The sequence below is a fragment of the Amphibalanus amphitrite genome, unplaced genomic scaffold, assembly GCF_019059575.1.
Source record: "Amphibalanus amphitrite isolate SeventyFive unplaced genomic scaffold, NRLGWU_Aamphi_draft 001557F_arrow, whole genome shotgun sequence".
Classification (NCBI taxonomy): Eukaryota; Metazoa; Arthropoda; class Thecostraca; order Balanomorpha; family Balanidae; genus Amphibalanus; species Amphibalanus amphitrite.
The window spans coordinates 1-144,171 of NW_024883050.1; the positions used below are offsets into that span (position 1 = coordinate 1).

Below are 144,171 nucleotides of genomic sequence, written 5' to 3' on the forward strand. Positions count from 1 at the left end.
CTTGATATCCACGGTGACCCAAAACAGCAACATTTTTTAGTTGACCTGACCTGGAAGGTCAATGACTGACCTGAGAAGGTAAAATGGGTACATTGGATTCGTCTTCCCAAAGAATCTTTTTGGTCTTTACCGCTAAGCTCTATCTCAACAGGAACGAAATGGCGGGGGGGGGGGGTGGCAACCACCCCCCCCCCCCATGTGCGTTCTAGGATGGGAAATGGCATGTGGGGCGAGGGTTTAAATCACATTCAAAAATCTGATGTGATTTTCCATGTTTCTCATTATGCTGTTGCTGGTCAGCGAAGCTCGGCCCGGCCTGGGGCGATGATTTTGGATAGCATTTCAGCTGGGGTGCCCTGGATACCCTGGATCGGTGACCGTGCCGACGGCTGCAGCATATACTGGGATACGCGTGCACAAATGGCTGCTGCTGCCGGGCGAGAGGCTTTACATTTCAATCTGGCTGATCATCAAAATCCGGAAACCGTGCATTCATCTGCCATGCATATTTGCATTAATTCTTTCTGAATATGATAAATGTGTGGTTGTCTGTGAATGCACCGGTGAATCCGTCCAAACGGTGGAATCTGCACCGTGCTGTGTGTGCAGCCTGAACCGGAGGCTGGCCTTCGAGCCCGCCTGCGAGAGCGATGACGTCACTGAAAGAACCTGCCATGCAGGCTGCGCTTTTTACAAATCTAATGTATTTACCAAACACGGCAGCATTCCGAGAAGGACTGATGGACATTGGACACTAAGTCTCGGAAGTCTTTGGAGGCGTAGACAATGGGCAGCCTTGCTATAAAGCTTCAGCTGACTGAAGCTGGGTATACTGCAGACTGCTGAAACGTTTGCTCTCGGCTGGCGGGGGGCCGGTGGAAGGCTATCGTTCCGGAACTCGGATGGCAGTCGGCAGCGGCCTTGGCTGGCCTCCATTCATAGAGGGTCTCGGCTCCCGTATAGAGCACCACGGAACAGCCTCGGCGGCGTTCAGAGAGAGCCTATACTGTCTCTGGCAGCCCGGCGGCGTTCAGAGAGAGCGTACTGTTCTGGCAGCCCGGCGGCGTTCAGAGAGAGCCTACTGTCTCTGGCAGCCCGGCGGCGTTCAGAGAGAGCTTTGTCTCTGGCAGCCGGCGGCGTTCAGGAGAGCCTATACTGTCTCTGGCAGCCCGGCGGTGTTCAGAGAGAGCCTACTGTCTCTGGCAGCCCGGCGGCGTTCAGAGAGAGCCTACTGTCTCTGGCAGCCCGGCGGCGTTCAGAGAGAGCCTACTGTCTCTGGCAGCCCGGCGGCGTTCAGAGAGAGCTTCTGTCTCTGGCAGCCCGGCGGCGTTCAGAGAGAGCCTACTGTCTCTGGCAGCCGGCGGCGTTCAGAGAGAGCCTACTGTTCTGGCAGCCCGGCGGCGTTCAGAGAGAGCTCTGTCTCTGGCAGCCCGGCGGCGTCAGAGAGAGCCTACTGTCTCTGGCAGCCCGGCGGCGTTCAGAGAGAGCTTCTGTCTCTGGCAGCCCGGCGGCGTTCAGAGAGAGCCTACTGTCTCTGGCAGCCCGGCGGCGTTCAGAGAGAGCCTACTGTCTCTGGCAGCCCGGCGGCGGATGGAACTGAGGTCCGCGGCGGAGTCAACAGCTGTAAAAGACCGGTGCTTGTGTTTATAACCGTGCAATGTGCAGGCATGCTGCTCGGATGTGAGTACGAAGTAGGGGCGACATTGGCTGGCTGTTCTTTGTTGTCCGTTCTCTGGGACTGGGAGTGAGGTCGTCCATAGCTGCACTCCCGGGTCCGTTTGGTTCGAGGAACGCTCGCCGGTCAGTGTGGCCTGTCGACTGAAGTGGAGGAGGGCCGGGCGGCTCGGTCCAGCCGGCGCCCGCCCCCGGACCCGGTGACGCAGCAGTCGGGGACGCCCGTTGGACAGGTCACGTTCCTGTCCGACCCCAGCACCCGGGTCACAGCGGCCGGGCGCGCGGCGTGACCTTTGGGTGACCCCTGCCCCGGGCGCTGTCACCGGGAGAGCGGCCCGGCCGGCGAGAGGGCGGCAGAGCCCGGAGGAGAGGGCAGAGCCAGGGACATCCGGGTCGGAGGCTCTCGAAGCGTGGTGAAGTGGGCTGTCTGTGCCGTCCGATAGAATGGGGCGCACATATGCTCTGGCCGATTGACCGCGATCTGCCGCTTCCATAGAACACCCGGGGCGTTGAGTTCGCAATGGCAGGGCCAGATGGCCGTGGGCTATGATGAGAAATGACTTCGTACTCAGCGTAGTGGAATCCGGTCTGAATTACAAAACATCATCAATACGTGATCTGCGGGATTAAATATTTCTGATGTTGATGATAGTTGATATTGTTTGTTTGCTGATGCTGCTTGAATTCTCCCGCAATTTTCTCCTCAACGCGGTTTTAGAACAATGTGGGTTTCATATTATTTATACCTACTCTTCTGACTACTGTCACCATTTTGAGACTAAAGAATGTTCGACTTACGCCTAGCTAGAGGCTACGCTTACGAATATAAACTATGTAAATATTGACGAATGAAAACTTATAGGAATTGACATCTTCTATGTAGTGCGGTGATATGAGGTTCGATCCAGCATATTGCTTACAGCCTCCATCAACTATCGTGATCTGGGGTTGGCGTAATTTGGGTGTTTTGCAATTGATTGGGGTACAAAGCCTCCATGGTCAGTGCTCGCTCACTACTCAGGCTCAGAGAAGGCTGCCGACATTTGCTCCAATTGTCTGCCTTTCACATGGGGAACATAAACGGTGTTGTTTCTCATGTGTAACCGAAAGCAGTGATTGTGAACAATGAACAAGAATTTATTGCGAGACCTTTCCCGTGTTCCTAGGATTATCTATTTTGTCTTTCATCTGTCTACTTCGCAATGGAATATCGATGGATCAAAAGTTTTGCCTTTCTTCTAGCCGTGAGACAGGCGTGTTGTTTGTATCTCGCCTGGTTGTCTGACGAGGGACCCTTTCTCACCGCCAGGCTACCTGCTGACCAAGACGGAGAACAAGATCGGCTCGCCGGAGAAGCCGCTCTCCGACCTGGGTCTGATCTCGTACCGCAGCTACTGGAAGGACGCCCTGCTGCGCTACTTCGCCGACTTCCGAGGCAAGGTGGTCAGCATCAAAGGTAAGGAGTAAGGACGGCCGCTCGGTCAGACCTGGCTCAGCCGGACCAACACGCTGGGGATCTGAGGGTGCACCGCCCCGGCCCGGCCCGGAGTTGTGGGGTTAGGGAACAGCTACAACGCTGCCTCCCAGAGACTGCTGGGAGGACCCGGGGTCCCGCCTCATGAGCCGCTGACCGACAGCGCTATGACTGCTGACTGCTGATGCTGAGTGGAGAGACTGCAGACTGCAGAGCCTTGCGCTGACCGACAGCGCCCCTGGCGGCGCCGGCGGGAAGCTCCTGTGACCGTTTTCGGGGATGAGTCTCGGCTGCTGCCCTCCCTCCCTCCCTCTCCCGCTGGGGTGGGGCGGCGCCGCCAGACGGGATCGATGCTCTGCCGCCCAGGGCGGCGGCGGGGGCGGCGGCGGCCACCGCCCAGGGCGGCGCCACGCTGGCTGTCTCTGGCCGTCTGCAGCCAGGCGGAGGGTGCGGCCCGCCCTCCCCCCTCCCCCCCCCCCCCGCGCGCCGCGCCGGGTCGCCGAGGTCACGAACGGCCGCCTCTGGGCGGCCCTGTCTGCCAGGTGTGTGCCGGGCGACGGTTATCGGCCGGGATCGATAACGGCTGCCCCCCTCCCCCCTCCCCCCGGTCACGGAATGTGGGAGCACCCACGGTCTCGACATCCACATCCTGCTCCGTGATCAGTCACTGACGACGGCCTCCACAGTCCACGTGGTTCAGTGTAGGGGACAAGAAGGGCTCGGGCCTGCTTACCGTCTTGGGGTGAATTGGTTTTCATTGTGGAAACAGTTTTAGTCATTCAATCGATATACTTTTCACGAAACACTTATCCTTTTCATCGCTTGATGGACCCTTTAAAGAAAAATTTAGAACTCGCAATATTTCTTATTGTAGTTGCCGTTCCCTGTGTGCAGGGGCCAGGGTATACTGCCTACATTATCATTAGGTACTGTTAAATGGGGTTCCCTTCTCCTGATAGGTAATTCATCGTGATGACAGCGTTGGATATACGTTGTCACACATAAGGATGTTGTTGCCTTCGCTTATTCAGTCTGGGCCGTTGATGCCTTCCAGTTCCACACTTCTTCCCATCAACGCACGTTACCGGCAAAGTCTCAAAAATGTACGCTTCTCTTCCCCGCTGCATCTCCTGCATATCACCCCCCCCCCCCCTCACATCCGGCGGCCGCCCGGACGGGGCGCATTCCTGTGACCTGACGTCAGCCGGTCTGGCGAGGGTGGCGGCGGGGGGGGGGGGCGCCTCACACGCACCGCTCTGGGGTCAGAGGTCAACTAGGGAGTGCCGCGCGCCGCGCGCCGCCGGAACCAGCCGGTCCCGGCCGGCCGGCCGCCGCAGCTGCACGGCAAACTGAGCAGTACTGACTGACACCAAACTTAACTTGATAGATAGAATACATTTTACTGCCGGTACACTGCCACTGCGCATGTGTTTCGTGCATCAGCAATCTCTAAATGCCTTAAAACCTAGATACCAAAATATAAATTAATAGGTCCGGCGAGGGTAAAAAAGGTTTATACAATTTCCAAATTTTAGGTTTCAAAATGGACTTTTTCCACGTGCTCCGTGTCCTCAATCTGAACCCTAAGATGTGTCCGAACAGATCTACGACACGATTGCTGTCGAAGATATGTGAATACATATCGAAAGATCCAACGTGCTGACGAACTTTGTAGAGAAAGTCAATTTTTAAACTTTTTTCGAACTCCACAATATGTCTTCAAGCCAGGGTTACATTGAATTGTCGTTGTCAAGTCAAAAATATTGGTAGGCCTCAGGTCTTCCAGGCTGTACAACACAACACCATGCGTCCACTTTGCCCCACGTCTTTTCTCCCTCTCCTAACCTGCAGCCCACCTCTGACCATCCCAAATCTCTATATCATTCTAACTAATTTCTGACTCAGGGTTGCACGTCCCTGCGTGTCGGTCATAAAACTATGATGGACACCGCGACAGCCGGCAGCTGAGCCCGTTTTGTTTTGTCAATGATCCACCCTACTCCGTTCCTCCACCCGGCTCGCTTTGTGAGCCAGCCGGGCCCCTTATCATAACCCCTAACTGCGCTCTCACTCCCAGCCCTGGCGTTTCATTAGGTCGCCGAAATGAGGTTCCGTGTGTAGTGTACCGGGCGATCGGAGCGACCAATGAAGCGTGGCTCGCAGCGCACTGGGTCGCTCTGCATATCTCGCTGCGCCACAGGCCCGGCCCGTGCTCCCGGAAACCTGTGTTTGCTCGGTCGGGTCAGGGCTTCCTTCCAGTCTTCCGGGGTAAGGGCTGCGATCACTCCATGTCCGCGTGCATAGGCGCGGGAACCGCGGGGGGGGTGTGGCAGTGGGGACATCCTGCCCCCAAAAATAAGTGGCCTAAAACCGGTGAGAAAACTAGATTTGGGGGTACCCTAGGTTGATCTCTATTATGGTGTGCCCCCCTCCCCCCCCCCCAGTCTGAAAGTAGTTCCCGCACCCTTGTCTGCGGGCTCTTATTGGGACTAAGGAGGATCTTTGTTCGTGTGAGGAAGGATCTCTCTCTCTCTCTCTCTCTCTCTCTCTCTCTCTCTCTCTCTCTCTCTCTCTCTCTCTCTCTCTCTCTCTCTCTCTCTCTCTCTCTCTCTCTCTCTCTCTCTCTCTCTCTCTCTCTCTCTTCGTATTCGTATTCGTATTCGTATTCGTATTCGTATTCGTATTCGTATTCGTATTCGTCTTCTTCTTCCTTCATCAGGTGAGGTGTAGTACTCGTCAGACAAGCTCTCTCGTAAGAGGTCTCTTTTCTTCAGGCGAGGCAAGGGTTCTCTGTTCGCCTCGCCAGTTCTGGTGCGCCTGCTCGCCCGGCGAGGTCGAGTTCTCCGTTGCCGGCGGGTCAGGGGGTATGCGGGGTGAGCCGGGTCGCCGGAGGGGGGGGGGGGGTCACCGGAGCCGGTCAATGCAGCGGCCAGGGGACGGGCAGAGGAGGGGGAACAGCGGTCACCTTCCTCCCCCGCTCTGTCTCTCTCGGCGGCGCCGGCGGGGTCACCTTGGCGCTCTGCCCCCCTCCGCGCTCTGTCGGTCCCGACGACCGGCCGCTGTCTGGGCCGAGGGCCGATTCGAGTCGAACGGAGCGGGCTGCGAGCGGCCGCCGACGGAGCGGAGCCGCCGCCCCCGCCGCCGCCCCCGCCCCCGCCGGCCGTCTGGCGGCAGCCCTCGGCTGTCGGCGCCGACGGTATATTTAGCGGGCGGCGGCGGGCCGGCCATGGGCGGGGTCGACGGCCGCGCCCGCCCGCCGCCCGCCGGTGCAGTGACCCGCCGCTGGCGGGGGCGCAGCGCGGGGTATGACCCGGGCCGACAGGCGGCACAGCGGGGGTCGTGACCTGGGGCCGACAGGGGGCACAGCGGGGGTCATCGTCTGGGGCCGACAGGGGTGGATCATGACCTGGGGTCGACAGGGGTGGACTGATGTCGGTGCACAAGTGGAAAGAAGAGGTCACTGTGGCCGGCCTCGAGCCGAGGGCGGGCTTCACTCGCCTGAAAAGCCCCGGAACGGAAGGTGACCTGGCGGCGGCGCCTGGATGGTGATGCTGCCAGAGCGGTGGCTATTTCACGTTGAGTAACGGACATCCTGGCAGAGCTGGAGTCTCTTGTGGATAAGTGATCTTTAAAGCATTTGTTAGTAGGGGGCGGTAAAACAAAAAATCGCTGCTCCCCGAGTGCTAAGAAGCAGCGTTCTTCTCAGTCTCAGTCGAAACTGACACTATAACGTGACTTTGCAGGGAGTGTTGTTAGTTTTGCATAGTCCGATGCCATTATCAGAAGGCCGGCATGGTGCTGGGGATGCATGATTCCCGAGCGCATTGAGCGGGCTACACAGAGCAGGCTGCAGGCTCCAGGCAGCTGGACGCTGCTGTTGCTGACCTTCCCGCGGGGAGAGGGAAATGGGGCAAAGTGGTCGACCTTGCGAGACCCGCCTATCTACCAGAAGCCTGTGGTAGAGACAGAGCTGGAAATAATTGCAAGTTGTAAGTGGAAACTGGAAAAGTAACAATATACTCGTAGCACCGGCTACCGCGTACCTACCTAATCATCAAGGAGTTTGTCGACATTACCTGGTTTTAGGTACTTATGTAAGATGTTATCTAATTAACTATTGTCAGCATCGGTTTACTGCGGTGATTTTTGGGGCAATGCGCCGTTCCTTGCAGTTGTTCGGTCTCGAAAATAATTTGTGAACCTGTGCTCCAGCTCTGTGCACCCCCCACCCACCACTTGGATAGCGCGAAAAACAATATTCAGTGGCTCTTTAGGCGTCATTTTTTACCAATATTCTGTTTGTCACAACTTATGTAAAATTATATAAAACCAAGCTTCGATCTCAGCCCCGTATTTACTATTCATACTTGCAGCGCAGGTATTACCAGACGGAAAGGGGAACAGACGTGGACTCGATGGCTCCCCTGTCGCAGCCTGCATTCGGCCGGCGCCGCCGCGCGCCGCCGACCCGAAGCTCTTCCGGCGCAGAGAGGCTCCATTTTGTATTCGGAGCGGGTGGAGCGGCTGCCAGCACCTGCAGCGCTCCCCTCCCGGGGGACCAAAACGGGCCGGCGCCGGACATGCCGCAATCGGCCGGCTCGTCGCCGCGAGGTCCCGCTGCTCCGAGGGGAGGCTGCAATAGGGCTGCAGACCGGACGGCGGGGGCGGCGGGCGGCGGTGGGGTCGTCTAATCCAGACGGGAGGCGGTGAGAGCTGCGGTCCAGGCGGTGGGGTGGGTGGGAGCTGCAGTCTGTTCATTGGGGGTGCAGTCCAGACGGTCGTGGTGGGAAGCTGCCGTCCAGACGGGAAAGGCTGCTGCTCCGAGGGGAGGCTGCGGTCCCGTCTGGGGTGCTGCGGTCCGGGCCGAGGCTGCAGTCTGGGCGGCGGGGCGGCGGAGGCTCCCGTCCCATTCCGGAGCGGCGCCAACGGTGACGAAGCGGAAGGCGTGGGCGGCACCGGCGCCGGTGTGAGCTGCCAACAGCTCTGGGCGGGGGCGGGGGCGGCCGGCAGCGAGCTGCCATGGGCGGCCGGCCGGCGGGGGCGGCCGACGACCCGTATCGATCGCGGCTCCCACGCGGCACAGCCGGGCCGGGCCGGCCGCGCTGTGGACTGTGGGCGGCGGTGCGCCGACCCGACCTAAACCACCGGACCCCGTCCCTCCTGCTCTGCGCCGGAGCTGGATGGCGCAGTGGGGCGCGGTCACTCAACGGCGCAGATGTCTAGGCAAACAGACAGACAGGCAGACAGATAGGTCTGTCTACCAACTTCACAGAGACAACTCTTCTCCTATTTTGAGGGCGAGTTTTAGGGGAGGGACTTTTATCAGCGCTCCTGTAGCCAGTGGCTGCTGTCTGAGTGACGTCCCTCTATGCTGCGGTGTACCCGCTGTATCCCCTGTATCCGGCGCCGCTGCACACCAGGCGGCTGTGTGAGCGGAGCGGCGCTCTGCCAGCTCGCGGCCGCCTCTGAAGGTGACTGTCGGTCCAGGGCCACGGCCGGCGCTGGCTCACTTCTCGGTACCGAGGAAAGCCGGCCCCAGTGCTTGGGAACTGGCCCGGCCCACCGGAAAGGTATTTCACTTTATGTGCCGATAATGTCATGTCTGGAGGCTGGGCTGCCAGTTGGTTGCATGCAGCGCTAACGGCACGATAAATACCCGACGTCATGCAAACGCTGTCCGATGAGGCTGCATCTGCTGAGCGTGCCTTAGTCGGCGTGCACTGTCCATTTCTTATATCAATTTTTACAAACTTTTACAGTCTCACACAAGCTTTCACAGTCGCTTTCGCAATGCAGCTTTATCATTTAAAAAGTCATTTTCACCCATATTAAGAGTAAGACAGGATACAAACAGACACAGAGATAGACAAACAGACACACTCAGTCAGACAATCACAGACAGGTGGGTACCTACACCGGCGTGCGGCACAGCCGAACAGGACTGCGCCGGCTCCGTTCTACGCCGGGCTGTCGGCTGTCCCAGCTCCCATCCCCGGGGCCAGCTGTCCCAACCCCACCCAGCGCCGGGCTGTGCCAGCCCCCAGGCCGGCTGCCCCAGCTCTGCTCTCTGCTGAACTGTTGTGCCAGCCACGGGAAGCTGCCGCAGCACCGGGCTGTCCCAGCCCCGGACAGCTGCCGCAGCACCGGGCCAGCTGCCGCAGCACCGGGCCAGCTGCCGCAGCACCGGGCTGCCCCAGCCCCGGGTCAGCTGCCGCAGCTCTACTCTTAGCCGGGCTGCTGTCCCAGCACCGGGCAGCTGCCGCAGCACCGGGCTGTCCCAGCCCCGGCCAGCTGCCGCGGCTCGCCGCCGCCGGACTCCTGTGCCAGCCCCGGGCAGCTGCCGCAGCGCCGGGCTGTGCCAGCCCCAGACCAGCTGCCGCAGCTCGCCGCCGCCAAGGCCAGACAGTCGGCAGTGGGCCTGCCAGCGCCGCTGATAGGAAATCAGCCGCTTTTTGTGCGGCTCACAGCCTATCGCCAAATGGCTGATCAAGGCCGGCCGTGGGTCGGGCGTTAATGGTGCCGATAATTGGTACCTACCGGGGAGGGAGGGGAGTCACTCTGCTGAGGGTCCGGGTCCTCAGGGCACCCAATATGGATGTGCTGCCACCAGCATCCCGCCGGCCCGTTCTGCCTATGGTGTTATCTCGATTCTCGGGTGTAAATTCCGAGTCCACATCACACTCGCGAGCATCCCATGCCAACGATCCTTTGGCAGTGGATCCGTGCGAGCTTGTCTGTAGCGCCTGTCTTTGAACAGCGCTGCGCTGAGAGGATAGGGCACATTCCGGCTGTGCGGCGGCCTCGCCGTGGCCGCGTCTGTGGTATGCCGGCCTTCATGTCGATGACATTTCCAGTCTGATGCGGCCATCTCAAGGTCGGCGCCCGACACGTGTCGCCGCCGAGCGGCCGCGGTCCGGACAGCGGCAGCGCGGACAGCTGCGCTCCGGCTACACGCTCCGCAGTTTCCAGGCGCCGTGCCGTTGTCGGCACCGATGCTCGCCGACCAATCCTTATATGGCAGTGTCGTGTTGAGGCACCGCGCCGCGCCGCTGGGAGTTCTGCACTTTGCAGCGCTCCGATCCGATCGAGGGATGGCACGGAATGTTTCCGGAATGACCGGTCGACACATTCCGAATGGATGGCAGTGAAGAAGTGTTGGCCATTGGAGGGGCCGGTTTTTAGCGTTTGGTGGTGGGCTTTCTAACTGCTACTGCAGAAAATGTTAGAGAGCGGGGCAGGCAGACTATGCTGACTGCTCTCGTGACGGATAAAAAAGACCTACTGACGGATGCCGTGGCAGATAGACCCTGCTGGTATTCCTACTCGTCTGAAAGCCGCTACCGGCAATCCTCTGTGGCCGATAGGCAGACCATGCTGACAGTGCCCCCGTTGGCAGGCAGACCCTGTTGACAATGCCTGGGACAGATAGACCCTACTGACAGCCCTCCCCCCCCCCCCCAGTGGTTGACAGTTTCTTGCGTAGCCGACAGACCCTGCTGACAGTTTCTCCCGTGACTGACAGACCCTGCTGACAGTTTCTCCCGTGGCCGACAGACCATGCTGACAGTTTCTCCCTTGGCTGACAGACCCTGCTGACAGTTTGTCCCGTGGCCGACAGACCCTGCTGACAGTTTCTCCCGTGGCCGACAGACCCTGCTGACAGTTTCTCCCGTGGCCGACAGACCCTGTCGCCAGTTTCTCCCGTGGCCGACAGACCCTGCCTCCAGGTCCTGTGGCAGACACTCACTCTGCGTCTGTATCAGTAGGGAGCCCCCGTCGGTCGGCAGAGAGCGGCGCTGGGAGGGGACTGGCGTGCCCGATAGGTAACGGCATTCCGTTGTCGCGGCACCCTATACCCACTGATGAAACTCCGCTACTCGCAGTATTGTTTAACCATGCTTTTCACAGTCTCATTCGGTTGTATCAGCTCTTTTGAAGGTACTCTGCTGGTGTTGATATAAAACGTTTCATCCTTGTTGTGTAAATGGGAGAATTTACCGAATGGGAGAAATGTCGCTACAGATGAAGCAAATATGCTCTAATAAGTAATAGATATAGAAGATAGCTGAAGTTGAATGTCCCTTACTTAACTGCTCGATTAGGAAAGTTTAGGAATTCGGGTTGATTTAAGGGTCAAAAGATTTAAGGGTCAAAAGAGCCCTCGATTAAGGGCTCATTTAGTTCTTATGCTCAAGCTTCATCCATCCTGCTGCTCAGATCGAATGCAGACCAATCCTCCTTGAGGTCCATTTAGCGAGCAACGGTCCGCAGACTCGTGGCCTTTTCCGAAGTCCATTTTATCTTTCATCCATGTTACATCGTCACGCCATACGTGGAAGGCTTTTGACGTCAATACATACATACAATGCATACATACACATTGATAATGGATGTAAATGGATTAGTAGTTGACAAACAAGAACTAGTACACATAGATGACGAACTTATATCAATGACGCACACCTTAACACGCGCACTGCAGGGGGGGGGTTGTTTTCAACCCCCCCCCTGTGGTTTTTCGCAAATTGCGAGAAAACGGCGGCGCGTAGCGCCGCCAAATTTTGCATACCTGTTCTCACAACTTTTCCACACCTTGAGTAAAAAATTTGACCCCAGGTGACCTATGGTCAGGTCACCAGGTCAGGTCAAGTGACCCTACCTCGAAACGTAAATTTCGAAGTTTGCAATCCCACCAAGTCCACAGTTGTTGAGATATGATCTTGAAACCCACAGGAAATAGTAAAGTCATCACGAGCTACAACTTGTATATCTCGGAATTTTTATATCGATGACCTAAGGTCAGGTCATTTTTGCGACTGGCCCATTATAAGTCAATGGGAGAAATTTCAACTTACTCTGAATGCCATCCTATGACTTCAATACGCTCAGGATCATAGTATTACAGGTCCCTGTTGGTGATTTCACCGAAACATATCACTTATGACCTTTGGAAGGTGATCTCCAGGTCATCTTAGGTCACCTGAGGTCACCAGCGGTTTTTCTTCAATAACTTGAGATTGAGTAGAGATAGAGACTCCGTTCGACGTTTATCGTGTTTTTCTCGTCAATGCGGATCGAATGATATGCAACATGACCTATTTCGGTCAGGTCATGACCTTGACCTGAGGTCAAATTTTCAACTTGACCTTTCGAGGTCATATTATATATCATTCGATGCGCCTTGACGAGCTAAGAACGATGGCGTTCGAATCGATCCTCTGTCTTGTGTTCAAGACAAGTTATTCAAGAAAAACTACCGCGAAATTCCTGTTGTGAAAATCGTAACCTTTTGTCTTCGGTGACCTCTGGTGACCTCGTTTTTGACCTGACCCAAAAATGATCTTAGTATTTCTTGTCGATCTCATCTTAAAGGGACCCTCCCACCTTCAAAAAAGTTAATGAATTGGCATGAAAGTGATGTCGCTCGGTTCAGAAAGAGCAAAAACGAATATCTACCAAATTTCATCGAAAAATATTCACCGGTTTTCAAGATATTAGACTTTTACTTTTGTTTACTTTTTGGGATCTCCGCTGTTCCTAGCGACTTTATTTGAAAGTGCGGCATTTGTTGCGCGCAAAGCAGCATATACCACCGCGTGCTACAAAACGTTTTAGTCAAACATTTAACGGACGTGCGAAAGCCTGATGACGTCATCAGATTCCCGTAATGGTTAAGAGATAGGGACCACGCTGGTCCCACCCTGCAAGTAAAGGGAAGAAATTTCTTGAACACCATAAAGCTGCGGGGGTTGCGACCAGGATAAATGGTGGTTTCTGAGCCTGGCCGCAAACTTGGCTATCTCAACTCAAAACTAATGTTAAGGTGGGAGGGTCCCTTTAACCTATCCAACGCCGTTTACCGCTTGTCGCTACGTTGCGCCGTTTTCGAGATCTCAGGGGGGGTTGTTTTCAACCCCCCCCCCCCCCTGCAGTTCGTGTTCGGCTCAGACCCGCTGCAGTGCGCGTGTTAAGTTTATGAAACAATTTTCTGTTCCACAGCCTGTAAATAAATTGTTTATTTGTCAGTCGCTATGCTTCAGATGAGAGAACATTTCGCTAATATCCATTATTTCCCGTCGATTTCACCTTTCATGTTTGCATCAAATGTTCCATAATGGCCTCTGATGTTATGACTTATGACGACGGTCACAATTATGCTTATTTTGCTTCTCCATTTTTATGCTCCTTCATTATGCTCATCTGTGTTATGCAGTCCAGAAGCGACCCTGTATCCTGTTTGCCGCGATCACGCTCCTCCCCGAGCCTCTGGCATTTCCTGCCCGCGGCTCGCAGCCCTCCCAGTGTTTCGATGGGGAGGTCGGGACTCGGGCGGGCCTGCCGCGCGCGACACCTATGGGGGATGACCGGCGTCATCGGCCCGCCGACGTTCGGCGACGGAGAGAGGCCCGCAGACGGGACAGAGGACGGGAGGGGACGCCGGCGGCTGACTGCGTCTGGGCCGCCGGGCGCGTGGGCCAGGAATGAGGTCAGGCGTCGCCAGTCTGCTGTGGAAGAAACGCAGAGAGAGAGAGAGAGAGAGAGAGAGAGAGAGAGAGAGAGAGAGAGAGAGAGAGAGAGAGAGAGAGAGAGAGAGAGAGAGTCAGTCAGTCAGTCAGTCAGTCAGTCAGTCAGTCAGTCAGTCAGTCAGTCAGTCAGTCAGACACCTCAGGGGAGGTTTCTTTTTGCCAACTTCTGGAAAATGAGGTCACCATAAGATCGTGAAATGTTTTGGGGTTACAATGGACTTTTACTTTGTCAATATGGCGTGTCAGCATACATGACTGGTCCGTGCTACTTCGTGATGAATTGTTTTGTTTTCGTTGAAATCGCGAAATATATCGTTGATAATTATCGATATGTGTAATTACATCGCTGATGACATGGCGCCGTGACTGTCGCGATGCGTCACGACTTAACGCTGCATTTTCAGCAGGCACTGCGCAGTTTTATATAATCCCTATAGTTAGGATATAATTCCATGCATCAAAAACCGATATACCTACAGAGAGGAAGAGTAAAAATCGTGTGGATGCTGCGAAATGCGACCAATGTCTGTCAATTATCGACCTGCTTATCTCCCGTTTTCGCCGTCAGTTCGGATTCAGAGTTCAGACACATACCATCCCCGAGGGTTCGGCGTTTGCGATGTTCCGTGGGACCAGCTCGCCCCGTCCGTTGGCGGCGCGCTGCTTCTCTGGGCCCTCCCGTGGTCGGTCCGCCGCCGCCGCCGTCAGCTGATGCGCCGCAGACCGACTGACCTCGGGCGCCATTTTGTCCGGCGCCGGGCGGGGGGGGGGGCGGCACGTGCCGGCTCCGCACGGTGGCGACCTCACCCAGAGCGAACGGTGGGCTCCCGGCCCACACGGACGACTGACGAGCCGCCCTAGATCCAGCTGAAAACACCGACACTGACCAAAAGCGCTTCAGGCTTGGTGGGAGTCAGCCTCAGAAATATTATTTAAACGTTCTGAAGCGATTTAGAACTCCTGCTTCCACGTAACCAAGAAAACTATATTCCGCTCTCCTCCGAGCCTCTCAGCCAACTGCCCAGCAATCACACTCCCAACCAGACCATAGCTCTCACGCACACGTCATCGCGCATCATCATTAGCCAATCACATTGTCATACGTCATCCCCAGTGCAACTGATCAGGGGGCGTAACCCGGCCGCCCCGACGTCCGGCGGCGGCGGCGGATGACTCACACTGGGTCACCGGGTCACGTCCCGCAGCTCAGTCTCGCCGCGCGCCTGACTCATACGCTACTCACATTCCTTATTGTGTCCATCATGCTACATCACCCCCTGGTTCTAAAGAACCACATCACACATCATGTCATTCACTCAACTCATCAAGTACATCCCCCGTCACAACAATACCATATCTGTCTGGTTCCCGTCGCTCACGTACGCTGCGTCGCAATGTAACGGTCGCGGGTGATTCTCCCTCGGACAATTCGCCGTCTATTGGCTCGCTCCATTCCGTAGACACCTCAGACTGGGTCGGTGGATCGACCCTCGCGGTCTGATCGACGGTCGGCGGCCGCGTGTGTGTCTCCGTTACATCAGTCGGAGGTGTTGCCATATACATGCCATCACATTCATTGTCACTGTCCTCGCACCGCTCCGCCGTCGGGGCGTGCACAGTCACCGGTCTCGGGGCATCAGTCATGGTCAAACGGTGGCGGAGATTGCGCACATGACGCGGCACATTGTCGACTTCGACTGTTTGAGCCGACACGACGCCTGTCACAGTTCCCTCGTCCGATTTCACAAAACATCGGTCGCCCCGCCGCCGGACCCACACTTTGTCCCCCACCTGGTACACACCTGGTGTTTTCAGCGGCAGGGCGTCGCACTGTTGTCCATTTGTTCGTCCGCGGGGCGTCACGTCAACGTCGCGGCCAGGGTGTCGGAACACCTCGTTGATCGGAGCTGTTGCCGGGTCGCTGCCATCTTTAGGTGTCACGTTGTAGCGGTGGACTGCCTCAGCGACGGAGCAGGCCTGCCGGGCCACCATCACTTTGATGGTCCGGTGATGGCGTTCTACAACGCCGTTACCGCCGGGCTCATAGGCGGCGCGGAATCGCATCGCCACGTCCCAGCGGGCCGCGAGCGCCATCATAGCCCGGCCGCGGAACTCCGTCGCATTGTCCGTGAGTATTTCGGCCGGGGCTCCACGCTCTAGAAACACGTCCTCGAGATGCTGGACGATCTCCAGAGCCCCCGACCGGCGCAGCCGGCGCCAGATGGCGTATCGCGACGGCCCGCAGTCCACCAACGTCAGGTACGGGTGGCCGTGCAGGTGGGTGACGTCCATGGCCAGGCGATCCCACGTACGTTCCGTCTCAAGTGACCCACCAAGCCAGCGTTCCGGAGCCGGGTCAATCGACGCGCACGTCTGACACCGCCTGACCACGTCCCGCACGGCCGTCTTCGTGACGCGCCTCACCCCCAGCTCCCGTCGGGCGTACCACAACGTCCTCCTCACGCCCTGGTGGCCAATGTTCTCGTGTATGGCGCGGATGTCGCCCGGCGAGGCACTCGATGTGATGGCTGCGACAGCAGCCGGTGGTGACTTGTCGGGCGAGTCGGCGGCCGGCCGATCGGCGGCCTGTAGCCAGGCGTTGGGCACCCGCGTCATCTCATCGGCGCGGTTGGCAGCTGAGCCGACCAGTTCGATGGTGACCTCAAGTTCGTACTCGGCGACCAGCTGACGGAAAACAGCCACGCGCCGTCGGATAAGCATTTCGGACTGCCCCTTGGTGCGCAGCCTTGCCTTGCCCGACAGCGCATCGCTCAGCCAGCGGTGCACAGTCACCGAGTCCGTCCGGAGCGTCAGGCGACGGAAGCCCCATGCCAGGGCCATATTGACGCCGTTGAGAGCGGCGTCCAACTCCGAGATGTTGATGTGAACGTCCCGCTCAGCTTCGGCCCGTAGCCAGGACGCATCCTCGATGATGGCGTCTGTGACAGGGTCGGCTAGGACGACGCCGCGAGCGATGGAGCTGGCGTCAGTCCACACGGTGACATTTGACCCTGTCACACACCACTGGCCGCATGCCGGGTCACAGGCTATCACCCTTCGCGACACTTCATCCACTTGGCGTTGCAGTTCCTCATTGACGATCGGAGTGTCCCAGTCCGGGCTGAGACGGTTGGCTGTCCGCTTCATCCACGCAGCGGCCGGCCGTAGCCAGCCCGCGACCGGCACGTGAGATGTCAGTTGGCCGGCCCACGCGAAGACAGTTCGTCGCGTCAGCACAGGTGGAGGCTGCGTGGGTGACCCTCCGTCCCTGGTCCACTGGAGCGCCGGCCCGTCACTTTCGGCGACACGGAGGCCCAGCATGCGTGCGCCGCTCGCAACTCGCTCCGGCGGCTTACACTCGAGTCCGAAACGGGCAAAATGCTGGGCCACCTCGTCAGCTGAAACGGCTGCTTCGTTGACCAGCAGATCATCGGCGTAGGGCCGCACCGCCTCAGCCAGCCTCGGGTTCTGCGCGAGCACCTCCCTGACCACCGACTTCATGATCAGAGGCGCTATGGAAAGCCCAAAGCCGACCCTCGTGAGGCAGTATCGTCGCCCCCGCACGATGACCGTCTGGTACGGCCACAGGGCCGGGTCCACACGGAGCTGAAGAAAAGCTTTCTTCAGGTCGAGGACCGCGACCCGGCGGCCGTGGCGTCGCCATCGTCGAAGCTCCTCCACGCAGACGTCCGCGTCAGCCGTGTGAGGCGTCAGGTGTTGATTAAGCTCTCGATAATCAAGCACCGGCCGCACCTTGTTCTTTGCCGCCTGAGTTACCGCCATTAACGGGAGCAGTCCCTGTGCCGGACCGCACACCGTCTCGTCATATTCACGTAGCCAGCCCTCACTTATCCACAATGACAGCTCGGCATCGAATTTCTCTCGCGCACCCCTCGGTATGCCGTACTGAGCCGTGGAGTTGCGAAGCGGTGGCGGGTCCACACCGCCCGCCCACTTCCAGCGAACCGTCCACACCCCGGCATCGAACACTGCCGTGAAGTCGGTCTCGTTGATCCTCAACTCTGGCCCCATGTCGACCGCTCGGCACGCCTCCCGCTCCGGTGGCGCCTCACGCTGCACGCCCGCAGCCGTGCCGACCGCTCGGCACGCCTCCCGCTCCGGCGGGGCCTCACGCTGCACGCCCGCAGCCGTGCCGACCGCTCGGCACACCTCCCGCTCCGGCGGAGCCTCACGCTGCACGCCCACAGCCGTGCCGACCGCTCGGCACACCTCCCGCTCCGGCGGGGCCTCACGCTGCACGCCTGCAGCCGTGCCGACCGCTCGGCACACCTCCCGCTCCGGCGGGGCCTCACGCTGCTCCGTAGCAGCCGGGTCTTCGCTCCCGAAGCGAACAGACCCCCCACTCACACTTACGCCACGCAGAGCGTCGATGCCTGTCATACCTAGCAACACGTCCACGCCTAACAACCGGGCCGGTACGACGACCGCCCGCACATTCACTGTCGTTCCGCGCACACCCAGGCTCACCGCAGCCTGCCCACAACACCGAACTGGGCTGTCGTTGACAGCCACCAAACTGGTGTCACTCTGCTCCCATTGGGACACCACGCCCTTCCACACCACTGTCTCACTACATCCCGTGTCGACCAGTGCTCGGCACCTGTGCCCATTCACGGTGATGGCGATGATGGGCGTTCCCGGGCTGTTGCGGCGGCTGGCGACGGCGGAGCCCGTGGCGCTGATGTAGCGCCGTCGCCACGTCCGTTTGGGCAGAGCCGGGCGATGTGGCCCATCTGGCCACAGGTCCAGCACCGCAACGGTGGCCGGCGAGCAGTTCCTCTGGTCGCCCGCTGTTGCTGTACCGATGGTGGCGGCAGTTGGACGGCAGCCACCGGTGCAGCCGCTCTCTCCCTGGCAGTTATCGCCAACGTCGACCGGGCGATGGCGACCGCTCGCTCCAGGGTGAGCGTGCCATCTCCAACGCTGTTTCGTACCGTCAGCCGCACTTCCGCTGGCAGGCCTTGTAGGAAATGCGCCGTCATGACCGTGCTGGACACATAGCCGATTAGAGACATCAGACGTTTGATGGAGCCCAGGTAAGCATCAACAGACTCACCCGGCTCCAGACGTCGACGATATAGCTCTGACATTGCGGCGTCCGGTCCCATGGCAAAGGCGCTGTGCAGCTTGTCACGGACGATCTCAGCGTCTCGTTGCTCGGTCTCGGAGAGGCTGGCCCAAACTTCGTACGCCTGGTCCCGCAGGCGCGTCGGCAAAACAGCGGCCAGGGAAACGCGTCTCAGGGCGCACAGCTGTTTCGCCTGCTCCAGCCATTTGACGACGTCACCGGTACCGTCGAACTCTGGTATTGCCCGCAGATCGAAAGCAGGTGCAGGAAGTTCGGGTTCCGCCGCATTGGTATCGACCACCGCGGCACCACTCTCCTCTTCCACGTCAGACATTGTCACAAGCACTGATTGTTCTGAGAATGGCCGAAATAGCTTGAAGCGATTTAGAACTCCTGCTTCCACGTAACCAAGAAAACTATATTCCGCTCTCCTCCGAGCCTCTCAGCCAACTGCCCAGCAATCACACTCCCAACCAGACCATAGCTCTCACGCACACGTCATCGCGCATCATCATTAGCCAATCACATTGTCATACGTCATCCCCAGTGCAACTGATCAGGGGGCGTAACCCGGCCGCCCCGACGTCCGGCGGCGGCGGCGGATGACTCACACTGGGTCACCGGGTCACGTCCCGCAGCTCAGTCTCGCCGCGCGCCTGACTCATACGCTACTCACATTCCTTATTGTGTCCATCATGCTACACGTTCATTATTTCTTCTTGGATGTGTCTCAAAGTCATGAGACGGATTATCGATTACTTTAGGTACGCGCCAGGATGACCGGGCACCAATTGATAGCTCACACTCGTATGAGAAGGAAACTTCTTAAGCTCAAGACACAAAGTTGTAGCAACGGTTGCATGTGCTTGAGCGGTTATGTTCTTTTAGTTCAGCTCTGTCGATTATTGGCGACATTGACCTAATTATGCTTCAGTGAACCGTTGATGCTTAGGGCGCCGATATCCGATTTTTTCACATGTAGGCATGAAAGGTAAACTACAATGTTTATCGGTGCACGAAGTTAGTTCTCGCTGCTCTGAAAATATTTCTCATATGAATACGAAAATGAAAACAAGGCTTCGTAAGTAATACGCTGTGAGCTAAATGTTGCCCAAGGCGATAAGGCACAGTTATGTTCATTCATGTAAGGCAATTCATGTGGTTGGCTGGTAAGTTGTGGGTGTTTCATACAAATGCAGCCAGGAATAGGCGATAGTTCTTAGTGGAGGACGCCTAGATCCGGCTGCGTCATGCAGACTGCAGTTTCGTGGACGGACTTCTACACCATGTATGCGCCGGTCGAAGTGGCGTGTCGGGGCGGCGGCGCTGGCTGCCCAGACATGGCCCGGGGCGTGACCGTCGGCCGCGCCGATCGCAGGCTGGCCGGCCGCCGTCTGGCTTCGAGCAGCGGCGTCTCCAGGCGCCGACACAGGGGAGGCGCCCGCCCCACCGCGGCAGGGGAGGCCATGAGCGGCACGGAGCCGGGTGGATCTCAGAAACAGCTGGGATCCAATGTTCGGCTGAATCCAGGGCGTGACCCGGCTCGCCTGCCGTGACTGTGCGCTGGGTCCGCCCATGACGCTCTCGGGGAAAATGGGTCAGCGCGGCGGCTGTGTCTAGACAGCGGCGGCGGCCGCCGGCTGTTGCCAAGGCTGCCGGCCGCGCCAGCCAGCCGGCGCACCATCGATCCCGAATGCCCGGGCCGCCGCGCCAGGGCGGGGCGGGGGGGGGGGGGGGAGCTGCCGCAGCCATGGGCTGCGACAGCCATGGGCGGCCGGCCAGGGCCCTGGCGGGGGACCGCGCAGCTGCCGGAGGGGCGGCTGCGGCCGCAGCTCACAGGGCCGCAGATAACGACTAACGGTGCCGGCAGTAATTGCAGCTCTGCGAAGGGAGATAGGGCCGGGTGTGGGTCGGACAGCCTTGGCGAACCGGACATGCCGTGCGGCAGCGGCGGCCGGCCGCCGGAGTCGCTCCCGTATACCGGCGGATATGGCGAGCAGGCGTCTGATTTCGGTCAGGGCCGCCGCTGCCCACACGGGCTGTTTTATTTTCCCGGGTTTGTTTTCACCCGGCGGCTGTGTGCGGCCACGGTGTCCAGGTGGCCCTTCCTGGCCGATTTCGCCGAACCGGGGGACGTCGCGGCGGCGTTATCCACTGCGCTGACGCTGCGTCTGTAGGGAAGGTGCCATCACAGACACCTGGTGCCGGGCCGGGTCCATCCAGGGGAGTGGCTCCTGACTCCTGACTCCTGCAGCGCCTCTCCGCTGCCGCTGCCATGGGCCATGGGCCATGGGGGCCATGGCCCCCCCCCCTTGGCCGATTTTTTTCAAAAATAAAATAAAAAGTTAAAAAGTTAAAAAGCTGAAAAGGGGGCCTCCTGAAAATAAAGTGGCCGAAATCCGATGAGTTTTTTTTTTTTTTACCTACCCACTTAGTTATTTCTTAGAAGACTAGCTGAGAAGACTTCTTTGTTAAAAGATTGGTAAAGCTTTTCATAACTTGGAGGTCTCTTATACTCACAGAGATGACCACTTTTACAGGGCCTCCTAACCTGCACAGAGGGCCTCCAAGCCTGCACAGATGTTGAGATGTTGCCTGAACAGCTAGATAAGCTCAATAGACGCAGTTTTTTTTTTGGGGGGGGGCCAACAAGTGGGAAGATGGGGCCTCCAACAGGTGGGATTATGGGGGGGCCTCCTGGTTTCTAATGGCCCCTCCCTTGGAGATTTTCTGGATCCGCCCCTGAATATTCTAAAATATATTATTAAATATATATTAAAATATATTAAAATGTTCTAGAGCTGTATTCCGAGGGATTGATCGTATGAAGGTGAATGCTTAATTGGGAGTCAGTGACAGTAAACGTTTTAATCTTTATGCTTTGCTTTGCGTTTAAGCGGTAGGTCGGTGTCAGTCGTTTCAGGGCGCTATCGATGTGACGGGTGGTTAGCTGGGTCACAGGGTGCTATCGATGTCACGGGTGGGGCGCTATCGATGTGACGGGTGGTCAGCCGGGTTAGAGGGTGCTATCGATGTGACATGTAGGGTGCTATCGATGTGACGCGATGGGGTGCACTGCTATCGATGTGACAGGTGGGGCTCTGTCGTTGTCACGGGTGGCCGGTCTGGACTAGCCCTCTGCGATGGGACGTCGCGTGGTCTTAGCGCCTGTCAAACGTGACACCCTAATTCGGCTGCATTATTAACCCGGCGGTATCATGCAGGGCTGTTTTCGCACCCAGTGTGTGTGTCCAGAGGTGATCGAGAGCGATAATTGAATTTCCTGGCAAACATTTCAGACCGTCTGTTAGGGCGGGCGAGGCTCCGGCAGTCGTGGCGAGTTACCGGTAGTTATGGGGTCGGGCGCCGGTTCATCGCCAGAGCAAACAGCGAAACCACGGGCTCTGTGACCGACACCGGCCACCGAGTGCCGCCCGGTGCAGCGCGCTTCACCTGGTGGAAATAATTGGCTTATGGGAAATTAATCGCCGCTGCCCGCTGTCCGATTTTTTTTTTTTTAACGGTTTTAAGCGTGTTTGTGTAAAGGGGAGGGAACTGGGTCATCGAACTCAAATGGTGCACCCAATCATGCTCTCACGGAGTCTTCAGGGTTAGGTGAAGGTTTACGGAGTCTTTCCGGTACTTCAAGTTTTGATGAGGTTATTTTAATAGTTTTCATCATCAGTCCTTTTCTTGTTCCGTAAGCCCCTTCGCATGCGTAGTTCCCCACATGGTAAGGTGGTGGTTTCACCATCCTGCTGAACTCACCGTATACCTTCTTAGTTACATCAGCCGCCGCCCCGCGCCCAATTAAAACGGGTCTCCGCCATCGCCAATTGCTCTTTTGTCTCACTGTCCCGTCAACCCAGGCAGACGTCCCCCCTCCCTCAGGATTCAGTCTGCCCCCCCCCCCCTCCCCCGCCTACCTCGCCGGTGTGCCGCTGGGCTGTTTGTTGTGGTTACATTGATCGCCGAGGTCCCGTCTGGCCGGGGTCGCAGGCTCGCCGGCGGCACACTCCTGGATACCACTGTCTGGACAGGCGATACAGCCCTGGATGCCACTGTCTGGACAGGCGCACATACCCCTGGATATACCACTGTCTGGACAGGCGACACATATCCTGGATATACCACTGTCTGGACAGGCGACACATACCCTGGATACCACTGTCTGGACAGGCGACACATACCACTGGATACCACTGTCTGGACAGGCGACACGTCCCTGGATACCACTGTCTGGACAAGCGACACAGCCCTGGATACCACTGTCTGGACACTGGACAGGCGACACAGCCCTGGATACCACTGTCTGGACAGGCGACCCACCCCTGGATACCACTGTCTGGTCAGGCGACCCACCACTGGATACCACTGTCTGGACAGGCGACCCACCCCTGGATACCACTGTCTGGACAGGCGGCACAGCCCTGGATACTACTGTCTGGACAGGCGACCCACCACTGGATACCACTGTCTGGACAGGCGACACAGCCCTGGATACCACTGTCTGGTCAGGCGACACATCCCTGGATATCACTGTCTGGACAGGCGACACAGCCCTGGATACCACTGTCTGGACAGGCGACACATCCCTGGATACCACTGTCTGGACACTGGACAGGCCTTACCACCGTCTGGAGTGGACCTTCGAGTGCCTGGACAGGCGACCCTGGCTATGTCTGCTAAATATGCTAGCTATAGGTGCCCGTGGCTAATTGAGCCCGACAGCTCCGTGGTTAAGCTAAAGCATGGCTTCCGATCATGCAGGGTCCATCACTGACCCAAAACCACGGTTCCAACAGGCGCCCGTGATCCCTTTGGAGTGGGCCAAGCCGCGTCTGGCATGGACGGAGACTGGACGTCAATTTTTTTGGCTAGTATGAGTTAAACTGTCGGAACTAACTAATACTAATAACTAATAACTATATACTAATACTAATAACTAATAACTAATAACTAATAACTAATACTAACTAATAATTGAGATGGCGCTGGTGTCGCTGCGCCTAGGAGCCGGTTTTGCGCTCCGCCAGTTTTCGTGTCATTGCTTGATATCCGTTAGTATTTAGTGTCATTTTCGTTCTCAATATGTATCTTAGCAGCGTTGCAAAGTATTGTTGTGTGCTTTTCTTCGCCCTACTTACCTGGAGCCGAGGTACGTTCATCCACGAGTACACCGCTGCCGCGCCGGTTTCGTCTCGCACCGAGATTGTTTACGTTCGTGGTCAGCTGTATGAGCTCGCTGTGCCTCTCCGCGCCATGACTGTCTCACCTGGCCTGTCAGCTGCTGCAGCGCCGGTGACCTTGAACTGGGCTCGCTCCACTGTCACTGATCACGTGACCGCAGCTGACCGACCGCCGGAGCACCAGGTCGGAGACGCCATCTATACGCGACAGCGGCTACTTCAGTTGCGAGACCTGACCGTCGAACGCCGGAGCATACCGAATGTTGACTTCTTAGCGCGACTGAGACGGCTCGGCATCGCCAGGGGAGTCGGCCATCGAGGTGTGAGAGGAGGTCGTAAGTCGCGTCTCGGTGCGAGGCCGATCTCGGTGCACATCACGCCTCGGCCCTTTACCGTGCGGACGGGCCGCACCGACGAGGGACAGCGCTGCCTCCTCCACCCGCCGCGCCTGACTCTGCGGCAGACTGAAGCTGCCATGGTCGCAGCTCCTACCGGTTCAACTCACCCTACCGTGTCTGCAGCTTCATCAAATATCACCATAGAGCTGCTGAACGTCCAGTCTCTCCTACCGAAGCTTCCTGACATCGAATCCGAGCTTCAGCAGAGAGACACTGACATCTACTGTTTCACTGAGACCAACCTCAAGACTGGGACACCGAACCGCCTCGTCAGCCTACCGGGATACCGGCTGTACCGGCAGGACAGGACGCTGGGACGTAAGAAGGCTGGAGGTGGTGTCGCTGTCTACCTTCGTGACACTCTGCAGGCGGCTCGGATTGCTACACCAGCGCCATCTGGACAGTCGCACGCCGAGTCACTGTGGCTTAGTGTTAAGCTAAATAAGAAGAGAGCCACCACCATCGGCTGCATCTACCGACCACCTTCAACGAGTGCCACTCAGGTGGATGCCGACTACGACTACATAGAGGAGCAGTTGCAGGCCGTACTCGCCGCCCACCCGTCTCAGAAGATTGCGGTGACAGGTGACCTGAACTCGGACGCGCGCACGAGTCCCGCCGCTCACCGTCGTCTCCTCGAGCTGGAGGAGCGCTTCGGACTGTGTAATGTCGTTTGCCAGCCCACTTTTTTCAGAGGTGACGTCCAGTCCATCTTGGATGTGGCGCTATTATCACGTGACTTGTGTGATTTTAATAACCCTCCTGCATGCTTTATCGAGACTTGTCATTTTGTGTCCCATCATCGCCGCGTCATTGTTCACTCATCCATGCCGCGTGTTCGACATAAGCCTGTATACCGAACAGGACGTAACTGGCGGGTGTTTGATGAGCGTGCGTTCTTGGCTGATGTCGCAGGAGTTGACTGGCGCGCGCTGGTCAGACGTGATGCTTCCTGTGAGCAGCAGTGGGATGCTTTTGCTCATGCATTGACACGCTTATTAGATAGACATGCGCCCATCCGTAGGTTTAAGGTCCGTAACCCCGCTCCTCCAGCGGTCACAGAGGATACGCTGGACGTCATGCGGCAGCGCAGGGAGGCCTTGCGGTGCGCTGACGCTGACACCTATCAGCGTCTGAACGCGTTAGCTAAGCGTGCAATTAGGAAGGACCGGCGTGACGATATTACTGAGCGTGTGCGTGCTGCTCCTCCGTCGCGTCTGTTTAAGGAGCTGGAGTCTGTTTTCGCTCCTAAGCGCGGCCCGTCAGTGTCCCCTGTTGATCTCACTGCCTCAGAGCTGAATGATTATTTTTGTTCTATCGGTAGAACTACTCGCGACACAGTGATGGCAGAGTTTGAGCGCTCAGATCGACACCCTCTTGATGTTCGGCTCCCACGCGTCCACACGGGAAGGCTGAACATCATCCCAGTGACGATTGATCAACTTCACACCGTGCTCTTTAGCCTGCCTAACAAAGACCCGTGTGTACCGGGTGACGTGCCAGTCAAAATTTTAAAATCATGCTTTAACTACATCGGTCATCTTTTACTGCAAATTATTAACTGTAGCATAGTCACTGAGTCTGTCCCTTCCAGCTGGAAGTGCGCTGTTGTCATCCCTCTCCATAAGAGAGGCGAGCCCTCGCAGGCATCAAACTTCCGACCTATCACTAATGTACCCGTCATCTGTAAAATCGTAGAGAAGTTAGTACACCAGCAGATCTCCAACTACCTCGAACACTATTGTCTCTTTAGTCCCGATCAACATGGTTTTATGGCACGTCACTCAACTACCACGGCTCTTTTAGCTATGACCGATCACATACTCTCTGGCATGGACCATTCCGAAGTCACCCTTTTAACTCTGATTGACTTAAGCCGTTGCTTTGACGTTGTGGATCACGCCACCTTGCTGACCAGCCTGGAACAGCTCCAGATATCCACGGGCTGGATCAGCAGCTACCTGGCCGGACACACACAGCGGGTACGAGTGGGTGACAGACTTTCTGAGCCCTTGCCCATTAACATCGGCACCTTCCAGGGTTCATGCCTCGGCCCATTGTTGTTCAACATCGTGAGCAACAGCATCGGCTGTTACATTCCATCCAGCGTCAACGGCTTCCGCATCTTGGCCGTTCGCTATGCAGACGACACCCAGGTTGCGATAACTGGCCCTCGTAGCCGGCTTCCAGAACTGAAGCTTGCTCTGGAGAACGTGTTGGACACGCTGTGCACATGGTTTCTCCAGCACGGTATGATGGTCAATGCCAGCAAAACAGAGCTCCTCATGTGCGGTGACCGTCGCCAGCTGGCTCGGATCGACGAGCCTCCTCAGATCGAGTTTATGGGTCAGGTCCTTGCGCTATCGCGAACTGTCAAAAACCTTGGTGTGGTCATGGACCCCGAGCTCACCTGGGAAGCGCACATCAACACCATCATCAACCGCTGCTTCGGCATTCTTATCGGTCTCATGCACATCAGACACATTGTTCCACATTCTATTTTACCTCGGCTTGTCGACTCTCTCGTTTTGTCCCATGTGCGGTACTGTGCTCCTGTATACGGTAGCGCCAATCGCACGACCATAGCCAGATTACAGAAAGTTTTTAACTTCTCAGCCAGAGTTATCTCCGGGCGGCGAAAATTTGATCAGGTTTCTGATGTGCTAGACGAACTTGCATGGCTGCGTGTACCCGAGTTTATAGCGCATGTGGACATGTCACTGATGCATGGCATTCTTAAGTCGGGGAAGCCTGATGTACTGCGTTCTTATATGTCCTATAACCATGAGCACGTGTGTCGAGACACCAGACAGTCGCACCTTTTAGCCGTATGTCGTGCGAAAAACAACCATGGCAAACGTCGATTTGTGCACCGAGCCGCCTCCCTGTACAATCGAATGGCGCTGCAAAACGGCTTGGCTGGTCTGAGTGTAGCAACGTTTAAGGCCAAGATGAAGGACTTACTGCGCCAGAGTAACGCAGTCGCGTAGGTCTATGCCGTGATAGTGTACTCTGCCACTGCTATGCCGTCATTGTACCTCTCAATTTATCTGGTGTGTGTATGTGTGTTTTTTTCATACCAATGCATATTGTCATGACGATGATCGGAGAATAGCCCTATTTTAGCGGAACGATCTGATGAAGTGCAATAAATAAATAAATAAATAAATACAAGTTGTATGTACAGGTCTCGCGGGTTTTAGCGGTAGGTTTTGCACCTAGAAAATTTAGTGTACTTCAGGCTATATCTTCGTCGTCTTAAGCTTTTAAGTGTTGAAGATGCGATCGACTTGTTGGGTAACAAGCCGGCCATGATCGTGTAAAATCGCTTCATCGTAGATCGATTAGTTTCTGAGATATAACCGGAAATGTAAAAGTGCAAAACCTACCGCTTAATCTCGCGAGACCTGTACTTGAAGAGCCGTCGCTCGGCAGGCGGCGGCGGCTCAGTGTTGGGTGCGGCGGCGCCGGATGGACCGGGCCGGCGGCCGGCCGGTTACCAGGCGGGCCGGCCAGTAATCCTGGCCGGCCCCGTTACCCGCTGTCGCGGTGGCGACGGCTCCGGTGTCTCCGGCGCTCCAGACAGGAAGGACACGGAGCCGGTCTCCACGCGGGCCCGGTCCGGCCCGGTACCCAGCGCGCTGTGAACGGAAAGTCGGCGCAGGGCTCCGTCGGCAGTGGCTGTAGCGTTTATTCATGGCACTGTTTAAGGACAATGACCGTGAAAGTTATTCTTGCGACTGAGTTCCGACTCAGTTTGCTGTAACAGGTCCGTTGAACGCTTGTCGCCGGTTTCCATGCATCCCGCTCCTCGGTACTCTTATTGTCCGCTATCTGGCCATTTCCTTTCGGACAGTGTTTCGCCAGTCTACATCCTGCAGTGCATCCTGTAGTGACGTCGGCATTTCTGTCGCGACAGCTCAGATCCGGCGCCCGGCCCGGACCCGGCCGACCCGGACAGCTCCACTCTGGTCTGGCGGCGCTACCAAAGGGGCGGCTGCAGGTGCCAGGACAGCAGTGCGACGGTGTCACTGAGCCTTACCGGTAGCCCACGACTGTGGCCGGAACTGCGCTCGGTCGCTCTCTGTGATCATGACAGACGACGCTGTGGCACTGCTGTCTCTGCGCAAGGAGATATGCAGTATGCATATTTCTGGCTTCAGAGCTGTGATTGGCACGTACTGGCTTCAGACACTTGTTGTGTCCGTCCCTGCACATTTATGATGCAGATCATTTTGTTAACAAGATGCATTTTAGTAATGTTTTTCAGCGCTGTTTTCATTAAATTACAGCTGTCTGACAGATCTGTTTTGGAGGAGGGTGTGAATGCCCCACGTGGCCCGTCGCGACGTGCTCCGTCCAGCCGCGCTTCTTCCCCTCTCTGGACCGAGATGCCGCCACGTGCTCCGCCGCCGGCCGGCACGCTGCAGCTGCAACCGGCGCCGTCTGCGGCCGGCACCTGTCGGCGGCGACGGAAGGGCGCCGTCCCGTCGTCTGTCCGCGGCCGGGGACCGTCACGGCGGACGGGCCGCCGGAAACGGCACGGTTCCGGCGGTCGTGCAACACGCCAGAGAGCGGCCGGAAGCTGCAGCCGGGACGAAGGACGCCGCCGGCCGGAGTGGGTTGACGGGCGGCGGCGGACGGCGGACGAAGGACGGGTTACGCACGGGGGACGGCGCGGCGCTAGGTCTGAGTAGGGAGCGGTCTGCAGTTTCTGCAGTGTCGATGTCGGCTGAATAGGCATGTAGGTACTATGTAGTGTGCGCAGCGCCGTGTTCGTTCAGCAGTTTGCGACGAGGGAGTTGATGGCTTCACAGCGCGTGGTGGGTACCTACTTACTGCACGCTGCGCTAAACGGTCCGATGTGCGTCAGCACTCAACAAACTTGTTATGGACTGACAAACGGATGCTCGTCACATTCGCCCATATGCGTGTAGACGCACTGTATAGTGTCCATGGCGATGATAGATACGGCCTCAGTGCACCGCAGCGTCCTGTCCCGAATAGAAACGGCGTCCCGTACCGCGCCATAAATACCACCAACGCCAGGCCGCACAGCAAATAACGACCAAACAAGCATCCGGTCATTTTTCTTTACTGCAAATTGACCGCGTCCACCCTGGGCTGGTGCTGATAGGGCCTTACGTAAGGTGAATACAGGTCGGTTCCGTTTGACGTCGAAGCGTGTGAAGTTCCAGTGAAATGTTGCCGCCGAGTTCCACCTGAGGTGGATGCTGACCGAGTTCCACCGAAGCTGATTAACGCTGAATAAGTTCCGCCTAAGGTGAGGTGGAGCTCCCGCTGCCGCTGAGGTCTCGCCGAGTTCCCGGTTTTCAGCGAGCTGTTGTCAATAGTGTCTGAGCCGTACCGAAGGATGACGAAACAGGCCGGCTGAGGCTGGTCTGAGCGATAAGACGGTGACGGCCGGCGGCATTCCTCCCCCCCCCCCCCTGTCACCCACGGCGGGGGGGGGGCTGTCGCTCGGTGTGGGGGCGCGGGTTTCCGGCTGAGGTCGAGGTTCCGTGGCTGGTGTCACGCCCGGGATCAGTTCACCCGCGAGACCATCATCTGGAGGACCCCCTCACTGTCCCAGGAGGAGGAACTGACATGACGCGTCACTGGGCACGTGGCAGCGGCGCCGGACACGTGAGGACGGTCTGCGAACTACGCGCCACGTGGCCCGGCCAGTGTGTCACGTGACGCGTGACGAGCCGCTCGGCTGGCCCCCACGTGTCCCCATCACGTGCTGACCAGAATTGTTTGGCTTTCACACAAACGATTCAACACGGTTACGCAAGTGTTTCCTGGATAAACATAGGGCATGCAGTTAGCTGTAGGCTCTTGCATTATTTAACAAGACGTGCAATGAGTAACCTACTTGACTTCGTTCTGGCGGGGGTGTACTGGCGGTGCCTCAGGTCAAAAGTCGGGTGCGATTTCTCAGAACACTCCTCTTCCTCAGTGGGTGAGCTGCGCTATCGGCAGGTTACGCAGCGAGGCCTGGCGGCGGACCCGCGCGGGATGGGACGGTGGGAGGCTGGCTGACCCGCGGTGGGACGGTGGGATCCTGACGGTAGACCCGCGGTGGGATGGTGGGTTGATGGCGGTGGGAGGCTGGCTGACCCGCGGTGGGACGGTGGGATCCTGACGGCAGAGCCCTCGCGCTGCTCAGACTCACGCTGATAAGGTCGGCAGTGTTTGTCGGTCGCTCTGAGTGGGCCGCCTGGGTACCGGGCAGACTATGTGAGCAGGCCCGGGTACCGGGCAGACTATGTGAGCAGGCCTGGGTACCGGGCAGACTATGTGAGCAGGCCTGGGTACCGGGCAGACTATGTGAGCAGGCCTGCGGTACTGGGCAGACTGAACTAACCTCAGTACGACCGCCTGAGTACCGTGCGATTGCGGACCGAACGATCTCGGTGCTACCGAACCGAGGACGCCGAACAGTGCGTTCCCATGGCACACACCTCGGTGATTCCCAGTATCGGTGAATGGCGATTTCGGAAAATAATTAAGCTAATGAGGCCGGTGCGGCCGGCAGCTGCGGCGGTGTGCTGAATTCTGAGTAGCTGGACATATTCGTGGCGGCTGCAGCTGTCACCGCCCCAAATAAACTGACTAATCATGGAGCGGGCCGTCGGCAGATGCGGTCCGCACTGACCCCTGGCATTGTCGGTCGGCGAACACTCGAACGCGACGGCGGGCCTGGTTTCCAAAGAGCACGCTATATGATGAAAGCAGTGTCCGACGTGTTTCCATGACTAAGAACATATCCATGACTTTCATTCCTGCATTATTCACACCGGGAGGAATGTCGTTATATCTTGAAAGTGAGTTAGGAATGTAAAAAAATCATGCTGTGGCATTGTTGTCGTAATCCAGCGATTCCCTTCTCTGTGCCAAGTATGGTATCAAACGTATGCAGTCGGGTCTGCGAAAGAAAGCTGCATCATCAGCATGCCTTTGGTGGTTACAGCAGATGATTTGAGATATGCTTCACCACATATTACCAAATGCCGTCAGCCTTCCAGTTTTCGCTGTTTTTCGTCGAAAAGTTGTTTCTTCCTGCTCTGTTCTACATTCCCGCAGTGTGGGTGGCGTGCCTCATAGGCGACCGGCCGGTGGACTCTCCTGATAAGGCTAGTCTGCCGGCGGCGAGTCTCGTCCAGCGCCGGGTCGGCGGCACTCGCGGTGACGCGTCGTCCGCGCCGCCGTCGCCGCCGCGCCGCCATATTTGTCGCTGTGGCGGCGGATGTGTGCTGTTTACCGACGTCGTGCGGCGGAGAGCGCTGAATCACCGCCCCGTCCCGGGCTGAGTCCGTGTCCGTGTCCGGAGCTGAGTCCGTGTCCGCGGACCCGGCCGTGTCCGCGAACCGGGGCCTGCAGCCCCCCGGGGACCGGTCCCTACCGCTGCTGACATGTTTGGTTTAACAGATAGTGACGACTTAGTTTAGGCCTAGAGCAAAATGTGGTGTGTGATGAAGTTATAAAATTGACTGAAATTTTCCTATGTAGGTTTTTTTTTTGCTTGGTTCCGCTCGAAATCATTGTAATTCATACATTCGTTGCTAAGTACAGATACAGAAGGATTTAGCAATGAATGACAAGACATCGTGCTTTAAATTTTCACCGCAAGTCAGTGTGTGTGCAAAGCCTCTTCGGATCAAACAGATTTAGAACGTTCCGGATCAGACCGCCTCCAACTGGCTGGAACCGGGTGTAGTCGGTCATAATCGGAACATGTCGGTCCAACTATTAGAATAGCATATCCAATCCAGGATCTGGGCGTCTTGTCAATCAAGCTCTTTGTTTGTGTGTCCCCTGGGAGGGCATCGAGTGACAAACGCTCGAAATTTACCAACAACTAAATCTGTCTTCAGTTCCCCTCCCGGCAGCGTCCAATAACCCATTCGTGGGAGGTTGGAACCGACAAACATGTCCAACAAAAAAGCATGATCAGCAATCTCCAGCCTTGTAGGTGATGGTAAAAGCTTCGGGCAGATCGCGTTATATTGAGTCACGCTGCGTTGGCACTCGGGGATGTGCGCATTATTGGAGACTAACATGACGAGTAACGTGCCAGGCATTGCGGTCCGTCTCTGCATATCCTGGTGTGAGTCGAGCATTACTGATACATCGGTGAATGTTTGATAAATCATCAAATGTACACCTCAGAAAACCAGTGATGGTGTGTATGACTTACGTAGTTCATAGCAAATGGAAATGGTTGGCTATGCTTCTCTCACCAGCCATCGTATTACCTACGGAATGCAGCTGGCAAAATGCATTACCAAGCACGCCCAGTGTGCCCAGCGCCCCCGGTGAGGCGTGAGGCGTCGCCCCGGGCGCACGTGACTGCCCGGTACACACCCTGTTTGCCGAACGCCCCCGTCTGGGGTGTGAATCACGCCAGCCAGCGGTGCAGCGTCACCGCTCTTCCCCGGATAGATAGCAGTCGATTTCCCCGACTGCCGCCGACCGGCCACCGCAGGGGTGGAGGCTATCTTACCGGGGGGGCCTGTGGCACCGGTGGCTTTGGGTCCACAGACGACTTCCGTCCGTCTCACATGGAATTATCGCGATGGTGAAAGGGATTCTATCGGGGATTCTTTAGCTCTCTTTGTGCCGTCTTTTTTATGACCAGCTGATAGCTGAAGAGAATGAATGAATTCTAGGAAAATGAAACATGGGGCATTCCACGATAGATCGTAGGGGAGAGTGGTGCAGGAGGCCCCCCCTTAAGCTCAGTTGCTATTCTTAGACAACTGATAATATTTAAGAGCTAACGTGTGCATGCGCTGTGAGCATGCATCATTTTCCCATACATATTTGCATTCAAAATGAATCTAGGGGGTACACAAACCGTAAACTTTAACATTTTGGAAAAAGTTGCAAAAGGGCCTCTTACACTATGGGTATGGTAAGACGCCCCCCCCCCCCCCTCGGGCGTTTTACAAGTCAAGTCGACTTGTAAAAGACGCTTTGCGAACACAGCTGCAAGGCCTTTTATTTCGAAAAGCTAAGCAAATACGGTGTTATCGAAACCAATAACACTTCCAAAGCGCTCGAACAATGCGAAAACTAGCACAACCAAACGCTGATGACCAACGAAAATTGTACCTATTACCTCTAAGAAAGGAAACAGAAAAAAGAAACAAAAACAAACTCCTTGAAAAAGAATGTCACGCCTGCCGCAGGTGCAAGCGTTTTAGCATCGGGGGCGTTTTTTATCGGGGGGCGTTTTATCGTCCTCGAAGGGAGGGCCTCTTAAAAAAATGCAGTGTTTTAACGTCACAATATTTATGGTTTATGAGACATTTGCAGCGCACCAGAACATGGTCTATTCTGAAGCTAACATGTGACAATTTCGATGAGATAAGATTGCATTCGATAGCCATTGTTTTTTTCAGATATATAAGGGTGATAAAGATGCATATATCTAGCAAGTAAAGGGGCAAAAACAGAAACAGGCTTACCAAAAGTCGCTGCGACGCACCTGATACCTCAGGTTTCGTGAGTTGTTGTTTCAAGAGGGCTTCTGCTTTACAAGAACATTAAAAAATAAATAACATCATTGGTTTGGTAAAAAAAGCGATGGGGCCTCTTACCGACCCTGGGCGTCTTACACGGATCTCCCCTACCACTTTTTTCCAATTTGACACCCTCATCTCTCGGAATTTGACGAGAATTGGTCTCAGGGGTAATCAGGGGCTCTGGATCCACCTGTAACAATTTCAGGCTTATCAGATAAGTATTTTTTGAGTTATGGTGTATAACATTTTTTGGATCTTGCTTTGCAGCGCTAAGTTTGGCGGGCTGTAACTCTAAGACGGATTATTCAAATGCCAAATGTTATATAACATTGAACTTGCAATGAAACAGAGATTAATATGTATTTTTGAAATTTCGAAAAATACGCTATTTTTGATATATGACATATCGAGTGTTCTTTCATTTGTATTTTTTGGACTTTGGGACCAAATTTTTTTGAATTTTTATTTCTTTAAAAAAATATTTGGCTCATTGTTAAGAAGTATGCAAAAAATTAGGAAGGTGTTCTTTCTATAAATGTATTTATTTTACGTCACGATAACGATTTCGAATGGTGATTTCGGGAGGGGAGCTTACAAATGGCGTGGTAAAGCTGCCTAGTGACATCACGGGTTACTGAAATTTCAATTCAAGTCTGAGTCATCTGAAAAAAGTGAAAAGAGGGTTCATTCAACCCTCTTTCTTATAAGCGCGGGGGTGAAAAAGGCTGTTTGGTTCTGACATTGTTTTGGACGCCAATGACCATAGCTGTCCGAGATGAAAGTTACAGGACGCATACATGGTGTCCTCCAGAGGTCTCACAACTTGTATATCTGGGAATTTTTCAAGGTTACATGAGGTCAGGTCGGTCACGTGACATCACTGTTATGAATCAATGGGGAAATATAAAAAACTGTTATTTTGGCGCCGAGAATGATCTAAAACTATCCCACGTACATGGTATCGTGATTCCATGCACTCCTTGCAAAGTCCAATACTTTACTTTTGCATTGTTAACCTTGCGTGACGTCATTTATGACGTCACTAGGGTCGTACGAGTTTTTCGTCAATAACCCCCGATCAAATCGAGCTAGAGAGTCGGGAAAGCCACCAATGGACTCGCGAAGACCTTCCGAATCGAATGATGTGCCATATGATACCCTTTGCCCAGCTTCGTGACCTGAGGGGCTCTGACCTGACCTTGACCCGAGGTCAACTACTTAAGTTGACCTCACCCTAGCAAAAAGTATACCATTCGATGCACCTGAGCTAGGCGAACACAATGATGCCAAAATCGCGGCTCTGCGGCCATTTTTTGCGAAGTTATTTACTAAAAACCGAACCCGTAACTTCAGTCACGTGACCTGACCTCAGACGCTACCGGTTGACCTGAGACCTTAAAATCGGGTACCAATCGCTTCGACTTGTAACGGCACACACGCTCGTTTTTTCCGCGAGGCTCTAGCTCTATTAGAAGCGAAACGGCGTGCTGGGGTCGTATCAACCCCTCCGAAACCCATTTTGTTTGCGGGAAAATGAGGAACTTATAGAAATAACACCTTTCTAATTTTTTGCATGTCGATTTGCGACGACATGAAGATTATTTTGAAAAAATAAAAATGTGAAAAATTTTGGTCCCAAAAATCATTAGAGGCAAATGAAAAAAGATTAAGGTTTTTGCTCAGCAATGAAATTTTTTCTTTGGAATTTTTAAATAGTAATATTAATTTTTGATTCATCGCAAGCTTAGTGTTGTTTACTTTTTGTTGGTTGCTTAGCCCGTTCTTGAGTTATAGGCCATCAAACTCACCGTTACATACCGAAGTTAAAAAAGTGTAATGCAATATAACTCAAAAAGTTTTGATCTGAGAAGTCTGATATTTTGCCAGGCGTCTTTGGGGCCTATGATTACCCCTAGGACCGATTTTCATTAAAATCTGAGAGATGAGGGTGACGGGCCTGGTACGATCTATCGTGGAATGCCCCACATGTCACAGTGACAAGCATTTTAGGAAAGTAAAACGCGGGGAAGTCTCTGACCTGATATGACTTATCCGATCGAAAAAAACGCATGTAAGGCTTCTTTATTTGTGCACAAATGTTTCCAAAATTCGTGGTTTTAGTTTAGGTAATCTGCCGGCCGACAGTTCGGTTGTTAGTGGAGAGTGGGCGGTGGCAGAAAGGCATGCAGCCTTCGTTCCAACCACGCGCGGACGTTGCAGACATTGTTCGGTGGCGCCATTTTGTCTTTCCTCCCTTTCCGGGCGTGGCGACGTCGGCGTCCGTCACTTATCTGCACTATCACGCTGCAGCCTACCGCGCGGTAGGTATTTCCGGCAGCACTCGACAGAAACCCCGGCTCAGCTGGCGGCCGGCCGTTGGCGGGCGCCCTGTCCCGCCCGCGAACCCCCGCCCTGTCCCGCCCGCGAACCCCGGTCCTGTCCCGCCCGCGAACCCCCGTCCTGTCCCTCATCGGACGCCGCCGTCCTGTTCCCTCCCTGACACACCAGGCGTGTGTGTCCCGCGTCTTCTTTCTGCAGCTTGGACTGCAGCACGAGGGGCGTGGGACGCGGGAGCCGCTGCTCGGAGCGACACGAGGGGTGTGGGACGCGGGAGCCGCTGCTCGGAGCGACACGAGGGGTGTGGGACGCGGGAGCTGCTGCTCAGAGCGACACGAGGGGCGTGGACGCGGGAGCTGCTGCTCGCTGTCGGCCGCGTCGCTTTGTTTGTTTGATTCGAATGCAAATGTGCCAGGTGGAGTGTGAAAATGACGCCGAGTTGGCGGAGGCGCCGGAGGGAGCGTGTCGCGCCCCCCCCCCCCCCCCGTGACGGAGGACGGTGGACTGGTGTGTCAGGCGCACAGTCCCAGCACAGCCCGTGGTCCGCGTCCTGCCCGGTCCGCAATTCTCAGTTCTCCCCGCCTTACCGCTGCACACCACTGGCACCTCGCGAGCAGGACTACGGTGACGTGACAGCGCGTTCCCCTGCCTAACCTCTGTCCGCGTCACATGTGGACGACGCCATGGTCGCTTGCGATGCCCTGGGGGACAGGTCTGCTTAGTGTCATCGGCGGACACGTTTGTGCGCACGATCCCCCGCCTCCCCCCCCCCCCCACTTCCTGCCCCCGCACAGGACCACGTCCTGTTTGACGTGTTAGGTATACATATCTATGCTGGCTGAAGTTTGGGCCGCATTAAGAATTTTCACTTTTCCCCTGATGTTATTCAGCTTTCTGCTTGGACTTTTTGGTATTCGTTATTGTTTTGGTACGCGATGGCCCGGTGTCTCGATGCTTTGTAAGTTCTCCGTACCGAGACTGGGCCGAGTCTCCATGGTTCTGTGAACCGTCCATTGTCCTCGCGGGGACCGGAGCGGCTCCCAGGCGACCGCTCACCGCTCTTCCTGATCGCAGCATCTGCTGTTTGAAAAGTTGACGTCGGTCGATCCGGCGACAGGACGCTGGGACACTTACGCTGGGACATCATTGTCTTCGGGGCGGCCCGTGAGACCGGGCACGAATTTCATACGATTTCGAATGTGATCCGGAGAAAGGACTCCTCAATCACAGGGTGCAGTGGTCCCCGATGAGGGGTGTTTTGTGTGTGGTCCGCGGTGCCCGGCCGGCCGGCGCAAATTGCCGCCGTCGGCTGCCGGTCCCGCCCAGCCTGTCCCACGACAGGCGGTTTCACTTCACGGCCGACCGTGTCCCGGTGGCCCAGAACGGCGGTCAGACCGGACCCTGCTCATTTCCCCATTAGATAGGCCAGCGGGGCGACTGGCGGGCACCGGTGTCAGCGGCTCAATGTCGTCCCCCTCCGGTTTTAGAGGTCCCTTAGAGTACAGGACTCCGGAGACCCCCACGGACGATCTGAACTCTGAGTGCCTCTGTCATATAGCAGTTTGAGTTAGATGTTCAGTGACTTTAATTTGTTTCAGACCGAGTTTTGGCATATCACGTCACTGATAATGGTGTTACGCTTTGCTCGAAATGTTCAAATTTCAAGTTATGTTTATGGAATCATATTTTGTGTGGGCTTCCCTTTTTAAAAATCGCTCGTCAAACGGATATAGGTACGCACGCTTGCAAAACTATCAATATAAGCCTCTCAAAAGTGTTGCGGGCAGTCATTCTCAGATTCCCTTTTTACAAAAGATTCGCCTCGTATTTAGTGCTGACTTCTAATCACTTATTCCACAACTGAGGAGTTTATTTTTAGGATACGTCTGCTGTGACGAGTGCACAAACCGGGTGCGTTCTTCCGGCTGACGTCGTGTGTCTCCCGTTCCATTCCAGACATCAGCCAGGAGATGGCGGCCAACTCCAACGACATCGTCAGCACCCTGCAGGCGGTCGGCATCGTCAAGTACTGGAAGAACAAACACATCATCCTCAAGAGACAGGTAGGTCTCGACGCGCCCCTGGGCGGGGGGTTGTCGGGAGTCGGGCCGTTCGTGACGCGTGGTCCGGTGTGTCGGGCTGGTTTGCTCTGTCCGATCCCCTGTAGGTTTATAAATCAATGTCTGGTGAGCTCTGATCGTGTCTGGTGTCGTCTCTCCGATTGGAGTGGGACGCTCGCAGTCTAATGGTGTTACCGTTTGACGTCAGACGACCGGCACCCGCCGGATGTGTCAAGTTCTTATTCAAATGTAGTACGTCGCATACTTATGCCCTTCATTCAATCCGCAAGAATGTTCTGTGTTCTGGGAGAAGGTCTTTCACCGTCATTGTTACGTGAATCACACGCCCGTTTCTCTGCGCCAGCGGGCTGTACGTCTATCGCCATTCTCTTTGTGCTTTCTCCCTGCTGCTGTGTTACTGGAACCATTCGAGATGGTTGGATGGCTCCCCACGTCAGATCCGTGATGATTCGGAACGGGTGGCGGCTCGACCACCCAGAGCGAGGGAAATCGGCGCTAAATCGAACCAGCTGCAACAACTCCGCCGGCTGGTGTCGGCGAGTTTCGCGGCTGATGTGGATATTTCTCGGTTGGTGTGGGTAGTTCTCGGTTGGTGTGGGTAGTTCTCGGTTGGTGTGGGGTATTTCTAAGTTTTTCTCGGCTGTCCGGCTCTGCCCTTCGGCTTGTGTGGGTGTTTCTCGGTTGGTGTGGCCTGTGGCGTATTTCTTGGTTTTCAAGGGCCCTGTTCTGCCGACCGACGTCTAGTCAGGTGTGTAATCACTGAGTCACTGCTGATCCGTGGGGGAGCGGTCTTTGTCTTCGCTCGTCGCTCTCGCAGAATGAGTTTGCATTCAGCATCGACTTCACCCTCGTCACAGAACGTTTTGAATCACCGAATCACTGAAAAGCGGGAGAAGGGGAGGAAAGTCAGGAATGGACGTCATCCTCTCTGCCCAGTAATCTCGTCATGGCGTCCTCTCCCGTGCGGTCGGCTCTCCCGCCGCCGCCGCCGCCTCGTCCGTCACCGTGGTCCCGCCGCCACGTGCCACGTGGTCGGGGCGTGGTTTTCCCGGCCGCCGCCGCCGCCGCCGCTTCCCGCTGCGGCAGCGACTGGCTGGCCGTCTCGGCTGCTGTCTGCGGCACCGCCACCGGAAACCGACCACTTCCGGTCGGCGTGACGGCGCCGGGCGTGACGTGATGGACGGATGTGGCGTCGTGACGTGATGGACGGATAAAGACCGGGCGGAGCGGGACCGGCGTGACGGCCGGGTGTGACAGATCAGCTGCAGTGGAATGTGGGGTGGACCGGGGGATGTGGACGGTGTGGAGCCCGGTGGATCAGCTGGCGGGGTGTGGGGATAGACCGGACGTAATGAGAGGTGAACGGGGTGGGTTGGCTGAGAGTCAGCTGATCCCAGTGACAGTGGTGGCGGTGGTGGGTAGAATTCACATGGGTTTCTTAACCTTGGTGACCGCCTGAGCTCTGTGTATGCATCTCATCATACCCTGCTGCTGTTCAGCCGACAGCCGCTGAACGCTCATCATCTAACGAGTGTATGGGACGAGGCTGGTTATTGCATGACGCCATCGAGAAATGCATTAGCTTCAGTCATAAACCTTTTCCTTACAATCTTGGACTCGTATGCCCAGTCCACGATGACGACCGCTGCACATTTTCACTCATTCTTTTCATCTAGCCTGGTGCCACTCTGCTTCCTATGCGAACGACCGTCCGCCCCGGCTTATGTAACTCGCTCTAGTGATGCTTATGTAACGAACGTACTGTTCTAGTGGCTAGGACTGGCATCCTGCTCAACAGCTGAGAGGCCACTGGTCTCCCGACTGCCTCTCTCTGCTATCGCCGGAGAGAGAAGTGCAGTGGGCTGCAGCCGGGAGACTGTGCCGGTCGGCAGCGGTTGGAACGGCCCGTGTCTGTCGGACCGAGGCCGCTTGATTTCTGGACTGATCAGCGATCAATGATCCTACCGACCGAGTACTGCGTCAGCAAATTTACCATCATCATCGCCATGCTACGGTCGTCACCAGTGGCAGTGCGCAGTCATCTTGTGGTGCAGTGTTTCCATAAACTGCACGTCTCACCACTTTACCAGCATTATGTCTCTACTCTTTAAAAAAGAAGATTCCTAGGACAACCCAAGCCGTGTCCTTACTTTCCTTAGGACTGAACAACTACTCTTTCCACTAAAGTTGTAAATGCTGTTGTTAAGCTGGGACAGGTTTCATTCTCAACCTGATCTGACGCTCTAGTCAGCAAAGGTCCGACGTCGCAAGTGCCTTATCAATTCTCCTCGAATTTAGCAGGGAGCAGCCAGTCTGTAACTTTCTCTAATAGTCTGGCGTCTCGACTACCAGCCCCATATCTTTGGTCTGTCATGGCCTCAGGGCCGCCCATGCCTCGTAGCGCCCCCCCCCCGCTGTCTGTATCCGGGTGCCCCCCCCCCCTGGCGGGGAGGCGGTCGGTCGCTGGGTGCCCTTTGACCGAGCCCTCGGCGGCCACTTGACTGTCGGAGCTGGGGCTGTCACGGCTGCCGTCAGCGGCTCCGGTTCCGTTGGCTATCGCTGCGAACAGTCCTTCAGCAGGAGTCGACGGCGGCGGTCTCAGAACCAGAGGGCACGACCAGCCCTTCAGTCTCAAGAGGCCGGAGTCGGGAGGTTCAACCCGCTCTTCAGTCTCTGAGGTCGAGGGGCATAGCCTAAACTCGTCAGTCACAGAGGCCAGGAGGTTCAGTCATCCCTTCAGAGGTCAGGGGGACTGAAGCCTATCCCTTCAGTCACAGGTGCGAAGGAGGCACTACCAGCCCTTCAGTCAGAGCTAACCACTGACCAGAGTCTGAGGTCGCCGACTCGCCCAGCCGTGTCCGGAGAGGCCGAGACCTGGTCGGGAGGGAGCTTCTGGATCGACGCGGCGCGATCTGGGCCTCGTTTCATAAAAGGAATTACTTACGGCGTTCCGTCAATTATGCCAGATTTGGCGTATTTGATGCCAATTCGGTTTCATAAAGCCGGAGACCGGAGTAATTCACGCCATCGAAAGTACGGAGCTTCATTTACGGCAAACGCTCGATTCCGGACCAATTGATGCCATTTGGGTTTCATAAAACGACGTAATTAACGCCAAATATTTTATCAAGCTCTTGATATCAGTGGTGTAAACTACGCACGAAAATGTTGCGTGATTTTGAATTAATGTGAATATTCGAAGCTAATTTTTAATATATTTTATAATGTTGAGCCCGGTGAGGAAGAAAGAACAGCCAAAATGAGAAAAAGAAACTGTAAATCTTCTGTACCAGTCGCTTTTTGTGGCCACTATCGGAATTTTGTTTATTCGCCGCGCCGCACCACTTTCGTAGTTAGGCATTTCTGCTTAGCTGGCTTTCTGCTGTTTTTAATATATTGTTTTATTAAAAGATGGTCATCAATATCAATTTTGTTTTTTCATAAATAATTTTTAAGATTTAAATTCAACATAATTGTTTTATAATTTCTCGTAAAAAGAATAAGTGTTGACATGAAATTGTAATTTGTAGAACGCTTGATAAATTACGGTAACTACGCAAATGTGCTTAGTTACGGAGGTGTAAACAATTCCAGTCGTGGCTTTGTGAAACGGCTTCATTTGCGCTCCGTAGTTTGAAAGGGTGTGAATTACGGAAAGGTGTAAGTTACGGCAGAGCTTTATGAAACGAGGCCCTGCTGCAGTACTGCTGCCAACATTATACAGGATCATGGTGGCGTGGATCGTCCAATGACTGCTTCCGGGGGTTCATAGATTTTGACCACCGGTCCTTTGCGTGCCCTTGTGTCATTTCACAATGTCGAGGGCCGGAAAGCATGCAAGCGGGCTGCGATTACGTATTGAGCTAAAGATCGAAGTGATTCGGGCTAGACGTTATATAACGGGTCCGTCCACCCTCGCCAAATTCCGGACAGCGGTTTGTGTACCTTTGGGAATGGTGAGCCCGCTGCTTCGTTATGAGTTCCGCGACTTAGTCAGGCCGTCACCTTTGGTCTTTACTGTGGTATTTCCTTATTGCTTCTGTTCTGGGTACCTCATAAATACCGACATGAAAAGCAGTTTGTGGCCTCTCCATGCCATCAAGTGAACCCGTTGGCCAGATCGGTAGATCATTCTCTTACGGTAAAATCAACTCAGATATGTTTCCTCGCAGCGTATGACTCAGACCAGTAACTAGCAGCCCCGTGGACGGATGATGTTACGTAGCGGGATGGTGACTGGCGCCCGCATGTCGGGCACCGACTCAGGTGGGGCGCGCCTGTCGGGGAGTCCCGATCCGGGGGATCCCGGCCCGGCGTCCTGCACTTGCCACTGGATAGTGTCACACTGCTGACGGGACACGGCGGCGTCGTGACGCCGACAGGACACCTGTGCCGGATGGCGTGACGCGAGTCAACTCAGTTTTATTAACTATATCGGGCCCACGGCCCACCGCCACTATGTGAGCATCATGGGCAGACCAGCGCGCTAATATCGCTGGTAGAACATAGATCGGACGGCACCGACAGAACAGAATCCTTCGGACATCACTGACACTAGACAGGACACCATGGACGTTGACGTCACTGGCAGAACGCCAACTGACATTTATGACAAAACGGCGCCCGGGTGGGACAGTGGCTTTCTTTAGTGACTTCTCGTCCCAGACGGTTCGCTGTATTTTATCGTTGTGTTCCAAGTTTGAATATTTTTTCTTCAAAATCGTCCTCTATTTCTTTTTGTGAATATTTTTCTCTGGTTTTTCGAAAATCACATTGCTCGAACGGCCCATCTTCTTAGACATGGAGATTCTGTTCGAAAATCACATTGCTCGAACGGCCCATCTTCTTAGACATGGAGATTCTGTTCAGCCAGGTCGTGTGACCTCTATCTTAACCCTCGCCCCGTTGGGGGGGGGGGCATTTTGGCCCCCCCCTGTGATTTTTCTGAATAGCAAGAAAACGGCGGCGTGCGCGCCGCCAAATTTTCAGTACCTTCCCGGGCATCAATTTGACACCTTCACACCAAATTTCAAGTCTTAGGTCACCTTAGGTCAGGAGTTATTGAGGTCAAACTGAGGTCATGTTCGAGCAAAAATGAGCAAAAATCATGCAATCTTGAAACACTAACCAAATCTACAGTTATCAAGCAATTTCAAAGTTCTTTATATGGTCTAGTAGACAAAAAGCGGCGCTACAAAACTGCTATCTCGGATTTTCAAAATTTTGGGTTTTTAACCCAAAAAATTCAAAAAATAGATTTTTTTTAGAAAAACTAAAAAAAAAATCCAAAAGTTTTCCGAATTTCGAAAAAAACCGGAATATATGTGATAGTCCCTGCGCTCTTCTATATACATACCAAATTTCAGATCGATATCTCGTTTTTTGGCCAAGTTATAGCGAAAACAAACTGTTCAAAAATGATGACGTCAAATTTTTGAACTCAATTTTTAGCGATTCTAGACCACGTACGGCAAAACAAAGACCACCATTGAACTCCCCGTGACGAGCTGCATCGATTTGATACCCATTTTATGCAAAAATATTAACTTTGAAATTTGACCTAATTTGACCTGACCTTGACCTGACCTTGACCTGACCTTGACCTGACCTTGACCAAAACGTGACCTAAGCTGGCCCCAAAGGCTGCTTGACCCACATAATCGCATTTGTCATGTAAAATGGACCATATAACATGTATCACACGACACTTTCATATTGTGACCCCCCCCCCCCCGTGACCTGACCTCTGTGACCTGACCTGGTATCAGTGACCTCAAATAGCAAAATATGTGTTTGAAGAACATTTCCCCATCGATGAGTTTCAATGAAATGCATTTTACTCGATTTTACAACGCATTTCTTGAAATGCCTGTAAACGGTGAAAATTGGAACTTTGACCTGAGCTGTGACGTCATCGGTTTGACCTAGGTCAATAAAATTGGGTCACAAGGTAGTTCCTTGATAGGGCTATCCAACGCCGTTTGCCGCTTGTCGCTAGGTTGCGTGGTTCTCGAGATCTCAGGGGGGGGGGGCCAAAATGCCCCCCCCCAACCGGGCGCGTTGCTCGGCAGAGCCCAACGGGGCGCGGGTTAACATATGATGCCACTCAAACTAGTTTATTTATTGACATTTGACAGACCTGTGAACAAATGTCATATGACACCAGCATTCTTCAAGTTTCGAACGTTTTGTTTGGAAATCCGAGAAGAAATCCAGAAAGTTTTTTTTAATTGGAAACTTTTAAGAACTATGCTCCGCGGCGTCCACTGCCATTTTCCTGGCTCCGGAGGTGGGTAGACTGTAAAGGCACCCACCTATAGGTATATTTGTATCACTCTAGTCTACATTCGGTTGTTAGCAGTTCATGTGGTTCACGTTGTCAGTTGAAGTGGTGTGCCCTGGTGCCCCGCCGGCTCCCTGTGTGGCCGGTGCTATCTGGGACCGATCGCGCCCCGCTCGCCGTGGGTGGGTGGGTGAGTGGGTGAGCGCCGCCGCTGCTGACGTCCCCGGTGCCCGGACCGCCGCCGGAATGTGCCGCCGCCGTGTCGTCACCGCCGCCGGCTATTCAGAGAGAGGTCGCCGCCGCCGCCGCCGGCCGGCCAGACACCCTCCCCTCCCTCCCCCTCCGCGACCGGCGCGGCGGCGGCGGCGGCGCCCACGGCGAATCCGGGTCACCCAGACGGCGGGGGAGGGAGGGAGGGACCGACAGACGGTCCACCCGCCCCCAGAGCGACAGCAGATGCGTCACATCCGACCAGCAGTCCCATGTCTGGTGACGACGTGGCGGTTTTCGGTCAGCAGCGCTTGTTCTTGGGCAGAATGGGCATATACCGCAGCTATAGCTGCGGGATTAATTCGGGTTACTTACGACTCACGTGAAAATTGATGTCTGCATTGCTGATGTCATTGTTAACCCGCGGATGACTGGGGTATTTTCCAAACGCGAGTGACTGGGGGGGGGGGGGGGGGCTCTCCAGAGCCCCCATCGAGCTCCCCTCCTATCTCCGAAACTACTGGGCCGATCGTCAAAATTCAAACGGCGTCTGATAGCCCTGGAAAAACTGTGGAGCGAAACCTATTTTCATTGACCTCGAGGTCACTGATGACGTCACAGGTCAGGTCAAAGTAAAAATTATCGACATTTTTGCTAGTTCGCAATTTGGGCTCTGACCGCCGGCTAACAAGTCTGATCAGGCTCATTTTTGGTTTACGCACTCCTAGATAGATGCCCTAGATACCCTGAGGGTAACGAACTTTTACTTCGAATTTTTAAGGTCAAGGTCAGGTCATCCTAGGTCACGAAAATTATATATCATGTATCGGCCACGTGACTCATGTTTTATGGTCCATTTTACACGTAGATTTCGAAAAAAGTGTCTTCTGTGTCCTTTGAGGTCATTGTCAGCTGAATGTACCGGAGGTCAGGTCACTTTCAGGTCAGAAAAAGGTCAAATTTGGAAATAGAAATTTTTCAACAAAAAAGGTGCCTATCAGATGCAGTTTGAGCTCAGGAACACGATGGTGCCATTTATATTGCTGTACGACGTCAAAACGTGCTGAAAAATGGATTTGAAAAATATGTAATTGTAAAATTTTGACAATAATGCGAATAACTTGGCTATTTTTGAAGATATTGAACTGAAAATTGCTAGTGTAGTTAATCAGAGTGCATTCTATCACATATATTCCGGTTTTTGCGAAAAATCAAAAACGTTTAAAAAAGAAATAAAAAGATAAGATATATATTTTGTAATTGTAAAAACATATTTTTCAAAATTTTCAAAATTTTCAAAATTCGAGATAGCAGTTTGATAGGTAATTGTATTTGTAGTCCACTCATGCAATGAAAATGGATCTAGCTTTAAAACTGAGCTCTTGAGAGCGTTTGTCGTAATTCAATATTTTGCATCAAAATCGGCCGACATGACGTCACTCTGACGTCATTTCTGGCCAAACTATGGTAGCTAGAAAGCTAAAATTTTAACACAAGGTGTCATTTTGATGCCGCTGAAGGTGCTGCAAGTTTCGTGTTGATCCGTCAAACGGTTCAGAAGATGTTGCTGAAAAACGGGAGGGGGCTCTGTAGAGCCCCCCTCCCTAGCCGATCACTCGATCACCTATAGGTACCGTCAGCTGTAGACGAAGCGCCAGTAACGGCTGCCCCCGGTTCCAGGTATACCGTCACCGCCGCAGATGGCTCCAGTTGCATGTTTAATGCGTGTTTTTGACCCAACCGTACGAATAATTGGCGTGTCGTTACCAAACGCCTGCCGTCCTGCAATTACTCTGGCCCTAACGGCCGTCGGACGTACAATTTTATGCGCCGCGTGAATTATGGCCACGTGCCGGTTACGCTGATGCATGACTAATGCCTGGCGGCGTGTCGTTTATGCACGATAATATTGATTCGTTCTGTTCTCGTGTACAGACGCGCATTTATATTATAATTTGAGATTTTGTTGCGCATTAGATTCAGCTGCACGGTTTTTCATCATATTTCCTGGTTTGATTGTTAAAAAATGTTATCACTGCTTTTCTTAGCAGTGATAACATGTCTGACGTCTTATTCGGCTTTGGCATTGTCGTTGCACACCAAAGTCCTACCAAAGACTTCCGCTAGAAAATTAGTCTTGCGTTCACTTTCTAGTTTCTGCAGCAATATAATGTTGCTTCGAGTTATTCATTTTGGTGGCCTCAACTGCTGACTGGTTATAGGTACAGCATAGCCCGGTATGTCTTTCAAATACTACTACAGTATCGCGAAATCTCACACATCCGCCATTCACGCGCGGCATAATTCAATGTTTGAGACCAGATTTTGAAGCATGCATATTGCATGGTGTGATAGGTATAATTATCACTAGCAGGTCACGCCCTGTACCTACCAGGGGAATTCACAGTATCTACTCGGGTACGTGCTAGTTATAGGTAAGCACAAATATGAAATACCTATAGTCCTATAGCATGCGTTTGAAGTTTAACGGTCAAAGTGAAAACGACTAGCGTTGACGCGAATTTCACGGTCTCAGCTTTCCTATTGGTCAGCTGGGCTGCCTGCCTGTGGCAGTTCACTGAGGATTGAACAGGGCTGTTGTGACACAGGGGAGGGGGCGACACATGGGTTCGTGCTCGCCTTGTGTTCCTTTTCCGTGTATGCACGCCTGTGAACTGAATGTTCTTGCACAATGGCTCAGCGTTTGTTTCGATAAAACAGGATATGATGTCATCTCTGGGGACGCGAATAACTGGCGACAGCAGTGACAGGTCATTCACTGTTTTCCAGTTCGTGGAACGGCACCGGTTAATGTCGTCATGTCCTGTGTTCCTCCTTCGCTGGGTGAAGTGTCGTTTGAATATGTCGTCTTTGTGCCGACTGTTGTCACGTCGTCGCTGCACCGCCTCCTATTGCCTTGTCATAATTGCATGTGGGCATAATGACGTGCAGCATAGGGAACGGGACTTGAGACTTGGCGCCGGCAGTTTTTAAAACACATTACCCTTACGCAGTGTGTCCAAAATTGTAATGTTGCGGGGAAATCCACCCATGATGAAAAGTATAATGACATCCTAAAAATATAAATAAAAACATCCTCACGGCAGTCACAACTTATAAATATAACTATAGTGTAATAAATAACCATAGTAGTAACTGGTAGGGTTAGTGGTATTTATTTATTACACTATGATATAACCTCGAACCCAAACGTCTAGGAGCAAAAGAAACACGAACCTCGCAATCTCCCAAGACGCCAAGACAACCATTCGAATAACTAAAATGTTTAAATGTACTAGTATGAGTTATGACCCGACTTAAAAACCTCATTTGATATCCCGAATATCAGAATGCCTTCAAAATTTTATCAGTATTTAATATTTCTACATCATTTTCTCATGACATATCAAGATATGAAAACGGTGCTTAAAAAGGGTCGAAGTCAAGTTTTATGAAAATAACGACATCCTTTCCGGCCTTTTTTCTACATCTTCCCCTTAACGTAAAATGAATTTAGCCACACTGCACGTGAAGACATGCATTAATTATGTTCAAATTGATGTTTTTTTTCGGAAATTTCCTTAAAAGCAGAAAATTTAAAGCAGTCAATCGTTCGAAAAAGCTTTTGTGTTCTGTCATCGTTCTTTATATACAGAGCTCTCAGAAAGGGCAGGTAGTAATGCCGCGGGCGGAGGGGTGGTAAGCCCTGGGTAGGTGGTCGGCGAGGGGAGCTGAAGTGATAACTATGCATTATAAAGTACGGAGATGTACGGAGGAGAGCCGCCACGGCCACAGACAGAGAGGGAGACTGCTCCCCTCCCACCGCCGTGAAGACGCCGGCGCCCCTCTCGAGCTGCTCGGTGGGCCCGCACAGACCGCAGCCGTAGGCCGTTATTGGTCCGCTCACTGAGGTGGCTCGTTAGTGAATAGCTCCGAGACCCGCTGAGCCTACCACTGACGACAGGGGGGGGGGGGGGGGGGAACTGGCCTCGTCGTCCGGATGTCGCCCGGCTTCTGACCCGAACTGAGAGTGCTAGCTGGATGGCTGAACCGCGCTGACATGGTCGTTAGTTGTTCCACCACCTGTCTGAAGGAAAAAAAATGGCCGCAAGAAGTTCTGGATGTGTAATGAGCCTCCATTGTTGGCTGCTTGATCCGCGTGGTTTCCTCGATTGTGGTATGCCGTGCTCGTATTCTCGAGGCCGGTCGAGACGCCCCGCTCCAGTGTGTTCCCCGTGGCGGCCGTAACCCCAAGGTGTCCCCAATTTCGGGCCCCTCCATCGCCAAAAAAGGAGATACAGATATGTTGGCTTCACGTCTTTCGCGATTATATAGCACCACTGACCTCTGTGTCAAAAGTCCGTGCGTTTGTCTGCATCGCTGTCCCTGTGTGCCTCTTTCTTTGTGCCTCTTTCTCTTCTTTCTCTGTGTAAAACTGGTAGCTTCTCTCTCTCTCTCTCTCTCTCTCTCTCTCTCTCTCTCTCTCTCTCTCTCTCTCTCTCTCTCTCTCTCTCTCTCTCTCTCTCTCTCTCTCTCTCTCTCTCGCTCTCTCTCGCTCTCTCTCTCTCGTTCTCATGCACTCTTTCCTCCAGGGCCTCGGCTAAGGAATTTTGACTACTGGGGCAAATCGTCAAAGTGTGGTTGGCGCCCTGCTGGGGGGGGGGGGCATTTGCGGTTTTTCCTGCGGTTTTTCGTGGATATCTCCGAAACGGCGGCGCTCCAGCATCCATCAATTCTACACGTGTTGTAAAAATTTCAGACCAAGGTCATTCAAGATCAGGTCACCAGGTCACTTCAAGTGACCTCACCTCATAAAATGTTGCCGTAGCTACACCGAGTGACCGATCGCTTTGAAACTTTCAGCGATTGATAAGGGCAACAGCATGCACAAAATTTATATCTCGGAATTTTCATATCGGTGACCTAAGGTCAGCTCAATTTTGCGACCTCTATTAGAAGTCAATGGGAGAGAATTCAAATCCACCTCTTTTGGACGAAAGTTATTCTAAACACTATAAAACACTGTACGTGACTTTGACACACTGAACATGAAAATAGCACCCGTGACCCTTGTTTACGCCCCTGAGGTCATCTCAGTTCACGAATGGTATCTAACAGTTTTTCGCGAATAACTTTTGAAAGAGGCATGCTAGAGCGATGAAAATGCCTTAGTTGTGTTTGGCTCTAAGATGCAGATCGACTGATATGTAACATGACAATTTCCGGTCAGATTATGACCTTGACCTTAGGTCGAATTTTCAAGTTGACCTTCAATGTCAAATTGCAGTTAATTTGATGCGTCTTGACGAGAGGAATACGATGTCGGTAAAAGAAAGCTCGTGCAAGGCATGAGTCAAAAGTTTTGGCAGAAAAACTGTTCCCGAAAAAATCGTCTATTTTTGTAGTTTTTGCCCCTTGCAGGCAAAACCGTTGACGTTAGGTCAAATCTAAGAGAAATAAACAGAAAGCATGCTAATATGGCAATCAAATGCGCTTTTCCGCGGTGCTATAGCTCTAATTGGTTCCCGAGTTATGCGTCTGCATCTTGTTTACTGTTGATATTCGACCTGAAAATCGGCGTAATTTGGCCTTCACTATGACCTGACCTTTGACCCATGACCAAAAAAGTGGCCGAAGTAATTTCGTCATTATTCTTGACGCTCTTTCGAACGAAGATGGATTATGGGGTGCAAAAAGATATGTTTGCCAATGCACGCCTATGTTTTTGGATGGATATTGAGGGTGCAGCTGCACACCGTGCACTCCCTCTTCCACCGCCTCTGATTTCTTGCCACAAACGTCTTCAACCGCTCCCGAATGATAGAATGTACGTTAATATTGATATATTCTCATTTTGTGGAGGTTGGGCAAAGGCTGACCACTACTGGGGCATTCCTCGACTCTACTGGGGCATTTGCCCCAGTAGTTAACATGTTAGCCGAGGCCCTGCTTTCCTCTTCCCCTCTGTGTTGTGTTTTCGTTCGTATCGCTGTTTCGTACCCGTTAACCTCGCTCGACATGCATCGGTCATACATTTGCCTACACATCTGTCCCGGACCTGTTATACTCTAATGGTGTTCTCTGTCTCGCTCCCAGGACATATTTGAGGACTTTGAGGAGAAGCGGCGCCGTCGCGGTCCCGACCACAAGGAGATCGATCCCAAGTGTCTCACCTGGAAGCCGTTCCAGTCCTCGGAGCAGAGCAAGGCCTCCTGAGCTGTCTGTCCGGCGGCCGACCGCCAGGTCACGGTCACGGGTCACGGTGTGTGACGCGGACAATGTGGTCACTGACAATGGCGGCTTCAGAACATTCTCAGCTCATCCAGCGGGGCTGCAGTTTAGAGCAAGATGGCCGCACGGTGGTGCGCTCCGGGCTCCTGATGGTTTTAGTCCTAGCTTGCTTGAAATCATGTTTAATTTTGGATCAAAACCTGTTTTACTCTTTCTTTCGGTGTTTTATTTATTTTTGTTTTATTTTTCAAGGTTGACGTGAATGATCCATTGGGTATATTGTGTTTTGTTTTAAACATTCTCTTATGTTTTGTCGCTCGGTGTAGGGCACCCAGTATCCGTAAGGCTAAGGAGGCCCAGTTGTTTGCTGAGATTTGTGAGGCGCATCCTTTGAATTGATGCTGCTATCGGATGTGTAATGTGTTAATGTATGTTTTGTGTACATACGAGTACACATGCTCAAGCTGTGTAACGTGTAGTTGCATGAAGTTGTGGGATTGAACCTCTGCGCGAGCGGCTTAGTGTCCGTTCAGAACTGTTTCATCTGTTTGAAGGCGCTTTGTCGGACCCCTCACTTGGAGCGCCAGCGGTCTTATCCATTGAGATTTGTTGGATCGTCGTGGATCATTCGCCTGTCCCAGCGAACCATGTGTTGTCGCCGCGGCTCTGACATGTTGATGTGTTATGTAGGAGACACAGCTGATGTTGTAAGGCGTTGGACTATGGCTTCGAGCGTTCCAGTTTCTTCAACACACGGATCTCGCTTTTTTTCGTAGGGCGCTAGAACTAATTAAATTGTTACTAATTACATTGATATTCCGCCAACCAATCAGAGATTTCACGAGGTTCATCATCAACATCGTTGCGTGTTCGTTTTTGCCATCCATATTTATCCTAAATCCGTTGTGCCTGATGGCTCACGGCTGCCCGTGGGGCGTGGGCTGCCGGTATCTTTCCGCGTTTGTTTGGTGTCGATGACGCTCCTGAGCCGATCCATGTGCGCTGGGGCGTCCGACTCTGTGCATACATATGTCCGCTATGAGAACATCACATCGTGGCCACAATACAGCGGATGTGTTTACTGTATGGTGTGTTTGATGTGGGGAGTGGGGACCCCTCGCTGGACGAACACACTACACTGACACTTCCTGCTCAGGTGCTCCCCCTGCCTCTATTGCACCTCCCTGGGCCCAGATTCATCAAGTGCGGTTTCACCTAAGATCTCTATGGTTTCACCAAAAGATGGGTCGGCTTTGACCGTCGGCTAGCTCAGATCACCGAGATGCCGGCATTACGCACTGAGTGTGGATACCGGTTTAACACGCCGTGAGTTAATATTTGTCAGTGTGTGTGTGACCGCTGACGTCATCCGGCGCTGTATGTGACGCGGCCGCTCAGCGGTTTGGTGACGTCACTGGCCCGGCCGTCAGCTGATAGACTCCGTCACGTCCCAGCCGCCCGTCCCGTGACGCAGACCCCGGGCGGCTGATCACATCTCCAGACAACTGAGATAGGTACCCTATCTGCGGAATCCGATACTTATATGATCGATCGCTCTAGATGACTATATTGGCGACGGATTAAGAGAACACCGGGCGTCCGGCTTTCACCGGGGCTCATCTCACCAAAGCGATACGTTTGTTCTTAGATTTTTAATAAATTGCTGGCATACCAAGAAATGTGAAGCTCATTTATTTTTCAAACGTCTCTTGCAATTAAGCATGCGACTACGCGAGTATGATACGGTATCATTAGCGCGCTCAGGTTGCTGCGGTCAGAAGCATCTAGAAACTGATGCGGCCAGTTGAAAGTGATGGCGAAACGAGTACCTACCTACCAAAGCAAAGCACGCTTCAAAATCGCACGACTTTGTCTCAAATCTCAATGAAAGTTACGTAGGGAACGGGAGAGATGGACGCGAGAAGCGGAGGAAGGGACAAAGGGGAGAGGGAGAGGGGTCCCGAGGGGAGGAGAGAGAATTGCAACTATGACGCATTTACAATGCACATTGCACACCCCCGGCAGGGTTGCAGCTCCCCCCGCTGCTCCGCTCATCCGGCGGCCCTGATTGCCAGCTGGCGGCTCTTTGTCTCATTCCCACGATCTGCCCCCAGCAGAGGGGGGGGGGGGTCGGGGTCGGGGTAGAAACCGGGGTGAGCCGGGGAGCGGTCTCGGAACGGCCGGGCTTGCAGCAGAAACGGAGTGAACCCCACCACACAACACCTCTACCGGCCGCGGCTGGGACGCCGGCGCCGCGTGTTCCCGGTTACACCAGCGCCGTGTGTTCCCGGCTGCACCAGCGCCGTGTGCTCCCGGCTGCACCAGCGCCGTGTGCTCCCGGTTACACCAGCGCCGTGTGTTCCCGGTTACACCAGCGCGGCGGTTCACGGTTACACCAGCGCCGTGTGTTCCCAGTTACACCAGCGCCGTGTGTTCCCGGTTACACCAACCCGGCGCGTTTCCTCTCTTTGCGTCTCTGTCTCCCCTCTCCCCAGAGCCGGCGCGGCCCCTGTTGGGTTTTCCCAGCTCTGTGGGCTTTTCTCCGCAGCCGTGCCGGGTTTTCCCAGCTCTATGGGACTCCTTTCTGCGAGCTTGGCAGCGCCGCCGCTACCGCAGGGGTGGCGTCACACCGAAGTGGCGCGGGGCCGCGCCGCAGCTGTGTTTGTCAGTAGCTCGGTAGGTATGGGCTGGGGAGACGGCACAGGTCGGACCCCGCCCGGCCAACTTGTTTGCCGTCTTGTTTCTGCTGGTGATCAGTCGATCCCTGCCCCACCGCAGGAGTCCTGCCAAAGCAGTGCGGCTGCGACTACAAGGGAATATTTATATACCACACGGACGGGGTGCTCGGGAGGCGAACCACCAGGGCGGGAACCGACGACCTTGATTCGAAGACATAAAAGAGATGTGAACTAAAGGATTACAAGGCGTAATTATGGGTGTGGAAGTACACATAAATATTGATAAGTGATGAAGTTGCTTGGGTGACTGGAATAACGGTACCAATGTAGCACGGAACGGAGCGGTGGCCACGGTCACGGCGTGGCATAACAACGGTCACAGCACGGAACAGCACGTAACAACGGTCACACTCACAACAGGGCACGACATAACAAAGGTCACAGCACGGAACAGTACGTAACAACGGTCACAACACGGCACGGCATAACAGTGGTCACAGCACGGAACAACGTGGAACAACGGTCACAGCACGGAACAGCGGTCACATCACAGCACGGCACGGCGCTATCGCCCACCAGGTGCCCCCCCCCCCCCCCCGGTGCTGACGTCACGGCCGCGCGGCAGCTAACGGGCCGGGCTGCCGCCTGCCGGTCGGTCGGCCGGACGACCTCGCCGCCGGCGGTGGCTCCATGCTCCGTGCACTGTGCAGTGTGCAGTGTGCACACTGTGCAGTTCACACTGTGCAGCGTGGACCGCGCCGGGCACAGACAGGCTGGGCTGCCGAGACACGGCCGCCCAGCCCAGCTGATCACCTGCCGACTGTCTGGCTGCCGTCTTGTTCATTGTTCAAATCTGCTATAGCCTATACTCGTGGATCCAGAAAGGCAGCATTGGACACGTATGCAACTACATCCTGTATTTGTTTTTGGCACTTTTCTTCCATGTAAATAACTCGGAATTAACTTATGTCGAGGTGACATATATGTGAATTGTGCGATGCGCAATGAGCATGGATGAGTGATGGATCTATGAGCTCAGTGGATCTCAAAGCAAGCTGTAAATTAGGGTCTATAAACTCACCGGACCCCGCGTGAAAAAAGTATCCCGGCCTAGATCTATGAATTAATCTCATATTGATCTGACGATAAATCAAGGACATGGGTCAATGATCTGATCTGATCCTACCATGCGCAACATTTGAAACCACGTCTGCAAGTCTTTCTAAGTCAATAAGTGCCACAAAACTATGAACTATGACGTGCGTCGTGCGATCACATAGAACTGCTTGAACAGAACCTTTGTGAGTTAAAACAAGTTAATCTTTAGGATTTATATGCTGAAAAAAGAAATGCTTAAGTGAGGGTCTATGATTTCACTGGATCACACAGCAGCCAACGTTTTACCAGATCATAGTTATCCTAGCAAGATATTTACTATGTGACCACATCACATAAGTTGTTCCCTATTTCAGTAAGCAAAGGGGGATGGAAGATGGAGCATAGAACTATGGTCTATCGGGGTATTTATTGGTATGAACCAAGAACCGACAAATGCAAAGAAAAAATAAAAATTTAAGATACTATGAAGATGTGGGGAGAGGAGAGAGAGAGAGAGAGAGAGAGAGAGAGAGAGAGAGAGAGAGAGAGAGAGAGAGAGAGAGAGAGAGAGAGAGAGAGAGAGAGAGAAGATGGAGGGGGTGACGGAGAGAGGCAGAGACAGAGGGGGAGGGAGAGGGAGGTCGGGATAGAGGCAGGGTTGTGCTCGACTCAAAAAAAATTGCCGACTCGACTCAGCAATCAACTTCAGAAAGCCCTGACTCAACTCTGACTCAAACAAGGAGCTGATTTTTTCCCTTGACTCGACTCATGACTCAAGCGGCTCAATGAAAATATGAGTCGACTCAAACTTGACTCAAATTTTTTGCTGAGTCAAGTGAGTTGACTCAAAATTGACTCAGATAAAAAAGTTGTTGAGCGGGGGCGGGGGTGAAAAAAAAAATCCGGCAGCAGGGCCAGGGCGAAGTTGTTAAACGGGGGGGGGGATTAAAAGCTTGTTTCTAGAAAGTTGAGTCAGCTGACTCATGTTCCTAAATGTTTGACTCAACTCAATGTCAAAAGTTATTTTACTGACTCAACTCCGACTCAACTCAACGCCTTAATATTTTTGTCCGACTCAACTCTGACTCAACTCAACAGCTCAACATTTTATCCGACTCGACTCAAATCTGACTCATTTGAGTCAGAGTTGAGTCAAATTTCTGACTCGACTCATGAGTCAAGCACAACCCTGGATAGAGGCTGCACGTCTGGACCGCCGTCCGTGCTGTCCGTGCCGCCCGTGCCGTCCGTGCCGGAAGTTGGACGCTGCCGCCGGAATGACGCTCATGGCGCCGCCCGGCCGTCATCGGCCGCCGGCGGCGTCAGTACGACGCGCCAGCCGCCGGGACACGTCATCGCGCCATCGGACGGCCACGTCACGGCGGCGGCCGACGTGACGGCGGGTCAGTGCCACGTCACGGCGGCACAGCAGACAGGGCGATCAAAGTGACACAATGCCGAGAGCTTCTCGATAATTTGGCTTTCGTCTTAGCTCTGAGTTCAATTTGAGTATTATGAGAGTTTATGTTTTTGGTATTTCTGGCTTTGTCTCCCAAAACAGCGGTGGCATTGTCAAGAATGTTTCGAGATTGATATATTCCAATTTCAGATAGGTAGCGATAATGGATAACGAGGGCGGAATTTTTGCCACAATTGGCGGCACGAGGATATTCGCAATATGCTCGGCTATTTTATTTTATTTTATTTGGATCAGACAAGATATCGTAGCTACCAGCATCCAGCAGCACAAAAAAAAACTATCCCCTGTCGTGCAGTATAACCGTTAGCTTGCACTTTTAGGTATGTACTTCAGTCACTGTTTGAGACTAATTTCTGTTTCCAGAAAAAGCTGTAAAAATATTTTATTCCGAGTAGTTCGGTGATGAGCGTCAAAAGGCTTTTACCCGACGCCCCCAAAGGTGCGCCTTACCACTGATCGGGTAACGTCTTGATCGACAGCTTTATAACACACCAACGTTAATAGCAGGCATTAAATTGGATGTTAAAGTGTGCTCTTATTTCGCTGTTTAAATTAGGCTGTACTTAAAAAAAAATAAACGGGTGTTTTAAATAGTAAAGATTTTATGAACAGTGAACAGCGTTTCCCATATACCTAAACGCATTTTTTCAAACCCCACTTCTGTTCCCTCATAAATTTTCGGGAAGTACGAAAGACCCCGTAAAAAATGTCCAATCATCCGACCATGATCAAATGTGTGCTTGGAGGCTTGTTCTGGCATTGCTTGATCTACCAAGGCAGACAAACTTGAGAAAAAATCGAGTGACTGTCTCTTTTTTGAAAACTTCTAGCAAGTTGTCGGAAATTCACGAGAGGACAGTTCAGGGGGTTAAAGAAAAAAAAAAAATAAAGCGTTGATATGCATCTAGGAATACTTTTTTATCTAAAGGGATGGCTCATGAATCATGAGCAACAATGGAACTTTCAACTACCACTTCCATAGCAAGCCGCAAGATCCATGTTGAACTTATTCTGAGGGAAAATTGCAATCGCATTTACCTAGCGCTGTTACCTTACGCAGGTACGCCAACGTGTTAGTTGTCAGCTTAGAAATCATTACGTATTAAGTATATTATTTATTCGTGGCGTAGTACAGAAGTTCAAACTTAACCATTTATCGCAAATTTTGCCACCTATCCCAAATTCGTGATCTTGAACTTATTGAAAGCTTGCTTTGATTTCCATTTTCTTAGCGTCTCTAACTAATGTGTGCTTTATTGGAGAAAAAACATTCACACGTCTGCCAAGCGACGGGCATCCTAGGGAGACTCGTATAAAAGCGGCGTTGAAGGCATGCGTCGTGTTCTTATCAGAGCCGGTTGAATACTTATATCGACACTCGACAATGACCTAAGATACCGGTGGCCTCACGCTAAAGAAGCCACTCGGATCGTTTCGAGTTGCTGCTGCCGGCTGTGGCACAATGCGTCACCAGCGCCGGCGGCGGTGGTGGCGGCGGCCCGCCTGGCAGCCAGTGGCCCCAGGAATGTCGGCCCCGTGCCAATGGCTTCGAGGAAGGGCCGGCCGGCCGGCTGCAGTGCACCGGGAGCCGGCCGGCCGGCCGCGCCCGCCGGCACCGCGCTCACCGCTGCAGACCACGCCGGCGCCCCGACCGCGCCGGGCCGGGCGGCAAACAGGCGCCCAAGGACGCCCGGGCGCCGCCTGCAGCAGCTGCTCGCTGGGCTCAGGGCCCGGGCCCACTGCAGCCCACTCCGGCACAGGGCCCACTGAGACCCACTGCAGCCCACTCCGGCACAGGGCCCGAGGCCCACTTATGCAATATACATCTGGATCTATTTAGTGCTCTTTTCAGTGTAACAAAAATACAATTTTTTACTTACTAAATTGCTTAATATTGCTGGTCCCTATTGCTTAATTAAATTAAACCATACCAGGCCGCCCTGTGGGAGAGGGGGGGGGGGAGAATCTCCCTCGTCCCGTGTTTCGCCAATAGATTCTAAACGCGCTAAGCTAACGTCAAACTCACAGCACCTTATCATACATCAATGTGACATATTCCCTGACTTTTTAGCGAAATCGGCCATATCTTTTTTAATGGCGTTTTAGTGAGTGTCACGCCATTTTTGCTATAAAACTGCACAACATAAAATGCCTCCAACAACGTTGGTTTTTAAGGAATCCTAAGACGCAACAAAAATATGGAGGTACCTAATATACGATATTCGACTTTGTCCTTGAAATGGATCATTTTTTAGTTTTTTTTATTTTGACACATGAAAAAAATATTACTTACGGAAAAATTAAAATTAAATCCCAAAATTTTGAGTTTACAAGAACGTATTGTGCATAAGATAAGTAGGTATAGCCTGTGCACTTCTATCCCAATTTCAAGAAGAATCGGTCCAACATCGAAGGCATATAACTGTAATTGAATACCTTGTTAAAGTCGGTATTCAAATTTTAGTTACGTCATGACGCACAAAGTTTTCAAGGAATAGATTATTTTCAATTTTGAGTTCTAAGCCTTGCACAATAATACAAAAAATAGCACCATTCGATTTGTCGTGAAAAAACCTGCGCCAAATACACATTTGGTTTTTGTCTAAACAACCAACCTTAAAAATTGGCCTCACTTGACACGACATTGATCTGATTTTGACCTGCATTTCATCCAAATATGGTCCAATCACTACCTGAGTATGCCTCATTATAGAGTTCAGTGGTATGCCTATTGAGTTCTATGACAATAATTCATAAAACATTTGTCACACGTATCCTATTCAACAGTGCGTCTTTGCTTCTTTGGTGACCTGACCTGACCTTGATCTTTGAATGACATTACATGCAATGCGTCTTGCCTTGGTAGCCCAAGAGCGCGTTTTGGGTGATCAATTTCAGTCCATTCTTCGTCAACTGGGCTCCAAGCCGGTAATGTGAGAACTTGTGGTTTTACCCTGGACCTGACCTTGACTTGACATGTAACCTATTAGGCAAAAACTTTCGTGCTCCAAGGTCCGCCTTGTTGAAAGCTTTCGATTGTCGTTTTCCCACTCTTTCTACAACCATCCGTTCGGAAGTTAGACGTAAGACGAGGGGCCAAATCTGCCCCCCCCCCCCCGAACGGAGCGCCTCGGATTTTTTTGTAGGGAACACCAACAACGAGTTATGTAGTGTACCGTCTTTGAATCAAAACCAAATAATTTGAGCATATGAGACGGCTATTGGGTACTCCTTGCCATTACTACCTTAACCTTGACATGAAACCTTCAGCTTCATGTTTTTTTTGGGGTAATTTTGCCAGCAGTTTTAGCTGATAAGTGATAGCAGCCGTAAAATGCCGAGCCTTAACAACTCAGAAATGCTACTTTTTATTAGACAAATTTGGAGGTAGGTAGGAGGTGGTTGAGACACCAATCCAAAGTCATTCATCCAAAAATTGCCAAATTTTCAAAAAGTGGCCCTCATAAATCCCATCCATTTGCCAGCCGGAACTTTTACCGCTCAATATCAACTTCTTGAATATATTTTCATTTGCAAATCAATGCACCTATAAAGCTGACTGCTGAGCCATTGGCTAATTTAAGGCTTATTTATTTATTTATTTATTTATTCATTTATTTACAATTAGTGACAACTAAACGACTACACGGTACAACTAGAACAATCAGCTATGACGCCAAATTAAGCGGTGCAACTGGAACAATCGCGCAAGCACAGGGCCTGAGCGGCACCGGCGGTGGAACGACCCCGACCGCCTCCGTTCGTACGGGTGTATGTGCGTCCATGTGTGCGTGCGCGTGTATGTGATCGTGAATGCTGATAAATAAAGGCCGCCGTCCACTGGTTAGGCACGCACATTAACGCGCTGAATTTAACATTGGATGGAGCCTATGGGCTGCGCGCTGACTGCGGTTCAGCGCCGAACGCGCGATGAAGCGCAGACAGCTGATTATTCGTCGGCTGGTCGGCGCCGAATTACGCGCTGACGAGTTGAAATAATTGCGCTTTTCAGCGCGCGCTAGGCGCTGAACGATTGCGCCCTGAATATGCGCCTTACCAGTGGACGGCCACCTTAAATCAAAGTCATCGCGCCAGCAAATAGAGGTTTCATGCAGATCCTTAGAATCAGCAAAGCCCAAGCAATCCAGCAACAGCCAAAACGAGCCGATCCCTTTCCATTTTCAAAGCCCTGATAAAGCCGCTGGAATCAATAACATAATCTCCGATAATTACATTAAATTTCGTAGAGCGACTTGAGAGTTGAGATAACCTAAAAAAAAATTAGCGCAGTGCCGATAGTGCAGCTAAAAATCACTGCAGTGTTTTGGCGTAACTTGTGAAAATATAAGCGTTCGAATAATATCGTTACCGATTATTGAGCGGCACGATAATAATTTTTCAGCAACAAGACCGGCAAGTGGCCTTCTTGGTTTCAGAGAGGATTAAGTTCCTTATTGAAATGTCTTTGGCAGCGTCCGGCCCCGCACTGCCCAAACGTTCGCCGCCACGAGGCGGCCCCGGTTGCGGGTCGGCGGCGGCAGCTGGCGGCTGGCGTCCTTGTCGCGTGAAAGTGGGACCGCGGCGGGCGGCGCCGGCTGACCTCCCGGTGACCCCTGCCGGCCGGGTCCGACGCGTGACGTCACACACGTCTGGAGCGTTCGCGGCACCCGGTGAATGGACGGCCGCCGGCCGGCCGGCTGATGAAATGCAAGGTGCGCACCCGGCACCGCATCCGTCGATGTCATTTGAGGCCGTCTAAAAATGGAGCCAGGTGAATACATTCCCTGGACTCTGGAGGCGTACGCTTAGAACTTATTGTATGGATTAACAATGGCAATCGCATGCCGAAATTGTGTTTTTCAAATACCAATATGAAATACCTACTTCTTACAGCATTTGGTATTTGGTACTTTTTCGAGCCTCATCGCATTTGTACACAATACCTAAGTTTCATAAAATTGATGGCATTATCATGTCTTATCGCATGGTAGCTCCTAACTTTTGGTAGTACGTCAGTTTCTCCTTAGTTTTTAATACCGGTCTGCTGCTTCTACTCCAATTCAGGGCAGGCCATGCGAACGGTGCTGTGAGATCCGCAAGATATCTGTTAATTTCCTATTTGACCGCCAGGCCCTCAGTGAAGGGCAGAGAGCCACCAGGTTCGCCCGGCCAACGGGAAGGACCTTCAGCACGGGCCGGGGGAGCTCGTGGGCGAGCTGGGCCAGCCCGGGCCGCCATCACCGCAGTCAGCTGACGCCGGTCACGTGACCGCCGGCTGACGATCGAGCGCCGGCCGCGGCTGACGTCAGCGCGGCATTCGCGGAATGCGGCCGCCAGTGGAAAGCCCGACCGGCAGCGTCCGGTTGGGCGGCTCAGCGCGCCGGCCGAGGGCCCAGCACAGCTCACTGCTCAGAGGCTCAGCACAGCTCACTGCTCAGCGCCGCGGTCAGGGAGCCCAGCACCGGGACAGACACTCAGGGGACACGGCTCCGGGCCGGTCCCTCAGGGGGAACTCGACATCGGAAAGTTTTCTTGAAGAGAAGTGAGCGCAAGGCTGTATCCGCATTAGAAACCAAGAGCTAGACCGATCCGCATAAAGTATTTCAGTCTTGAGTCTCCGAGCAAGAGGCCGGCATTGATGACCTAGAAGATCTCCACACCCTACGAGGGCCTTCTGAGGAGTGAGGACCAAGTAGCAACCCGGGTCAGTCCGGAAACAGTCTGATCGGCGGCTAACACGTCAGCAGCAGACCGCAAGGGCTGACATCGGCATATCAAGCAGCACCTGAAAATCGGTCCGCCTCGATTGTCATTTAGATTAAAAATGCTAGCTGCATAACAGACAGGGAGTACAGACGGGTACGGAGCCCGATTCGGTCCAGCCCGTCGGGTCACTCACTGTAAAAAAAACTGTAAAAAAAAAAACAGGCACTACAAATCGCCCACCAATCCCAAACACGCATGTCCAGGCGCGATGTCCAACGACCTACCACAATCCAGGTCTAGATATACCACTGGCTAGTCCACCACACACAAACACACACACACAGTTCGCACTGCGCTAGGACACGTCAGCAATCACTGATTGATGAGATCACCGCGGGGCGCACACCAGCCCTGCCCGCCGACGAAGCCGGAGTATATGCGCAGGCAATTCGTTTGCACTCCGTCAGATGCCGGGTTAAAGGTCACCAGAGCACCTGATGAAGTACAATGAACGCCATGCGCCGGTTCTTGCGCCGTCGTCGATCGCCCCGTGCCGCGGGCGCCCGTCGTCACCGCTCCATGGTCGCCGACTGCGGCGGGCCGGCGGCGGCGGGCGGGCGGGCGGCGCCGCCCCGCCGCGCGCGCCACCTAGGCCGGCTCTGACGTGGCCGTCCGGCCGGCGCGGCCCGCTCTATTATCAGCCGGCCCGGCCGCCGCCGCCGCCGCCGCCGCCGCTCACGTGGGTGTCGGCCGCGCCGCGGCGCCGCCTGACGTCACCGTGACTCAGCTGGTCGCCAGAGCCTTTTACGGGTGCGGCGCGCCGGGTGGCGGCGCTCAGCTGATGGGGCACGTGGCGCCGCCGCTCGAAGAGGCCCGGCCGCCTCGCGCGCTACTTCAGGTACCTGACTACTCTATAATCGAGTCAGAAGCACCCGAGTAGCTCGCGAGACCGCCGGAGAGGTGCTGGTGCTGACGGGCGTCTTCAGATGTCCGTGTTGAAGTCCCCGGCTTACAAAACACACAACACTAACATGCCGACAGTCGAAGGGGAACAGCCGACAGCGGCGGCAGCGGAAGTGGTCCGAGCGGCGCCGCGCGGCGGACTGAGCGGCCGAGCCCCCTCCGCGCGGTCGCGGCCGGCGGCACTACCCGCGGACCGGGCCGGACCGGCACAAAGGCCCACCCCTGCCCGCCGGCCGGCCGGCCGCGATCGATCTCGGTCGGGCCGCGTCAGCTGATTCACTGCAATCAGCTGATTCAGCCGCGGGGGACTGGGGGTGAGTCAGATCAGCTGAGGTTGGGGTGCGGCCGGTCCGGCCGGCCGGCGCCGAGCGGGCGGGGCAGGGGAGGGAGGGGAGGGACTCACAAAGATGGAACTGGGGCCTCGTCAGAAACAACTGACTCAGTCACTCCGCTCTACAAACAAAGCACATTTGTGTACCGGGTGGGTTTTCCACAGCATCACTGATGGCGCATCCCTGCAAACGGTGAATAGTTGTTTTTAAAGAACCTCTCAGCGCATTAGCAGACCAAGCCAACAAAGAGCAGCCCACACAGCGGAGCCACACATTTCGGCAAAAACAGGCCCGCCGCGCGGCCTCACCAGAACAAGACCTCCTTAAAAAGTCAGCAGCCGATACCACCACATCCTCTTGGCAACAGGCTGAGCGGGCCAGACGGCTCCTCCGGGCCGTGCTGTCGGCCGGCTGGCCCGGAATTCGGCACCGGCGGCCGGCCGTGGTTGGCGCGCCGGCCGAGAGATGTCGCCCCGGGCGGCGGCCGTCTGTTGCCGGGCCGTCCGACCTCGCCGCCGCGCCGCGTGTCAAACTGTGGCCGAGACGGCCCAGGGCCACTGAGCGCGTGTTTACCGCGCCGTGCGCCGCGCTGCCAGCCAGCCGAGACGAAAAACAGGCACACAACGCCCAACAAAGTCCTCGGCCAAAAACGCCGCACAGCGATCACAAAGGCGGCGGCTGGAGCCGGTCGAACGGGGCCAGCCGGCGCCGACCAGTCGCGGGGCCACGCCGGTAAAAACCAACAAAGACCGACAACAAGGCTGCGACCCGTCCACAGTCGACAGAGGCCGGAGAGCAGCACGTCACCGCCGCAGCCAGCCACAGCCGTGAGCCGAGTCCGCCGTCACTGCCGTGGCCTGTATCGGCGCCTGCAGTGGCGGCCAGTAACCGAACACCCGCACATCAACGAAGGCACATTCCACATGCATTCCACTTCAATAATCCGATAACACATGCAGCAAGTCATGCATGTAAAACCCAACTGAACTTTTTACCGTTCTTGCACATTTCATCATGATTTAACGCTTATATAAAAACATGAGGTGTGGTGCAAGCATTCTTTGCTGCGTCCATAATAAACGATTCCACTAAGTTACAAATCGAGCGAAACTTCCGAACTGGCGCGGTCGTGAGGCACGGCCGGGTGGGCTGTGATGTGACCTTTCGGTGGCGCCCTCCGGGCCGGGGAGCGACGTCACCAGCGTCACCGGTCCAGGGACAAAGGCACGCCGCCGTCCGAGCTCCCTGTTTCATCATACAGGATGTGGCCCGGCCAGCCTGCCATTACCTGCCGGCCCGTAAAGGAGCGGGCGCTGTTCGGCCCCGGTGCCGGGTTTTTCCGACCGTAGCTCCGTGCCACTGGGTCCGTAATGCCAGACCGCAGAACCGATAGTTATTTCTATTGGAAACAAGGGATCCATGGAAACTTTTGTGACCTGCCAGGGCTGGACGCTGATCCTGCCGGCCTCTCGGAGCTCGGCCCGACGGATCGCGGCTCGCCAGCGCCCCCGCCCGCCGCTAGAGCCATCTAGCGGCCGTGTTCATTCATTCGAGCCGGCCCGAGGCAAGGCCGGCGCGGAATCAGCTGACTGGCGGCCGGCCCAGACGGAGAGAGAGCGGCGGAGGCAGCCAGACCGCAGACGGAGAGAGAGAGCGGCGGAGGCGGCCAGACGGAGGGAGAGCGGCGGAGGCGGACGGCCGGCCAGTCGCGGAGATTGGGAATCGGCGGCGATCGAGCGGAGGGCCGGGGAGCGCTGCGATCGGTCGGTGAACCCCAGAATAACACCGCCCGACTTGCGAAACGCGGCGGAATGCCGCCGAAAACACCGGCCGGGCGTTGCCACATGTCAAACTGCTCCGTCTGGAGACTGGCATCTCCACAAATGAACAGAACGCAGTTCACATTTCACAGATACCTACATTCGCTGAGACCAAACAGGTCATGCCAATGAATGAAATGATTGAATCACGGAAAAATCACGAAAATTCGCGCTCGGGGGGGGGGGGGAGGGGACACCGAACAGGACGTACGGCCCGCGAGTGAATAAGATTACGATCATAGCCCGGCGAATACCTGAATTACGATATTAGAAAACTCAGTGACGTTTTCCTACAAAAAATCTGAAATCCTGAATAGCGCGACAGAGGGTCCGCCATTCGGATGAAAAGAAACTTTTCGAAGCTATATCGAATCAATCAACACCACATGAAATCCTGAACACCATGTCATTCCTGGATACCTGTGCCAACAACACCACCAGCCTCAACACCTGGAAAATGAATACCCCTGCTGATATGGCCCGGGATGGCTCAAATCATGGACGTAGCGAATTTACCTGTCCATTACTTTGCATTGTAAATGCAAGCGGACAGTTTGCAGCTCTTAATTTTGACCAATAATTAGTCACCTTGTCCCCAGTGCAGAGTGTAAAGCATTTTTCAAACCTAGAAAATAGGCTGTCCAATATAAGTAGAAGCTGAACACCTTAGGTATAACTCGGAGCATTCAGTCATGGAACAACCATCCCCGGGATCGGTAGAACCCGGTATCAGAGACTACTACGCCGACCAGATGCAGCTCGGTTCTTTTGGCGGTCCCACGCCTATAACACTTATAAAGCTTATTCACTTGTCACAAATCATCGGAATGGCTCTAATAGGTACCTGATTTTGGGAAACTAAAACCATGCATTCCATGCAACGCCATGGGACTTATTTCATAACACCTGAATCACAGGTAGAGCTCGGGCAACATTATACGACCCATGATGTCAGATAATACCTACACAGCACGATAAACCAAAACGCTTTTAAAAAGTAAAAAGTCAAAAACAATTTAAATGCGCTCCAGTGACTTGTCCAATACCATCCAAACAGAAACTAGCCAAACTAAAGTAAACTTATTGTGGTGCAACTCTCCCGGGAACCAAGTGATCAACAACCAGCCTCAAAACCAGCTTAAGTGCGACATGTGCAACCCCTGCGACCGCAGCAGTGACACAATGACCGTCAAAATAGTTCCTTTTCGTACTGAGCATAATGTACACGATTATCTTTTTTTTTTACTGTTTTAAGAGCTTGAACGCAATTGATCAATTTCACCGTATTACGAGCTTTTCAGTCAATACGACAAAATAGAACCATGAAAATTTGGGACGTTACATATCGTCGTCTATTTCCTAAGAAATATAAAATATCTAGAATTGGACCACCCAAAATGGAATTTGAAACGACGCGACAAAATTCCCAGTGCCCCAGCTACGCATTCCAACGAACCCAGCCGGCAGCTACGCACTTGCTACCAATTGGTACGAGTTACCTTTGTGTAGCAAAATCTTTGGAGGCACGGAAATCAATAGGATATTTTGTCCTCTAAGCAGCCCTTTGACGGCGTCAGCCGTCACCAATCACTGTACTCTCACCAGCTCAAGCTGAGACCGCAGGACGAGCCCGGTAGAGGTGCTTTGGAAGCGGGGCAGGGCCCGGCGCCACCCGCTGGGGCCGACCGCGCCCCGTCCATCCAGGGAGCGCGCCGTCACACGCTCCGCTATCCACGTCCACCGGCCCCTCACTCGGCACCCCAGCGCACATCACAGGTCCACGCACACCGACCGCGCACCACCGGCGCTTCGAGCAGACTGGCCGACCGGCCGACCGGCCCGCGCCTGGCAGACGACCGCGCCGCCCCGCTCCCCGCCCCGCCAGACGCCCCGACCCCATTCACCGGCGCCGCGGAGACGGGGCGCGCGCCGCCGTCTCCGGGGGCACACGTAGCTGAGCCGCCGCCCCCCAGCCGCACTGACGAAACATTACCGGAATTTTCCGCCGGTTTCGACGGACAAGGTGAGATCCTCCGCTGTAGGAGAGACTGGGGCCGGCGCTCTCGACTCACCCCGGTGACGCTCGCTTCACAGGAAAGTGGAGCTCGACACCCAGCGGGATACTCATGCACACCTGGCTGGTGACACTCGTCACTCGTGAACGGCGGGGGTAAATGTTAAATTATTATAAAGATAATTGTTAGCATTTTACGCATGCATGAGCAAAAGGCAATGGACGATTCAACGGGTAGGTATTTGGACATCCCCCAGGCGCCGCCGATTTGTATGGATTCTTAATTCGTTTTTCCACATAAGGTGCAAGGTAAATGTGAGGAAAAGATGTAGGTATGATGTAAAACTAGCAAAAAAAGACGCATTCCGAATTCTTCTGTGATATTTGAAGAATCGTCATCGTGGCTTGAAAGATCGGTATACGAGAGTAAAATACGTAAAACAATATTAATGGGCGACTTTCTTCAAATTTGTCTCGTTTGACGTTTCCTCCGACTGTTGTATCATCTGAGGTCAGATCGTGACGTCAACGGTACGGTGGTTAGAATGAGACAGGTGCCCGGATCCGAGAAAATGGATCTGGGATCTGATCCCACGGCCCACGGGTCCTGAGGCCAGATTTACCAACAAAAAAATAGCCGCCTGCCGGGATTTCCCCCTAAAGACCGCTAGAACCGTAAACGGCGGGCGATGCGGGCGGGCGATGCGGGCGTTTTTTTTTGTCGTTTGTGGTGTTAAATTTGTTTGCGGTTGGCGGCCGCTTTTTCGTTTTTTTTTGCGGTGTTTGCTTTTGGCGGCGGGTGCAGACGATTTTTAGGCGTTTTCGGTTGGCGGTTAGCGTGCGTGCGATGCGGGCGGTTTTATTGTTTTGCGGCGTTTTTGCGTTTTTTTTATTTGTGGTTTGCGGCGGGCGGGCGTTTGTCTATTTTTTGCGACGTTTGCGTTGGCGTTTCGGGCGTGCGTTTTGCGCGTTTTGCGGTGTTTGCGTTTTGCGGCGGGCGGGCGTTTTTCATAATTCAAAGTCCGAACCTTCGGGCCACAGCGCTCCTCGAAAAGCGCTGCCCTCGAGTATCTTGTTGCAACCCAAAAACTTTCTGTTTTAGTGATTTTATGTGATTGGACGTCCCAATCCATAGTTTTGTGGCACCTATTGGCAAAGAAACACTTGAAAACCTGGTTTCAAATGTTGTGCATGGTGGGATCCACTCAGATCATAGATCCATGTTCTTGGTTCATCATCAGATCCTATGAGATCATAGATCCAGGATATTTTTAACGCTGGATCCGGTAGGAGTTTGCTTCAAGATCCACTGAGATCATGGATCCATCACTCAGACCCATGCACAGGTCTGGTTAGAATATCTCAGTACCTATAGTACCCCACAAGACAAGCATGTGTTTAACTATCACAAAGACTTCACTCTAGTCTCTAATCCATGCATTTCGAAAGGTCTCATTACGGAGCGAGCGAAGCGAGCGTAGTCTTTCCTTAGATTAACGGAAATTTCTGAGTATGAGCGGCCGGCCGGCCGGCCGGCCGTGCGGACGCTTTTGCGAGGCTTATATCTCAGCAACCACTTGACCGATTTACATGCGGTAAATTTTGTAGGGTAGCTTCATTCCTTCTACCAAGTATTGGACTATTCCCGATGCATGTGGATGACCCCTTATGCACGTGCCACGTGCAAAACGAAGAGGTGTCAGTTTTGTAATTGTAGCAATATCTCGGTAACTACTTGGCCGATTGCGCTCAAAGTTGGCATGTAGGTAGGCACCCACTAGGCACTGCATATCCATGTGCCAGAGTTGGGGTGCTGCTGCACGTGCGCACGTGCAGGGGTCGATTCCAGATCTCGAGAACGGCTGGACCGATTGCGCTCAAATTTGGCACACAGTTAGGGACCGGTTAGTAGGGTGCCGTGCACAAGTCAGTTGGGACCTATTTTGCACGTGCGCACGTGCAGGGTGCCGCTTCCAGATCTCGAGAACGGCTGGGCCGATTGTGCCCAAATTTGGCACATCGCTAGAGACCGGTTAGTAGGGTGCCGTGCACAAGTCAGTTGGAGGTACCCCTCGCAATTTCGCACGTGCAAGGCCCACCCTCTCGCTCGCTCCGTTAGTCGCCCCAAAAGGCGTTATACTGGTTTTACTAAATTACGGCAGAACCATTTGGCCTGGTCGCCCGGGGAACCCTGACGATGGGTGACCGAACCGGCTGATGGTAAGCCATCCCGAACTGCTGACGGCCATCCCACCCTCACGGGGTAATGACCTTTTGACCAGGGGTCGCTGCCCTCATCGGTGTGCGACCCACTAGGCACTACAGAAATGGGCCGATCCATGCGTGCTCTATAAGGTGGGAATTTGAGACCTGGCATGGAGGTTGCATTGAATTGAGTCGCATGGCCGGTCCCGGACTCACACTGGCCAGGTATATCCAGGTATAGTATATCCATCCATTTTCATTTTTGTGTGCGTGTGTACGTGGATATATGTTTAGTAATTAATTCGCTTTGCAGTCAGCGGCAACAAAGGTAAGGCAAGCCTACATTGGCAAGTCCGCGTTCCTTTCGGAATGGTCTAGAAGCCTGGCAGAGCTCTCGGGGCGACCCCGGACCCGACCCAGCCAGCTGAACTGCGAGAGCGGCAGAAGAAAAACGCCGTGGGCCAGGAACGTCGCGTCTGCTCCCGGATGCTCTACGAAATGGAGAGGGAGAGAGGGAGAGAGAAATAGAGAGAGTGAGGGAGAGAGGGAGAGAGAGCCAACAATGCCGCCAGCCGGCTGGCAGACGCGGTCTGGCGCGCAGCGGACGTGCCAGCCAGACATTCGGCGAAACAGGAGAGAACGCGACCGGGCGCAAAAAATCGGGGTCACTGACCGACCGGCCTCCAGCCGCCGCGCGGGGGGGGGGGGGGGGGGGGGGGAGGGGGAGGGGAGGGTGTCTGCGCGCCGGGGCCCAGTCTGAAGGTCAATGACGTCTGTCTGGGAACTGGGGGCGCAGGCGGCGGCGGCGACAGTTGACCGAGGACGCGCCAGTGTCGACCGGCATATGATCTCTGTGTGATGGCGACTTTCGAGCAGAGTTGGCCTGCGCTACGCTACGTTACGCACTACGTTACGCTACGTTTGCTTTTTTGCCAAAACTACGATACCGAATTACGATACGTTATATATTGCTACGTTACTGAATTACGGTATTTGTTAATTAACGCAGCAAATTATTTTATCGTACTACGTTATGTAATATGTCATCATCCACTACCCAGTGGAAACGGTTAGTCTCTAGTAAGCCAAATACTGCGCACAATGATCGCCGGCTTTGCAGTAGAGGTGGCAAAATGTGGACCCGAGGACCCGGTCCAAAGAACCAGTCTGGACCCATATGGGTCCAGACCGGTTCCTGGAAATTTTCTGACGGGTCCAACCGGGTCCTTCCATAAACTATACATATTGCACACTACACATTATTGCAAAATATGAAGTGAATGAAGTGAATGTTTCTACTTTCTTTGCACACAATAGCTCGTGAGTATTCCCAGTGGGAAATAGACTGTTTTACTTGATGCAACTAATGATACCTACAAGTAGTTTGTATTAATTGACTTTTGGGGAACGGGTCCAACTGGTTCCGATTCCAACTAAGACCGGGTCTGACTGGTTCCAGAAATGTCCAGCCGGGTCTGGTTCGAGTCTGGTTCCCAAAATTTTCATCTTTTGCCACCTCTACTTTGCAGCATCGTTGGTGCGGCGGTGCCTAAGCGCCACTCGCTAGATGCGCTGGACTTCCGACAGGGAATTCCCTGGGACTCCCCAGTGGGAAATCCCCGGTGTCGGTCCGGCCGGAAGAAAGACAGTGGTATTCATATAGCAGGCGTCTCACATCCGTGTAAACGGGCGGAGGTCTGGTGACGATATGAGTAAACTGAAAAAAATTATGTACCTCATACAAATACAGCTGACCTGTAATTACTACGGAGTCCATTTCGTAGTTCCTACGTTATTCTATTATTTTCCGTACTGCGCTACCGAAACTTCCCAATTACGCTACGAAACGGTACTGACAGCTACGGGTTACCGAAAACTTCAAAATAACGTAACGTAGGCCAACTCAGCTTTCGAGCACATCTACATAGGTGAACGGGGTATCACTCCAACTTCTTTGGATAAAACCAAGGCGATATAACCGATAAAACACTACGGCGAATAATTGATGATTCATTCACATCGAAGAGCTCAATTAACTACAGGGCATATTTTAACAAATTTTTACTGCGTCCCCAAGTTGAGCAGAGGGCACTGCTACGACTAAGGGCACAGGGCAAGGAACAGAGTAGGGCACTGAGGAAGGCAGAAAGTAGGACACGGCAGGCTGCAAGGCATGGCACAGGACATTTTAGAGGGAAGGCCGGGTACAGGTCAGGGCAGACAGCAGGGCACAGGTCGGGGAACCGGACAGGGCAGGGACGCAGTGGGTCAAATTAGCCGGGGCTACGTCCCAAGACGAGGGGGATGCGTCCCAAAATGGGACGCAGTAAGTGCCTTAAAATATGCCCTGATTAACTATTGTGGTTGATTTTGGAAAGGTTGATTTTGAGTTCGATTTACTCAGGGTGTCTGAATGGGAAAATACTAAAAGCGTTTTTTATCATAAACTAGTTAAGTTTTGTGGTTAGTTAAGTGCCTGGTGCCCAATTCAGCTTTATTTAGATTAAATGTCCCAGTGTTTATCGGCATTCACATTGAATGTGTTCACTTGAAGCAGCCGGGTAAATTAACCCGCGCCGGGCCGGTGCTCTGAGATTACGCGCCGGGCCGGGGGGGGGGGAGGTGTCCGAACACCCCCCCGGCCTCTAACTCGGCTTCTGGGCCACGTAGCGACACGCGGTAAGCGACAATCGAAAGACCGTCCAAAATAAAGACGAAAACACTCCTGTCATTTTTTGGGTCAGGTCAAAGGTCAGGTCACCAGAGGTCACCAAAGGTAAAATGTTGACTATTTCAACATTTTGGAAACTGCCAACGGCTATCTCGGGAACCGATAGAGCTACAGTGCCGCGGAAAAGCGCATTCGATAGCCCTTTTACAGAGACACTTATGAATAATGTTCTCAGATTTGACCTCAGGTCAACGGTTTAGCCTCCAGAGGGCAAAAACTCCAAAAATAGCCGTTTTTACGAAAAACGTTTTTTCGGCAATAACTTTTGACTCAAAAGAGCCATGACATTACTTTTGCCACCATCGTGTTCCTCTCGTCGAGACGCGTCGAATGAACTATAATTTGACCTTGAAAAGTCAACTTGAAAATTTGACCTCAGGTCAAGGTCATGACCCGACCGGAAAAGGTCATGTTGCATATCAGTCGATCCGCAACGTCGAGCCGAACACATCTAAGGCGTTTTCAGCGCTCTAGCACGTCTCTATCAGAAGTTATTAACGAAAAACTGTTAGATTCTGTTCGTGACCTGAGATGACATCGGGGACATAACGAGGGGTCACATTTGCCATTTTACGGCTCAGTGTGTCAATTTTACCTACATCTCGATGTTTGAGAGTGTCTAGAATAGCGTTCGTGCAAAGCAGACGCTTTTCAATTTTCTCACATTGACTTATAATGGAGAGGTCACAAAATTGACCTGACCTTAGGTCACCGATATCAAAATTCCGAGATCAACATTTTAAAGATAATGTTGCTCTTATCAATCGCTGAAAGTTTTATTAAGACAATCGATCAATCGGTTTAGCTATGACGAGCATTCTTATTTTTCTGAGGTGAGGTCACTTGGCGTGACCTGGTGACCTGACCTAAGGTGACCTGGGTCTGAAATTTTCATAACATGTGCGGAAAAGATGCACGAACAGTTTTTGAGATATCTGCGAAAAACCGCAGGGAGGGGGTGTTCCCTCCGGCCCGGCCCGGCGCGGCCGGGCCGGGCCGCCCCCCGGCCCGGCGCGGGTTAATTGATTAAATTGATTCATTGATCGAAAACGCTCTCGGATGTAGGAACAACACTTTTTGGCTGGTTTAACGATTTTCTCAATGTGGAATGACCTTGCCTCATTTACCAGCAATCACAGTGACATGCGCGTAATGCGTATAGGAATTAGGAACAGTAAGTATTATCAAGAGCATAGGACCTTCAAGAGCAATCGTTCATTTGGCGAGCAGTTCCTTTTTATTGGTGTGAGGTCACAAAGTCGGTTTGACGTGGCATTGGGCTGGGATCACATAAGGTGACCTTCACTGGGTGCGACGTTCAACGGTGGCTCTACCTTGGCGCCTCTACCTGCGGCCGCTTTTGGAATAATCGATAAAAAACTAGAAAGGGGGGGGGGGGGTGTAATAAGGCAGAGAGGTGGGCACACTCTCCGGTGCTGAATAATGCCTTATATGCACACTGCGCAGTTCGTAGGAAAGTCATTTCATCCATAAAATAAATTTGAAATACCATTCGGAAGTTGATGGTGAGCTCATGCCAATGATGCAATTTTATTAATCGAAATCGTTCGATGGCCTTTTAACCCTCGCGGGCCCGGGGGGGGGCGTTTTTCACCCCCCCCCCCCTGGCGAATATTTGAAATAGCTCCCGCCTCCCGAACGCCTAGGGATAGGAAAGCGAAACTTTCAGTACCTTTTCTCCCATCAATTTGACATCTTCTGAAGTGAAAAATTTGGACCTAGCCCCCTTGATGACGTCACAAGGTCGATTTTTCTAGACCCCTGCACGGCAAACTTCGGCGTCACAGACGCGAACTTCAAATACCTAGCTGCTAAAAATAGAGTTTTAGAGATAAAGACAAATTAAGAGCACGGTTGTGTAGCGTTTGACCTAGAGAAAAATAGTAAAATAGTTTGGGTGACCTGAGGTCAGAGGTCAGGTCAACGACCCCGATATGTGGTTTTAGTTTTTCGCAAATAACTTCGACAAAAATGGTCCTAGAGCCACGGCAGTGGTACATACCATCGCATTTGCCTTGTCAAGCCGCGTCGAATGATATATATTTTGTTTGGAAAAGGTCAAATTTTATGTTGACCTCATGTGACCTCGAATGACCTTTGGTTGACCTTGACACATGAAAGGTCTTTTATGATGAATATGTACCCGCTGATCACGAATCTGGCATCTATTTTCCTCTAAGCCTCCATTTAGAGCTTCCAGATGGCAAAATTGTCTTATTTATTATTACTAACTTGAATCAGTGAAATAGCCTCTAGCAAGGATACTCTTCTGTGACCTTGACCTTTGAGCAGCCTTGTATCGTAAGATGAACCACAAATAGGGAACTGACTGATAAGCATCAAAACAATTCAAAACATTTTGGAAGTTAGCACGCAAGATGTACGAAAAAGTGCAACCTTTGAGGTCAATTTTGGGCGTGACCTTGACCTTGATCTTTGTTTTGAGCATATTTTCGGAATCCTCAGATTCTCTTCTTTCGTTTGACACCCAATTTCGCCGGTTTGATGCATCCCGCCGTCCTCTAGAAGGCTTACTTTGAGATCACTAGGGGAAGTTGGGGGAACGCCGAATACTTTTTTTCTGACGCCCGTAGCACGCAAGGTATACAACATAAGCTATTCTTGTTGGCGTCATTCGAGAGGCCAGTCTTTTGCCTTTCAAACATACCAGGCGCATTTGATGAATTCGCATACCGTTAAGCGCACAAACTAAAAATATCAAAGAAGTGACTTTTTCGGCGTTGCCCCGGACTGCGGGGAAAGCCGAAAATGGGAGAAATGATCTACGGGGAATGCCGACATTGATGTTTTGCCACTTTATCTCAAACTTTATCCAGAATTTATCAAAGCTGACACGCGTTTTAAGAGCTTGAGGACGCTTGGTGCACACTGGAAGTTATAATTGTGTGATATAATAAGAAAATGCCAGGTAAATAATTCCTTATAGGTAACAGGCCGTTGTGTCGGTTGAAAGTGTAATTTGTGTGACTAAAAATTCGCGTTGCTATTCTACAGCAGTAAAGGCCACGTAGCGTGCTTTAACGTGCGTAATTGCACGTTTTCGGCATTACCCCAGCCAGCCATACTTTCATTTGCAGGCCCATAACTTTTCAACGTGTCGTATAAATTTCAAATAGGCAGCACACTTATGCAAAGACATACTGAAGATTACTTGACCGAATTGGCCAGACAAACGGTAGCATAATGAGTAAGAAATGCAGCTTCAAAGGCGCATGTAGTACAAGGAACGCGTACCTTGAAAACGCTCTTGGCGCCCTCACAGCCGAAGCATTCCGAATGACGACTCGTAACAAACATGCGATAATTGTAGTCACTTAAGCTTCAGAGCATCACTGACAAGTGGCATCCATGTCTTACGGTTTTCGAAATATCTCGAATTTCGGCTTTGCCCTAACTCCGGCATTGCCCCAACTTCCCCTACACATGTGCCGGTTTTTGCCTTTGACCTTGACCTCTGACCTTGAAAATTGACCTGAGGTCAAAAAATTTAAGTGCGTTAGAATCGTCTCGTAAGGACCTTTCGTTTGGTATCGCTTTTGTTTCCGTATCTCCCTTATTTACGGAGTTAGTCAGGGGGGGGGGGGGGGCGAAAAAACGCCTCCCCCGGGCTGCGGTGGTTGGAATAACCCTCCCGGGCCCGGCCGAGTTAAAAAATCTGTTTTTGTACAAGAGTTATCCTGGATATTCCTGAATTCGTAAGGCATATTTTTCGAGTTTCACTGAAAACTGAACGCCAAAAGACCACTAATTGACGAAAATATGCTTAAAGGGACCCTCCCACCTTCAAAAAAGTTTATGAATTGGCATGAAAGTGATGTCGCTCGGTTCAGAAAGAGCGAAAACGAATATCTACCAAATTTCACCGAAAAATATTCACCAGTTTTCAAGATATTAGGCTTTTACTTTTGTTTACTTTTTTGGGATCTCCGCTGTTTCTAGCGACTTTATTTTAGAAGTGCGGCGTTTGCGGCAGGTGTTGCGCGCAAATAGCATATACCACCGCGTGCTACAAAACGTTTTAGTCAAACATTTAAAAATCGTTAGATATTTGCGCTGACGTCACACATTCAGAGGGGTATTCCTAAGCATTAGCCCCTCTGAATCAAAATGCTGCAATTTTGAAATTCAATATTTCCGATTTAAGGCATTTCTCGATGTTGTGAGTGCCGAAACCGGTAATTGTGAGCCAGGGACCCCATTTTGGCTATCTCAACTCAAATCTAATGTTAAGGTGGGAGGGTCCCTTTAAATACTCATATACGTGATACGTCTTCCACAGCCGAATATTGAATATTGGCACATATACCACACAGCTCAGGCACACGATGAGTCACAGTCAGACCCCCAGAAGCGTGAAATGACCCTTATCAACTCGCCGGCCCGGCGCTCTCGGCCCGCCTGACCTGCCACGGACTGGACGTTTGGTTGTTGCCATTGCTTAGCCAGGCGTCACATTTGGAAGTTTAACGGTGCAAGTCGGAATTTGAGCTATTCAAATCTGGCACTTTGAACCATTTGTTATGTACTGGCACTTATGTACAGGTCTTGCGGGTTTTAGAGGTAGGTTTTGCACCTATAAAATTTAGTGTACTTCAGGCTATATTTTCGTCGTCTTAAGCTTTTTAATGTTGAAGATGAGATCGACTTGTTGGGTAACAAGCCGGCCATGATCGTGTAAAATGGCTTTATCGTAGATCGATTAGTTTCTGAGATATAACCGGAAATGTAAAAGTGCAAAACCTACCATTTAATCTCGCGAGAGCCGTACGTAAGGTCGAGGTCGGAATTTCCAAATACGCGTAGGTACGTAAGACTCCGCTCGCTTCGCTCGCTCCGTAATAAAGCTGGGATAAAGAGCGTTAGTCGCAAAATATTTTACGAAAAACTGCCACGTGCGTGTGCTGATGTGGCCTGTGCCCTGTGGGGTGCCCCTCACATTCACATGTTACCACTTACCAACCAATAATATCCTACTTTTTTAGTGGGTTAGGTATTCATAATACCTAAGACTTTTCAAGGTAGCATTCATTTTTTATTCTCATAGCTTCTGAAAGCACTGTAACTTATAAGTGTGAAATGTCATCACTGCGAACAGTTACGAGATAATACTGCTACACAGTATACCTACATTTATTTTCATTATCGCTTATCCCGCGCCCCGTAGGGCTACCGGCGGACCCTACCACCCGTAGGGGGGGGGGGGGCCGTTTCGGCCCCCCCTAAGATCTCGGAAAGTTACCGGCCGATTTTCAAAATTCAAACGGCGTTCGATAGCCCCACCCGGGAACTACCTTGTGACCAAATTTCATTGACCTAGGTCAAACCGATGACGTCACAGGTCAGGTCAAAGGTCAGATTTTCACCGTTCACAGGCAATTCAAGAAATGTGCTGTGAAAGCGAGTAAATTGGTAATTTATTGAAAACCATCGATGGTACATTGTTCGTCAAACACATACTTTGCTATCTGAGGTCACTGAGACCAGGTCAGGTCACAGCGAGGTCAGGTCACCGGGGGTCACAATATGAATGTGTCGTGTGATACATATTTTATGGTCCATTTTACATGACAAATGCGATTATGTGGGTTAGGCAGCCTTTGGGGCCAGCCTAGGTCACGTTTTTGTGAAGGTCAGGTCAAGGTCAGGTCAAATTAGGTCAAATTTCAAAGTTGATATTTTTGCATAAAATGGGTATCGATTCGATGCAGCTCGTCACGGGGAGTCTAATGGTGGTCTTCGTTTTGCTCTACGAGTTCTAGAATTGCCAAAAATTGAGTTTGAAAATTTGACGTCATCATTTTTGAACAGTTTTTTCGCTATAACTTGGCCAAAAAACAAGGTATCGATCTGAAATTTGGTATGTAGATAGAAGACGGTAGGCACTATTACATATATTCCGGTTTTTTCGAAACTCAAAAACTTTTTGGATTTTTTGGCGAATATATAAAAAAAAATGCTTTTTTGATTTTTGGGGGTCAAAACTCAAAAATTTCAAAAATTCGAGATAGCAGTTTTGTAGCCCTCTCAATTCTACACCTTTTATGTCTTGATCATTTTTCTGTATCTTCAAAGCTGTAGTCCTGACAGGTCTTCTCGCGAAGGTCTTTTTTCGGTCGAAAATGACAGAACATGACGTCACTCTGACGTCATTTGTTGCCAACCTATCATAGCCTCTGGAAAAATTTTTGGTCACAATGTGTAAAATTGATGCCCGGAGGGGTCCTGAAAGTTTGGTGGCGATATCTAGAGCCGTTTAGGAGATATCGACCGAAAATGACAGGGGGGGGGCCGTTTCGGCCCCCCCCCTACGGGGCGCGGGTTATGCATGACGTCCCTTCCGACTGGAACGTGGGTTTAATTGTGTACATTTCAAATACATGGAAACGGCTGCACATACATTTATTTATTCGGCAGTGGCACATATACCTAAACCGCGTTGCTGGTGCCATTGACTGCCATCTAAGCTCTGACAAAACATCAATCATCAATGTATGTATGGTCGGGTCGAGCTTACGACGGTCACTTACCACACGAACACATAAATTGATAAGCTTTGTATGCGCTGGAGTTAAAATGCACCATGTGAATACCCCATTTTAACAGTAGGTACGATCTTAAACTCATACGATCGTTTGGTGTGCGATCATTTACCTTGACGATCTTTTGCGAATGCGATCTTTTGTCCATACGAACATTATTCTGCACGATCCTTATCCCATACGATCTTTTGACTTGCGATCGTTTTCGCTGACGATCTTTTGTGCTTACGAGCTTTTGTCCATACGATCTTTATCCCATACGACTTTTTGGCAAACGATCAATTTCCTTGACGATCTTTAGCGAATACGATCTTTTGTCCATACGAGCATTATGTCGCCATACGATCTCCTGCTTTACGGTATTTTGTCCGGTTACCGACATAATTGAGCATGGGCGCTAGGTGGCGCCAGGCATCTCACCCAGCTGCGTAGGTGGCGCCAGATCTGCACAACTCTGACACGCCTCTCGGTATTTGCGACGGGAGCCATCTTTTGCGCAATTATCCCAAGGTGACAGACAACGTTCGAGACTGATGGTGGTTATGCATGTGCTGGTGCCTTCTGTTGTTCTATCAATTCCGTGGAGACATGCAGAGTATAGCAGCTCTGCCAGCTGGCCACCAGCTACATCATCGGGAAATCGGCTGGCGACTGCGCAGACAGTCCGATTTTGGCTGGTGACGGGGGCGGGTCAACTCCAGCGTAACTCGCATTGGACACCCAGTGTCACAGACCGGGCCTCCTCAGGTATCACCAGGACATAGTCAGTGGTGGCCGGATTCCTCAGAGGGGTGGCACCAGGCCAGCCAGTTAGGGCGAGCACCAAACGACCTCACCGAGTCCGGCCTGGGCGCTGGCTAGAGCGCCAACACACGGAGAGGGTGGATGGCTGTTTATTGCTGTATTGTCCTTGCATAGAGTGGTCGGGAGACCGGTGGCACGGGCCGTCCGCCGGGTGGAAGACAAACACTTCCGCGGCCCAGACGGCCGGGCCGGGCCGGTCGGCGGTACGGGGCTGTAGGAGACGGACCTGCCCCGGCCGCTCCGGCCAGCCGGCCTGGCGGGCCGATGGTCGACAGCCTACGGTCGGTGCCACAGCGCGGTACACGGTGTACACACGCGGTACATGGTGTACACACGCGGTACACGGTGTACACACGCGGTACATGGTGTACACACGCGGTACATGGTGTACAGCGCGGTACCCGCTACACAGCGCGGTACACGCCGCACAGCGCGGTACCCGCTACACAGCGCGGTACACGCCGCACAAACACCGGGCAGTGTGCAATAGACAGACAGTGCCGACACGCCGCCGCTAATCTGTACGGTTATCTGGACGAGTCGTTTGCCGTTCGACGAGCAGCACCTGGTCGTAATACACAGACACCACGCGCAGTAAGAGGGATACCACACTGGAGTTGATAACGTCCGAGACTGATGCGGCACCGGTAAAACTGGGGCTACCCTCGGCCCCGGCAGTCCCGGCCTAAAGGCAGTGAGAGGTGCAGCTGCCCCAGGCAGCACAGAGTATTGGCGGCGCCCCAGCAAACCACATATGGACCCGGGTGAGCTGGCTCGCACAGTTGAGCAATTAAACCTGACTCATTGCATTGAATGGTAGTTGAACGGTAGTTGACACTCGTGGTCGCTCGACGCGACCTCGCACGGGAATGGGGCAAATCACGGGGAATCTATCGTCACCTGATCTAATAAAAAGCAGTATGAACTGTTATTGCTTATGGACGCCATGCTTTATACTGACTTCGTCTTCATGCTTCATAATAATAGTCCTACATTAAACTACCGATATCACGTCCCATCAGTGCGAACAATCTACCATAGAATCTGAAGCACGGCTGATATCAATCACCATGTAAATAATCACTACAACAGAACGAGTAAACAATCGCATCCTGTCTTCTACACGCACAGTAACATGAGCAGCTGAGGTGCAGAGACACAGCGGTCCCCTGGACCTCTGGACTGGTGCGACGGGCGGCCGGCCGGCAGCGCTAGCGGTGCTTCTTGGCTCGCCGCTGGTCGGCGGCGGCCGCGTCCGCCTTCTGCTTCCCTGTAACACGGAACGGAACTGGTGAGGAGACCGAGCGGCAGGACTGAGGACAGGGAACACACCGGTGGAAACTGCTGCAGCAACTACTGCGGCAGGGTCCCGGACAGGCAACACACCGGTGGAAACTGCTGCAGCAACTAAAACAGCAGGGTCCCGGACAGGCAACACACCGGTGGAGACTGCTGCTGCAACTAGTACAGCAGCACCGAGCTCAGTCGACTCAAATAGCACGCGAAAATAATACCATCAGTTTTCACATAAATGCCCCGTTAAAATCAAAACTCAAAGGAATCATTACGCCAGCTCAACGAGGCCTGGCTGGACGTGCGACTAACATACAATCTTGTACGATTGCATGTTACCCTTCTCTACACCGGCCCTAAGCCGACGATGAATGGTGGCCCACCAACTGATAGGAACTCCCTTAAACACCGCACCACTAATTAAGTGCCTCTAATTCTAACATACCCACGCGGTATTACAGCACCCGTCGCCCCACCCCTCACCCCAGACGAGGGGGTCTCATAACTATAGCTATACCCACGTGGTATTACAGCGCTCGTCGCTCAGTCTCTCACCCCAGACGATGTGGTCCAGCTTCTTGCCGAGGAGGTAGAGGCCGATGGCGAAGGCGAGGTTGGCAGCCATGAAGGCGATCCTCAGAGGCCACGAGAGCACCTTCATCACGCCGTACACCCACAGTTCGGCCACCAGAGCTAGGTACATGGTCCTGTAACAGACCAGCTACAGATTCAGCGCGACGAACACAAACACCGCACAGGTTCGACCGGGCGCCGCGCCGGTGGACAGCAACAAATGCAAATCATCAATGTACAACGTTACCTACCACAACAATATCTGAGCCCATTGGATGCCTTAACCTTCGCCCCAGTGGGGGGGGGGGGGGGGCATATGTTACCACCCTGTCACGTTTTTTTTCTCGTATAAATAAAAAACCGCGGCGCGTAGCGCCGCGCAGTTTGGGGTAGCTTTTGGTACATCAATTTTGGACAATGTGTGAAATTTTTGACCCCAGGTCATGTCAGGTCAGGTCACCAGGTCAAGTTAACTGACCAAGCCTTAAAAAGTTTGCAATCATGTCCAGCCTGCAGTGTTTGTCAGAGAGGTTTTAAACTTGGTGGATTACATGATGTTATGGGTGTCTACAATTTGTATATCTCGGATTTTTTATATGCGTGACCTAAGGTCAGGTCAGTGGCGTGACCTTTCCATTTTAAGTCAATGGAGAAAAACGAAAATGCCTCGAGATCCGTGTGTACGCATAGGAACAGTCCAAATATTTCAGGATAACAATGATTTGGACCACCCGTGACGACCAAGGTGTCTTTTTTTTTGCTGATAGCCTCTTGAAAGGTCATCCGAGGTCATTTGAGGCTACAGTTTTTTTGCCAATAACTCTCGACTGGAAAAAGATAGAACGCTGGTGTTGGCCTCATTGTGTTGGTCTTGCCGAGACGCATCGACTGATATGCAACATGACCTTTTCCGGTCAGTCATGACCTTGACCTGAGGTCAAATTTTGAAGTTGACCTTTCAAGGTCAAATTATAGTTCATTCGACGCGTCTCGGCGAGAGGAACACGATTCTGGCATTAGAAATCACCTAGCTTTTTTTTAGTCAAAAGTTATTGTCGAAAAACACTTCTTAAAAACAGCTATTTTTGGAGTTTTTGCCCTCTGGAGGCTAAACCGTTGACCTGAGGTCATTTTTGATGATACTGATAGCCTTATCAAAAGAAGAGTTCAAAAGCTATCGATTGCTTTTCCCAGCGTTTTTCTAGCTATCATAGTTCCTGAGATAATGACATGTTTTCTGAAAAATACAATGACGATTCGCAAATTTTGACCTTTGATGACCTCTGGTGACCCTAATATTGCTCTAAGATGAAAAATGACCGAAATACTTTCAAACGTACGCATCAAGAGCTATCGACTGCTTTTTACCGCGTCTTTCTAGCCCTCTTAGTTTTTGAGTTAGAGGTGGGTGGTAACATATGCCCCCCCCCCCCCCACTAGGGCGAAGTTGGCTGAGACCGCCACTGGGGAGCGGGTTAAGTCAGGGCGGATGTGTTTCACATGAACTAGGCTACATGTGCATGGAAGGAGTGACACAAGAGACAGACCTGTGCTAATTATCAACCAAAAGCCAGGCGTATCCTGCTCGGTCCAATCGCAAAGACTTTACAACGAAATGATGAGCTGAATAACACATTTCATCAGTACTGTTGTCTGTTACTTTGCTTTATCATATGACCCCAAGCTTGGCTATCATTCAACAATGGAAAGTCGGAGACGCATACCTATCGAGATGAGGCATCATGTCAAGAGGAAAAAAAACAGAACCGTGAGTGAGCGGAACCGAAATAAGCGAGGCGGCGACGGTTTTATCAAGCGCGCCCTTTTTGTTGTTTTTGAGATAGGCTTTCGATGGCCGCTCCACCGAACCCCCTTCGCGCCACTGAGGACAGTGGCACGCTACAAAGGTCGCGAACAGGTTTAATGTTTACCGATTGACAAGACCTTGAACAGTCGATTCATCGGGGAGGTGAACATCAACACAAGGCGCGCCAACTTATGATCGAGGCAGAAACACCACACGTGGCATATCGTTCGCGAGCATCTTTGCCCCTTCTAACCAAACACTGAACGCGACTGTTTGGGTGATCGGCACATTTGGCGGAGTTTTTTTTTTCCCGCCAACCGCCCTGCCTAGTGACACGCGGCGCCCGGGGAGTCATCTCCCGCAGCTGGGCGATCGGCCCCTGTCACTGGGCGACCCTCGGCCCCACAGGCGCCAGTCAGCGGACCGAGTCATAAAAAGCGCTGCTGACGAGGCCTATCTACCGAGGCCACAGCAATGCTACTTTCCGGAGCGAGAGCCAGCGATCCGAGAAGCCTTAGCTAATCCAAGTACAAGCACATGCTCCGACAACAATTCCTGAACAGCTCCAGGGCCCAAGGAAATCATTGTTTATCTTGACCGAACAAAATGTAGATATGTAATTTTCTTTTCAATTTACTTTGCTTTATTTTACTTTACAACAGTCAAACAGAGTAACGGGACTGCAGTAGTCTGTCTGTGACCGGGCGGGAGACGGGGAGGGAGTCTGTAGACACTCAGCAGACTGCAGTAGTCTGTCTGTGACCAGGCGGGAGACGGGGGGGGGGGGAGGGAGTCTGAAGACACTCAGCAGACTGCAGTAGTCTGTCTGTGACCGGGCGGGAGACGGGGGGAGTCTGTAGACACTCGGCAGACTGCAGTAGTCTGTCTGTGACCGGGCGGGAGACGGGGAGGGAGTCTGTAGACACTCACCAGACTGCAGCAGTCTGTCTGTGACCGGGCGGGAGACACGGGGGGGAGTCTGTGGACAATCAGCAGACTGCAGTAGTCTGTTTGTGACCGGGCGGGAGACGGGGAGGGAGTCTGTAGACACTCAGCAGACTGCAGTAGGCTGTTTGTGACCGGGCGGGAGACGGGGAGGGAGTCTGTAGACACTCAGCAGACTGCAGAAGTCTGTCTGTGACCGGGCGGGAGACGGGGGGAGGGAGTCTGCAGACGGACACTCACCAGGCCAGGTAGGCACCCAGGAAGAGCACCAGCAGCGCGAGCGACACGTGGTGACTGCTGAAGTGGTGCGGCACCAGCACCAGCTCGAGCAGCGCCAGCACCACGGGCGCGGTGTGAACGCCGTGGTTCAGCGCCGACGGGTAGAAGAGGTCCATCACCTCCGGGAACACCAGCTCCCGGCTGATGGCGTACATGCCCCAGAACAGGATACACACCACCTGCCGGCGCCGGCGGCGGCCCCGCTCAGTGCCGCTCAGGGAGGGGAAAATCATCCACGGGAACTCATTGTCAGCTGCATTGAAATCTTTGTCTCCGCAAATCTTAGGCCGCATTTCCTCGAAACCGGAAATATGTTTGAACGTAAATCAATCCAATTACTTATTCGACAGAGACATAAGACATTCGTCCGCCAATCACCGCAACCGGTATCACCTGGGCTAGGAAAGCCGGGAGGAGGGGGGGGGGGGGGAGAGAGTCTGCCGAGGGCTAGTCCAATGGACCATCCCCCAACGGCCAACACCTCACAGTGGGAAGTGTATGAGTCCAGTGGGATAAGAGTGCAGGCCTGGGATAGGACCATGTGAGGGAGTCTCAGAATCTCCCAGTGACATTCACACCATATGGGCCAAGTGTGGCAGTATGTTGGAAGATTCAGAGACAAAAGTCTGCATCTCGATGGAGATTTGCTTCTGAGAAATATACATAGGAGTGGACTCAACAAAAATTTGTAGACAAAGAAATGTCAATAAGCATAAATGTGCGAAAATCATCGTTACGAATAAATGCAATGGGTAACCATAATTTAAAGAAATGTGGGACACAAACAAATTGTCAATGAGCAAAAACAAAGGATTAATATTTGCTGGCAAAAATGATGGGTCTGGCTACAAAACAGCTGGATGATGGATATTACCAGTGCTTTACGCGATGCCTAATTTTCGGACCTGCGATAACGATAAAATGATAAGAAAGGTTTGCGATAACGAAAAACGATAAAAATGTTAAAAAATTCTGACAGTGATAGCAATAAAACGATAACGATAGCAAATTGTTTTTTAACAGCGATAACAGAACGATAAACGATAAGACGATAACGATAATTGTTTTTTAACAGCGATAACAAAAGCGATAAGAAATACAGCTTAAATAAGTGTAGGTACTTTAAGTGTACAAAGACGGAAACCTGAGCCAAGTTGGCGTAGTTTTTTATGCTGAGTTTGACTTTCTGGAGCAAGTTCATTTATATAATTGTTCACTTCCCCAGATATACGGGAGTGGACCCCCCCCCCGTGTGACTGACCTCTGCCTGGTCCGCCGCGCAAATCTATACCACCCGTCGGCCGTCTGACAGATCTGTACACTTAGCAGATGGCAACAGGTTGCGCACACATACTGTCGCGCGGCATACACTGTCGATCGTCTTTCATTTTTCCATCATCCCGTTTTACATTTTATCGTTTACCGCTCATAATTTTTGTAACTTACGATAAGTGGATGAGCGATAATTTTGAGAATTTAGCGATAAAAGTTAACGATACCGATTTACTTAACAGCATATTCAATAATTATCGTTTATCGCTCATCCTATCGCATGCGGAAACCATTGGATATTACATAGGTAAATAAGTTACTATCAATTATACAAATAATGAGACTAAAGAGAGCCTTAAGAAGCATTAAGCATTCTCTTACTGTTCATAACTCCACTAAAGAAGTACTGGTAACCACCTATCACTATTCACTGACCATGGCAATAGGCAAGGAGAGCGCAGTGAAGAACACATCCCTGAGCCTCTGCAGCCGAGAGGTGGCACTATACACCACAGTGCTGGTACCAAACACATCATTGATGGCTGCAAGGATGTTGTACACCAGCTGCACTGTCTGAAACAAAAATACATTTATATGCCACAAAACACTGCTTATCACATGATTGATGATTTATCACATGATTTATCAGTCTCTGGCCCCTGGTTAATGAGAATCTGCAGTATGCAGCTTATTTGCATTTAAGAAAGATTTTAAGAAAGGACAGCTAAAAGACAGCAAAATAACGAAAAACAGCATATTAAAGTAACATAATTGCAACCAAATAAACTATTCCAACAACAGTTTCTTTATAAGTCATACTTAGTCCTAATATACTAGATAGGTACTCTATGCTTGATCAAATGTCAACATTTACAACAAGCTCATTCAATAGGTACATTCTAATTTCATCCAGCCCCACTTCTTACCAGTCCCCAAACAGTGAGGAATTTCCATCGTCCTCCCCATTGCGGCCGCACACTGAAAAGCTCCTTTATGACTGGATGATCTTGCACCAGCTTGGCATTCTCCAGCAGGTGATATGTTTCATAATAGGTGCAGCCTCCAAATACGGCAATGCCGACCAAGTGAAGCAGGAGGCCCATAATTATCTGTTTTATCTTGAAAGTGGCTGTGAAATGGAAGTCTGGGAGGGTCATACTGAGATCCACAAACATATCGTAAGGTTTTTGAAAACAAAACATCTGCAGGGCAGTGGAGTCAGACTAGAGTCAGAGTGGAAACACAGTCCCACCTCACCATCTAACCCCAATTCAAATTCCTAAACTGAAACGCAAATAAAATAGGGCACACCTCACATGCTAGGCATCAGCATTGAGCAAGACAAATATATTTCCTTGCCTCTACTTCAGTTTGAGTTATGACCAAAATAACATGTACGACCCCCGGGGATCAACCAAGGCTATAGAACTCCAGGTAAGGACACCAGCCGTTTGACCTTGAACGCCGCCGGCCGGCCGATGACGTCATTGGAGGCAAGCCGGCTCGGCGGACACACAAGGCGAATGCATAACGGAGGGGCGTTGGAACGTTGCGGGAGCCGGGGAGATATTTTAATGTGGTTGTATACCACCATTGTTATGCTTATTGATCTACAGACTGCATTCTTTTAAACCTTGATGCACTCTAGGCCTGGATGGTTCGTACATTCGTGGAACGATCACCCCGTCCGAAGTCCGTGGTCGAAGCTGTCATAGTATTAAAGACACTAAGACGGGTGCAATAACGGCGATCCGATCCCGTCTCTGGCGAATCTAGAGGGGTCGTAAGGACCCAGGCCGAATCTGACCGTCTATTTTTAGGGAAACGGGGTGGGTGAATTGACAACCGATGGCTTAAGAGATAATGAGAAGAGATCCCGTCGTCGATTGTTGTTTGACAGACAACACATGTTGTACTGGACGTATGACCATCAGAGGTAATGCCTGAACGTAGGCAAGCATAATTGTTCTGTCATACTGTTTAGGAATATAAAATGGTAATGGAGATTATTGAGGATATGATCTCTACATTACAGGAATTCGCTAATTACTACGGCCCATAGGGGCACCGCCGGAGCTGTTGTTTTGCCATCGGTCCCAGGCAACTCCAGGGAGCTGCAGTACCCGGCGGCCAAAGCGGCCCACCTCGTCGACTCGCAGGTCCTGTGGGATTCCGTGATGCTTTAGTGCTTCACCCACAGAAGCACGGGCATAGCAGTAGGATGTGGGGCTAGGTGTCTGTCCACCTCTTCATTGAAAGAACAACGTATACAGCGCCTGGTCCCGCCGAAGCTCGGTATCGACCGTGACTTATTCACAACTGGCGGATCCAGGAAGCGGTCTTGGACACTGCGGGGGCTTACCCCAAAAAGGTTTCTCGGAATTAATTAAAAAAAAACTCTGATTTCGATTCCTTGCGCACTGCTGTGCAGTGTGATTAACCAACATTTCCTCAGAAAAGTTGTGAAGTTTTCTTTGATTCTCGAAAAGCGATTTCGGGCGCTGCCAATGTGGGGGAAGACATTTGCCCCAAATGCCTTCCCCTGGATCCGCCAGTGGGTTGCCCCACTCCGAGCTTGACTAAAACCATTTTCAAACCCCACCAGAAACCGATGGTAAGGTGAATTTAAATCCAATAACTCATCTCTGTCTGCCCGCCTAAATATGTATACAACACATGGTACGGCACCCGGCCCTGTCTGAGCTATGAGCCGATCGCGATATTTTCGGCTTTCCCCAACCCAAGCTCGATTAGGAACGTTCTCCTTCCCCACCCGATTGCTGATGTCAATTCAAATTCAATACCTCATCTCTGTCGGCCCGACCATAACCCATTCATTGCACACCGTTCAGCGCCCCGCCCCGCCAGAAGTATCCTAGCGCGCTGAGCAGTTGCCTCCAGCCGCGTCATCGCGAGGCCCCGCGCGGCCCATAAATTAATACATTGCGCGAATAGCCGTGTCGCCCCCCTGGGCCCTGTTTCACCGCATATTTACGTCTGGACAACGAGTTGCGGGGAAAAGTGCTGATTGTGTTGCAGTTTTAGGAGCCGGTGATTAGGCTGGATTTTTGGGTTACTTTTTCGTTCCGATTCATGTATTTCATAGTGTTTGGCTTTTGAATATTTTAGTTCTTTCAAATAAATATTGCTTGCCTTACAACTTTTGTAAAAACGTTTCACTTTTTTTATAAGCCGACGTTCAGAGTCCTAAAAATACATCAGCACTACAATTATTGTAAACAAACAAATGGAGCACCACTTGGCTCTGTTCCAAGGCCATTTTTTAGCTTATCTGGTGGTTTTCTTGCTCTTGTACGTCGTTTTGTTGGATGTTTTGAATCCCTTAAGATTGACTTATATCATATTTAAGAAGCATGTTGACTGAAAACAATCTGAAGTATCCATGAGGCTGACAGAAGTCCTGACTACTGAGCAATATCAATATCAAGTTGAACAAGTTATGAAATTTTGGTTGATAAACGCAAGTTGATCGGGCTCATATATCAGCAAGAAAAAGTAAAATTAAAAGAGCTTATTGTCCAAAAACAAGCTAAAATTTTGCAGACCTTGGAGCAATACTGAAGTGCACGCTGAGCAGGATCATGCCAGAAAATGTTGACTGACGAGCACATATTGATGTATTGGTATGAATATTGAATGATAACTTACAACAGCAAGATAAATTAGTGCTAACTATCAAGTTAAAATCTAGAATGAATGGACTTGGGCAGTTTTACTATGTTTAGATGCTATGCAGATTGTAATGTGCATCAGATACTCGTGTCTGGCAAATGAAACATGCGATCATTCCATTGCTACTGGAGGAGAAAGCTTGGATCACTAAATCCACTTTATGTTGATTTTGATGTTAATCATCATCACTGTATTTTTTTGAAAAAAGGATTGTAGTAAAATTGTCAATGTGACAATCCATGCAACGATGTGATCATATTATGTGTTTATAGTCATTCGTGATAGTCATTATTGGTCCAATATACAATGGCAAAGCTCTCAGTCTCAGCGTTTCTTCCTGTGGATGGCCAGCAGTGACTCAGAGCTTAGAAGTATTAGTTTTCTTCACAGGGCTGGGATAAAAAGTACTGAGGGTAATCTTCCACCAAGGAACTCTACTTTGACATGGTATGAGATGTAGGCACAAGTAGGTAGGTGCTCAGTTCCTATAGTCAGTAGTTGTGTATGTTTAGTCGGGCTAGCTTAGATCAGATTGTTAGTTTTTTAATTTGCCAAATGTCCATAAAAATGTGACCTGAGCAATGAGCATACCTGAACCTGACAGCTGACCTAACCTCAATCATCACACATATTTGCAGCCTACCCAAGACCTGCATGGCAGTAGCACCCAGTTATAGGTAGGTACTCACCCTAACTCAATCTTACCTGCTAACCTTCAACTTGCCAAAAGTTAGCTCACATTGCCAAGCTGTGTCCAGGGAAACAGTCAACTGAGGAACTGGCTCATTGGGTGGCTGGTGTGAGTCTGTGCATTTAAAGTGTTTCTTCTCTGAAGCTGCTCTGCACTGCTGTACGTCATGTTAGATGTTCAGAAAATGTGGGAAATGATTACTAAGCTACTTTAGTGCTTTGTTAATGCTCGAGACATGAACAAGTACATATCCTGCAGGGTACAGCTATGAGTTAGGTGCTAGGTGAGTATGTTATGTGAATGTGCTGTTCCCTGTTTGACCGTAAGTATACAAACAAGCACAGGGTCACAGTTATATTCAATCTCCACATAAACATACAACAAAAACGGCCATATAGCCTAACTCCGAAGTCAGATAACTTAAGCCTTTGAAGGCACAACAGTGTTTTGATTAACAGGACAGGTTTACAATATATCCTCTGTCCTTGGGGGATCTTGCTGCCAAGTTGAGGTATGATGACTGAACTTCAGGACTGATCAACCTTTTCTTAGCCACTGCTTATATACGAAAAAGACCAAATGCTTGTTTGTTTTGATTTACAGGACATGTATACAATATATCCTCTGTCCTTGGGGGATCTTGCTGCCAAGTTGAGGTACGATGACTGAACTTCAGGATTGATCAACCTTTTCTTAGCCACTGCTTATAAACGACGAGAAAGACCAAATGCTTGTTTGTAAACTGCGTTGAAAATTTAATGATCCACCTTCAATTCTGACATGAGGGCACAAATGAAATAGTTCCCTCTCCTTTTGGAATACAAAAAGCAAAATATTTAATAAATTTTAGTGGATGGACAAGAGCAATTAGCATAGCTTTCCCTCAAGTTAACTTCTGGCACTGTTGATGAATTACACTGACTCTTATTCGCTTCATATTTTGTAACAAATGCGCTAAAACTGCAATATAACAGCACTATATGCTTCTTGACAAAATGCAATAGTATTAAAAATTTAGCCCTGATGGCATTCATTCTTGGTGGAAACGTAATTACAAAATATTTTGTAGTAACTATTAAATTCCGGCCGAAAACAGTGCTCGGTTAAAAAAAGAATCATTCCAATGACGGTCCATTCTAGCGGTCCTGAAATCGCCACTATTTCCGGCCTCTCCAACGCAACTCGTTGTCCAGACGTAAATATGCTGTTTCACCGGTGATAGCAGCACGCTGCTATCAAATTGCGCGAGCTGACGTAATGTGATGACGTCATACTGCTGACGTAAGGGGCAATTCTGGCGCACGATTGCCGCAATATTGTTTTACGTCATCAGCTAAATGTTCGAAGTTAATGTCCAAATTTTTCCTAAACCCAACTTCTTTTAAATACATCATATTGAAAAAATATATATCAAAAATATATATACTATCATGACTGCGTAAACTCTTACTTTTAGGCTCATACGTCACTTAATGCCGCCGCCAAGGTCGCGGCAATCGTGCGCCGGAACTACCCATTACGACAACAGTATGGCGTCACGACATGACGTCAGCTCGCGAAACGTGATAGCAGCTTGCTGCTATCACCGGTGAAACAGGGCCCTGGGATCAACCATTTGATGCGAGCTCACGTGAATGCAAGGACACGCCTAAGAGCTGGACTTTTTGATGACGTCTTTGGGTGACGTCATGTCGTGTGTGACGTTTCGTGAGCAGGTAAGGAAAAGTCACCACCGCTGGCGAACATTGGTGCGGTAAATGGCAAACACAAATGCTGCGCAGAAAAGACAAATGTGTAACTTCAAACAACGTCCGGCGAATCCTTGGGCGAATCCAAGGCTATATAAACCAGGTAGAACGTTCCCGACGAAAAAGTGGTGACAAGCGATAATTAGTAGCCGCGACCCTCACTTGTTCAAAACTATATCCGCAAGCAGCATTTACAGGCTAGCGGAAATCGACCAATCGGCGTTCGGCAATACTCGACGCTGATTGGCCCGATGCTCGTGACGAAATTGCGGGGGACTGTAGCTATTCCCCTATGGCGTTTAATAGACTTACGGCTTTTGAAGGGGATTTATACCAGTTTTTGTTGGGTTTGAGGCCATTTTTGAGCTTGGATATTCTTTCTGTGACTTTTGACTGTGTAATAACGACATTTAATCATGACATTCTATATACTACCGGTGTCACATCGGCCAAAAAGACCGTAAGTACATGGGATAGACGGACCACTGCTGATGGGGCCACACATGTCGGCGTGTGGTCATCGGAGGTCCGTGAGGGTTCGACATAGACCCTTCATGGGTCGGTATAGGCCCGGTGGGTCCAGTGTGCAAGCCTATCGGGGGCCGGGGCTGACCCAACAGGGCCCAGTGGCATATAATGTAAGGCTGTCTAGGCCGACGTTGAGGGCTCATGGGGGCCATATAGGACCAATAGGGACCACATCAGTCAATCAGGGGCCATTTAGGCCAATAAAGGCACTTCAGGGGACTTGAAAAGGTCATTCAAGAGCTGTGGTGGGCCCATGAGGGGACGGCATTGGTCCAGCAGGTGCAGTCAGGGGATGTTGTACGGGTTTCTCAGTGGCCCATTTGGGCATATCAGTGACCAATTTGGACCCAGCAGAGGGCTTTGTAGACCTATCAGGGGCTGGTGATGGTTCATCAGGGGCCAGCGTTAGTCCATCGGGGCACGGCATATGCCCATCAGAGGTAATTGCGAGCCCACGCTGAACAATGATGGCCCTTCAACGGCCCCTAATGGATCTACATTGACCCATGGGCCATGATGTGTCATGTATGCCCCTATGACAGGCCTACTCAGACCCCTGATGGACATTCTGATGACCCTATACTGAATGCTAAAGGGGCTCTAAGTTTCTCCAATAACCCTTCGTCAACCCATTATTACCATACGCTGGCACTAGGGGCCCCACATCAGCCGCAGGGCAGTCCGTGCCATGACAGCATGTCTTTTCGGCCGATATTACATCGGTAATATTTATTAAAATCATGATTTTATGGTGTCATTATATAGCTAACAGTCATAAGAAATATATTTCAACTCGAAAACAGCTCCAAACAGCATATAATTTTAAAGAAACTCCTCCGAAATCCAAAAGCCTATTCGGGTCCATAGAGAATAACTGCGGTCCCCCGCAATTTCGTCACGAGCGTCGGACCAATCAGCGTCGAGTACTGCCGAGCGCTGATTGGTGAATTTTCCGCTAGCGTGTAAGTACTGCTCGCGGAACAATAGTTCGTCGACAATCCTCCACAAACGTCTGTCACCATTTTTCGTAATGCTAAACAGCCGGAGCGTACCCCCCTGGGCGAATCTCAATCTAGAAGTTCTTCATGCGATTGTTAGTTATCTGTCTGCTATATTAGTATGATTGTTATTAGCGGTTGATTTGTGAAATGTATTATCAAAATCAATGTTTATTGAACGCAGATTCAGTTTATTTTCAGATGTACCTAGGTACCCTTACACTTCACTCATCTCAAGCTGTTCAAACACCCTTGACAAAGTCGATTAAGATGAAACGTTGGGTATAATTTATGCTGTGTTTTCTCTGCATTGTTAACATATTCATCATATATACAATATAAGGGCCACATGCTTTTTACAGGGAGACATGTCAGACAGCCCAGTAGGATGAGGCTTCGTCAAGCGTCATTTTTAGCAAAGCTTTTCTTGCTTAAAATCCAGTCTGCAAAACATGGCAGGGCTTACACTTTGGCTTACACTTGACTCCCAGCTGTTGTGTCTTTGCTATGCGATGTTAAACATATAAAACATCTTACTATTCATGTATGCGCCATGACTCATGTAATCTTTTCACAGCCAAGATGCTCCTAAGGTACTGGGAATGTGGGGAGTGCAGCAGCATCAGTGCAGCACCGATGGTCGGATGCGACGGCTGCGATAAATGGTACCACTTCTGTTGTGCGGGACTGACTAAGGAGCCAGGTAAGCGCAAATGTTTTGTGTCGCAGTATTTTTGTTGCAGCTATAGCGATCAATGAAATATTTTCCGCACTGTTCAGCCAAACATGTATTTCAAACAATCTGCTTCCCAACCAAGGGCGTCGCCACAGGGGGGGGGGAGGACGGAGGGGATCTCGTCCCCTCCACTTTTTAAAATTTTAACATTACGCCTATGGCGTTGCATGGAAAGAATCGACTTGAAATGGTCCTCGTCCCCTCCAAAATGGTCAATGTCCCCTCCAGTCGTCGCACCGTGGCGTCGCCCCTGTTCCCAACTGCACAAATTTAGTCAAACAATGTGCCAATATGGAATTTTCAGGTTCAGTTGAATGAAATAGGAACAATGATAATTGTAGATTACGTATACCTGCAAGAGAGGAAAACAGAATACATTGTATTGCTTGTCCTTCACCGATACTGTTATTTTTCCATTTCTAGAAACACCGACATGGCGATGCAGGTGGTACTGCCTGGTGAGGCCGCGGTCTCCGGAATCGCCTGCAGACGAAGTCACCTGGCGTCCATCTGCACATCACTTGCAGCAGTGAGGCCTGCTGACAGCGTCTGGCAGTGTCGGCAACGTGCCAGACAGCTATCTGGAGTCCTGCTCACCGCAGGTCGCCGACAGGAGGGGCGACGCATCGTCTCCGAGGTCGCCTCAGCAGCAGTGAGACCCCACTGGCCGTCTTCTTAGGCTTCAACTAGATTGCGAACAACCTATGCTGAGACAACGCCCATGACGTGTGATCCGGTACCGCTACCGCACTGCGTGCCTGTGCCCGCCGTGAGCCGCTAGTGCATGGGTTCGACCATGAGAATATGTGTTTATGCTGCTTTTACTATTGTTTATACGTTGAAGTGACGAATTGTTTATTTTTCGCAAGCCTCCGCTGTCCGGTTGCCTGCAGCTCCATGCAACGCCAGCTGTACTGTTGTTTTAATGTTGTCTCTCCGCTCAGGTGTACTGTTGCCTCTCCGCTCATAACAACCTATGCTGAGACAGCGCCCATGACGTGTGATCCGGTACCGCTACCGCACTGCGTGCCTGTGCCCGCCGTGAGCCGCTAGTGCATGGGTTCGACCATGAGAATATGTGTTTATGTTGCTTTTTATACTATTGTTTATACGTTGAAGTGACGAATTGTTTATTTTTCGCAAGCCTCCGCTGTCCGGTTGCCTGCAGCTCCATGCAACGCCAGCTGTACTGTTGTTTTAATGTTGTCTCTCCGCTCAGCTGTACTGTTGCCTCTCCGCTCATAACAACCTATGCTGAGACAGCGCCCATGACGTGTGATCCGGTACCGCTACCGCACTGCGTGCCTGTGCCCGCCGTGAGCCGCTAGTGCATGGGTTCGACCATGAGAATATGTGTTTATGTTGCTTTTTATACTATTGTTTATACGTTGAAGTGACGAATTGTTTATTTTTCGCAAGCCTCCGCTGTCCGGTTGCCTGCAGCTCCATGCAACGCCAGCTGTACTGTTGTTTTAATGTTGTCTCTCCGCTCAGCTGTACTGTTGCCTCTCCGCTCATATATGACACCCTCTATATGAATGGCACTACTGATTGTCACACCCACTGTCCGTATTGTCCGTAGTGGTGTCTACGCCCATGTTAATACAGCGTGCAGAATCCAGATTCTATTGAGGAGAGTTGAGCTAAGTCACCATAGGCTCGGGAAGAGAGCAACGTGGAGGCCCACTGCCCCTTCCCCGGCCCCCACTGGGGGCGCCAGCCACTCCAACTTTTGACTGGATGTCAAGAGCGTCGCCACGAGGGGAACGAGTCGCCGGCCAGCCAAGGTAGCCAACGGCGTGTGAAGGTTGCCTGACCTCGAGGAAACTGAGATGGCACCAACGGATGTTTTGTTAAGTAGGCGACCAAAATTCGAGCGGCAGCAACCTGGGCACCTTCACAGATAGCAGTGCCGCGTATCAGGGCGCCTTCGACGTTGAGCTGGGCGCCGATCATCAGGACGCCGGGGGAATATGACCCAATATCCCCCGTAAATATGTGCCTCGGAAGGGAGACCCAACCATAAAACTGAAAGCTCGCCGTATTTTATCCACTATTTTTCGAGCAGGTCCATAGATTTCCGTCCTCAAAAGTGCGGGGATATTCCCCAGTGTTTGAGTTGGATGGGACTATAGTGGCGTTTACACCGACAGGAGATTCCCATTGCCGGCTGTGGGAAACTACTGTCGGTGTAAACGCCATTCATATTTCCTGCGTCACCCCTGTGGGGACGCCCTTACTCCATGGTTCCGAGCTTATCAATTTGGATATCAATGGAATCAAAATCTCTTATCGATCGATGAAGAACTAAATTACCCCGACCCGGAGAGCGTCTTTGGAATCAAAGCAGTAGCACATGACGCAAGACTTCAGGCAAATAAATCCTTCTTGTCTGAAATAAAACATTTGTGTATTGATAAGCACGTTTTATAAGCAATGGTAGCAAGATTCTTCATGTATTTGGTTAAAATGATAATTTAGTAGCAGATACTTACCGTCGCATTTCGTTTTTATTTATTAATAATTTATATTGTCAGAACTAGCAACATGTCTCTTCACTCAACAAAAATTACAAAAGTGAAAAAGAAATGATAAATTGCTTATATTTTGGTGAAACTAAAAATTAATTCAGCATATATTTTTTTTTACAGCGTTGAAGTCCAGCTCCAAAGGACAGCTGACGATCGTAGCCGACTGCCGAGCAGGGACACGCCTAAGAGCTGGACTTTTTGATGACGTCTTCGGGTGACGTCATGTCGTGTGTGACGTTTCGTGAGCAGGTAAGGAAAAGTCACCACCGCTGGCGAACATTGGTGCGGTAAATGGCAAACACAAATGCTGCGCAAAAAAGACAAATATGTAACTTCAGTTCCAACAACATTCGTTCGGACGACAATGTCAAGGCGAATCAAGAAGTTCTTCATGCGATTGTTAGTTATCTGTCGTGCTATTTTAGTATGATTGTTATTAGCTGTTGATTTGTGAATTGTATTATCAAAATCAATGTTATTGAGCGCAGATTCAGTTTATTTTCAGATGTACCTAGGTACCCTTACACTTTACTGATCTCAAGCTGTTCAAACACCCTTGACAAAGTCGATTAAGATGAAACGTTGGGTATAATTTATACTGTGTTTTCTCTGCATTACCTATTAACATATTCATCATATATACAATATAAGGGCCACATGCTTATTACAGGGAGACATGTCAGACAGCCCAGTAGGATGAGGCTTCGTCAAGCGTCATTTTTAGCAAAGCTTTTCTTGCTTAAAATCCAGTCTGCAAAACATGGCAGGGCTTACACTTTGGCTTACACTTGACTCCCAGCTGTTGTGTCTTTGCTATGCGATGTTAAACATATAAGACATCTTACTATTCATGTATGTGCCATGACGACTCTTGTAATCTTTTCACAGCCAAGACGCTCCTAAGGTACTGGGAATGTGGGGGGTGCAGCAGCATCAGTGCAGCACCGATGGTCGGATGCGACGGCTACGATAAATGGTACCACTTCCGTTGTGCGGGACTGACAAAGGAGCCAGGTAAGCGCAAATGTTTTCTGTCTCAGTATTTTTGTTGCAGCTATAGTGATCAATGAAATATTTTCCGCACTGTTCAGCCAAACATGTATTTCAAACAATCTGCTTCCCAACCAAGGACGTCGCCACGGGGGGGGGGGGGAGGACGGAGGGGATCTCGTCCCCTCCACTTTTTAAAATTTTAACATTACGCCTATGGCGTTGCATGGAAAGAATCGACTTGAAATGGTCCTCGTCCCCTCCAAAATGGTCAACGTCCCCTCCAGTCGTCGCACCGTGGCGTCGCCCCTGTTCCCAACTACACAAATTTAGTCAAACAATGTGCCAATATGGAATTTTCAGGTTCAGTTGCATGAAATAGGAACAATGATAATTGGAGATTACGTATACCTGCAAGAGAGGAAAACAGAATACATTGTATTGCTTGTCCTTCACCGATACTGTCATTTTTGATTTTCCATTTCTAGAAACACCGACATGGCGATGCAGGTGGTACTGCCTGGTGAGGCCGCGGTCTCCGGAATCGCCTGCAGACGAAGTCACCTGGCGTCCATCTGCACATCACTTGCAGCAGTGAGGCCTGCTGACAGCGTCTGGCAGTGTCGGCAACGTGCCAGCCAGCTATCTGGAGTCCTGCTCACCGCAGGTCGCCGACAGGAGGGGCGACGCATCGTCTCCGAGGTCGCCTCAGCAGCAGTGAGACCCCACTGGCCGTCTTCTTAGGCTTCAACTAGATTGCGAACAACCTATGCTGAGACAACGCCCATGACGTGTGATCCGGTACCGCTACCGCACTGCGTGCCTGTGCCCGCCGTGAGCCGCTAGTGCATGGGTTCGACCATGAGAATATGTGTTTATGTTGCTTTTACTATTGTTTATACGTTGAAGTGACGAATTGTTTATTTTTCGCAAGCCTCCGCTGTCCGGTTGCCTGCAGCTCCATGCAACGCCAGCTGTACTGTTGTTTTAATGTTGTCTCTCCGCTCAGCTGTACTGTTGCCTCTCCGCTCATAACAACCTATGCTGAGACAACGCCCATGACGTGTGATCCGGTACCGCTACCGCACTGCGTGCCTGTGCCCGCCGTGAGCCGCTAGTGCATGGGTTCGACCATGAGAATATGTGTTTATGTTGCTTTTTATACTATTGTTTATACGTTGAAGTGACGAATTGTTTATTTTTCGCAAGCCTCCGCTGTCCGGTTGCCTGCAGCTCCATGCAACGCCAGCTGTACTGTTGTTTTAATGTTGTCTCTCCGCTCAGCTGTACTGTTGCCTCTCCGCTCATAACAACCTATGCTGAGACAACGCCCATGACGTGTGATCCGGTACCGCTACCGCACTGCGTGCCTGTGCCCGCCGTGAGCCGCTAGTGCATGGGTTCGACCATGAGAATATGTGTTTATGTTGCTTTTTATACTATTGTTTATACGTTGAAGTGACGAATTGTTTATTTTTCGCAAGCCTCCGCTGTCCGGTTGCCTGCAGCTCCATGCAACGCCAGCTGTACTGTTGTTTTAATGTTGTCTCTCCGCTCAGCTGTACTGTTGCCTCTCCGCTCATATATGACACCCTCTATATGAATGGCACTAATGATTGTCACACCCACTGTCCGTATTGTCCGTAGTGGTGTACGCCCATGTTAATACATTGTGCAGAATCCAGATTCTATTTAGGAGAGTTGAGCCAAGTCACCATAGGCTCGGGAAGAGAGCAACGTGGAGGCCCACTGCCCCTTCCCCGGCCCCCACTGGGGGCGCCAGCCACTCCAACTTTTGACTGGATGTCAAGAGCGTCGCCACGAGGGGAACGAGTCGCCGGCCAGCCAAGGTAGCCAACGGCGTGTGAAGGTTGCCTGACCTCGAGGAAACTGAGATGGCACCAACGGAGGTTTTGTTAAGTAGGCGACCAAAATTCGAGCGGCAGCAACCTGGGCACCTTCACAGATAGCAGTGCCGCGTATCAGGGCGCCTTCGACGTTGAGCCGGGCGCCGATCATCAGGACGCCGGGGGAATATGACCCAATATCCCCCGTAAATATGTGCCTCGGAAGGGAGACCCAACCATAAAACTGAAAGCTCGCCGTATTTTATCCACTATTTTTCGAGCAGGTCCATAGATTTCCGTGCTCAAAAGTGCGGGGATATTCCCCAGTGTTTGAGTTGGATGGGACTATAGTGGCGTTTACACCGACAGGAGATTCCCATTGCCGGCTGTGGGAAACTACTGTCGCCTGTCGGTGTAAACGCCATTCATATTTCCTGCGTCACCCCTGTGGGGACGCCCTTACTCCATGGTGCCGAGCTTATCAATTTGGATATCAATGGAATCAAAATCTCATCGATCGATGAAGAACTAAATTACCCCAACCCGGAGAGCGTCTTTGGAATCAAAGCAGTAGCACATGACGCAAGACTTCAGGCAAATAAATCCTTCTTGTCTGAAATAAAACATTTGTGTATTGATGAGCACGTTTTATAAGCAATGGTAGCAAGATTCTCCATGTATTGGGTCAAAGTGATAATTTAGTAGCAGATACTTACCGTCGCATTTCGTCTTTTTTTAATTAATAATTTATATTGTCAGAACTAGCAACATGTCTCTTCACTCAACAATAATTACAAAAGTGAAAAAGAAATGATAAATTGCTTATATTTTGGTGAAACTAAAAATTAATTCAGCACATATTTTTTTTACAGCGTTGAAGTCCAGCTCCAAAGGACAGCTGACGATCGTAGCCGAGCAGGCTGTTTGGTACTTCTTCACTACTTCTTAGAAGTACCCGTTAGTACCGATCATGTCTCACATAATAAGCTATTGGAACAAAAATATCCATGTTCTTCTAATTATTCTCCTTTCACACTTTAAATAAATACTTTTGAAATGCATTCACTAATTAATTTCACAAAAACAGCTTGAAATTTTACAACGTCAAAATACTTATTCCCATTTCCACCATGAAACCACCACTATATTACTTGCTTACAGAACCGTGCGCACAGTGCGCGCAGTTTTATCGTGACGTCAGAGGGTGCTTCCTCAGTGGCGCCCCCTGGCGGGGAACGCGTGCAAAAAGTCCAGCTCTTAGGCATGTCCCCGAGCAGGCTGTTTGGTACTTCTTCACTACTTCTTAGAAGTACCCGTTAGTACCGATCATGTCTCACATAATTAGCTGGATAAGCATTTCAAACATTCGAGTTTATTGTTCATTGAATGAGGCAACTCTCTGCAATAAACGAACAGACCATTATGTTGAGTGCACAGTAGGTACATACGGTCATGCTCAGGTATGCCCCCACGGAAACGAGTGGATGCGAAACGCAGGCACGAGATCTTGTTGCGGAAGCTAAAAATGAAAATGAACGTGGTAACTTCCCCAGTAAGCAACATGATGGTCAAAAGAGACATGGCATAATCCGCATTACAGGAAGGTCTGGAACGCATGTGAAAGAAACACTGGATGACTCGTAAAGCACACGCAGTTACGACGAACACACGAGTGCGCACAGGACTCGTAAAACACACGCAGTGACGACGAACACACGAGTGCGCACACCGGGCGCTTGTCGGGTACATGTTGTGCATCACTGGGCGCTAGTAGTCGGTAAGCAGCACATAGGTGGCGCAGAGATACTACAGATCGAGAACATCACGTGCGAACCGTCGGCGACCCCGAGAGGACGGTGGCAGCTCCCGGTCTGAGCGAGGGGTGGTTAGGGAACGCGAGCACGGGTGACAGTGATTCGGGAGACACACCGGTATAGCAGTAGGCTGTCGGTCAGGGGAGTGCGTCCCTGATTCAAGGGCCACAGCTGGAGGGGTCGCCGAGGGCGATGAGGCGGCGTTTGCAGGATCTGGCTCTGGACTGGGGCCCTGCGCGGGGGGCGGAAGTGACTCAGCCCCGTCGGTCTGGGACGGTGGTGTGCCAGTCAGCGAAGACTGAGCAGTGCCAGGTCGCAGCTGTGGGTGGTGCAGACCGTGATCGGCGGGGTGGGGCCTGGGCGCGGGAAGAGGGACAGTAGGTGTCGTGTGCGCGAGGGGTACAAACGAGCGCAAGAACTTCCGATTGCGTAGGGTCATCCGTCGTGATCCGTCGAGCATGATCTGGTATTGCCGAAACGGCAATGCGGCCACCACCACTCCACGGCGGTCCCAGTTTCGAGGGTGGTTGCCCGACTGATTTTGAACCAGCACATGCTGGCCAGCTTTTAGTGGAGGCAGGTCCTTAGTGTGTGCTTGCAGACGCTCATGGTCACGAGAGGTGCGCTTGGCTAGTGCTTTCTCCCTCCAGCATGCGACATCTTGCCACGTCTGGCTGAGATCCTTGTGGTTACGTAGGGGGGGCTGCAGCGGTAGCCCTGGGAGGAAGTCCCGCAACTGTCTCCCGAGGACTAGCTCAGCTGGGGACAAGCCGGTGTCTCTGTCAGGGGTGTTGCGGTGCTGCAAGAGTGCGCGAGTGAGTTTCACAGAGTCGAGGGACCCATCAGCAGTGACGTTGTCCCGTATGAGGCGTTTGGCCGTTTTCACGGCGACCTCAGCACGGCAGTTCGCGTGAGGAAAAGCGACCGATGTGAGGCGGTGGTGGATCCCGTGCTGAACGAGGAAATCCTTTACCTCTTGGGCCATGAACTGAGGCCCACCATCACTTGTGAGTGTTTCGGGGACCCCCAGACCGCGGCAGAGTTCCATGAGGACGTCTTTTAGGCTGATGCCGCGCCAGATCTGAAACCAATTGCTGAATCGGTCAACAACGACCCCGTATGTGTTCCCCATGTACGTGAAGTAATCGGCAGCCACGTGTTGGAATGGATATTCCGGCGTGGCTGGTGGGATAGGCGGCATGTCGGCCTGTGATGGCGCATGTCTGTTGCAAGCCGCGCAGCGTTGCCGGACCGCTTCAATGTCCTGGGACATGTGGGGCCAAAACACGGAGCGTTCCGCGCGTAGCCTCATGCCAGTCACTCCCTGGTGCGCGGCATGGAGGGTGTCTAGGACACGGGACCTGAGAGCCTCGGGGATGACAGGTCGGCCGTGGAAGAGAAGGACGGGCCCCGACGTGCTGAGGTCGTGCCGGATGCGCCAAAGAGCGCGGAGTGGATGAGGGAAACCATCCGGACACGCAGGGAATGACGTGTTCGCCATTTGAACTGCCTGGCGGATGATGGGGTCTTGTTCCGACGCCCGAGACAGGGTGGGCCAGTCGATCGGTTGCAGTGCTGGCGACACCGAGCACAGAATGTCGGAGTCGTCTTCATCACCTGGATCCTGCGGGCGTGCCATTAGAGAGAATAGGTGATGGAAAGAGTAGCCCTCATCGACCACAAACAGCTCGTCGATCTGTGACTCGACAAAGCTGTCATCGGACCCCTCGCGCTGTTCCCTCACACCATACCTCGAGAGAGCGTCGGGGCCTCCATGGAGGCGACCCGGGACGTGGACCAGAGAGAAGGACCAGCCGAAGCTTTTCTCTTTTAGGCGTCTCAGCCTAGGATTGTCTATGCCGTCCAGGGAACGGTCGCCGAAAATACCCAGGAGAGGTTTGTGGTCGGTTCCCACCACCAGTTGGTCACAGCCGAGTGTAAAGTATTTAGTTTTTTTCGAGGGCATTGGTGACGCTCAATGCCTCGCCCTCTGTTGGGGAATAGCGACTCTCGGCGCTAGAGGTGAACCGAGACCCGACGCCACACACACGCCACCCAGCGGGGCAGCAGGTCGGCTTGAGTTCGGTGCAGGTACAGTGTTTTTGAAGGAGGACGTACCCGAGTCCTGTTTTACACCAGTCCGTGAGGATGCACGTGGGCTTGGCGCGGTCAAACGACTGGATTCCCTTCTCCACCTCCCGAGCGATGACCTCCCTGGTGTTTCGGAACAGCTGGTCCAGAGTCTCGTCCCAGTACCAAGGACAGTCCTTCTTAAGGAGGGCGCGGAAGGGGAGGAGTTTAGGCTGGGTGGCATTTACCGGGGTTACATGAGCGATCCGTTCCAAATACGCACTACGCTAATGCGCATCAGCTCCCCACAAACGTATCTACGGCACCGGTTACATGAGACTAATTCGTTTTATCTACGTCAAACGGATCTTGTTTGGCTCACCCGGGCTGACTCCTCGACGGCCGGTAATTCGCATCACAAACGGAATAGGATTAGCGTACAGTCATGGCGCAGTTGCGGCATTTACCGGGACGACTGAGCTAAATTTTAAATACTTATATCATTTGATAGGCTCAAAACCATTTAAAATTAACATGAAATCAAAAAATGAAAACAAAGTTTTCTTGTTTTAAGTCAGTTGGCACTGATTCGCCATGCAGCGACAGCAGGGTGGTCAGAAAAAATTATCTATCAAAATATTTCATTCATTTTATTTCACATGCAAAGACTAAACCAAAATACCAACATTTTTTTGCTATTTTCTACGAGGCAGCCAATAAAAAAAATGCTTAGTATTTTGCATTTTGACGCTTCCAGTCAGCAAAAAATAGTTCTTGTGAAATACGGCCCGAATCGTGTGCCTCGGACGTTTCGGTTACATGAGCGATCCGTTCCAAATACGCACTACGCTAATTCGCATCAGCTCCCCAAGAACGCATTCAGTGCACCGACTACATGAGCAAATTCGTATCAGTGACGTCAAACGGATCTAGTTTGGCTCTCGGCCCGATGCGCATTACAAACGGAATAGCATACAAATGTGGCGCACTTCCGTAGCAATAGAGGTGACTAAATTAAAAATTTATTATCTTATGTCTTTTTTGCATTTAATCTGCTCAAAACATTCTCAATTAACTTAACAAAAAAAAGTTGAACAAAAAGTTGTCTTGCTTTGACTCATTGGGCAATTGCCTCTCTTGATTCGTCTGTAGTGCTGTCAGAAAAATGTTTCAACTGAAATTATGTGGATATTTACTATTTGGTTTTCACTATATTTATTGTTGAAAACTTATCAAAATACCGACATATTTTTTAAATATTATTTCAAAAGAAGAAAATGAAAAAAATTACCTATTATTTTGCATTTTAATGTTTCTTTTTGCGAAGAAATAGTTCCTGTAATACGTATCTTGGTCCTATTCGCTACTAAGCCTCTTTCCCAGCGGATTTTGTTCGGACCGCCGATTCGTATTAGCAGGTGGATACATGAGTCGGTAGTACGCTCCTGATTCGCATTAGCGGTGAATCCGATCGTGATACGTATTTGCTTTGCTCATGTAACCGCGGATCGGATCGCCGATTCGTACTAGCAGGTGGCTACATGAGTCGGTAATGCGTTCCTAATTCGAATTAGCGGCTAAATACGTATTTACTGTGCTCATGTAACCCCGATAATAGAAAGCCGACACTTGATTGACCAGAGCCATGAATGATCGAAGGTCGGTCACCGAGGTCGGCGTCGGAAACGACCGAATAGCCTCCGTGTGGGACGGCAACGGTCGGACGCCGTCAGGGCCCAGACGAAAGCCGGCCCAGTCCACGGTCTTTTCACAGAACACGAACTTGTCGCGGTTCTGGAGGATGCCGTTTCGGCCACAGAGCGTCAGATACTCCGCCGCATGTTGGAACATGCATCGAATCGTGGGCTGGTACAGGATGGAGTCGTCGATGACCCTGTCACAAGACTTCACATTCAGTGTGACCCGATCGAATCGGTGAGTGTAGGCATCTCCGGAGACCTTGTACCCTTGAGGGACGGTTTTGTAGCGGTACCTGCCCCATGGTGTCAGAAAGGTCGTGAGGTGGCGGTCCGATTCGCGAATGGCGACGGAGTGGTAGCCGTTGAAGGCATCTGTAGTGGTTTTCCACTGATCCGCGGGCACGGCCATGGCTTTTTGGAAAGGGGGCATTGTGGGATGCGTCTGACGGATGCTGGCCTCGTTGAGGGCCTGGAAGTTGATGGTTCGACGGGGCTCGCCGTTGTGCTTGCGGGTCACTACCATTCGTGAGCACCACGTGACTGGCTCGTTGACGTCTACTTTTTCCAGTACCCCCATGGCGACGTCCTTGTCAAGGTCCCGACGCACCCTGTCTTCCCAGTGTAGGGGAACGACAGCTGGTGTGTACACGGCGTGAGGGGTCGCGCCAGGCTTCACGGCGAACTCGAGGGGTGGGCCGTGCATGAGGGGGAGGGGCTGGTGGCAGCAAGTGTTAAACGTGGATGACGCGTAATGGTCGAGCAGCAGCTGCTTCAGGGCAGGGATGTCAGCATCGGTGGGGTTATCTGGCAGAGGTGGCGGCTCGGGTGTCGGAGCGCGGCGAGGGCATCCGCATGGTGCCAGGTCAGGTGCAGACGGAGCCGAAGCAGCCGGCTCGGTGTCGAGCGCGGAGACAGCTCCTGGTTTACCCGAAGGTGGGTAGGGGAACTCGGAGGAAATGGAGCCCAGCGCCTGGAGTGCACGGGCAGAGAGGTACAGTCCAGTCAGTTCCTCCGCCACATACACAGCCTCCAGCGTAGACGCCGACCGGCCCCCGTTACTCACTTGGATGGTGGCAGGGAGGGTTCCCCAGATCGTAAGTCGGGCCCGGTTGGCGGTCGAGAGCGTGATACGTGACGGCAGCAAGGACGACCGCCGCACACCTAGGGCGCTGAGGGTATCCGGGCCGCAGCAGGTCACTGTGGCACCCGTGTCAGCCACTGCCACGCACGTAACTGGTGGCGGGACCGCGACACTGTCACGGGCCCGGTCGGTGCATGGGAGGCTGGCCACGTCGACTTGGACCTGCACCGGCAGACGGTTTGATGCTGGGCCAGCGTCGGCGATGGAGCTACTGCTCGGTTCCAGGATAAACCGGGAGCTCAGCTCTAGGAGAGTGGCGTCAATCTCATCTGCTGTTTCTCTACGAGCGGGCTGACGAGGCCGGTGTTGGCTACGGCAAACAGCTGGCAGATGGCCACGACGACCACAGGTGCAGAGGTGGTTGACTGCCTTACACTGGCGACGGTGGTCGTGGGCAGCCTCCCCACAGTTGCGACAGACTGTGGGGGATGCCTGGCCGCTTGGCTGTGGCGGTGCGTTGGTGCGGGGTCCAGAAAGTTTCAATTTTTGATACGAGGAGCGAATCCGACCCAGTTCTTCACTCTGGATAGCTTGCTGGCTCCGTTTGGCGGTTTCCTTCGTCACTGCATACTGCTCGGCCGCCGCAAGTGTAAGCGGAGTTTGAGTCAGCAACTCTGATTGCACCTCGGTGTCGCACAGGCCCGACAAGAACTGGAATAGCACCATTTCCTCCTCGAAGCTTACTGCCCGGTCACAACGGCACTGTACGACCAAGTGACACTGTCGCGCCACCTCACGCAGCCTCGCCGCGAATTGCGCCACGGGCTGACCGGGATCTTGCTTCATCCGCTGGAGCTTGAGGATGTGGGATAGCCGGTTCTCAGGTCGCACCATGAGGTCTGCGATATGAGTCAGGAGTTGGTGCTCGCTCAAGGATGTGAGTCCAGCACCAAATCGGGCGTACAACAGGCTGTACGCAGGCGAAGGCAGCGCTTGCAAGACAGTGTCTGGGTCATCGCCAGATATGCCGGCCCTTCGCTTGTAGGTCGTGAGCTGCTGCCTGAAGACCCCCAGCGCCGTGTCTGTTACAACACCATCTGGCGAGACCTCCAGTGTTGGTAACTTGGCCTTCTCAGGGGCGGCAGCAGCGGTTGGTGGGTGCGACGCTGTCTGATGCATCTGCAGCAGCTGAATGCCCACTGACCCGTCAAGCGCCGGAGTCTGGAACCCACAGTTGGGCCAGGGGCACTGCAACTGGATTGCAGAGGGCGTAGGTTGAGCAGGAGTGGTCATAGCTGAGGGCTGTTCGGCTGCGCAGCCAAAATGAAATATGCTGCAGCACGCATGCGCAGTGAGGACTTCGTCGCCCGTTAGTCCCGCCCACACCACTGCGTCACCGCCTGTGTGACGTCACCTACTGAAGCATACTTCGTTTTCCTGCAGCACGAAATTCGGTGCTGCAGGAGGCGAAAGTGGCGCGGATTAAAGTTTACCGTCCGATATTTCTTATTGTAAGCGGTTTGTATGCTGTTTTTTGGGTATCATGATCACTCTTTTCGGTGGCACATTGCTATTAACCACATTTGAACGCAATTTAAACGTTATTTGAGCGAAAATCACCAGTCCATCCGCGCAACGGTTCGCCGCGTTTGAAATAGGCTGCAGCGACGCTCGGCTGCGGCGTGCCGGCGGAGAGTGGGCGGAGCCAGGCGGTTGACGTCACCCAAGTATGACGCACGCAGCACAGATCTATGCTGCAGGGACCCGAACAGCCCTCTGTAGTTGCAGGCTTGTCGGCTCGATCAGATAGCAAAACTTCAGTGGAGTTGCCTCATAGCTGGATAAGCATTTCAAACATTCGAGTTTATTGTTCATTGAATGAGGCAACTCTCAGCAATAAACGAACAGACCATTATGTTGAGTGCACAGTAGGTACATACGGTCATGCTCAGGTAATAATAAGCTATTGGAACAAAAATATCCATGTTCTAATCATTCTCCTTTCACACTCTAAATAAATACTTTTGAAATGCATTTACTAATTAATTTCACAAAAACGGCTTGAAATTTTACAACGTCAAAATACTTATTCCAATTTCCACCATGAAACCACCACTATATTACTTGCTTACCGAACCGTGCGCACAGTGCGCGCAGTTTTATCGTGACGTCAGAGGGTGCTTCCTCAGGGACATGCCTAAGACATGGATGAGAGATTACTGGATGCGCAACTCCGCCGCTTTGAGCGACACATGTGCGTTCTGCGCATGCGCAGGTTCTAGCCACGACGGCGCGGCCAGTCGGCGTTCTGAGCCTATGGAGGTTGGTGGTGCGGCGAAAGAGTTTTAGTTTTTTTTGTGAGCATTTCATTGAGTTCGTCGAAGAATCGGATATTTTCTGAGGTAAGAACACCGGGGCATGCCGGTGAACATATCGGTTCCTTCGTGAAAGTGCTTGAATCGGTGATATTCAAGGGTTTGTAATGGCGTCTTGTTAAGGCTCGTGCGTCGGCTTTCACAGACATCCCATTTTCTTATTAAATTATATCAGATAAATCTGGATAGTTGAGTGATTCGGAATTTCGAAGCATTCAAAATTGAAATAGGCTCATGAAATAAAAGCTGACTTGCTTCACTTTTAAGTTATTGTAACTCAAAGTATACAGACAAAAATGGCGCATGATCACATTCTATTTCCAGTAGGGTGAGGTTCCTAATTCTTATATTTTCATATTTAATGGAGTTTGAATTTAGCTTGAGTTAGCTTAAATTTATTATTTGTTCATATATGGGGCTTTGAAAACATGTTGTTTAGCATAACTTTTGATATTTTTCCCCCATACATGCATCATTGCATGATTAAATGGAGAAAGCCAGGCATTAAAATGGCATGTGCATTATACTACACTTTTGAAACATACAAGAAGTCAATGTTGATTGGTTCCCCAGACGTGTAGGAAAATATGTTTTCCTGCACCTCTAGACGTTTTCCTGCACCGCTCAACATTGACATTTTCCTACACCTCTTGAATCTATGACGTCATGAATGATTTCACATCATGAAGTTGAAGAGCATCACTTGGCTTCTTATGAATTAATTTTATCAATCATCCACATCCCGATATGAAACTTTGACGCTGTTTTGCAACAAAGCATGTCAGGCTGTTGTGCTTGTATTGGTTGTGTGGGCGCAATATGACCTTAGTTGTTGACGCGCCCTAAAACCCCAACAAACAAACAAACAAAATTGTCTTTGTTGTATTCGTGAAAGCACAAGTATGTAGGTACCTACAGGACATCAGACAAGTACAAGACATGATTCAGCGAGAGATATTGGTGATCCCCTATAAGGGCGGTTGCCTTTCCCTGCGGCCTTGACTTGACTTTGCTTCTTTTCTTGACTTTGGTCAACTTTGCCTCTCTTAATGGTTTAAAAACCGGATCACTGTCCACTTGAAGTCAATTCTTTCCATGCAATAATTATTGCTCAGCAAAAATAAAATTTCACTAGAAATGTGATGATATTTGAGTGGATTGTTTGCGACTTACCTATGGGAATATCTTACAAGGGTTACAAATGTTACAAATATTATATTATATCTTACTTCCACAAGTGTTGTGTTGCTGTGAAATCTTCTCCTAATTCTTGTTTTTAAAACAAGTGTTTAGGTATCTATGCCATGTTTCATCCTAATTTCTTTGCTATTTTTGTTTCAGATCTTGATCAAGATGGGGAGGGATCATGATGGAAGCTCATGGTGTGGTGCCATCAATTGCAGCACTTACAAAAAACGCAATCCTGAGCTGAAGTTCCACAGGTTTCCTAAAGATGCTGAAAGGTAAAAAAGCTGTGCATCTTGATAAATCGAGATTGTGTAAAAAAATTATATTTAGGGTGCTGAGCTGATGTTCATACATGTTCTAATTATACAAATGGAATGCATTTAAAGTTCCTGGTGGCATTAAGTACAAGTAAATTGTAACTTGTGTTTAGTTTTTAACACTTACTGAATGCAGGTCATTTTCGGAGTTTTCAGTATTCCATTAGTTTGGCGCATGTTTTTTTTTTTTGTGTGGTGGATTCACATGACTGTGCAATGTGTACATGACTTAAGTGTTTTTAAATTCTAATCCATGGGTTTTCTCTCTTGGCAGATGCAAAAAATGGGTGCAAAATTGCAGAAGAGAGGACCTGAGAAACAAGAGTACAGAGTATTTGTACAAGAATGTTTACTTGTGTTCCCGGCACTTTGAGACTTCACAGTACAACACGAGTGGAAAGTACCTTCTGCGCACTGCTGTGCCAACTCTTTTTGACGTGCCTAACCCTCCAGCTACTTTGGCAACAAAAAGAGTTCTGCATGAGCGCCAAGATCCACCGGCTAAAAAAGCAAAGAAAGGTGAGTTTTCAATGATGAATGCAGGTAGATATATTGTTTTAACTGTGCCTTTGTTGGTGACATGCAATAGTGTTGTTCAGTTCAAATATTGACCTAGGTCAAAGGCCAGGTCAGGTCAAAGTTGGTCACGTTGCTTATCACAAACATCTCAAACCATCTTATGTCTGTTTTAATTGTTTGAAGTCGTCTGTACGCAAATCCGAGCAAGTTTTTGTTCTCCATTGACTTGTAATGGGGAGGTCACAAATTTGACCTGATCTTAGGTCATGAATATAAAAATCTGAGATGTACATTTCGTAGATCCTGCTACCCTTATTAAATGCAGGAAATTTCACAGTGACATTCATTGAGCTCATTTTGGAAAAATGTCGGGTCAGGTCGCTGGCTCAAGTTAACCCGCGTCACGCTGGGGGGGGGGGGGCGTTTGGACGCCCCCTGAGGTTTTTCGCGAATATCTCACAACGGCGGCGCGGAGCGCCGCCGTTTTTGGCACACCTTATCATGCATCTTTTCCGGACATTGTGTGAAAATTTCAGACGCTTGTCATCTCAGGTCAGATCTCTGAACCGAGTTAACCCTCGCCCGTCCTCGGCATTCTGCCACCTTCGCCGGTCCAAGGGGGGGGTTGGTACGACCCCCCCTGCCGTTTCGAAACGCGTCGTGGTAGCGCTTCGCGAAAAAACCAGCGTGTTGCTCTCGACGAGATCTCGCGATTGAGCACAACTTTTTTGACCCTAGGTCAATATTTGACCTCGTTATGGCAGGTCAAAGGTCAAATTTTCGGAAAATCGACATTTTTTCAACTTTGCGCATCGCTAGCGGCGCCGCTATTGCCGATATCGACGTGTGGTCTTCACTAACGTGTTCCTTAATGAATATGGAGCAATTTGGTGTATAGTTTATCTACATTTACCCAATAGATTCCGCGGCAGAGCGCCGGGAAGCCGGCCGGGTCACATCCGCGGCCGGGTGGCCGAAAATGCCGTCTGACAGTTGGGGTCGGAAACGTGTTCTAACCCGTCGGTGACCTCTCCACGGCCCTGAAACACTCAATAAACCAAGTGTCTGAGCTTTATTTGGCGTCAGATTCAAATTCAGGACAAAAAATTACCCCCGGTAGGTCAGACTGCATGAGGTCACCAGTGGTCACTGACCTGACCTTGACCTGACCTTGACCTTACATGGGTCGCCGGAGGTTGTGTCAGTGTCATGCCAGTCACTTTTGACCCAAACAATGCCAAAGCGTAGCCAACATCGTCGTTAAAAGCACGAAAAACTACGATTTCGTGCAAAAACGTCCTGACTTTGTTCCCTTTATGACGTCATAGCTCCGTGACCTGACATGACCGGGTCATTTTTTTCGCCAAAAGTTGCGCAAAGGATGCCCCATTGGGTACCCAAAGTTTCAGCGCGATCCTCCAAGCGGTTTGGCATGCAGCTGAGAAAAACCTCAGGGGGGGTTGCATCAACCCCCCCGGACCGGCGAGGGTTAAGTGACACGACCTCTGAAAAACTTTCAACATGTGCCCAAGCTACAACTGTTGACCGACCACTTTGATACTTTAAGCATTGATTACCGTGACAGTACCTACAAAATGTATATCTTGGATTTTCTTTATCTGTGACCTAAGGTCAGGTCAATTTTGTGACCTCTCCATTATAAGTCAGTGGGGGAAAATTCAACTCATTCTGATGTGCGTCAAAAGCGTCCCAAACAGCCAAAACCATGCTAAAAGTAGTTTCCCTTGGTAATTCAAGCCCACAGGTGTGTCCATGACCTGTGCAATGCTCATTGGAGGTCATGTGACGTCATCACAGGTCACCAACAGTTTTTGGGCAATAACTTTTGATTTGAAGGACCCCTGCCAGATTCCGAACCTTCCAGTGCCCGCCAGGAATAGGGTCAACCCGTCATATTTCACGATATAGTACTAACACGCTTCGCTACCCCGCCCTTTGCTGCAGAGCCTGCTGGACCGTGCATGGACTGGTCATCCATGGACATTGTCTTCTCGCCTGAGGCTGACCTCGGAGCAGAGGAAACTGGAGATGGCGAACGTGTTGCGCCTTCTGCATCGATTTCGCCAAGTGATGATGGAGACTGTGACGCGGATGCAACCGGTGAGGAGTCCAAGGAAAATCACCCTGTGTCATCTGAGACGAAGGCTGCTCAATCTAAGCTGAACAGATACCGGTGTGCGATGCGGCGCTTGCGTTTAAAACGTCAGGCACTGGAAGGCCGGTTGGCGGATAGCAAACCAAAGAGCGTGAAAGATGTGCTGGACTTCACGGCTGGGATCTTAAGTCCACAGCAGCAGCGGTTTTTCAAAAATCAGCTGGAAATGACGAATGTCAAGGCGAAGGGCAGACGTTTCACTGACGCCCAGATCATGGAGAGCCTGGCTATCTACTACCAGGGAGAAAAGGCCTACAAACACTTGCAGAAAACGTTTGTGCTGCCCAGTGTTCGCTGTCTGCAAAAGCGTATTGAGATGATCCAGTTTAAGCCTGGCTTTCAAGACTGGATACTCTCGGTGATGCAGGAGAAGTTCCGTGAGGCCCCAGAGCATGAAAAGCTTGTCGTGCTGTCATTTGACGAGATGCAGGTGCGACCCAACCTGACATACTTGGCTCATGATGATGTCATAGAAGGAATAGAAGATTTTGGGGAGCTGGGGAAATCTGCGAGGAAGGCCGATCATGCATTGGTCTTCCTAGCAAGAGGTCTGACTTCGAAGTGGAAACAGCCTGTAGGATACACTCTAAGCCATGGTCCTACTCCCGCATCTGTCCTCCGTCCTCTGCTGGAGGAGTGTATAAGGAAGCTGCGGCTCGCTGGATTTACTGTGGCATGCGTGGTTAGTGATATGGGTACGCCTAACCAGGAGCTCTACTCAAAGCTGGGCGTTTCTGCAGCAGCTCCCACATTCGAATTGGACGGAGTAGAGGTAGTCTGCATACACGACGTGCCGCACCTCATCAAGTGTCTGAGGAACACCCTCATGAAGCATGACATCCTCGTAGATGACAAGAGGGCCTCTTGGTCTCACGTGACCGAGTTCTTCGAAAAGGACTCTCAAAGGACGCTGAGCAGCGCTCCGAAGCTCACCCGGAAACACGTCGCTCCCAACAACTTTCAGAAAATGAAAGTTCGGTACGCCGCCCAAGTGCTCAGCCGCTCCGTAGCTGTTGGCATCTCGCTGTACAGCGCATGCGGTAAGTGGCGGTTCCTGACTGTAAACTTTAGTAGGCCAAACTCAAAACTAAAATAATTGGTGACTGGAATTAGCTCGTTAAATCAAACACCAATGAAATATTGTGAAACTTACCATATTTTCATAGACTTAATGCTCCCTTATTTAATGTCCACCGAAGCACATACTCACCTAACGGTCATTTGGCAATGGACTGGTTGCCTGTCAGTATAACAGGTGAATATTTAATTATTCTTAATAACTATTTTTCGTTTACTTCTGTCGTGAAGTGATTATAACATTTATGCTGGTAATATAGTTATTATTATATGTGTTGGCAGGCATGTTGGGGAGTGAGACCGGATCGGAGACCAGGACTGCTGATCCTGAGGACACGGCGGTATTCCTACAGCGCCTCAACGACACTTTTGATGTGCTTAACTCCAGCACCTTCAAAGCTGCTAACCCGATGAAGGAAGCCATCAGTGGGAGAAACATCGAGGACAGGAGACGCTTCCTCCAAGATACATCCGCGTGGCTCGGAAGATGGAATGTGCAGGTAAAGACTGACGTTGGGCGCGATGTTCGGCTCCGCATTGTCAATAACATTTATTCACAGCACACGTCTTCCAATTCGTAACATTTTTATTCGCGTGTCTGCTTCATAAGTCCTCGAACGAGATCAAAGACAGCTATTTTAGGTACATCTTGAGATCAAAGACCTGCTGATGTGACACCGTCGTTTCGAAATTTTCACAATTTTCGCCAAATCAGTTTTACTGCATGGATTTTGATATGTCGTTTTGTTAGGATTTTATCGCCTTGATTATGAGGCCGTATTGAACCGTTATTATCATAAGTGGTTTGTATGCAGTAACTTTTTTATTGTAATTGTGATCATTTGTGCCTTCAGGTACCGTCGGTGCGTGGTCTGCAGCTCACCATCGCTGGCGTTCTATCGCTGTGGGACACCTATGGTGGACGGGTCCTGCAGTTCATGCTGACTCGGCGCCTCAACCAGGATGCCTGTGAGAATCTCTTCTCAGTCATTCGGTCGAGAAATGGACAAAATGATCTGCCGGATGCCAGTAAGTTTCGAATGGCCCTCCGTAAGACGGTGGCAACGAACATTCTTGCGCCACCGACCGCGAACTGCGAGCCAGATGGCGACACGCTCCTCACCGTTGTGACGTCAGTGTCCCGCAGGGTGAGGTGCAACCTCACGCAAGTGAAAGTGTCCTTAGCGAACTCCGAGCCAGTTGACGTTTCACTTGCACCGATCGATGCTACGATGTCGAACATTTTGACGTACGTCGGCGGCTGGGTGTTGCGACGTGGTGCGGAGAAACATGCCTGTGTTCAGTGCTCTGCTGTGCTCGCAAAACCCGATCCTTTGGTGTGTTTTGAACGGGAGATGATGTGTGGACTGAAAAGCTTTACCGGTGCATCAGAAGTAGACGCCGGAAGCCTGGTAAAGCCCACACAGGGCTTTTACGAGATTGTCTCGTACGCTTACCGCGCTACCCAAGTCCTGTGGCCGGCTCTATTCACAAAGTCGGGAATGCTGTCGGTAATCTTAAACCGTGTCATGACTTCGCAGCCGGCGCTAGATCTATTGGCCTTGCTGTGCGATAAGAATGCATTGGTTTTCATGATCACCCTTTTCATTCGCCTGAACCTGTACAGGCTCTGCAAACAGGGATCCTCTGGGCGAGCGCCTGCGCAGAAACAAAACAGGAAGCTGCTCAAAGTCACATCTCGAGTGTAGTCAGATAGTGGGGTGACGAGCAGGGCTGTGCCATCCTTTTCAATGATCTCATTTTCATTTCACTAGGCTGAACAGTCGCTCTTGCAGTGATGGTTGTGCAAGCTCGATGTCGAAAGTTTTTTTGCATGTGTCTAAATGTGTGTATACTATATAGCGTGACGGCAGGCTGACACGTGTGCGCGCGCGTGTATGCTTGTGTATATGTAGATGCGAGTGTACTGAGGGTGTCGCTGGCGGTTCGACCTCCGCTGTCAGTCCCCACGTGTGTGGTGTGTCATGGGATGATTTCTGACGTCATCGGTCGGGGTGCGGCGTCTTGGGCTGATGTGCGGCGTAATGGGGTGATGCGCGCTGCCGTCGAGAGTCGCCGTGTGCGGGCGAGATGACAGTGATTAGAGATGAAACGGGAGCCAGCCGCTCCCGTTTCCCTGTGCTGCACCGCTCCCGTGTTGCTGGGCCGCACTGCGGCGCCTCGCGGCTCCAGTGGCTGTATTCGGGACTCCGCCAGGCCCCAGCGACGGTCTCGCGAACCATCTGCAACCGAGTGGCACGATCGTGGACCGGTATGGACTCCACACTGGATCGGGCGTCCGCCGTCCTGCGCGTGGGCTGAGCTCGGGCCGTTTGTGTCAGTGTGTGGGTGCGTGAGGCGCGCTCTCCGCGGACGGAGAGACGAATCTCGTGTCCAAATGACTGGGCTGACTGGCGTATCGTAAGTGTATTATCGTCAAAGGATACAATGAACAAACTAATTGATCATGATCAATCACTGAACGTCTTTTCGGGCTTTCTGTGCCCACTGCAGATTTTGAGTGGCGGGTGAGGGGGAGCATGCAAGCCAAGCCCATCCAATTCCTCTTCCAACTCCCGTCCGTATTATACTGGGACTTGGTTTGTAAATGATCAGAAAACAGATATGGGCATCACTTGTGCCATGTTGTAACATTTTTCAACCCAAAACGCCTAAAAATATTCGCGGAACATATCCCCGCCATTACGCTTTACACTGCGGCCCACCGCGCGTCGTGGCTAGGTTTAGTTCATCTGTTGGCCGCTAGGTGGCCGCGCTGGTCGCTGACATCAAAGGGGCCGACGCCGAGACTCGCATCCATATATCTCTCATCCATGCCTAAGAGCTGGACTTTTTGCACGCGTTCCCCGCCAGGGGGCGCCACTGAGGAAGCACCCTCTGACGTCACGATAAAACTGCGCGCACTGTGCGCACGGGTCTGTAAGCAAGTAATATAGTGGTGGTTTCATGGTGGAACTTGGAATAAGTATTTTGACGTTGTTAAATTTCAAGCCGTTTTTGTGAAATTAATTAGTAAATGCATTTCAAAAGTATTTATTTAAAGTGTGAAAGGAGAATAATTAGAAGAACATTGATATTTTTGCTTCAATAGCTTATTATGTGAGACATGATCGGTACTAACGGGTACTTCTAAGAAGTAGTGAAGAAGTACCAAACAGCCTGCTCGGCTACGATCGTCAGCTGTCCTTTGGAGCTGGACTTCAACGCTGTAAAAAAAATATGTGCTGAATTAATTTTTAGTTTCACCAAAATATAAGCAATTTATCATTTCTTTTTCACTTTAAAGAAACGGATGAAATATATTTTCACATCCATGATCAAAAGTTATCACTTTTGTAATTTTTGTTGAGTGAAGAGACATGTTGCTAGTTCTGACAATATAAATTATTAATTAAAAAAACGAAATGCGACGGTAAGTATCTGCTACTAAATTATCACTTTAATCAAATACATGGAGAATCTTGCTACCATTGCTTATAAAACGTGCTTATCAATGCACAAATGTTTTATTTCAGACAAGAAGGATTTATTTGCCTGAAGTCTTGCGTCATGTGCTACTGCTTTGATTCCAAAGACGCTCTCCGGGTCGGGGTAATTTAGTTCTTCATCGATCGATAAGAGATTTTGATTCCATTGATATCCAAATTGATAAGCTCGGCACCATGGAGTAAGGGCGTCCCCACAGGGGTGACGCAGGAAATATGAATGGCGTTTACACCGACAGTAGTTTCCCACAGCCGGCAATGGGAATCTCCTGTCGGTGTAAACGCCACTATAGTCCCATCCAACTCAAACACTGGGGAATATCCCCGCACTTTTGAGGACGGAAATCTATGGACCTGCTCGAAAAATAGTGGATAAAATACGGCGAGCTTTCAGTTTTATGGTTGGGTCTCCCTTCCGAGGCACATATTCACGGAGGATATTGGGTCATATTCCCCCGGCGTCCTGATGATCGACGCCCAGCTCAACGTCGAAGGCGCCCTGATACGCGGCACTGCTATCTGTGAAGGTGCCCAGGTTGCTGCCGCTCGAATTTTGGTCGCCTACTTAACAAAACCTCCGTTGGTGCCATCTCAGTTTCCTCGAGGTCAGGCAACCTTCACACGCCGTTGGCTACCTTGGCTGGCCGGCGACTCGTTCCCCTCGTGGCGACGCTCTTGACATCCAGTCAAAAGTTGGAGTGGCTGGCGCCCCCAGTGGGGGCCGGGGAAGGGGCAGTGGGCCTCCACGTTGCTCTCTTCCCGAGCCTATGGTGACTTGGCTCAACTCTCCTCAATAGAATATGGATTCTGCACGCTGTATTAACATGGGCGTAGACACCACTACGGACAATACGGACAGTGGGTGTGACAATTAGTAGTGCCATTCATATAGAGGGTGTCATATATGAGCGGAGAGGCAACAGTACAGCTGAGCGGAGAGACAACATTAAAACAACAGTACAGCTGGCGTTGCATGGAGCTGCAGGCAACCGGACAGCGGAGGCTTGCGAAAAATAAACAATTCGTCACTTCAACGTATAAACAATAGTATAAAAAGCAGCATAAACACATATTCTCATGGTCGAGCCCATGCACTAGCGGCTCACGGCGGGCACAGGCACGCAGTGCGGTAGCGGTGCCGGATCACACGTCATGGGCGCTGTCTCAGCATAGGTTGTTATGAGCGGAGAGGCAACAGTACAGCTGAGCGGAGAGACAACATTAAAACAACAGTACAGCTGGCGTTGCATGGAGCTGCAGGCAACCGGACAGCGGAGGCTTGCGAAAAATAAACAATTCGTCACTTCAACGTATAAACAATAGTAAAAGCAACATAAACACATATTCCCATGGTCGAACCCATGCACTAGCGGCTCACGGCGGGCACAGGCACGCAGTGCGGTAGCGGTACCGGATCACACGTCATGGGCGTTGTCTCAGCATAGGTTGTACGCAATCTAGTTGAAGCCTAAGAAGACGGCCAGTGGGGTCTCACTGCTGCTGAGGCGACCTCGGAGACGATGCGTCGCCCCTCCTGTCGGCGACCTGCGGTGAGCAGGACTCCAGATAGCTGTCTGGCACGTTGCCGACACTGCCAGACGCTGTCAGCAGGCCTCACTGCTGCAAGTGATGTGCAGATGGATGCCAGGCGACTTCGTCTGCAGGCGATTCCGGAGACCGCGGCCTCACCAGGCAGTACCACCTGCATCGCCATGTCGGTGTTTCTAGAAATGGAAAAATAACAGTATCGGTGAAGGACAAGCAATACAATGAATTCTGTTTTCCTCTCTTGCAGGTATACGTAATCTACAATTATCATTGTTCCTATTTCATTCAACTGAACCTGAAAATTCCATATTGGCACATTGTTTGACTAAATTTGTGTAGTTGGGAACAGGGGCGACGCTACGGTGCGATGACTGGAGGGGACATTGACCATTTTGGAGGGGACGAGGACCATTTCAAGTCGATTCTTTCCATGCAACGCCATAGGCGTAATGTTAAAATTTTAAAAAGTGGAGGGGACGAGATCCCCTCCGTCCCCCCCTGTGGCGACGCCCTTGGTTGGGAAGCAGATTGTTTGAAATACATGTTTGGCTGAACAGTGCAGAAAATATTTCATTGATCACTATAGCTGCAACAAAAATACTGAGACAGAAAACATTTGCGCTTACCTGGCTCCTTAGTCAGTCCCGCACAACGGAAGTGGTACCATTTATCACAGCCATCGCATCCGACCATCGGTGCTGCACTGATGCTGCTGCACTCCCCACATTCCCAGTACCTTAGGAGCGTCTTGGCTGTGAAAAGATTACATGAGACATGGCGCATACATGAATAGTAAGATGTTTTATATGTTTAACATCGCATAGCAAAGACACAACAGCTGGGAGTCAAGGGTAAGCCAAAGTGTAAGCCCTGCCATGTTTTGCAGACTGGATTTTAAGCAAGAAAAGCGTTGCTAAAAATGACGCTTGATGAAGCCTCATCCTACTGGGCTGTCTGACATGTCTCCCTGTAAAAAGCATGTGGCCCTTATATTGTATATATAATGAATATGTTAATAATGCAGAGAAAACACAGTATAAATTATACCCAACGTTTCATCTTAATCGACTTTGTCAAGGGTGTTTGAACAGCTTGAGATGAGTGAAGTGTAAGGGAGTGAAGTGAAGTGTAAGGTACATCTGAAAATAAACTGAATCTGCGTTCAATAAACATTGATTTTGATAATACATTTCACAAAACAACTACTAATAACAATCATACTAAAATAGCACTACAGATAACTAACAATCGAATGAAGAACTTCTCGATTCGCCGTATAAATAGCCTTGACCGTCCGAACGAATGTTGTGAAGTTACACATTTGTCTTTTCTGCGCAGCATTTGTGTTTGCCATTTACCGCACCAATGTTCGCCAGCGGTGGTGACTTTTCCTTACCTGCTCACGAAACGTCACACACGACATGACGTCACCCGAAGACGTCATCAAAAAGTCCAGCTCTTAGGCGTGTCCCTTCCTCAGTGGCGCCCCCTGGCGGGGAACGCGTGCAAAAAGTCCAGCTCTTAGGCATGTCCTGAATGCAAGGCCGTATCATGTGTGAATGGTCATTGGTCAAAATCTTCGTCAAAATGTTGGGTGAATCAAGGGGTGAATGTGGTTTTGGTTGTTATGATGGGAAAACAATATACCATGGTAGTAATTCTTATTCTAGGATGATCATACCGGTAAGCGTTGCCTAGCAACTCGATTAATATTGTCTAGCAGCCTGTAAAAGCTCTCAATTGATTTGCTCTGGGATTTGCGGTTTGCTTATGATCAGTGAGATTGTTTGTCAGTAAAGCGCCAAAGAACGGGCTACACTGGGCTACACTACGTGAGGGAAAAGTAAAGTATTTCCTTCATAAGGTAAAAATACATTTATTATGTTTAAATCTTTTACCATAAATAAAGCCATTTTATAGAGCGTTAGTCTTTTTAGACAAGACTGCTGAGTCCTTTTGTTTGAAATTCAAATGCGTAGTATCATAAAAATGCTCAAACATATATTTTATTCTTGCCAAATTTTGCTCTTCTTGGAAGAATTACCTTTTTTGCAGAGGCAAAATGCTGCCTGCTCGCATATTTACGTCTGGACAACGAGTTGCGTTGGAGAGGCCGGAAATAGTGGCGATTTCAGGACCGCAAGAATGGACCGTCATTGGAATGATTCTTTTTTAAACCGTGGACTGTTTTCAACCGGAATTTAATAGTTACTACAAAATATTTTGTAATTACGTTTCCACCAAGAATGAATGCCATCAGGGCTAAATTTTTACTTGTATGGCATTTTGTCAAGAAGCATATAGTGCTGTTATATTGCAATTTTAGCGCGTTTGTTACAAAATATGAAGCGAATAAGCGTCAGTGTAATTCATTAGTGCCAGAAGAACTTGAGGGGAAGCTATGCTAATTGCTCTTGTCCATCCACTAAAATTTATTAAATATTTTGCTTTGTGTATTCCAAAAGGAGAGGGAACTATTTCATTTGTGCCTTCATGTCAGTATTGATGGTGGATCATTAAATTTTCAACGCAGTTTACAAACAAGCATTTGGTCTTTCTCGTATATAAGCAGTGGCTAAGAAAAGGTTGATCAATCCTGAAGTTCAGTCATCGTACCTCAACTTGGCAGCAAGATCCCCCAAGGACAGAGGATATATTGTATACATGTCCTGTAAATCAAAGAAACAAGCATTTGGTCTTTCTCGTATATAAGCAGTGGCTAAGAAAAGGTTGATCAATCCTGAAGTTAAGTCATCGTACCTCAACTTGGCAGCAAGATCCCCCAAGGACAGAGGATATATTGTATACCTGTCCTGTTAATCAAAACATTTTTGTGCCTGCAAAGGCTTAAGCTATCTGTGGTGTGTTCGGAGTTAGGCCATATGGCCGTTTTTGTTGTATGTTTATGTGGAGATTGAATATAACTGTGACCCTGTGCTTGTTTGTATACTTACTATGGTCAAACAGGGAACAGCACATTCACATAACATACTCACCTAGCACCTAACTCATAGCTGTACCCTGCAGGATCTGTACTTGTTCATGTCTCAAGCATTAACAAAGCACTAAAGTAGCTAAGTAATCATTTCCCACATTTCTGAGCATCTAACATGACATACAGCAGTGCAGAGCAGCTTCAGAGAAGAAACACTTTAAATGCACAGACTCACCCCAGTAAACATGACGACGTCGGCCCGACGTCGGGCCGAGGCTCGGCCCGACGTCGGCCCAACGTCGGTTCAACCTCGGCCCGACATCGGCTGGACGTCGGATATGCCCGCATGTTCCGACGTCGAGCCGAAGTCCAGCCGACGTCGAGCCGACGTCGGGCCGAGATCGTTTGCCGAGGTTGACGAGATCGTTTGTCGTTGGACCGACGGAGCCGACGTCGGCATGTTTATTGGGACAACGCGCCAAAAATATCAACCGGCGGCGGGATTCGAGCCCCCCAGTCGCCGACGTCGGCATGTTTACTGGGACAACACGCCAAAAGCATCAGCCGGCGATGGGATTCGAACCCTGTGTCATGCGTACGCGAGGTTAGTGCGCTAACCACTACACCACGCAGCCAGCTAACGAAAACGGTTTGTTTTGTTGGGTTATGCCCTTTCGGTCTGACAATTGACCATTTCAGAGCCGGAAGGATCAAGGATGGAGACATTGGTCTTCTTGGCGAGCACCCTGGGTCCAGTTCATATAGAGTCCCTGGTCCCATTGCTGTTACGTGACACTTATTGGAAAGGGCGACCCCACAATGGATTCATATAGCCACTCTTACACACCTGCACCAACGTTTCCCAAAGTGTCCCTTTGATAAGTGGCACTTTGGCAAAGTGACACCGACTGGCCTTTCTATATGAACTGGGCCCGGCCCTGGTGAGTTGCCGGGGCTGAGCCTGACCAAAGGATAGGCCGAGCAGCCCCCAAGCACTCACCGCACCCGGCTACGGGCGAGCTCGGCTTACGGGCAATCCCAAATGGGATAAAGTTTCCCGTCCGGATCAGGGGGTTGCGACGTGGAGGAAGATTTGAGTTTCCTGAGGATATTTTGAATACAGAAGCTCTTTATGAAACATGAAACATGTACTTTATATTATTTTAACGGTCAAAACAGCGGCCGATGTCGGTCCGACGTCGGCCCGACGTCGGCTGGACCTCAGCAATTGATCTCGGTCCGACGTCGGCCCGACATCGGCTGGACCTCGGCTGGACGTCGGAACATGCGGGCATATCCGATATCCAGCCGACGTCGTGCCGAGGTTGGACCGACGTCGGGCCGACGTCGGCATGCCGATGCCGAGTTGCCGACGTCACCCCGACGTCGGCCGACGTCGGGCCGACGTCGGCATGTTTACTGGGACACCAGCCACCCAATGAGCCAGTTCCTCAGTTGACTGTTTCCCTGGATGCAGCTTGGCAATGTGAGCTAACTTTTGGCAAGTTGAAGGTTAGCAGGTAAGATTGAGTTAGGGTGAGTACCTACCTATAACTGGGTGCTACTGCTATGCAGGTCTTGGGTAGGCTGCAAATATGTGTGATGATTGAGGCTAGGTCAGCTGTCAGGCTAGTCAGGAGTATGCTCATTGCTCAGGTCACATTTTTATGGACACTTCAACTTGGCAAATTAAAAAACTAACAATCTAATCTAAGCTAACCCGACTAAACATACACAACTACTGACTATAGGAATTAAGCACCTACCTACTTGTGCATACATCTCATACCATGTCAAAGTAGAGTTCCTTGGTGGAAGATTACCAGTACTTTTTATTACCAGATCAGTACTTTTTATCCCAGCCCTGTGAAGAAAACTAATACTTCAAAGCTCTGAGTCACTGCTGGCCATCCACAGGAAGAAACGCTGAGACTGAGAGCTTTGCCATTGTATATTGGACCAATAATCACTATCACGAATGACTATGAACACATTATATGATCACATCGTTGCATGGATTGTCACATTGACAATTCTACTATAATCCTTTTTTCAAGAAATACAGTGATGATTAACATCAAAATCAACATCAAGTGGATTTAGTGATCCAAGCTTTCTCCTCCAGTAGCAATAGAATGATCGCATGTTTCATTTGCCAGACACGAGTACCCGATGCACATTACAATCTGCATAGCATGAAGCATCTAAGCTCCCCAAGTCCATTCATTCTAGATTTTTAACTTGAAAGTTAGCACTAATTTATCTTGCTGTTGCAACTTATCATTCAATATCCATACCAATACATCAATATGCGCTCACCAGTCAACATTTTCTGGCATGATCCTGCTCAGCGTGCTCTTCAGTAGGTATTGCTCCAAGGTCTGCAATATTATAGCTTGTTTTTGGCCAATAAGCTCTTTTAATTTTACTTTTTCTTGCTGATATATGAGCCCGATCACCTTGCGTTTATCAACCAAAATTTCATAACTTGTTCAACTTGATATTGATATTGCTCAGGAGTCAGGACCTCTGTCAGCCTCCTGGATACTTCGGATTGTTTTCAGTCAACATGCTTCTTAAATATGATATAAGTCAATATTCAAAACATCCAACAAAACGACGTACAAGAGTAAGAAAACCACCAGATACACTAAAAAATGGCGTTGGAACAGAGCCAAGTGGTGCTTCATTTGTTTGTTTACAATGATTGTAGTGCTGATGTATTTTTAGGACTCTGAACGTCGGCTTATAAAAATGAAACGTTTTTACAAAAGTTGTAAGGCAAGTAATATTTAGCTGAAAGAACTAAAATTTTCAAAAGCCAAACACTATGAAATACATGAATCGGAACGAAAAAGTAACCCAAAAATCCAGCCTAATCACCGGCTCCTAAAACTGCAACAAAATCAGCACTTTTCCCCGCAACTCGTTGTCCAGACGTAAATATGCTGCCTGCTCACTGTTTACGACTGACTGCCACGGCCTTGGTGTGTTGTGGGCTCTGGTATTAACTGGATAATTCGCCAGCTGACGCCGTATGGTGGCGCTAGTGGAGCAGCACCATATGACGTCAGCAGAAAACACCGTGAGCAGCTATGAAATGGGAACGAGCACCACGGAAATATCGAAAGGTGATGGACATGTACTGACTTTGGTCATTCAAGTACCACCAACACCATACAAAAACCATATAATATTATCAAGACTGATTCTGGAATCGATTTGTTCGGGTATTTAAAACACACAAAAAATGTTTGTTACCGAATTCTGAAACAGTATAAGGATATTCTTGTTCCTTACTTTTGCCTTGTGGAGTACTTTTACTTGCTTTCTAGTGCGCCCATCACTATCTTGAAATCTGGATTGCAACGCTGTAGGAAAACTTTATTTCATTTGTCATTTCTTCCACTTTTGAGCAGTGATAATTTATTTGGGTTTATACATTCAATAATGAAGACGGCTCCTAACTTTTTAGGGATCTGCAGTGGCTCTGAGAGTAAAATCAGATATTTTCTAGAAACTTGAGGCCACTATTTTCTTATATGCTAGATAATATACAAATATTGACATGTAAAGAATGATACGGGTGTATAATTCTGCATAAATATCAATTCAAAGTATTTAAATTTTTCAAGAACCTTTTTAATTCTTCCATAATGACTTCTTTCAATACAAGCTGGAAGCAATTTCAATCAATAAAGCAGCACAAGGCAGTACATTGAGCTACAATGATCCATAACCAATCGGCACCTGCAATTTGATTGATCTTCGAGATGTACCCTGCCTGTTTCCTGACTTTCCCTTTTCGTTGTACTGGGTGAAGTGAATATTCTGTGAATATTCTTCTGACAGTCAGTTTTTAATCCTACATTATGTTGTCAATCAGATTTAATTGGTTCAAAAACCGTCGTAGTCCGTCTCATTCGCAGTCTACATCTCCACATGCGCACCCATACATGCTCAAAATTTTCACTACGTATGTACTATGTACCCTGCAGCGTATCCTGATGAAAAATGTTTTGTTGAAATCAGAGACACTTCCCAAGGTAGGCCATAGTACATGGCCATATATTTAAGTCAAAACAGATAAACAGATAAACACAATTCCAATCATCAAGTCAACCAGCATCGACAATCTGCACATAAGTTCTAAACCTATTGTAAGACTACTTTGTATTCAAACTTTGTATTGCAGAAGGGTGGAAGCTGCATGGAATTATGCGACAATTTCAGCGTGCATCCACGCTCGAAAGAGCAGGGTTAATTGTAACAATGTCAATACCATAATAACGTAATTGTAGGTGTTGTGATTCGGTTGTCTCTTGTCTGTGCTGGCCATTGCGCGGGCGGTCCAGCGGCGGAACTCGGCTTCGCCGCCGTGGCGCGCTGGCAGTTGCTTCTTCTTCTTCTTCTGCATCCCATTGCCAACCCGCTCAGGGGGGCGGCGGCGCAGGCGGGTCGAGCGGCGGCTCGGTCCGCCCAACATCCTCGATGAAGGTGACGACCTTCGTCGCCGGGCCGCCGAGGACGTCGACCAGGCGAGGGTCGACACCCCAGCGGCGGCGGCGGGCCGCCTCATAGGCCGGACAATCGGTCAGTAGGTGCGCCGCGCGGTCGGGCTCCCCGCACGCGGGGCATTCGTCGTCGGCTTCCGGGCCAATCTTGTGGAGCGTGTCACGGGTCAGCGGTGATGTGCCGGTCCTCAGCTGGGACAGCGTCACCGACCCCAGCGCGCCAGGGAGTCGTGGCCAGGCGTGGGGTCCGGGTGCGGGTGGGCAGCGGTTGCCCTCTGTCGCGACAGCTCCCGGACATGGCGCGTGACGGCGGCCCGCGCACTCGACAGGTCGATCGGTGCGCTGTCTTGGTCGCCCGCCGTGGCCTCGCCAGCCAGGAGGTCGGCGGTTTCGTTGCCGTCCAGCCCGGCATGGCCTGGCACCCACTGGAGCACCGTCTCGGTGCCGTTCTCGGTGAGGGTGCTCAGCACTCAGCAGCCTCCACACCTCGGCGGCCAGGGCCATGGTCTGGTTAGCTGGGCCGCGGCCAAGTAGTTGGAGCCCAGACCTTGAGTCGGTGAGGAGGCGGACCGACTTGGTCGATGCCAACTCCCCGTCCTCCAGGCCGGCCACAGCCGCGAACGCCTCGCGCATGGCGGTCAGTTCTGCTCTTAGGCTGGAGCAGACCGCCCCTGCAGGAGCGCGCACGGTCTCTTCTCTGTTGAGGTGGTGGAACTGGATCAGCGCCTGCGCCGCCCTGTTCCGTCCGCCGCGAGCCGAGCCGTCCGACCAGATAGTGACGTCCGGGTGCGGGAGCTCTGCAATGGCTCGCAGGGCAGCTTCCCTGCGGACTGCAGGCGGGTCCGACCGGCGGGTGGCCACGGGCAGGTCCACCCTGAAGGTGATGCCGCTGCGGTGGCCCAGCCATGGCGGGTCGCAGCTGTAGAACGCCGAACCTGTAACACAATAGAATTGCAATTGTAACAAAGACCTGCATGGTCAGCACACATCTGTCATCTGCAGTGACTGTCATCCCAAGTTGGTATGAATTGGCACAAAGTTGGGTCATGGTAGCACTAGCAGACGTAGCACAAGCTGTTGTGATATGCCATACCGTAGGACTAGGTCGTAGGTTGTAAATTTTAGGTTTAAGGCTGTAGGTTGTAGGTCAGGTTAGGTAAGGTTTGGTTAGAAAGACCCATTCTCGTGCATCGGGCAGCTTGTGCTACATCTACCTTACCAATACCCAATTTGGATTCCCAAAATTGATGGCAAACAGGCTTTTTGTATAACAAGTGTGGTTAATTGTTCTAATCCCCGCTGCAATGTGAGGGTAACTGCTTTTCTACAATCACAAAATTTGAATTCATATAGGTAGGTGTTTACATGTTCAGAAAATGATACAAAATATGACACGATTATAGCTGCAACTGGATAATGGATACCAACCTCAACTAAAAGTTTCTGCAGCCTTATAACCTAACAAATGACTAAATTGCCAAAATAAATCCCTTAGTACAATAGCTTGACTCTAAAAAATAACAGAAATTTTGCATGCAGACCCTCTGAAATGGAGGGTTTATGAAAAGTAACAAAAATAAACATTCACCAATATCGGTTGGTTGGTTGGTTTGGGTTAAGCACCACATCCAGTGGACCAAGGTGCTAACCGGAACTCTCACGCTGTTCCAAGCGGTCAGGTAGCGGCAATGCCACGTGCATCGCCCGGGAATCGAACCTTCACCAATATCAATATGTTGTTATAAATTTCATATGTAGCATAAGCGCCAATACTGCCTTCATTTACAATGTTGCTACTGTTTTCCACTCACAAACGCTGCCCTCCGTGGACAGCAGCAGCAGCAGTGAAACGTCACCCGTGGTGTGACATCATCACCCATGACGTAATGGAAATCCAGTTGTTACCAAGGCCCTGTGTTGTGAGCGCAGGACGCAGTCATAAATCATAATAATATATCCTATTGTGAGTTGTAAGGACTGTTGTGTGCCACACAAAGATAGTTTAAAGCTCATATTTGTATACACTCCTGTCATAAGCAAATTTGAATTCAGCTCAGAGAAAAACTTGTAAAGTCAAACAAGAATTTGAATTGAAACAATGATGCTGATGCAAAAACTAGGTAAGTTAATTATTTCACTACTTGTCTTGTAGTCTGGTATGTGTTGTTGAGTGTCAGGTAATTGATTTGTTATTATTACAATGGGGTTGTGTTTTGGGTATCGGTAACCCTGGCGTCACCGGTAGCGTTTTCGTTCAAGGTTAAGGTTTCCTGTGTTACGCCGCCGTGCCAGGCCGAAGCATGCTGTGACATCACTGGGTAAGAGAAGACGTAGGGGAGAGTGGGGTAATTTGGCCGCTTTTTTTAGAAAACGATATAACTTAAAATTGACGACACATTTCTGCATTTTCTCAACGCTGGCAGGTGTCGCATTCATTTTACTTTACTGGACAGTGAACTTGAAATGATAGAGTAATTACTTATATTGAAATTGTGACGTATTACAAAGGTCTGCAAGGCGGCCAAATTGCCCCACTAGCAGGGTTATTTGGCCGGGGGTGTGGGGCAATTTGGCCGGTGTTAGTTTGCGGTCGGGATTTTCTGTTATATTGCGATTCAGCTTCAGATTCAGCAATGACGTGTGTCCCATGACGCATTTGCCGCATTTTGGAGGTTGGCTCAGGGGTCACAGGGGTCAAAATAGCCAAATTAGCGGCTCTAGATGCGATCACAGTTTTTTACGAATAACTTTTGAAGTAATCAAGCTATGCCAAAACTTCGAGTACCATCGTAATTCTCTCGTCAGTCCGCATCGAAAGATATATGTGTTGACCTTGCGAAGTCAAGGTCAAAGGTTGACCTCAGGTCACGTTGCATCAGGTCGCTTGACCTCAAGGTCACGTGATTTCAAGGTCATCATGCATATCATTCGATGCGCCTTGGCGAGCTGAACCGAATGAGACCATTTGTGCGGCTGTACCATTTTTATGTAAGGATTTATTAGCAAAAAACGTTTGGTAACCTTTGATGACGTCACATGCTCTTACAGTTGACCAATCGGAAGTAAGAATCAAAGTAGTCAAAGTTGGTCATGAATCATGTCATTTATGGTACAATTGACCATGAAAACTCGGCCGTCCCAGCATAGTGACCATGAGCGCACCGGCCAAGTTGCCCCGCTAGTCCCGGCCAAATTACCCCATATTGCCATTCTGAAATTTTTGTCTATAAAGTCATCGCGGCTTTACGGAATTAGATAAAATTGCTCTTGGAACCGCTGAACACCCCCAAGAACGGCGCTATAATGTCTGAATTCGTTTTTAGCCCAAATACTACATGTTATACAACTTTATAAACAGAGGTAAAAGTTACCATTTTCTAATGAAATTAACGTTTTATTAATTTTGAATAAAACTACGAGGGGCAAAGTTTTGACATTTGTCCTCCAGTTACTTCTACCCATGACAAATGAATTGAGACTAGAGTTATTTCACTCACTTTTATTAGACATCGGACAGGTGGGGGCGGCCAATTTACACCACCGGCCAAATTACCCCACTCTCCCCTACCACGCTATCAGTATCGACTGAGACTCACATAGACTCAGACCGACTCAGGCAGACTCAAACTGACTCGACCGACTCAAACCGATTCAGATCGACTCAGAACGACTCAAACTAACTCAGACCGACTCAACCGACTCAAATCGATTCTGATCGACTCAGACAGACTCAGAACGACTCAGAGAGACTCAGGCAGACTCAGACCGATTCAAATCGACTCAAACTGACTCAGACCGATTCAACCGACTCAAATAGATTCCGATCGACTCAGGCAGACTCGGAACGACTCAAACATACTCAGGCAGACTCAAACTGACTCGACCGACTCAAATCGATTCTGAACGACTCAGACAGACTCAGACAGACTCAGAACGACTCAGGCAGACTCAAACCGACTCAAATCGATTCCGAGCGACTCAAACTGACTCAGACCGACTCAGCCGACTCAAATCGATTCCGAGCGACTCAGACAGACTCAGAAGGACTCAGGCAGACTCAGACCGACTTAATCGACTCAAATCGATTCCGATCGACTCAGGCAGACTCAGAACGACTCAGGCAGACTCAAACCGACTCAGATCGATTCCGAGCGACTCAGACAGACTCAGAACGACTCAGGCAGACTCAGACAGACTCAGAACGACTCAAACTGACTCAGACCGACTCAAATCGATTCCGAGCGACTCAGATATACTCAAACCGACTCAGGCAGACTCAGACCGATTCAGATCGACTCAGACGGGCCCAAACCGACTCAGGCAGATTCAGACAGACTCAACCGACTCAAACCGATTCCGAGCGACTCAGTCAGACTCAGAACGACTCAAACTGACTCAGACAGACTCAACCGACTCAAATCGATTCCGAGCGACTCAGGCAGACTCAGACCGATTCAGATCGACTCAGACGGACCCAAACCGACTCAGGCAGATTCAGACAGACTCAACCGATTCAGATCGACTCAGAAAGACTCAGAACGACTCAGACAGACTCAGGTGGATTCAAACCGACTCAATCGACTCAAACCGATTCAGCTCGACTCAGACCGACTCAAAACGACTCAAACTGACTCAGATCGACTCAACCGACTCAAATCTGAGTCGATCTGAATCGGTTTAAGTCGGCTTGGTCGGTTTGAGTCTGCTTGAGTCTGCCTGAGTCGCTCTGGGTCTGTCTGAGTCGGTCGAAATCGATTTGAGTCGGTTGAGTCGGTCTGCGTCAGTTTGAGTCGTTCTGAGTCTATCTGAGTCGTTCTGAGTCTAACTGAGTCGGTCTGAGTCGAAGTTTGAGTCGGTCTGAGTCGATCTGATTCGGTTTGAGTCAGTCGAGTCAGTTTGAGTCTGCCTGAGTCGGTTTGAGTCTACCTGAGTCGTTCTGAGTCTGACTGCGTCGATCGGAATCGATTTGAGTCGGTTGAGTCTGCCTGAGTCGTTCTGAGTCTGTCTGAGTCGATCGGAATCGATTTGAGTCGGTTGAGTCGGTCTGAGTCTGTATGAGTCGATCTGATTCGGTTTGAGTCGGTCGAGTCAGTTTGTGTCTGCCTGAGTAGTTCTGAGTCTGTCTGCGTCGATCGGAATCGATTTGAGTCGGTTGAGTCTGCCTGAGTCGTTCTGAGTCAGTCTGAGTCGATCGGAATCGATTTGAGTCGGTTGAGTCGGTCTGAGTCAGTGTAAGTCCTTCTGGGTCTGTCTGAGTCGATCGGAATCGATTTGAGTCGGTCTGAGTCAGTTTGAGTCGTTCTGAGTCGGTTGAGTCGATCGGAGTCGATTGAGTCGGTCTGAGTCAATTTGAGTCGGTTTGAGTCAATCTGAATCGGTTTGAGTCGGTCGAGTCAGTTTGAGTCTGCCTGAGTCGGTTTGATTCTGTCTGAGTCGTTCTGAGTCGGTCTGAGTCGATCGGGATCGATTCGAGTCGGTTGAGTCGGTCTGAGTCAGTTTGAGTCGTTCTGAGTCGGTCTGAGTCGATCGGAATTTATTTGAGTCGGTAAATGAGCAAAAAACATGCAATCTTAAAACGCTCACCAAATCTACAGTTATCAAGCAATTTCAAAGTTCTTTATATGGTCTAGTAGACAAAAAGCGGCGCTACAAAACTGCCATCTTGGGTTTTCAAAATTTTGGGTTTTTGACCCCAATAAATTAAAAAAATTGATTTTTTTAGAAAAAAAATCCAAAATTTTCCGAATTCCGAAAAAAAACGGAATATATGTGATAGTCCCTGCGCTCTTCTATATACATACCAAATTTCAGATCGATATCTCGTTTTTTGGCCAAGTTATAGCGAAAAAAACTGTTCAAAAATGATGACGTCAATTTTTTTAACTCAAAATTTTTAGCGATTCTAGACCACGTACGGCAAAACAAAGACCACCATTGAACTCCCCGTGACGAGCTGCATCGATTCGATACCCATTTTATGCCAAAAATATTAACTTTGAAATTTGACCTAATTTGACCTGACCTTGACCTGACCTTGACCTGACATTGACCAAAACGTGACCTTAGCTGGCCCCAAAGGCTGCCTGACCCACATAATCGCATTTGTCATGTAAAATAGACCATAAAACATGTATCACACGACACTTTCATATTGTGACCCCCCGGAGACCTGACCTCTGTGACCTGACCTGATATCAGTGACCTCAAATAGCAAAACATGTGTTTGAAGTACATTTCTCCATCGATGATTTTCAATGAAATGCATTTTACTCGATTTTACAACGCATTTCTTGAAATGCCTGTAAACGGTGAAAATTGGACCTTTGACCTGACCTGTGACGTCATCGGTTTGACCTAGGTCAATAAAATTGGGTCACAAGGTAGTTTCCTGATAGGGCTATCCAACACCGTTTGCCGCTTGTCGCTAGGTTGCGTGGTTCTCGAGATCTAAGGGGGGGGGGGGGCAAAATGCCCCCCCCCCCAACAGGGCGCGTTGCTCGGCAGAGCCCAACGGGGCGCGAATACTGCAGTGGGTTCCTGCCCACTGCGGTATCGAGGGAATGAAAGCGCGGAAGACCTGGCGAAACAAGCGGCCGCCCTGCCCTCAAACGCCCGCTTGCTGACGGGGGCGGTTCATTGTGCGGTCTCGCATCAATGGCGCGACAACTGGTCCTAGTCACTATTCAAGCCACTCCTCGGGAGCACGCCGCCGCTCCCTATCCCTGGAGAGGACCGATAGGCCGCCGTTTCGGTGCATCGAATGAGGGCGGGCCACTGGGGTCCCTCGCTCCAGTACGTGCACCGAATCGGCTGTCCACTTATCAGTGTACCTGAGCTGAGTGAGCAGTGCCCAGACAAGCGGTGCCCTGCGGCGCTCTGCACCGTGAGCGGAGAAGAGGCTGATGTGCCGGAGCACGCGCTGCTCCGCTGCCCGGACCTCGCTGGCTCCCGCCAGCCTGGAACACACTGCTCCGCCGATTTTTGTGGCCCCGGAACTTACGGCTTGGGCTTTGTTTCACGGCATGAAGCTAGGGTGCGCTAAGAGTATTGAGGTATTGGGTTTCCAAATAAAAAAACTCATTCAGCTGCATCGAATCAATACCTATTTTATGCAAAACTATCAACTTTGAAATTTGACCTTTTTTGACCTGACCTTGACCTAACCTCCACCAGAAAGTGACCTAAACCGTACCTGGTGGTCTTATAACCAACACCATTGAGTTGGAAATGAAAAATTGGCCATAAAACATGCATCGCACAACCCAAGTAAAGTTGGGTTCATGTGCTGACCCTTGTTGACCTGACCTGTGACCTGGCCTGGTATTATCAGTGACCTTTAATAGCAACATATGTACTAGGCAACTGACGCCCTATCGCTGATTCTCGACAAAATGCGTTTTACTCGGTGTTATAGCGCTTTCCCTAGAAGCCCCGTGAACGGTGAAACATTTTATCTTTGACCTGACCTGTGATGTCATCGGTGACCCCGAGGTCAATGAAATTTGGTTTCCTTCGACAAATTTGACAGGGCTATCAAACGCCGTTTGAATTTTACGGATCCGTCCAGTAGCTTCGGAGATACGGGGGGGAGGGGGGCAAAAAATGCCCCCCTCCCTCCGCGTGGAAGATGGCCGAGAGGCCCACCGCCTGCCGGGTTAATTCAATGAATCCTTAACTAAGCATTGCTTATGGCACAAACCATGACATACAATTCAATCAGCAAAGAAGTACAATTCAAACTGGCTGTAGTAGATTCCCAAGTGACCTGACTTGGTGACGTAAGAGGCCTGAATCTTGTGTTTGTTGCTATTATGCTAAAATTTTAATGAAATCTTACGTTGCATTTCTAGCAAAATAACTGGTACCACGTTAATCTAAAACCTCAGTTCTTTGAATGGTTTGTAATTTTTTAGCAAGAGGATCAATGCTAGGGCATAATATTACAATGCTCGAGGTTAACTTTCATGACAATGCTAGCTGACCAATAGAATGCTTGAGGTATTGTCATGACATTGCTATGATTGCTGAGTGCTGACCAATGCTGTTCTTTTGTTGCAGCTCAACCTGCGCTTAGGCAGACGGTGAGAATGTCCAGTTCACTGGCTGACTATGCCCAGTACAAGACCCTGAATGTAACTCAGCCATCAGAGTATGTTGTTCACGTGGAAATGAATCGTCCAGAAAAGCTCAATGCCCTCAACAAGGAAATGTGGAAGTAAGTGTTCAGTATGGTGATGCAATCAAAACGAAGATGATTGATTACTTCTGTAAATGATGATGAGACCTTTTCAGCCTTGCAGTGAAACGCATTGAAAATGACTTGAAGAACTTTTAATTACTGTACTCAGATGCTAGTTAAGTTGACAAATGTATGCACTCTCAGCTAAGCCTGCATTCACTGGGTCTATCAGACTGATCCACCACATACTACATAGTTATAAGTGATGCCCACCACAGCAGGGCTGCAGTGCAGGGCTGTGGTGGCGATGCTAAAAAGCCATGCGGTGTTCAGTAGTCAGTACCATTTTCTGGCATACGATACCCGCTCACGAGTGTTCTCTCGCGGCACCCCGGCACCCAGTCCCGGTGACAGATGTGGCCCCAAGCTGACGGCTGTGCCGCGCCGCCCTGTCGCAGGGACCTGGGCGTGTGCTTCCAGCAGCTGCACGAGGACCCGGCGTGCCGCGCCGTGGTGCTCAGCGGCGCCGGCCGCCTCTTCTGCGCCGGTATCGACCTCTCCGACCTGGCAGCGCTCGGCGGCCTGGCCATGGGCGACGGAGACGCCGCCAGGAAGGCGTTCCAGATGCACCCCATCATCAAACGCTTCCAGGACTGGATCACCGACCTGGAACGGGTAGGTGGTGGTCGCGGGCAGCGGAACGTCTCCCGGCAGCTCACCGGAGGGTGGCTGCTTTGCGAGGTCAATTATTGTTTGTTGATGCAGATAACCGAGTCCGTTGGTAATGTCGCAACTCCAGAGTCCAGATTAGTGGTGTCATTTTCCCAAAAATGTCTGACCGATACCGACCGAAACCGAAATTTGGGAAAAATTTCCGACCGAATACCGACCGATAACATCCCAAGCCAAAATTTGACCGAAATTTGACCGAAGTTCTATTTGCTATTACTTTACCCAAAAATTAAGTTATTTGGTACATTCTAGTGGAAAATAATGGGAAATGGCATTTCAGTCCATGTTCAGTCAATTCTTAGCCACTGCAAAATACATTTTGTGGTAGAAGTTACATTGCAAAGTGTACACATGGATCTCAGCATTTCACATATTTGGTTAATTAGAATTGTCAAGAATCTACCATGGTCTATGTAATGTGGGGCCAACTGAGTCAAAATCAGCCTGCTTGTAGTTGTGGTTGGACAATGGGTGGCTGCTGCCTGCTTAGTGGGATGGCTTCTGAAGTTGCCAAAATGTGGCATCTCTTGTAGCCTTTGGGGGAAATTTTGCAACCTTTATCATTAACATCCCAATAAATTTCAGTAACTAGGCAAAAATGGAATACTCTCTCTTTTTGAAAATGGTTTCACTGGCAGGGTGACCGAAAGTGTCCGATTTTTGGGGGGCCTGACCGACCGATTACCGAATCGGTCAGCATATCTTTTCGGTAACCGATTTTTTCGGTAACCGATTGACACCACTAGTCCAGATGCTCATGAAATATAACTAATTATATACGGCAACTATGAAGAACGCATTTCCTTTAAAAAGTATTTGTTTATTGCCATTTTGCTGTTTTTTAGTCGTTTTCGACGATGTCGAAAGGTGCCGTTCTCCTTCATATCCACTGCGTGCATTATGCTGTCTGTACCCGCCGTCGTGTCCCCACTCTCGCTGTACCTCCCGCTGTACCTCCTGCTGTACCTCCCACTCTACCTCCTACTGTACCTCCCGCATTACCCCGCTTTACCTCCCGCTGTACCTTACCTCACCCCCGCTGTGCCAAACCGTACCTCCCGCTGTTCGTCACTGTACCTCCCGCTGTAACTTACCTCATCCCCGCTGTACCACACCTTACCTCCCGCTGTACCTCCCGCTGTACCTCCCGCAGTACCTCCCGCTGTACCTCCCGCTGTACCTCCCGCTGTACCTCCCGCTGTACCGTCCGCTGTACCTGACCGTACCTCCCGCTGACCTCCCGCTTTACCTCCCGCTGTACCTCACTGTACCTCCTGCTGTATATCACTGTACCTCCCGCTGTACCTTACCTCATCCCCGCTGTACCCTCCCGCTGTACCACACTGTACCTCCCAATGTACGGTTCTCCAGGGTATTAGTCGTAGGTCGCTCGGCGAGCGGGAGGGCAACCAGTTCCGCCCCTGTATCGCGTGACCCCTTGCTCCGCCCAGTTACGCACGAGCGTACTCCACGCCGCGTAGTAGCGTGGGGAGGGGAGGGTTAGAATGGTGACATGTGTAGAGGCTAGAACCGGTTTCCACCGCCATGCCACCGCCCAGCGACATGGAGCGGGGTCAGTGACCAGGGCGCAGGGAAAGGTCAGAGGTCAGCTTTAACGTAGAGCTTTGTGTTTCCCTCCCCTCCGTGTGTAACGACCGCACGACAGCGGCCGGCCGCCGATCAGGCTTGACATGTCAAGGTCACCAGCAGTCAACGGGCTCAGAGGGTTGGTCGAGTGCGAGTCCGTGGCTGACGACAGTCTCGACCATGTGCTATGGTGCCGATACACTAGCGTGGGTAATAAGTTTGTGTTCAGTGCATATGACTGCTGGGGCGTGTCCTCTTGATATGATGCTTTGTAACGTGTATGATACGCTTAAAACCTCGCTGGCAGTGGCCGAGAGGAGAGGGGGGAGGCGGTTGCCGCCTCCACATGTTTATTTTTGTTGATAGCTGCGAGAGCTGAAATTTGGCAAGCCTGACCTTTGATTCAAGCTGAATTTTTATGACAGCAGCTGTATTTTCACCCTCGCCCATATTGGTGTTTTGCCAGCGTCTATCGTAAAGAGGGGGAGGAGGGTCCGTTGGACCCCTTTGCCGTTCAGCCCCTAATCGAGCTAGAGCTTCGCGGAAAAAGAGCGTGTTGCCCGTGACGAGAGGAGGCCGATGATACCCAATTTTAACCCTCGCCGGCACAGGGGGGTTGATGCACCCCCCCCAAGGTTTTTCGCGAATAACTCACGTAAAAAGCGGCCGATCGCGACGAAACTTTCAGTACCCTCGCATTGATCAATTTTACACCTACCCTGAAAATTTTTTGACCCTGACCCAAATGACCTTTGACCTGTGACCTCTTTTCCGAGACCATGTTTGGCCGGAATCGCGATTTGGCGTATGTCGGCTCGCATTAGCCGCGCGTTTGCAAGCTTTTCGTGGTTTCAAACGTTCAAACATGTGATTTGATGTTGCTCCCATACATTAGGGTGGGTTTCAAGGTCAGCTGAAGGTCAGGTCAGGTCATTGACCTTTGGTGACCTCGGGTGACCTCGGTTCACTTTTTCGAGTTTTACATGCTTCTAGGCTAGTTTTTGGAGCTGAATTCGAATTTAGCAACCATTTGAACATTTACGAAGTAGTTTTGGTGCCTTCGTAACATGTTACGAAGCTGTCAGAGGCGGTTGACACGTATTACGAATACCCGTCACAACCCCTACCGGTTGACCTGACCTGACCTGACCCGACCTGGTCTAAATGCTTAAAGACATCATCTCTGATCAAAACTAATACGATATTCGTGATCAGCACCCCGGAAAACCACATAGCAGCCACACTTTACGACTTTCTAACAGGTCCCGATTTTCCCGGTTTTTGGGTCATTGACCTGACCTGGAAGGTCACCCGATGACCTAGGACCTTAAAACTTGGTATCATCGGCTTCCTCTCGTGACGGGGAACACGCTCGTTTTTTTTCCGCGAAGCTCTAGCTCGATCAGGGGCCAAACGCGAGGGGGGGGGTCGTACCAACCCCCCTTGTGCCGTCGAAGGACGCAAAATGGCCTGTGCCGGCGAGGGTTAAGGTCGATTGGTTGACAGGTCAATATAACTCAAAAGTCGGGGAATCGGGACCTGTCAGAGCTTCGTAAAGTGAAGCTGTTACAGGGTTTTGCGGGGTGCTGATCACGAAATTCAAGTTAGTTTTGATCACAGATGATGTTTTCGTGCATTTAGGCCAGGTCGGGTCAGGTCAGGTCAGGTCACATGTTACGAGTGAACCAAAACTACTTCTTAAATGTTCAAATGGTTTCTAAATGCGAAATCAACTCCAAAATCTACCCTAGAAACATGTAGAATTCGAAGCAGTTAACAAAGGTCATCAAAGGTCAGTGACCTGACTGATCTTCACGTGACCTTGATACCCACTAGTATCCATGCGATCAACATCCTTTCACATGTTTGATCGCTTAAAGTCACAAAAAGACAATAAAACGCGTTCTACTCGAAATACGCCAAAACGCGATTCCGGCCAAACATGGTCTCGGAAAACATGTCACAAGTCAAAGGTCTTTTGAGTCAGGGTCATGCAAATTATAGGGTAGGCGTAATATTGAATAACTCGAGGGTACTGAAAGTTTCGCCGCAATCAGCCGCTTTTTGCGCGAGTTATTTGCGAAAAACTGAGGGTAGGAGGTCTGTTCGACACCCTCCTACAAGTGCCAAGGTTAAGGTCAGGCCGTTGACCAATGGCGTCAAAAGTGAACCTCTGTAAGGCCCCAAAATGTCGCGACGTCGCAGCACCCTTAGTGCCAGGGGACTTTTCAACGGGGAATGAAGCTTATATGATTTAGTGCTATCTCCCAGAGGCCTCACAACTTGTGTGTAGCTATCTCGTATTTTTCTTAAGAGTCACCTGAAGTCAGGTCGGTCACGCATGACGCAACCTCACGATTATTAATCAATTGGGAAATATGAAAACTGTTATTTTGGCGCCGGGAGCCATCTACAGCTGTCTCAAGCGCATGAATTAGCGATTTTATACAATTTTTGCAAGCCCCAGCATTCACTTTTCCATTCTTAAAGTTAGGCGACTTCATTTATGACGTCACTAAGGTCACAAGAGATTTCACCAAAAAGTCCCGATCAAATTGAGCTAGCGAGTCGGGAAGCCACCAGTGAACTTGTAAGGACCTACCGCATCGAAGAAGCGATATGACCTCCTTGAGTCAGCCTCGTGGCCTGAGTGGCTCTGCCCTGACATGACCTGAGGTAAACACCTTAAATTGACCTAAACAAAAACAAAACGTCAACTATTCGACGCGTTTGAGCATGCAAAACTCTTGGCTCTGTAACCACTTAAGGTGAAGTTGTTTACCAAAAACCGATCCCGCGACTTGGAGCACTTATACTGACCTCAGAGTTTATCGGTGGACCTGAGACATTCAACTCGGGTACCAGTTGCTGCATCTCATACGACGCACGCGCTCAGTTTTATCCGCAAGGCGCTAGCTCAATTAGGGGCAAAAAGACGAAGAGGGGTCGTAATCGCCCCCCCCCCCCGTCGGCCGGGGTATATGCAGAAAACCCAAAATTCCGTTGAAGGTTAAGCACTGAATATTATGATGCGAGAAGGTATAGGTAAAAACAAGTATGCACACGAGCGGATGTGAATTAAACTGTGTTTGAGGTATGCCTTTTTTATTATACATTCGATTTGCTTTAGTTATTGGTAAATGGTAAGAACAGATACAACCCAGAAGAGCGCCCCTGAAGAAAAGGTGGCGACTGACCGTGGGTCCAAGGTCAGTCGGGGACCTCTAAGTTCGGATCAAGCGCTGCATGGTAGGGTTAAAACTTAATAAATAAAAATTTTTGGGAGCAAACAAGCATCCCGATTTTGGCAGCATCGTCATGCTTTGTCACGGCACTCATCCACTCCCTCGGCCGAAATATTAGTTCCTTTTTGTATGAGTTCTGGCATAATCCCGCACATTATGCTGCATGTTGTTAACCATGAAAAAAGCATGTTCAGCTACGTTCTACGCCGTACGCACTAACCTAACCACCATCCCATCATCCACCACTAGCCACCATCCCGTTCTGTGATCCGTTCCACCCCACACGAATCAGCCGAGATACTAGTCAGTCGGGCTAGCGCTATCCTCCCCTCCCTTCCTGACTGCACAGCGCTAAAACCCAGAGCCGAGACTTCACGAGCGCGACCTCTGACCCCACGCGGTCCGAAGGATCGGCCGATGCCTAAGGGCGCGCCGCGCGCCGGCCACCCGGATAGCCTCTGCCGAGTCTCCCTTCCATACACCGTTTACTACGCGCTCCATTCATTCATGATTCTGTGTTTCCGCATCCCTCTCGCTAGGTGGCACCATGGATGTCATAGGCGATCCCAGGAAGATTGCGGCCAGAATACCCCAAACGGCAGAAAATGAGGTTTTTGGTGGATATCTCGGAAAGTATTTGGCATACAACGATGAAATTTCACAGTCTCGTGGTAAATGTGCATACACATAATCCGGGTTGATACTTATGCATTTAAACATTATATAGGACCAGATATGTCCGAAAAAGCAAAACCAACAAGACTTTTACTGGAGAGCCGTACCTCCCGCTGTACCTGACAGTACCTCCCAATGTACCTCCCGCTGTACCTCCCGCTGTACCTCCCGCTGTACCGTCCGCTGTACCTGACCGTACCTCCCGCTGACCTCCCGCTTTACCTCTCGCCTTACCTCTCGCCGTACCTCCCGCTGTACCTCACTGTACCTCCTGATGTACGGTTCTCCAGTAAAAGTCTTGTTGGTTTTGCTTTTTCGGACATATCTGGTCCTATATAATGTTCAAATGCATAAGTATCAACCCGAATTATGTGTATGCACATTTACCACGAGACTGTGAAATTGCATCGTTGTATGTCAAATGCTTTCCGAGATATTCACCAAAAACCTCATTTTCTGCCGTTTGGGGTATTCTGGCCGCAATCTTCCTGGGACCGCCTATGACATCCGTGGTGCCACCTAGCGAGAGGGACGCAGAAACACAGAATCATGAATGAGTCGAGCGCGTAGTAAACGGAGCATGAACGGGAGACTCGGCAGAGGCTATCCGGGTGGCCGGCGCGCGGCGCGCCCTTAGGCATCGGCCGACCCTTCGGACCGCGTGGGGTCAGAGGTCGCGCTCGGGAAGTCTCGGCTCTGGGTTTTAGCGCTGTGCAGTCAGGAAGGGAGGATAGGAGAGCGCTAGCCCGACTGACTAGTATCTCGGCTGATTCGTGTGGGGTAGAAGGGGGCACAGAACGGGATGGTGGCTAGTGGTGGATGATGGGTTAGGTTAGTGCGTACTGCGTAGAACGTAGCTGAACATGCATTGTTTTTTTCATGGCAAACAACATGCAGCATAATGAACGGGATTATCCCAGAACTCATACAAAAAGTAAATAATATTTCGGCCGAGGGAGTGGATGAGTGCCATGACAATGCATGACGATGCTGCCAAAATCAGGATGCTTTTTGCCCCCATTTTTTACCCCTAACATGCAGCGCTTGATCGAACTTAGAGGTCCCCGAATGACCTTAGACCTTAAAATCGCACCCGTCCGGTGCGCCACCTTTTCTTCAGGGGCGCTCTTCTTGGTTGTATCTGTTCTTACCAATAACTAAAGCAAATATAATGTATAATAAAAAGGCATACCTCGAACACAGTTTTATTCACACCCGCTCGTGTGCATACTTGTTTTGACCTATACCTTCTCGCATCATAGTATCACTTCAGTGCTTAACCCTCAACGGAATTTTGGGTTTTCTGCATATACCCCGGCCGAGGGGGGGGGGGGCGATTACGACCCCTCTCCGTCTTTTTGCCCCTAATTGAGCTAGCGCCTTTCGGATAAAACTGAGCGCGTGCGTCGTATGAAAGGCAGCAACTGGTACCCAAGTTGAATGTCTCAGGTCAACCGATAAACTCTGAGGTCAGTATAAGTGCTCCAAGTCGCGGGATCGGTTTTTGGTAAACAACTTCACCAGTTAAGTGGTTACAGAGCCAAGATAATGGCACCATCGAGTTTTGCATGCTCAAGCGCGTCGAATAGTACACGCTTTGTTTTTGTTGAGGTCAATTTAAGGTGTTCACATCAGGTCATGGTCAGGGCAGAGCCACTCAGGCCACGAAGCTGGCCCAAGGAGGTCATATAGCTTCTTCGATTCGGTAGGTCCTTACAAGTCCACTGGTGGCTTCCCGACTCACTAGCTCAATTTGATCGGGACTTTTTGGTGAAAACTCCTGTGACCTTAGTGACGTCATAAATTAAGTCGCCTAACTTTGAGAATGGAAAAGTGAATGCTGGGGCTCGCAAAGTTTGTATAAAATCGCGAGTTAATGCGCTTGAGACAGCTTTAGATGTCCCCCGGCGCCAAAATAACAGCTTTCATATTTCCCAATTGATTAATAATCGTGAGGTTGCATGACCGACCTAACTTCAGGTGACTCTTAAGAAAAATACGAGATAGCTACATACAAGTTGTGAGGCCTCTGGGAGATAGTACTAGATCATATAAGCTTCATTCCCCGTTGAAAAGTCCCCTGACACTAAGGGTGCTGTGACGTCGCGACATTTTGGGACCTTACAGAGGTCCACTTTTGACGTCATTGGTCAACGGCCTGACCTTAACCTTCGCACTTGTAGGAGGGTGTCGAACAGACCTCCTACCCTCAGTTTTTCGCAAATAACTCGCGCAAAAAGCGGCTGATTGCGACGAAACTTTCAGTACCCTCGAGTTAATCAATATTACGCCTACCCTATAATTTATATGACCCTGACTCAAACGACCTTTGACTTGTGACCTGTTTTCCGAGACCATGTTTGGCCGGAATCGCGTTTTGGCGTATTTCGAGTAGAGCGCGTTTTATTGTCTTTTTGTGGCTCTAAGCGATCAAACATGTGAAAGGATGTTTTATTGTTGATCCCATGGATTCTAATGGGTATCAAGGTCACATGAAGGTCAGTCAGGTCACTGACCTTTGATGACCTTTGTTCACTCTTGCGAGTTCTGCATGTCTCTAGGGTAGATTTTGGAGTTGATTTCGCATTTAGAAACCGTTTGAACATTTAAGAAGTAGTTTTGGTTCCCTCGTAACATGTGACCTGACCTGACCTGACCCGACCTGGCCTAAATGCACGAAAACATCATCTGTGATCAAAACTAACTTGAAATTCGTGATCATCACCCCGCAAAACCCTATAACAGCTTCACTTTACGAAGCTCTCACAGGTCCAGATTCCCCAACTTTTGAGTTATATGTATTGACCTGTCAACCAATGACCTGGGACCTTAAAATTGGGTATTATCGGCCTCCTCTCGTCACGGGCAACACGCTCTTTTTCCGCGAAGCTCTAGCTCGATCAGCGGCTGAACGGCAAAGGGGTCCAACGGACCCTCCTCCCCCCTTTACGATAGACGCTGGCAAAACACCAATATGGGCGAGGGTGAAAATACAGCTGCTGTCATACAAATTCAGCTTGAATCAAAGGTCAGGCTTGCCCAATTTCAGCTTTCGCAGCTATCAACAAAAACAAACATGTGGAGGCGGCACCTGCCTCCCTGCCCCTCCCCCTCTTCTCTCGGCCACTGCCAGCGAGGTTTTAAGCGTATCATACACGTTACAACTAAGGCATCATATCAAGATGACACACCTCAGCATCCATATGCAGCACTGAACAAAAACTTATTACCCACGCTAGTCTAGTTATCGGCATCATAGCACATGGTCGAGACTGTCGTCAGCCACGAACGCGCACTCGACCAACCCTCTGAGCCCGTTGACTGCGGGTGACCTTGACATGTCAAACCTGATCGGCCGCCGGCCGCTGTCGTGCGTCGTTACACGCGGAGGGGAGGGAGACACAAAGCTCTACGTTATAGCTGACCTCTGACCTTTCCCTGCGCCCTGGTCACTGACCCCGCTCCATGTCACTGGGCGGTGGAAACCGGTTCTAGCCTCTACACATGCCACCATCCTAACCCTCCCCTCCCCACGCTACTACGCGGCGTGGAGTACGCTCGTGCG

The 144,171-nt window shown here is 50.9% G+C and overlaps 4 protein-coding genes across 4 annotated transcripts; 2 read left to right on the forward strand and 2 right to left on the reverse strand.

Annotated features, from left to right (window-relative positions):
• Positions 1–1,667: 1,667 nt before the first annotated feature.
• On the forward strand, positions 1,668–52,111 carry LOC122373820 (histone acetyltransferase KAT7-like). Its single transcript, XM_043352189.1, has 4 exons — positions 1,668–1,680; positions 2,984–3,130; positions 38,177–38,283; positions 50,891–52,111. The coding sequence occupies exons 1-4, from the start codon at positions 1,668–1,670 to the stop codon at positions 51,008–51,010; spliced, it is 387 nt and encodes a 128-aa protein (XP_043208124.1). The 3' UTR covers positions 51,011–52,111.
• On the reverse strand, positions 14,639–18,655 carry LOC122373822. Its single transcript, XM_043352191.1, has 2 exons — positions 17,965–18,655; positions 14,639–17,844 (listed from the first exon to the last, which is right to left on the reverse strand). Exons 1-2 carry the CDS (start codon positions 18,073–18,075, stop codon positions 14,983–14,985), a joined length of 2,973 nt encoding a protein of 990 aa, XP_043208126.1. The 5' UTR covers positions 18,076–18,655; the 3' UTR covers positions 14,639–14,982.
• A 27,399-nt stretch (positions 52,112–79,510) lies between the features above and the next one.
• On the reverse strand, positions 79,511–91,626 carry LOC122373821 (androgen-dependent TFPI-regulating protein-like). Its single transcript, XM_043352190.1, has 6 exons — positions 91,621–91,626; positions 86,533–86,735; positions 86,042–86,179; positions 84,296–84,513; positions 81,286–81,437; positions 79,511–80,707 (listed from the first exon to the last, which is right to left on the reverse strand). The coding sequence occupies exons 2-6, from the start codon at positions 86,707–86,709 to the stop codon at positions 80,649–80,651; spliced, it is 744 nt and encodes a 247-aa protein (XP_043208125.1). The 5' UTR covers positions 86,710–86,735; positions 91,621–91,626; the 3' UTR covers positions 79,511–80,648.
• Positions 91,627–128,107: 36,481 nt separating this feature from the next.
• On the forward strand, positions 128,108–135,042 carry LOC122373823 (delta(3,5)-Delta(2,4)-dienoyl-CoA isomerase, mitochondrial-like; the record flags this gene model as incomplete). The annotated part of the gene is made up of 3 exons (XM_043352193.1): positions 128,108–128,308; positions 134,247–134,403; positions 134,826–135,042. Coding segments are annotated over exons 1-3 (396 nt in total), but the record flags the coding sequence as incomplete, so codon positions are not given.
• Positions 135,043–144,171: the final 9,129 nt, after the last annotated feature.

Bases quoted from the DNA above. Each gene is read 5' to 3' on its own strand.
- LOC122373821 (XM_043352190.1), bottom strand. From the start codon at position 86,709: ATGGGCCTCCTGCTTCACTTGGTCGGCATTGCCGTATTTGGAGGCTGC. The intron at 81,438-84,295 runs GTGAGTGTCCGT...GGTCTGTTACAG, and splicing joins CTGGGTGCCTACCTGGCCTG to GACCATGTACCTAGCTCTGG. The intron at 80,708-81,285 runs GTGAGAGACTGA...TCCGTGTTACAG, and splicing joins GCTGGACCACATCGTCTGGG to GGAAGCAGAAGGCGGACGCG.
- LOC122373820 (XM_043352189.1), top strand. The intron at 3,131-38,176 runs GTAAGGAGTAAG...GTTCCATTCCAG, and splicing joins CAAGGTGGTCAGCATCAAAG to ACATCAGCCAGGAGATGGCG. The intron at 38,284-50,890 runs GTAGGTCTCGAC...TCTCGCTCCCAG, and splicing joins ACATCATCCTCAAGAGACAG to GACATATTTGAGGACTTTGA.
- LOC122373822 (XM_043352191.1), bottom strand. From the start codon at position 18,075: ATGACAGGCATCGACGCTCTGCGTGGCGTAAGTGTGAGTGGGGGGTCT. The intron at 17,845-17,964 runs GTGTGCCGAGCG...CCGGAGCGGGAG, and splicing joins AGGCCCCGCCGGAGCGGGAG to GTGTGCCGAGCGGTCGGCAC.